At 45.4% G+C, this 127,899-nt stretch overlaps 3 protein-coding genes across 7 annotated transcripts; 1 reads left to right on the forward strand and 2 right to left on the reverse strand.

Annotated features, from left to right (window-relative positions):
• Positions 1–23,556: 23,556 nt before the first annotated feature.
• TMPRSS5 (transmembrane serine protease 5) lies at positions 23,557–63,623 on the reverse strand. 5 transcript variants are annotated; one of them, XR_004289379.1, is made up of 14 exons: positions 60,848–63,623; positions 55,746–55,869; positions 55,309–55,407; positions 54,678–54,800; positions 53,489–53,624; positions 53,042–53,155; positions 52,289–52,332; positions 51,415–51,577; positions 50,243–50,421; positions 48,439–48,537; positions 47,812–47,954; positions 47,409–47,561; positions 41,627–41,846; positions 40,380–40,747 (listed from the first exon to the last, which is right to left on the reverse strand). XR_004289379.1 is itself a non-coding variant. In XM_032359284.1 (13 exons), the coding sequence occupies exons 1-13, from the start codon at positions 60,848–60,850 to the stop codon at positions 23,817–23,819; spliced, it is 1,404 nt and encodes a 467-aa protein (XP_032215175.1). In that variant the 5' UTR covers positions 60,851–63,623; the 3' UTR covers positions 23,557–23,816. The 5 variants fall into 5 exon arrangements, 4 of the variants coding, with proteins under 4 accessions (XP_032215175.1, XP_032215173.1, XP_032215174.1 ...); XM_032359284.1 differs by lacking the exons at positions 40,380–40,747; positions 41,627–41,846 and adding an exon at positions 23,557–23,840; XM_032359282.1 differs by lacking the exon at positions 40,380–40,747 and having other exon boundaries at positions 40,844–41,846.
• A 15,813-nt stretch (positions 63,624–79,436) lies between these two features.
• ZW10 (zw10 kinetochore protein) lies at positions 79,437–112,092 on the reverse strand. Its single transcript, XM_032358503.1, has 16 exons — positions 111,870–112,092; positions 109,599–109,733; positions 105,307–105,408; positions 105,030–105,107; positions 104,722–104,881; positions 103,293–103,445; positions 102,690–102,881; positions 92,971–93,134; positions 92,200–92,382; positions 88,154–88,392; positions 86,043–86,114; positions 85,321–85,490; positions 84,342–84,472; positions 83,522–83,653; positions 82,526–82,728; positions 79,437–80,039 (listed from the first exon to the last, which is right to left on the reverse strand). The coding sequence occupies exons 1-16, from the start codon at positions 111,972–111,974 to the stop codon at positions 79,919–79,921; spliced, it is 2,340 nt and encodes a 779-aa protein (XP_032214394.1). The 5' UTR covers positions 111,975–112,092; the 3' UTR covers positions 79,437–79,918.
• A 5,057-nt stretch (positions 112,093–117,149) lies between these two features.
• CLDN25 (claudin 25) lies at positions 117,150–118,164 on the forward strand. Its single transcript, XM_032358671.1, has one exon. The coding sequence runs from the start codon at positions 117,288–117,290 to the stop codon at positions 117,972–117,974; it is 687 nt and encodes a 228-aa protein (XP_032214562.1). The 5' UTR covers positions 117,150–117,287; the 3' UTR covers positions 117,975–118,164.
• The last annotated feature ends 9,735 nt before the right edge of the window (positions 118,165–127,899 follow it).

Here is a 127,899-nt window from a genome sequence, read left to right on the forward strand (position 1 = left end):
CAAAAAAAAGTTATAAAGAGGGGTATTTTTTAAAGAAAACAAAATCAGAAAGCTATAACAATTTTGAACATACATGTCCTTAAAGACACAGCTTCAGGATATAAAACTCAACTGTGTAACTATAGAGAGAAACACATAAAAATTATAATCAGAAACTTTTGCACAACCATCTAAGAAACAGAGAATGAGCAGACAAATAATAAGCAATGACAGAGGATATTCAAATGACATGATTCACACACTTGAAATAATAATTATATGGGAAGAGAGAAGAACTTTATAAAACTGATGAATAAGTGGGAAAAACACATTTTTTTTAAAGCACACGTTGAATACAAATGGCTAAGAGACACATGAAAAAATGTTCATCATCACTAGCCATCAGGAAGATTCAAATCAAAATCACATTGAGATACCACCTTACAGCAGTTAGAATGGCCAAAATTAACAAGACAGTAAACAACGTGTGTTGGAGAGGATGTGGAGAAAGGGGAACCTTCTTACACTGTTGGTGGGAATGCAAGCTGGTGCAGCCATTTTGGAAAACAGTGTGGAGATTCCTTTAAAAATTAAAAATAGAGCTACCCTATGACCCTGCAATTGCACTACTGAGTATTTACCCCAAAGATCCAGATGTAGTGAAAAGAAGGGCCATCTGTACCCCAATGTTCATAGCAGCAATGGCCACAGTCGCCAAACTGTGGAAAGAACCAAGATGCCCTTCAACAGATGAATGGATAGAGAAGATAAGGTCCATATGTACAATGGAGTATTATGCCTCCATCAGAAAGGATGAATACCCAACTTTTGTATTAACATGGACGGGACTTGAGGAGATTATGCTGAGTGAACTAAGTCAAGCAGAGAGAGTCAATTATCATTTGGTTTCACTTACTTGTGGAGCATAAGGAATAATATGGAGGACATTGGATGAAGAAGAGGAGAAGCAAGTTGGGGGAAATTAGAGGAGGAAATGAACCATGAGAGACTGTGGACTCTGAGGAACAAACTGAGGGTTTTGGAGGGGAGTTGGCAGGGAGGTTGGGTGAGCCTGGTGGTGGGTACTAAGGAGGGCATGGATTGCATGGAGCACTAGGTGTGGTACATAAACAATGAACCTTGGAACACTGAAAAAATAAAATAAAATTTTAAAAAATAAATGAATAAAGCAAACATTGAGCATTTAAACAATTTACCATTTACTGAATCAGAAAGAGAGCCTCAACACAATGACCAAAAATCAACATTATATACAATATTATCATAAAACAATGGATTAAAGTGATAAATTATCAAGGAAATACATTTAAAGCCTTGTACACCTGGAAAGTAAATGACATCATACTCAATAACCCTTGGGTAAATAAGAAAATATAGAGGAAATTGTAAAATACTTAGAAATGAATGATAATGAGAAAAGTACATGACAGAATTTGAGGCAGCTAAAACAGCCTTAAGAATAAAATTCATAGCTCTGAACACATTTATCAGAAACAAATAACAATTAAAAATAAATGAACTAAAGTTTTGACTCAAGAGTTTAGAGAATGAACAACAGAACAAATACAAAAAAAAAAAAAGAAAGAAAGAAAGAAAAAAAAAGTTCAGGGCAGAATTAAATAAACAAGTAGACCAAAGCAGTAGCAACTACAAAATAAATAAAACCAAGCCAGAAGCTGGACCTTTGAAAAGATTGCTAAGATATACTAACCTCCACCAAAAGCTAATAAAGGTGAAAAAAGACACAGATCAAAAAATTCAGAATAAAAAAAGGAAAATACTAATAGATACTGAAGAATTTAAAATAATCATCAAAGAATACTATGGATAGCTATTCACTAGTAAAATAAAAATAAAGATAAAATCTATTAAAAACATAAAATATTTAAAATTTTAGAAAAATATAAAATATAAAACTGGCCCAAGAAAAATTAGGAACAATGAGCAAATCAGCACCAAATAAAGAATCAAAATGATTAAGAACAACAACAACAAAAAAAAACCTACCCCTATCACTAGGAGGTAAAAAGGCCTTAGACCACTTGGTTTTACAGATGATAATTTTAAAAACAGGATACTCCTATCTGGAACAATTGCTTCAGAAGGTAGAGAAGCTACCCAACTTATTCTATTAGATTAGTATTAGATTAATTCCAAACTCTAATAAAAATAGAAGAAATAACAGAACCTCTTTTGCAGTTATAGATCCCAAAATCTTAAGTAAAACATAAACCAACCAAACTCAACAAAATATAAAAAAGCAATAGATCAAAATTAAATAAGGTTTATCCCAATAATATAAAGGTCATTGGACATGAGAAATCATTGGATATAATCCACACACTACAAAGACAGAGAAAAATCAAATGATTTCACAATAGATCGAATAAATTTGATTAGAATTCCATGTATTTTTATGATAGAAATGTTCAGAACAAAAGTAAGCGGAAACTCTCATAACTTAATAAAGGATCAATACACCAAATATATAGTAAATATCATTCTTAATGGAGAAGATTAGATTAGGCCTGTTGTTCCTTATCACCATTTCTGGGTATCCTGGCTAATGCTGCATAAGACTTGTAATAATAAAAACAACAGCTCAGCAATGAGAAGTTGTAAGAATTAAATGGGAAGTGATAAAACTGCTATTATTTGCAAATTATATGCTCATCCATGAAGATCTAGTAAGAGTTCAACAAGGAGGCTAGATACAAAATCAATCTATGAAAATTAGTAACATTCCTGCAAACCTATAACAACTATCTAGAAATGGGGGGAGACAAGATTCACAGCAGTAATGAAATCTATTACATAGCTAGGAAATAAGCTAATTAAAAATGCACATTCTTCTAAGGCCTAAATTTAAAATGCCATTAAATTTTTTAAAGCTGTTCAAAAGATACAAAGATGACTCAATGGAGAGCTCTATTTTTTCCCAAATTAATCTATAAAATCAATGCAAATCCATTAAAATGCAAGCTAGAATTTTGGAGGAACCAGACAAATATTTCTAGACTTTGTTTGGAAAAATAAGGATGTCAGCTAGCAACAATCAACTTAAAAATACAGTACTCCAAATCACCAGTCACTAGGGAAGAACAAACAAAACCACAAGGAGATGCCATGTGGGTGGTTATCATAAAAACATCGGGATGTGGAAATACTGGAGCCCTGAGCATTGCTGATGGAAATGCAAAATGGTGCAGCTGCCATGGAAGACATTTTGGCAGTTCTTCAAAAATCGAGATAGAGAATTACTATATGATTCAGCCATTCCACTCCTAGGTATTCACCCAAGAGAACTGAGAGAACAGATAGTCATACACCCGCCTTTAATGCCACATTATTTGCAATGGACAAAAGGTGGAAACAACCCAGGTGTGTATCACAGACAACAGCTAAATAAAATGCGATACGTGCGTACAGCGGAATATGGCTCAGCCATAAAACGAAGGACATTCTGACACAGGCTACAACATGCATGAACCTTGAAGATATGCTAAGTGAAATAAGTGTCAGAAAATGACAAATACTATATGACTCCACTTAGAAGAGGTTCCTACAACAGGCAATTTCCTGGAGACAGAAAGTAGACTGGAAGTTCCTAGGGCCTGGGCGGGGGTTGAGGGGGGCGGGACAGGCAACGGGGAGTTGTTGTTTAATGGGTACAGAGTTTCTTTTTTTTTTTTTTTAAGATTTTATTTATTTATTTGACAGAGAGAGATCACAAGTAGGCAGAGAGGCAGGCAGAGAGAGAGAGAGAGAAGGAAGCAGGCTCCCTGCTGAGCAGAGAGCCAGATGTGGGGCTTGATCCCAGGACCCTGGAATCATGACCCGAGCCAAAGGCAGAGGTTTTAACCCACTGAGCCACCCGGGCACCCCAGGTGCAGAGTTTCTGTTCAAGATGATGAAAAAGTTCTGGAACTAGACAGTGGTGATAATTACACAACACGAAAGGACTTCGTGCCACTAAATCATAGCCTTAAAATTTGTTAAAATGGTAAATTTTATGCATATTTTATGACAGTAAAAAATACAGTAGAATAAATGACCAGTACACAGCAGTAAAACAAAATATAAAATCCCTAGGATCAAACAAATGAAAACTTAGCTGATGTACACAATAATAAGTGCAAAATCTGGCTGGAAGTTATTAAGGACCTGACTATTTTGAGAGATACACAGCAACATATCATTTTCCTGAACGCGAGAGTTCAATATTGCCGAGATGTCCATTTTTGCCAAGTAAATCTATAAATTCGTTGCAATTCAGATTAAATTGTGCTGTTTCTGGACACACGCTCACACAGGAATGTATTTATACATTATGTGCTCCTTTGTAAGTTAGGTGTGTACAGAAACTCTAGAGAACAAAAGGAAAAAGATACTCTTGCTCAGTCCATCATCTTAATCCAATCTGTCAAAATCCTTTTCTAGTTTGGGGGACGGGAATCCAAACAGAAACAAAATTCTGCCCAAGACTGACTAGCTGAGCAGAATCCATTTTAGCAGGCATTTCTTCTCTGGGAAAAGAAGCGTCCTTCTGTTGCCCAAAAGAAATGAACTCAAGAAACCAAAGTGGGCAGATCCGTCTTTTGTCCCAAGGACACCCCATGAGTCGGTAGATGGACTGACCTCTGTTCCTTTATCTTAGGGTGCTCTAAGAACAGAGGGAATTGGGGCGCATGGGTGGCTCAGTCAGTTAAGCATCTGCCTTCAGCTCAGGTCATGATCTCAGGGTCCTGGGATTGAATCAGGTGTTGGGTTCCCTTCTTAGCAGGGAGCTTGCTTCTCCCTCTCCTGCCTGCCACTCCCCACCCCATGCTTGTTCTTGCGTGCACGCTCTCTCTCTCTCTCTGTCAAATAAATAAATAAAATCTTAAAAAAAAAAAAAAAAAGGAACAGAGGACAGTGGTAAGAAATGGAACAGAGACCCTGCTAAACTTATTGGAAAGGCAGGAGGGACCTCTTTCCAAATGTCTATGTAGTAGAGGGTCCATTCTCACACCTGGAGGGAGGGACCTGGACTCCCCTGCAGGCATGGGAAACAGAATTTCAGGACAAGAGAAGCCTTGTACTGAGAGAAATTGCTCTGTGCTGAGTGACTCTTCCAGCCCGAGCAAAATCAGGAAGAGAAGGAAACTCAACTGCACTCTTATCTCCCAGCACACTTTCTCCTTGCTTCCCATTCTTCCATGCTGTGTCCCTTCCTTCACTCATCTGCCCACTCAGCAAAGACTTATGGAGCTCTTCCTGGACGCCAAGCACTATGTGAGGCATCAGGGCTCTGAGGAAAGCAAGGACTTAAACACCGACCCAAAGCACTGGATGTGTAAACTGTGTCTGCTGCCAACTTCTCTCACAAGGATTTGTGTTTTAAGAGCCCTTGGGGAAAAGGCAATGTTTGACGCAAAGTGATCACATCTCTAATAGAGGATTTTAAGATATTGCTATCTACTGGGAAAGAGAAAATACTTTAGGCAACAAAAACTTTTCCATTATTCCTCAAATCAACAATAGTTAGCATTGCAGTTCAAAAACACTGTCTCCCAAGGACATTTCCTCACTCTACTCTGCAGGAAAATTCCTTAGGTAGCAGTGTTTTCCACCATAGGGTGTGCCAGAAGATCATGAAATAGAAGAAAAGAATATGAGAACTTCTAACTCTTTAGGACTATCACAGGCAATCAATTTCCTATCCTTTGTATAAGCTCTATAACATATATATTAGTACAAATGCATGTGTATAGAATTTATGACCGGATACATAAACAAAAACTGGAATATGTGCTCAAAAATGTGTTACTAATTGGAAAGCATGATCAAAAATTGTGGATTCCTGATGTTACAGGCAGTCTGGCCTGTTATATCTAAAAACAGTCCTGGTAGGCACAGTTTTGGCAGGTGCCTGGGAAATTAAGTGGTATGTTCTCAGAATAAGGTGCAACTCAGTTGACTCTGGGTCATTTCATCCCAGTCCCACAGAGGGACATTCTGGTAGAACAATAAGGGAAATGAGGGAGTCAGAAACATAGACTGGAGGGAGGATTGGCTTTGCCAGGTCACTGGCTCGTTCATGGACAACATCCCAGGATCTAAAATTAGAAGAACCATCTGCAGTTTCCCTCCTGGAGCTGGGGCTTGGATGAGCCACAGAATAGGCCCTCAGAGACTGGTGGCTTTGATGACAGCACTGGCCTCGTAGGTGACCTCAACAGATAATGACCAGGAGCCAAAGCAAAGATGCTTCCAAAGCCAGGACCCTCACGGTAAAACTGAAGAACCAGGAAGAAGCGGGGACATTAGCTCTGTAACCAGAAAGCTGTCTCTTGCTTCTTAGTCCAGATTCTGGTAGCAGAGTAGGGAAGGGAAAAGAGAAGTCTGGAAGAGAAGTTCAGAGATAGATGGAGTCTCCATTCTCAAGGCTACATAGTGTATGAGTCCAACTGCAAGACATTCTGGAAAAAAAAAAACTATGGAGATGGTAAAAATGCATAAATAAATAAATCAGTGGTTTCCAGTAGTTAGGGTGGGGAGAGATGAACAGGTTGAGCACAGAGGACTTTTTAGGGCAGTGAAAATGTTCTGTAGGATATTATAATGATGGATTATGTCCTTATTATACATTTGTCCAAACCCACAGAATATTCAGTACCAGTTGTGATGTATCAGTGGAGGTTTATCAGTTGTAACAAAGGTTCTCCCTGGTGAGGGATGTTGATAATGAAAGATGATCTGTGTGAGTAGGGGTAGGGGGTAGATGGAAAATCTCCATACCTTCCCCTCAATTCTGTCGTGAACCTAAAACTGCTTCAAAAAATAAAGTCTTAAAGAAATAAAAGCCCTTGTACTCCTAAATTTGAATTGGAAGTACCAGTATTAACTAATGACTATCATATGATCTCCCTGATATGAGGAAGTGGTGATGCAACATGGGGGCTTAAGTGGGTAGAAGAAGAATCAATGAAACAAGATGGAATTGGGAGGGAGACAAACCATAAGTGACTCTTAATCTCACAAAACAAACTGAGGGTTGCTGGGGGGAGGGAGGTTGGGAGAAGGGGGTGGGATTATGGACATTGGGGAGGGTATGTGCTTTGGTGAGTGCTGTGAAGTGTGTAAACCTGGTGATTCACAGACCTGTACCCCTGGGGATAAAAATATATGTTTATAAAAAATAAAAAATTTTTAAAAAAAAGGATTTTTTAAAATATATTTTCTAGCTTTGCCTACTGAAAATGTCTAAAAATAATGGCTAAGCCTATAGCAATGAGCACCTTTAGAACTAGATTATAATCTTTAAAGTCACTTCCCACTAAAAAGAACCAGGGCTCCAAGGAGAAATGGTTGATTCTAGGTCTTAGACAGAAAATTTACAAGATGAGCTTAGAATATCTTATCATACCAGAAATCTATCAGAGATAACTGGGGCCTTGTCTAAAACACTCAGGAGCCGACCTGAAGAGGTTCTTATGGGCCAAAGATAGAACAATTTGAGTATCAATAAGAGTGACTATAATTATTTAAATATATCTGTGTTTAAAGCCATGAGTTCAGATTGCTACATTTTTAAAAACCTCACTGGTTTGTTATCTTTGGAGAATGCTAAGAAACCAACTCATTATTTGAAAACTGGCAAATAAAAAAATCAAGATATCAAGATCTATCTTGCCTTTTTAAATGAACTATTCTCAAGAAAATCAAATAATTGATGAGGATAAGTTACTTTTTCAGGTATATGAAGAAAGCATGCCAGAATGAGAATATCATGAATCTGCACCCTCCGGGGAGAGAATGGATCCAGCCCATGGTAGCGCCATCCAGTATGGTAGCCAGCAGCCACACATGGCTATTGAGCACTTGAAATGTGGCAAGTTGGGATTGATATGTGCTTTAGCCATAGACTCACACTGAATGTCAAAGACCTTATATTTGAAAAGAATATAAAATAATTCGTTAGTAATGTTTATATTGATTTCATGTTGAAATTATAATTTTTGAAATATATTGGACTAAATAAGATACATTATTAAAATTAATTATACCTGTTTCATTTTATTTTTTAGTATGTATCTATGAGAGGGGTGCCTTGGTGACTCAGTGGGTTAAGCTTCTGCCTTCAGCTCAGGTCATGATCTCAGAGTCCTGGGATCCAGCCCCACATAGGGCGCTCTGCTCAGCAGGGAGCCTGCTTCTCCCTTTCTCTCTGCCTGTCTCTCTGCCTACTTCTGATCTCTTTCTCTCTGTCAAATAAATAAATATAATCTTTAAAAAAATAAATAGATAAAAATAAAATAAAATAGAGCTACTAGAAAATTAAAAATTACTTATGTGGCTTGAGTTATATTTTACATATAACTATATTATATATATATATATATATATATATATATATATATATATATATATATATATATATATATGACAGATTGAAGCAATACCCACCAATACAATAACACTAAGAATACAAAACAACAGCTAACCAGATGTTATATACCTTCTGATAAAATTATAGAACATCACCTAAGATGTATCCTTACATAAAAATATTGACCCTGGGCATCCCTGACTGGCTTGGTCAGTAGGGCATGAGACTCTTGATCTCAGGGTCATCAGTTCAAGCTCCACATTGGGTGTGGAGCCTACTTTAAAAAAAGAAAAAGTTGACTCTGAATCTGACCAAGACTTTATATTTAGCTACTAAATTCCATAGCTATAGGTGGCAGAGAAACAAGGTAGATGACACCATGACCATGCAATCAACAAAACCTTAAAAATAGGAAACTAATTCTACAAAGAAATTGCCCTGTTTGGACAACAGATAAATTAAAAAGGAGGGAAAAAGAGGAAGAAGAAACCTAGCAATGAAAAGAGATTTAAAAACATATCAACTAATTGCAAGCTATGGACCTTATTTAGACTTGATTTGAAAGAACCATAAAAGCAAATAAATGAGTACACAATAGGATCGATTCGAACACTAAGTGGATAACCAGTTATAGGAAGGAATTATTCAAATTTAGGAAATGGTGTTATAGTTATTTTTATAGACTGCTCATCATTTAAATATACAAAAAGAATATTTATGAATAAAATAGTAGGATCTCCAGGATTTGCTTGGAAATAATCGTGGGACAGAGCCATAGGACTGGGGATATTATGAAATGAGACTGACTACTGTAAGGTAATTATTGGTAAAGCAGGAGGATGAGTCTGTGGCTACTCACGATACTCTTCTACTTTTGTACACGCTTGAAATTTCCCATAATAAAAAGATTTTTTACATGCCAAGTGTGATAGTACTCATTATTAAAAGTAGAAAAATTGGAGGAAAATATCAGTCATTTTACCATTACCATAATTTAATATGAGCAGGGTTAATGATTTATTGTACCTTCTTCTGGTGTTTTTCCTACATAGTTGACATGTATGCCTTTTTCCACTTTGCTTAATATTGTTCTCACTCAGCAAATGGCTGTATCTGACAGCAAATATACATTGAGTCAATGAATGAATGATCTTTCTATACTGCCACGTGGTCTGTGTATCCATCTCTACTAGTGCTGTGATGGTTAGTTACTAGTGCAGTTAGGTGGATGATCTCATCTACTCACATTGATGACCTCATCTACTCACATTGATGAACTCATTCCTCACGTTAATGACCTCAACTACTCACATTGACGACCTCATCTACTCACGTTGACCACAGCAGTTAAGAGCTCAGGCTGTGAAGACCAATCTGGCTTCCGATCTCAACATGTAACTTCATACCTGTGCAACCTGGTGCAAGATGCTTCAACTCATTAAACATTACTTTTCCACTTGCCAACATCATCCTGATAGCATTTAACTCGAGGGCTTGCTGTAAGGACAAAATGAACTAACAGATGTAAAGTGCTTCACCTAGCACCTAATAGATAGTGAGCACTCGATCAATGTTGTTATTAATTAAAAATGTTCCCTTTTTCTCTCTTATTAATAACACCAAGGTAGATATCTATATGAATATAAATTCTCTTAAGTTCTGGATTATTTCCTTAGGCTAGAATTCTGGAAAAGAAATGACTTGATCAAACAAAATAAATGAGAACGTGTATGGCACTTGCCACACTTGCCAAATCACCTTCCCAAAGGAGTGCACCAATTTTTAGTGCCATGCATCTCCCCATCCTTGCCAACCCTAGGTATCATTACTCTAACATTAATTTAATAGAAACCACCTACATCTTAGGACTTGGGACATCATCTTGCTTTTTGAACACTGTCTAATCTGTTAGAACAGTTAATTTGTATATAGTCAACTGTATTGGGGGGGTGATTGCTTCGATTTCCTTTTGGCAAGGGTGATTGGGTGATCCAGTTATGAGAGGAAAACCAGAAGGAAGAATAAGTTTAGGAAGAATCTTGTAATTTTAGATTCAGACAAGTTGGGTTTGAGGCACCTGAGGGATTTCTAGATGGAAATGAGAGACTTGGAATTACAGTTCTAGAGCTCAAGAGAGCAATCTGGGCTCCAGATACAAATTCTGAAGATATCAGCAGTAGCAGTGGAAACTGCATGTGTAAATGAGATTGCTTAGAAAGTGACTTTAGATTGAAGAGAAGCAAATGATAGAACAAACCCTTACATTTGTAATATACACTTTTAAGCATTTGCAGGATTTCAGACTGTAAACGGTTATCTTGAAAATTGGAGAGAGAGGGAGAGAGAGAGAGAGAGAGGTGTCAAACTCATAACCATGTTCCTTTAGGGGGACAGGGAACTGGGATGGGAAGAAATAAGCCTTTTCAGTAATGCTCTTGTGTGTGTGTGTAAGGAAAATATATCTTCATATTGCTTTCAAAATAAAAAATGAATTTTTTTTAAATTGGAGAAGTGGATTATAAAACCCACAGGGCTTTATACATGCGGGTCTTACAAACAAAGCAATAAGCTTATTCCATGTGGTTCCAGAAAAGGGGCTCCATTGACTGTGCCCAGAGAGACAGCAGTCAGTTAATATAGTGCATGAAACATTAATGTGACTCCCAGGCTGAAAGAGACAAGCCCAAATGTTGCTTCAGTCAAAATCTGTCCCACAACTCAAGACAGAATGCTGGGTTCTGGTGTTGGATGAAGTTGACTCAGTTGTCTTAGTCTGGAAGGACCAGGCAACACCCTGCTTAGGCACATGATGGGTTTTAAGTTTTTAACATAGGGCCAGGACCAGAAATTCTTCTGCATGCTGGCCATATGATAGCTTCGCTGCTGGCCAGTGTGAGCGGAGAGTAACAACCTCCTCTTGTTCGCTGCCAGTTCTGTGTCAGAGACTCAACCAAGACTTGCATTTAAATCTCGCACCACTGGATGCAGGTATGGTTCATGGCTCTTCACGGAAGAGGAATCAGAGTCTTGGAGCTTTCAGTGACTCACTCAAGTTCACAAAGCCAACAAGTGACCGTGCCGGGATTCATATCCTAGTATTACTAACTCCACATGCTTGTTTGTATGCATTAGTTTATGCTGTATCTCTCTCTTAGCAAGCACACAAATACCGACAAATAGTGACATTGAATGTGACTAAAAAGTGAGTCAAAAGGGTGCCTGCGTGGCTCAGTTGGTTAAGTGTCTGACTGCTGATTTCAGCTCCCACATCAGGTTCCATGCTGGGTGTGGAACCTGCTTAAGATTCTCTCTCGCTCTGCTCCCTACCACCTGCGTGTACCCATGCGTGTGTGGTCTCTCTCTCTCTCTGGTGAGTCAAGAAAATTCACAATTCTTTTTCTATGTCAGCGATCTCTTAGAATGCCCTGTTTTATGTTCTACTTGGTTGCTTTGCTGCTCAATGTTCTCCTCGGACTAGCACCATGGGCATGACCTAGAAGCCCAAGAGCCCTGACTAAATCAGGATCTCCACCTGGACAAGGCACCCAACTGATTCTTAGGCACATTGAAGTTAGGGGGCAGCTTCGGTGCATTGAAACCTGAAGGGTCCAAAATGACACCATTGATTACTCAATGCTAAATATCCGAATGTTAACTTCTTCATTGATCCAAGCCTCTTAGCATAAATGCTCTGCCGTACCATTCTTCCTGTTCACGAGTTTTGTGTTAGCTGATCAAATGTTTTAAAAGTTTGGCAGAAACCTAAAAGGAGACCTCATCGGGGCCCATGGACTGCAGATCAGAGAGGCCATTCAAGTTTCTGACCTCCTGTTAGAAGATAGAACAGAGAGTTCTATCTTCTAATGAAGACACAGAAAATGGAAGCTTCCCAGCCTAGTTCCCAAGGCTTCCAGATTCTCTGTGGGCGAGTCTGTCAGCCCATTTTAGAAGCTGGTAGCCCTCCTTCAAATCTGTGTGTACCTCACCGTTTCCCAGACCCCTTGTCACAGACTGGCCGAGTGACAGAGTTCTGGTAATAGGGGATAGGAGAAAGTGATGCGTGCCACCTCTAGACCTGGCTCCCGGCAAATCCCACACCAAATTCCATCTGAAAGAACCACATCTGGAAGAACCACAAAATAGAAGGAACCTGGCTGGGCCCGAGTCACTGCTTGAAGGGGAGATGCCCAATTAGCATAACCCAAACCCATCGACATAAAGTTGTGGAGGGCCACTGAGATTGAAGGATTATTATAGTGGCTACCATACTTATGATGGCTAGATAGCTCTATTATCATATGGTGCCGGCTGGAATCCAGCCCAACAAACCAAAAAGGTAGGGTCTTCTGAACATTTGAGACAAGAGAAAGAGAAAGTAATTGCTTGTATATTAGAGCTATTCTAATGCACAGAATGGACTTTTGCCAGAAAAGAATGCTTAAAGCCATGTTGGTTTTTATACTACGTATTTAAATGAGTTTCTCAACTGGTAAATTAAAGTTCTGCTTTTCAGTAGAGATGGAAATCATATCTAAAGTTAGAGAATTGCCAATGTAATACAACAAGTAATTATTTTCAAGGGCTGGGGGGAAGGATAGTAATATATCCAGTATTCAGACACTTCAAGAAACAGCCAAAGATTCTTCTTTTCACAAATGCTGACTATATGTTTGTTGTTGGAATTAATGGCCCCATTTTATATACTTAACTGGAGACAACTGTGGTAACTTAGAAATCTTATCTCAAGTGGAATATAAAGTAAAAAGCAACTGTTTCTCGAAATTGCAAAGAGTGCATATAAAAGATACTTCTGAGAGTTGGATATTGAAAATTACAAAAATCATAATTACATAGAAAGCACTTTATTTCCAAGAAAGGAAACTAAATATATATTAGAAGTTGTTTGTGTTCTATGAAATTAGATCAAGTGTCTCTGTCCAAATTCACTCTGATTTTTATCAACACTGACATTATGTTGAAGGCAATCTGCTAATGTTTCAGTAAAAGTCAAAACAGGAAGTGGTTGTCAAAATTGTTTAGCTGTTTGCTTATACAATAATTTTTTTTTAAAGATTTTATTTATTTATTTATTTGACAGGGAGAGATCACAAGGAGGCAGAGAGGCAGGCAGAGAGAGAGAGAGAGAGAGAGAGAGAGGGAAGCAGGCTCCCTGCTGAGCAGAGAACCTGACGCGGGACTCGATACCAGGACCCTGAGATCATGACCTGAGCCGAAGGCAGCGGCTTAACCCATTGAGCCACCCAGGCGCCTCGCTTATACAATAATTTTTAACTGAAACAGGTTATCATTTGATATTTAGCCATGACCCTACAGACTCAGTGGAGCCCCCTTCAGGAGGGCCCGTGTCAAGCAGGTTGGGCTTGACTGGGTTTCTAGAGCCAGGAATGACAAAAAGCAAAAGTATTTTTGGAGGATAAATCTTTCACTGAGTGCAGGGTAGATATACTGGAAAAAATTCAGTCCTTTCTTCCTGTGTGTTTCCTTCTCACCCACACAACTACCACACTCAAAATTTTTCTGACCCCCAATATGTGAGGTGGGGGTGGTAGAAAGTGGTGGTGGGAGGTGGCAAGGGGAGGTGGCCGAAGGGCTCCAACCAAGCAATTCCCCGTACACCAGCTGAGTGTCCTACGATTTCACTCAATTCTGACACTATCCACCTGGAGGCAGCCTCAGATCCCACAGGTTAAGGACTCCGTCCTACAAGACTGCCCCTCGCCCCACTTCAGATGCCAACCACAAGCCTAGGCTGCTATCTGTGTTTGCAATTGACAGCTGTCACTCAGAGGTTCCCAGGATCCCCCTCTTCAGATTCGACTAATTTACTAGAGCAGCTCACAGAACTCAGAAAAACACTGCCTTACATTTTACCCCCTTCTTAAAGGATATGACAAAGGATGCAGATGAACAGCCGGGTGAAGAGATACATAGGAGACTGGGAGGTCTTAGGAGCAGGAGCCTTTGTCCCCGTGTAGTTGGGGTACTTCACCCTCCCAGCGCCTGGATGTGTTCACCAACCTGGAAGCTCCTGGTACCCGATACTATTGGGATTTTTACAGAGAGTTCCTCATGCAGGCACCATCAACTACTACTTTCATTTCCAACCCCTCCCCCTTCCCTAGACAACGGGGGACAGGGCTGAAAGTTCTAAGCTTCTAATCATGGCTTGGCCTTTCTGGTGACCAGCCCCCATCCAGGAGCCCACTCAGAGTCACCTCATTACAAATTACAAAGGTCTGATGTCCAAGGCAGGAGGGGGTCCTAGAGGAAGTCATGTCTAACCTGAGAACTGATGGTAGAGAAGGATGTTACAAGGAGGAGGGAAGCAGGAGGCACAAGGTGGGAGGCGAGGCTGGGTGGTGGATTACAGATGCTTTAAGGAGTGTAGACGTTCTCCCAAGGATATCTGGATAGTCTTAAGTGGGGGGGGGGGGGGCGCAAAATGGAGATGGGGAGCAAATGGTATTAGATCTGCAATTTAAAGCATTTTTTTAAAAGATTTTATTTATTTATTTGACAGAGATCACAAGTAGGCAGAGAGGCAGGCAGAGAGAGAGGAGGAAGCAGGCTTCCCACTGAGCAGAGAGCCCAATGTGGGACTCGATCCCAGGACCCTGAGACCATGACCTGAGCCGAAGGCAGAGGCTTTAACCCACTGAGCCACCCAGGTGCCCCTAGATCTGCAATTTAGAATCATTTCTCTTAGAAGCAGCACCTTGACCTTGGGCTCTTCATAACCTTCAACATGCTCAGCAGTGGTGTGACAGCAACTGGTAAAAAAAAATAATAAAAAATTTTTAAAAAGATAGTTTTTAAAAAATGGCAGAAGATAGGAGGCAGAAGACTAGGGGAGTCATTATGGGAGCCAGCGAGAGGCCTGCAAGATCCAAGGCTCTCTAGAACCCACATTTGAAGGGAATGTCCTCACTCCCTCCAAAGCCAGGAAGGAAAGCAACCCCCGCCCCCCAGCCTTCCTGCATACAAATAGGCTCATTCCTATAGCCTGCACACAGGCTGGGGCTTGGTTCGTTCCATTGTTTTCCAGCCAACTGCACCCCATCACAGCAGGTTGAATCTGTGTTTATAAAAGATGTTCAGAGACCCTCTCTACACTGCTACACCACCACTGGCACAATCCCGAGAGCCAGCCCCTCTCTCCTGCCCACAGTTAGTACATTTTCAGGGCAGGGCTGCTGGGGGTGCTCCAGGACACGCCTGGGGAGCATGTGGCCTGAACATGAGCTTCCATCAGTGCTGTCAACGCCTTTCCCAGGGGTCCTGCCTGCTGCCAGCTCTGCAGGGGGTATGCGAGTGGATACCATGAGGAGGCCGTGCCAGGCCAAGCCCCACTTGGGGCCTTCTGGGCAACCTTCCTGAAACCTTCAGTTCCAGTGGGGTTGCCCATTCCCATGGCAGGAACCTGGAATTGAGGGCTTGGGATCTTTAGCCTGCTCCTTCCACCCCATTTCAATTGCCAAAGAGAGAAAAAGGAAGAAGAGAGAGGAGGGACCACTGGAGAAAAATAACACATAATCTGTGAGCCAAGTAGAAAAAGAAGCAATGAAGAAGACGCAGAAGGGAAATCCAAGAACTAAAGAGAAAAACTGGGCAAGTGAATTCAAAGAAAGGAATCCTAAAAGGGAAATAAGAACCCTTAATCTGTCTTCTTGCCTTGTCAGATGCTTCAGAGGACTGAATGAGGGAAGTGTTTCCAAAGTGGTAAAATGCTATAGGCATGAAGACATGACTTCTGATACCGTATGAGTTTCTGCCACTGTCAATGGCTCAGCCTCTGGGCAACATGCCCAGCCCCTAGAACTGCCTGTCCCACCCTGCTTCCTCAGTTTCTGCGCTCCCAGCAGATCTCCAGCCAGGAATTGTGGACAACTGCTCCCTACATCCTGAAAAAATGCCCCGATGATTCCACAACCTCAGATAGAGCTTCCACCTCAACCCCCAAGAAGCAGTAAGGACTTGCCTCCCCAGGTTACAATGTCACTGGGCCCCTTGGACTGGACTGCATGGTCTTGTACTGGAAAAGGAGAAAGAGAGAGAGAACAAGTATGAGACGTCTCTTGTACAGACGGCGGGATGGGAGGGTAGGAGGAGTGTTTCGAAAGCTCTTCTAAATTTAATTATATGTCATTTTCTAATTGTACTTCATAATTGTGTAATTATCCCCAAGTATTTTTCTTTAAGTAATAGAACTCATAATTACATGCTAATTGAAATGTGTAATCTCGTCATTAGGATATGTAAATACATAATAGTGTGAAGATAGGTAATTAAAATTCCAGGGATCACTCTACCATAAAAACCTGTAATGTGTTCCCGCTTCTGTCCCAGGATTCTCTGCTCCAACAGGTTTTGAAATTCCACCGGGACGGGAGAGATAAGCTCCAGGACCCAGGAAACATGGAATGAGACAGAGCATTTATCAACAAACACAGGCCATCAGGCAGTGAGATTGTCTGCCTCTCTCTGCACAATCCCAAACACCCCAAATTCCTCTCTGGGATTTCCTGCTTTCACACTCTTCCCCAGCAGGAAGGAAGCCTAGACTTCCAGAACAGCTCAATATGGGCTCTCTGATAACTCTACCCCACCTAAATGCAGAGCTCAGGGAAGGCTAGATTGGCCACAACACCAGACCCAGGTGATGCACAAAAGGAAGAATATGTATTCCCCCATATTAGTCAGGGTTCTCCAGAGAAACAAAACCAGTAGGATCTACATAGACATATTTAAGAGGAGATTATTATAGGAAATGGCTAATGTGGTTATGGAGACCAAGAAGTACTATGGTCTGCTGTGTGTCACCTGGAGAAGTGGGAAAGCCAGTGGTGTAATTCAGTACAAATCTAAAGGCCTGTGCAATGGGTGCTGAAGGCAAAAGTCCTGGTCTGAGTCTGAACGCCTGAGAACCAGGAACACTGATGTCCAAGGGCAGGAGAAGATGCATGTCTGAGTTCAAGTAAAGAGAATGAATCCACCCTTCCTCCACCCTTTTGTTCTATTTGAGCCCTTAAGAGATGCAATGACGCCCACCTGTGTCATTTTCCTTACTCAGTCTACCCATTCAAATGCTAATGTCTTCTGCAGGAACCCTCCCAGACACACCTGGAAAAAATGTTTTACAAGCTGTTCAGGCATCTCTTAGCCCAGTCAAGTTGACACATAAAATTAATCATTAGACAACCCCCCCCCACCTCCTAACCCCTAAATACCCAAACCAATCATGGATCAATATCTGAGACTTCCTTCATAGGTAGAAGCAGCCCCTTTAGGGCTCTCACCCTGTGAGAGGCTTCAGCCACCTGGATAGCCCCAAGAGGAAGGCACAGCACCAGGGACATAAATTATGAACAACCCGGTCAATGTGAGAGGACACTCATGGCTTCCCCTGTAGGGTGGCCGGTGTCCTCATGGAGTAGATTCAAGGCAAAGGAGGGACAGACAAGGAGGGCCATTTCCTCAGGGCAATGGGAAGGATGTAAGGACAGGCTTCCTGGAGGAAATGATATCTCCGTTCAAGCCTGAAGGGTGAGTGGAAGATGAACCTGGTGAAGGAGTCAAAGCGAAGAGGGTGTGAGTGGGGTGACGACATGCACTACAGCTGGGAGGCGAGCATGTGTCTGGTTCAACTGGGTGTAGAGCATGAAGCGGAGGTCAGGAGACAAAGGCCGGAGAGGAGACAGGGCTGGGGTGAAGAGTGTTGTAACCTTCATCGAAGTTTGCACTCTCCAAATATAATGTTACTGGCTCTTTTGGGAAAAGTATATGGCTAGGAGGATGGAGTGATGGAGGATGAGAAGTTCTCGGGTATCACAGCAACCCTGCAGCGGAGCTACAAGCTGGCCCCCGCGAAGGCTCTGGTATTTAGTTCTCCTTCTGATCACCTAGCCTCACAAGGCCAGTGGCAAAGAGGACCTTGAACTCCTAGACCCAGTGCTCTCTCCAGTCTGTGAGCTCACCCTGAGGACACAGAGATGTTCCCTTCATCCATCCAGCATTTCTTACCTGCTCTAGTCACTTCATACACACACACACACACACACACACACACACACACACACACACACACTCCAAGTGCCCCACAGCGCACAACAGCACTAAAGACCCGACTCTTGACCTCCAAGTCCCAGAGGAAAGACCTCTCCAGGCTAACATACTTAAAAGGAGAATTTCTTAAAACCAGATATACAGATTGATACTTTTTTTCCCCATCATCATATTTAAAAAATGAGGATTTCAGGTGCCTGGGTGACTCAGTCTGCCAGTTAAGTGTCTGCCTTCAGCTCAGAACATGATCCCAGGGTCCTGGGATTGAGTCCCACGTCAGGCTCCCCGCGTGGCAGGGAGTCTTTGTCTCCTTCAGTCTCCCGCTCCTCCTGCTTGTGTTCTCTCTCTCACAGAAATAAGATCTTTTTTTTTTTTTAAATGAGGATTTCAAGCAAGCCGCTATGAGATTCAGGGTGTGACCCTCAGAAATCCCAGAGTAGGGTGCCTGGGTGGCTCAGTGGGTTAAGCCGCTGCCTTTGGCTCAGGTCATGATCTCAGGGTCCTGGGATCGAGTCCCGCATCGGGCTCTCTGCTCAGCAGGGAGCCTGCTTCCTCCTCTCTCTCTCTGCCTGCCTCTCTGCCTACTTGTGATCTCTCTCTGCCAAATTAATAAAATCTTAAAAAAAAAAAAAAGAAATCCCAGAGTACAGGGGTCTACAGCCCAGATGTGACAGGGCAGATGCTCTCCTGGAAAACAGGTCACACACTTGCTTCCTGAGTGCAGGGCCTGTTGAAGTGTGGCTTGAGTGACAGGGAGGAGGAGGGAGGGTGGCTCTCCGCAGGGAACCCAGTGGAACCCCTTGGTGACAGCTTTGGTGTAGGAGGGAAGAGGAGGGGAGATTAATGTCAGAAATTGGAAAGAAGGTAAGTGGAGCCCCTACCTGTGTGTATTTTAAGCACTTTCTCTGTCTACCAGTTAGTTGAGGGTTGAATTATGACTTGACTCAGTGTCCCCAGATGCCAGCAACCTGTTGCAAGACCCCTTCTAGTGACTTACACTGAAGAATGCTTATTACCAGTCCTTTTTCCTTTTTTCTGAGATGTTGTTTGATTAACGTGAAGAATGCAGCCCATGTGCTCACAGAAATCCGCATGCCGATGTTGACAGCTTTGTTCCACCCGGATGTGCTGGAAGGCTGGGGATGAGGCATGAGAGCACAGGGACCCTCGGGATCCATCCCTGTGCTACTTGTACAAAGATAATGGGGACCTCTTTCCTGACAGTTTCTTGGAAGCCTAGAATCTCTACAGTCACTGACACCTCAAATGCCGGTCCTGGCCGGATGGCTTACACCCCATCCCATTTGTTCAGAAAAGTAACAGTTGCCTTGGCTTAGACATATTCTTTATGGAGGTTTCTATAATTGGCTGTCTCCGAGACACACACAATGGGCTTACATTAGTAACAGTACAACAGCATATTAAGTTAAATTACATTTCAAAAGCCATTATCCACCTCAGAAGTCTTTCCCAGTAGGTCTGGAAGAGGTGTCTGGATGGTTCCCAGCTGAGTCATTACCCAGGGCCTCTCCGGTGAAATCAGCAGGTGGGAAGGCAGGAGCAGATGGGACAGAGGGAGTCACCCGTGATCTAAAAATGGAGCTGAGATCTTCAGGCATATCTTGTAGCCTGATCCTGTTGTTTAGCTGCAGTCCTCTGTCTTGGGTCGTTCATCTCAGCATCCTCATACCAGAGGCCGTGGCTGTGACAGATGGGGCATGGACTCCCGAGTCACACAGATGTGAGTTCAAGTCCTGGCTTTGCCGCCTCGAGTTGAGGGATGTAGAGAATTTTACTTTACCTTTCTGAACTTCTGTTTATTTCAGTAAAATAAAAATAGACACACAGGTCATCAGACTGTTGTGAAGATTTAGTTGGACAGTGTCGTTAAGTACCTGGCACATGATACGTATGCAACAATGGTCTTTTCTGGCCTCCACTGGACATAAAATATACCCTATCCTCAGGGCTCTTTCCTTGCCCCAGAAATTATCTCTGTCCCGTTGGCTTACACACCCTTATAAGAAAATGGCTAGTATTTACTGAGCAGTTATTATCAAGTTATTAATAAGTTATTCAGCATCCATAAGTGGTAAGTGATAAATCCGGAGGGATGGGGGGAGTCAGCACATGATGTCCTACAGTCTCATAAATGAAGCCATTCAACATCCAGTAGATGATGAGATACAGGGGTTGAATGAGGAGGTGAGGGAGACGGTGGAGTGGAAAAGATCGGAAGATTCCAGAAACCATGCACCAACCACTAGTCCATACTGCCTGTCTTTAAGTGTTGGAGAGAGAAGACATGCAAATACAAGCCACGTGCAGCCACAGGACGATGAGATGACGAGTAGCTGGGGGACCAGAACACTGGGTGCAGCCAGTGCCAGTTCAGGTGGCCAACATCTGGCAATGCAAAGACCAGAGGAAACAAGTTTGGGAAAATAGCATGACTCAATTATTGTGAAGATCTTTTACCTGGGTTTTGGTTCTCCCAAGAAGCTGAATATAGAATCAGAATATAGAATATAGAATCTTCTGTCTGAATATAGAATCTTCTGTTGTTGTTGTTGTTTATTGAGAGAGAGAGAGAGAGTGCATGAGTGGGGGGAGGAGCAGGGGGAGAGAAAGATTCTCAAGCCCCTGGAGGGTAGAAACTATATCTTGTATGTCTACCTTCCCTAGTTCTCAGCACTGTCCTGCTCAAGTTGTCTCATCTTTCTTCTCTGAGCTCACGGATTCCTATGCCTTCTTTAAGATCCACTCAAATGCTAACCCCTCCATCTATAGGGCTGGGCAATGTGAAGCTGGCTTCCTACCCCACCTAGGGGGGCAGTGCTGTGGTTAGGAGCACACACTTTCAAATCTGAGTTCAAACCCAAAACTCTATCAACTCAAAAATTGTGTAACACTGAGAAATTTGTTCAACCTCTCTAAGCCTGATCCTTCAGGGCACCTTTTATTGCAATAAGTTAATATATGTAAAGCATGTAGCACAGTGTTGGGCATATATATTCAATGCTGAATCAGTGTTACCTTATTAATAATACCTCGTTTTAAGCTCCCTGAAAACAAGACCTGCATCTTGATCTTGGTTTCCCTGGTGCCTACACAATGCCTGGAATATAGTAGATGTTCAGTATACATCTGTGGGCTGCATGAATGAATACGTATTTAATATTCAATAAATAGTGTGTTCGTTTATTGACTGTTGTTTGGTTGTTGGTTGGTTGGTTGGTTGGTTGGTTGGATGAATAGAGGTATGGATGGTCCAACAGGTACTTTGTTGCTGACTGGTTGCATGAATAAGTAAATCAGTAGTTATTCAATATATGTTGGCTGGTGAGATCATTGCTTAAAACAAATGAATGAATAATAGGTATTTAATATGAAGGTTGGTTGTTTACATGGTTGAATTAACAAACAGATTTTCCACAAATAGCAGATGTTCATAAATGTTGGCTGGTTGAGTGAATGAACAAACATCCCTAAAAATATAACAACAGCCTGGAGCCAAAGCCGGAGAGGCTATAGCTAGAGGATTGGAAGGAGAGGAGGAGGATAGAGACTGCCCCCCATCAACGGCCTCAGAGGTGGTTCCCTTCTGCCTGCCATTTCTGAAGCTCTCCCCTCCACCCCTCAGCTGCTTCTGCATATGGCCTGGGGCTCCAGTGTCTAGGCTATGGGAATGTGGGGGTGGGGAGAGGACTGGAGGTGGGCCTCCCTGACCCTCTTCTCTCCACTCAGCCAAGGACCAGCCTGCACAGACCCCCGAGGCCCCCAGGCTGGCCTCCCTGCCTCACCCCTGGGTGGGGGTGCGGGGCTGCACCTCTGAGCACAGTGGGAGTGAATTCAATATTACCTCAGCCCCCCAGGGGCAGGGATGTCCGCTAATTGGCTCACACATTCTTGGCCCCATGCCTCGGCCCCACTTTTCTCCTGAGGCAGCCCTAGCGGCTCACATCTCTAGTTAATGAATTATTTTGCAACCTGTCTGGAGATGCATGAACTAGAAATCCTAAGCATGTTGGAGGATTTTGCCATTTCCATTAAATATGCCATTCATTTGGTGGGTAATTAAATGTGCGATAATGGGCTCTAATTTCCATCTTAAATGACTTCCTAGGAGCCGCAGAAAGGGAGATGCAGGGTGTTTCTAGAAGAGCCTTCCCCCAGCCCTAAAGCTTTTTTAGCATGCAGATGAAGGGAGAATTTGGTAAAATACGGTTGGTTTTCATCCTGTTCCACCTGTTGGGGAAAGAGACAAGAGCCTACAACACAGTAACAAATCTGACCCCAAAGCCCCAGGGGAGCCTGGGGACAGCCTGAAGTGAGGAGGGAGCCTCTCTGCAGACCCCAGAACCTCCCCTTCCTCTGCCTACTTCCCGCTCCGCACAGGTGTGTTGGATGTAAGCACACACGTGCACATGCACACACGCAACACAGGACTGGCCTTCTTACCCTCGAAACCCAGGGCCTGAGCGAGCGGCAGGGAGGCAGCCAAGAAGCAGTAGGGAAGCAATGGTGTCCACCCAAGGGATGAAAAGAGCCAGGAGTGAAATGCCCCCTCCTTGGGAAGCAGCATGGGCTCCGAAGTCAGAAACATCCGGGCTCCAGTTCAGCGCCGACACAGCGGGAGTCACTTTGCCTCTCTGAGCCCCAGGTTCCTCATTTGGAAGATGGGAGTAGTCAAACCCCACCGATCAGCGATCAAAGGATAAACCAAGGATAGAGGCCCGTGGTAGCAATTTCTCAATAAATCACATTCCTTCCTGCCCTTCTCCCCCTCAGCTGGCATCGAGGCCAGGCCTGCCTAGGTCAGCCTGCAATTCCAGGCCCCCAGCAGGCTCTCACCCTCTGGAGGTGCCCTGATTCCTCCCTACTCTGCGGCATCATCCCTCAGACCAGCCTGCCCTGGGCCCCGTCCTGCCCCCTCCTCGGCCCATCTCCAGAACAGCCCCAGCATTTCCAGGGGAATGAGCCTTTCAGCCTTTAAACCGAGGCAGGCCTGAAATTGCAGACAGGCTGAAGAGGCCTGGAGGAACTGGGCTCTTGAAGCAAACACGAAGGTTGCACAAGGCACGAGGCAGGGCTGAAAAGGCCAAGATCAGGCCAGGGATTTTCTAGCATGGTCTGTTGTGAGTTCACAGACTTTCCGGCCAGCCCCCAGAGGCAGTCCTCCCTCGGTGACTCTGCAGAGGCTGATGTCTAGAGGCCTGGAGCCAGGCTGTCCTGAGTTGGGAGGGCCCAGCAGAGGGGCTGTCCCTGGCTGGGTCTCTCCTCAGCTTGGCAGAGCCTGTGAGCCGGTGCGAGGGTGCCGGGACGGGGCTGAGGGCACTAACTCAGGCCGTCTCCCTGCTCCTCAGCTGATCCGCGCTTGGGGCATCTGGAAAGGAGATAAGTACATAACTCCAAGGACACCAGCCTCAGATGCTGTCTCAGGCCAGGAGATGGACTGCATAATGGCCCGGCCGGAAATAGACTTACGGGAGAGGTAGAGTGAAGACAAAATGGAAAAAAAAAAAAAAATCTGGTTGACTCAAAGCAGAGGCTCCACTCAAATAAAAAAGGAGACACGGATGAAGCTGTGCTAGGAGGGGGCGTGGAGTCGTTCCTGAGGTGAGAGCAGAGACGAGAGCTGAAAGGGGCCCCGAAGACAGTTACCCCACTCTAGGGCCTGGGCCCCATTCACTGAGGTGAAGGGAGCAGCCCATATCTTCCCTCAAGCCCTGCGGGGTCTGCCCCAAAGTTCTTCCATTTACTTATCCTTCCTATCACTCTTTGCTCCCTCAATTACTCAACTAATCTCTCGGGACTGTCAACTTCACACAAAGCAGACTCTTCCCATGACAAATGTCTCGGGTAATAGAGGCAGCCAGACCTGGGTGGAGTGTCTGTTCTGTCCTTACTGGTTTTATGACTTTGGTTCAGTTCCTTGAGGTCCCTGGGCCTCCGCTGGTACGTCTCTGGAATAGGTTTGTTGTGCAGATGAAAAGAGGAAATACCTACAAAGCGTTGATCATGACGTCAGGCACACAGTTGTGTATGAACTAAGAGAGTAGTCATTGCCGTTGCTATGAACACAACACACTCAGACGTTGAGATGCTCAAAACGCAATTATTCCTTTGGAAAATCAGCACATAGGAGACACCATATAAAATTGTGTCTCCAAGGAAAAGAGCGTTCTGTTCTTTTTATTGTCTCTAGCACACCTGGTAAGGTTTTACACATAACAAGAATTCAGTAGCTATTTGATAAATGGAGTTAAATTCCTTAATGATCAGGGATGAACCATTTCGGTGACAGCTGATGGAGAATATGACCTTATTCAGGGGCACTGGGCTGGAGAGGCGGTCATTTCAGTTGGGGCATTGACACAGACCCAAATATGGACCAGCCATGAAGTCTACAACTGCACTGTCTCCAGAGGTTGTCATTATGGTGTTTTATTTGAATTTGTCTTAGAGATGTAGGACATAAAACATTACATGTAGGCTGCCAGGTATTAGCACTACAACAATCATCTCTTATCTTTTGTGCAATATTTAATCCTTCCTGGAGCAATGCTGATGTGCAAAGCAATTCCTCCTTGTGAAGAGGAAAGGAGAGGTGTTGAGGCAGAGCTGGGCAGATTTCATAAAGTCCTAGGGCATGACCCAAATCTGGAGACTCCACCCATAATACATGACCATGATGGCAGGAGGGACTTAAGAGACCACTGCCATCCTTCCTGCTCATGTGACAGATGAGAATACAAGGTCCAAGGAGGCTCCATGATTTGGCCGACACCACTGGCCAGAGTATAGTCTCCAGCCTCCACTTTGATGATCTTTCCACTACACCTGGCTGCCGTGTTCCCTGAACGTGAATTCATCAGCGATAAGCCGATGACGTCTTCCCTTCCCAAGCAGGCCAGAGGGATGCAAAGAGCATCCCTTAGCAAGGCAGAGCCGAATACAGCTCCTCATGAGAAGGCAGGCAATGCGGGGGCTGCACAGCGGTGCTCAAACAGATCTCTGCTCTTCCTAACCCCCAGCCACCGCTCTCTCCCCTGGTTTCGAAGGGATGGGCGTGGTTACAGGCAACTTTACATCTGCAACTAAGCCAGCTGCTCAGGGGACTTAATCGTAGACACAGAACTGACACCCGCTTTTAATAACGAAAACAATCTGAGGAATATTTAAGTGAGTCACAGTGCAGTTGCCACATTAAAAAAAAAAAAAAAAAAAAAAAAAGGAGGCAGAGCCGGAGAGATGGCCCTCAGGGAGGGCTAACGGCCACCAGGGCCAGGCTCTTCAAAGGGCTTCTTCCACATGAAACCAAACTCAGGAAAACCCACAGAGCCCCCATCTGCCCTCTCTTCCCAGTCCAGCCCACCAGGAAGACGCAGGAGAGTGTCAAGCAGCCCCAGAAGCAGACACGCTGGAGTCCTTGGGGGCACGGAGGACACTGAAGGACCTGGGAGCTACGTACAGACCCCGCCCCTGCCCGCCTACCCACACAGGGTCCCATTCCCTACATGGTCCCCTCCTTCCTCACTCTGCCTTGTGCTTCCCATTGCAAAGTCTCAAGTGAGGAGGAAGAGACGTCTTTCACCATTTGATGTCCAGAGGCTGAGACAGGTCTAGTGTGCAGTGAGCATTTAATACATGAGTGTCAAAAAACCAACAACTTTCAAGCACGGGCATTCATTTCCCTAGCAACTTTACAGCTTAATTCTATCACAGCCATTTTTACTTAAATATTTATGGCCTTTCAGATGTGGGTGGCTCTGGGCACCATTTCACAGGTGGAAAACTGAAGTCTGACTCAGTGCGGAGGACTTGCCCAGGTAGCCAGAGAAGCCAGAAATCCAGTAGATCTTTTCCCCTGTACTCTTTGCGTCACATCAGGAGCTTCTCTGCCCTGAGCTGTTACACAAGAACAGCATTTTAAAGGGGGCGTGGCTCAGTGGGTTAAGTGTCAGACTCTTATTAATTTCTGCTCAGGTCATGATCTCAGGGTCCTGGGATCCAGCCCCGAGGCTTCCTGTTCAGTGTGGAGCCTGCTGCTGCTTCTCCATCTGTCCCTCCCCCCTGCCCCTCCTGCTCTCGCTCTCTCTCAAATAAATAAATAAAATCTTTTTAAAAAAGAAAACAGAATAATAAGGCCATTTCATATGGTAATAAGAGCTGCAAAGATTGTCACAAATGAGGGATATTAGGGGAAAAATACAGGACAAAGTGCATCAGCAGAATCGGGCGCTGGGCTGTATGAGTCAGACGCTGACGTGCTCAGATACTTGGGGAAAGGAGAAACACGGGCAGAGGATGTCTGGGACACTTCGCGGCAGTGGAGCCCCGCATTAGGCCTTGAACAAAGGTGAGAATCCAGCAGAGTGAAGGGCTCAGGAGCCGGGTCCTCTCCCCGCATGAAGTCCACAACAAGGGAAATGGAAGTTGGGTGGGTTTATCGAGCATCTAACTGTCACATCTGTCACAGCTCATTCCACAGACATAATGTGAGGGCGCGGGCACAGGGGAGAGATAGGACTACCGCAGAGAGGGGTGCAGTGAGGGGCAGGGTCAGAGGAGCAACAGTTAAGGTAGACCCTGCCTGCTGGGACAGGAAACCACCCATGACTTCCCAGGTTGCTGCCAGAGCACTGTTCTGTGATCGTTCCGTAACGCGAGCTAAGCCAGGAGTGACCTGAGAGCAGAGACCGTTCCCACATCACCACAGTGGTCCCCAGACTTCAGCATGCCCCAGGGGACTTACTCAAACCCTGACGGTAAGGCCCTGCTCCCAGAGTGGCTCACTCAGTAGGTCTTGGGTTAGGCCTGAGAATTCGCATTTCTCACAAGCTCCCAGCCTCACAAGTGGCCCTCGGGATGCTTGCTTCACAAGCGGGTTTCCTCCCACACTGAGCAGAGCTGGCTCGTGTGACCCACAGGATACTGTGGAAATGATGGCGTGGGACTTCCGGACGTGGTCACAAAAGACACTGCAGCTGGCCACTTTTCTCTCAGATACTCCCAGCCACCACACTGGGAGGGCACTCCACAACCTTGGGGAGAGGTGCACAGGGGTTGGGACCAGAGCGTCCCACCAGCAACCAACACTCACACCAGCCGCATGAATGGGCCACCCCAGAGGCAGGCCCTCCAGGCCCTTTCAAGCCTCCTGCCTGCAGCCCCAGCAGAGCCATGACAGGCCCAAAGCCAGAAGCTGCAGAAACTGTGAGGGCTCAGAGACGGAGGCCACTCGGTCCGGGGGCCGTGGGTTAGGCAGCCACAGGCAACTAACATACCAGATGGGGCAGACGCAGCGGGCCCAGGGGCCACACTCGGAAAACGACCGCGTTATTTTAACCACGTACCTAGCATGTGCCTGGCATACAGGATGCACTCGATGAAGTTTTTTTCATTAATTCGTGAGTCAGTGGGCAGGTGACTGAAAGACGGTGAGTGACTTAAAGCTACGAGCACCACGGAGCCGTGGAGTTGGGGAACACGAGGGCGACGGAGACGTGTGGGGCTACTTGCTGAGAAGGGTCTGTAGAGCTGTGGTTTGCTGAGGGGCCCAGACTAGGGTGCAGTGGGCACTCCAGTTTCCACCTTCTCTGTCCAGGGACTTGGCAGGCAGGGACGCCCAGGCCTGGGGACTGGTCTCTCCAGACCTCCTCTGAGCCTGCGGAAGACCTGCCGGGACACCTGCCCAGCCCTGCCTTCTTCCTGCCATCAGGGTCTACCAGCCCTCTCCCCGCTCTCCTCTGTTGGCTCCTTTGTCTCCTTTGTCAGCTGCTGGCCCCAGGACAACTCTGCCTCCTCCCAGCCCAGGATGCTTTCTCCCTTCCACAGTACTCCCATGAAGCAGCACACAGCACAGCGCCACAAATATTTACCAAGCACCAGCCACCTGTGCCAGCCAGCACTAGACTAAGCATCTAGTGACAGATAAGACCCATTTCCATGTCTGTCTTCGCTCCAATCCCTCTGCGCCCAACTCCACCCCCCACCCCCCACCATCCCCATTCAACGATGCCATCTCTTTGGGGCCGGTGTGGGGATGGAGGCTGTGACCGGCGGCATTAGCTAGGCGCCACCACCTCACTCAATGGCAGAAACATGCAGGAGTTAAACGAAGGCACTCTGTCAGAGGGGCACTCTCGTTTCAACCCTAGCCCAGGACAAGTTCTCTGCTCCTCTAAATACTTGATTGCATTTGCCGCTGGCCTGGAGTCTTGGAAGAAGCTGACTTCACTTTGATGTTTTGCCAGCTCTCTCTCTCTTGCCGTACTGGTCTCAGTCACTCTGCCGGGCTCTGGACTTGTTTGTTTTCCCTTGTATTTCGGCTCAGGGTGTTTGTGCAGCAGTACTCAGGATTCAGTTGAGATTTCTGAAAAACCCCGTATCTGATATATCTGATATTATGCAGAAGCTTGGGGATGTCTGGCTCACTTCTGAGCCGAGCCTGGGGTGCAGAGCCATTTATTTTTGGCATTGTTACAGCTGACATAAGCCAGTCCACCCAAGCCCCCTTCTCTCCTGTGGGGCCCAGAGGTCACTTTCCAGGATGCCCAGAGCCTCCAAGATAAGTGGAGGAAGCTTCAGCCTCTTCCAAGCCTTCCGCACAGGAGCTCTAGAGTTATCTGATGATCCCAGTCAAATTCTGGAGAAACTCTCAGTCCACGAGGAAGCCACCCACATGGTCCCACAAAGGACACAGACCACCCGGGTCAACTCAGGCAGTGCCAACCCCAGAAACATTTCAGCCCTGCCTCACAGTCTGACTTCTCAGTCTGACTTCTGGCCCCTTCCCTGAGGCTGCTTTCTGTCACAAAAGCCCCTCAGACCGCATCAGTCCAAATAAGAACATTTGATCTCTCCCTCTATCTGCTCACATTCATTAATATCGCCACCAACCAGAAAGTCTTTAAGCATTGGGAAGCTCCTGGTGGGCAAACGCTTTCCAAAACCCTGATGTTCACTTGAAACTTCAAATGCTATCATTGTCAACCCATGTTGCTTCCCTCAACTTGCAGGCTCACTTTGTGCATTTTTGTTAATGTCTGCAAAATATCAAATCTGAATAACTATGGTTTTTCTGTCAATATATCTCAGAAGTAGAATGGTGTTCTGTTTCTGAAAAAAGTGGCTAGTTCAGCTCACAAATCAGAATTCGAGGGCTTTTCCTAAACACGCCCACCTTTTTTCAAAGGTGAGTATGTGACAGTGAAAAATAGGGTGGAAAACCACTAGAACGTTTTGGTGGCATTGCTTGATCTGGGCCAAGGTGCCAGCGGTTTTATCTGTCATTGTTTTTGAAGTGGCAACACCACAAAAAGGGCAAATGAGATCTTAGTATTATCATGAAAAGAGTTTCAACCCTAGAGATCCTCTGAAGGCATCTCAGAGCCCAGGGGTCCTCAGACCATACTCTAGTACTGCTGGGCCAGAGCAAAAATGATTAGCTAGGACAACCAGATTCCCTCTCTGGTTTAAACCAAGAATGCTTAACCAACAAGGTAGCTAGCAGAGAGAATTGAACTGGAGAATGGTAGCATCCTCAGATCAGAGCAGCAGCGCCCCCGTCCTGGGTGGGCCTCACACCTCAGGGGGGCCAGTATTTCATCTCTCATGCCTGAGACCTGTGGTGAGGGAGGCTAGCAGTATCATCTAGAGGGAGCACCCCAAGCCTGGACTAGGACTTGCAAAGGTCCTGTTCTTTGCTTCTTCCCTTTGGGAATCTCACAGATCTTCTACCTCATATGTGGGATTAACCAGATTCCCTGAGAGCTCTAGGCTCATAACAATGTGGTTGTCTTAGGCCCTCAGTCTGGTGAGAGGACTGCTTCTGTTAGCCAATGCAGTACTTCTTTCATGGGATTACAGAAGGTTAGGTGATCAGGATGGTATCATTGTATTTCTTTTAGTGACACTCACTCCTGTCAGGTACAAGATGAGTTTGGGACTTCAGGCTACCAAAGGTCCATCACCCATCCTTGGGCTCATGTATCAGCTCTCATCCATCTGTGTTCATCCATAGTACTCTCTTCGGTCTGCAGTACCCAAAGACAGCAGGGGCACTGATGCTCCCCCACCATTAGCATCTCTACGTTCTGCAAGCTCCATACATATGTCGGACCATCCCGTGGGGATGACTGGGCCATCCCCTCCAACGGCTTTGGAGATAATGATTCCACCATGCCAACAGGCCATTCTTATCAATGTCTTCTTTTGATTCTGGTGGATGTGATGACATCAGATTCTTTCAGGTTAGTCTTCCACCATTCAAAACAAAGGACTTTCCATTTCTTCCACCTGTGTGTCCTTCATCTATCTTCCCTGCAGGGGACAGCGTATAGAATACTGGAGTGGAGTCAACAATGAAAGAGATCATATTCCAAAGCACCTGAAGAAGTCAAAAGAAGACATGATTGGGGATGTCTTAAATTCACCTTCATTCTTTAAAGCCACTTCATTTTTTAAGGACACGTGTGCTGGATATAAACTACTTGGCTGACATTCTCTCTTTTAGGACGCTGAATCCCACGCCTTTGGGCCTCCATGAGATCTCATGAGAAGACAGCTGTTAACCCCATGGAGGAGCCCTTGTAAATGATGAGTCACTTCCCTCTTGCTGCTTTCAAGGTTCTCTGTCTTTGACTTTTGATTATTTGACTATAATGCATTCAGGTGTGAATCTCTTGGAGACTGTCCTTCTTGGAGATTGTCAGGTTTTTGTAGGGATTGATTAATGTTTTCAGTCAAATTTGGTTTTGGCCATTACTCCTTTAGATTTTCTCTCTGTCCTGTTTCTGTCATTCCTCTCCTTCTGGGACTCCTAGTATGTATATGTTGGTGACCTGATAGTGTCCCACAGGTCTGAGCTCTGAGCTGAGTCAAATAAAGATAAGCTTTGAGAATGGCTCTCTTCTAGGGAGCTTCCTTATGACCCAAACAATAACACTTCTTTGGGTACAGTGCTTTTGGTGAGTCAAAACTCATTCTGCCCTCTTCTGTGGCTACTAAGCTGCTGATTTTACAGGAAACATAGTTGTGAGGCTGCTTTTAAGGTTACTAAGTTGTGTGGCTGTTTCTAAGGTTACTGTGGAGCTGGGCAAAGGGGAATGGGAAGAGAGGATGACAAAATAACACAAAAATATGGTGTTCTTGCTGACATTTGGCCATTTCTTGTGTAAACGATCCTCAAATTGTTGTAGATCTTGGTTAAATTCCAGAATTCTAGAAAAGTTGATTTTGACTATTTTTGCCAGTGTTCTCCTTGTGTTTATGGAGAAGATTTTTGAAAGTCCCTCCTCCACCATTCTAGAAGTGCTTTAAACGGAACACCCTGTTCCTGGTAATAGCCTTATCTGAAAGAATGTCAGTGAGGTAGAACATGAGCCATGGCTCAAACCAAAGTTAAAGAATCAGAAGCTGAGTGAGATGAGGAAGAACAAGCAGAAGCTACAAAGCGGATGAAAAACATAGAGTATTGGGGAAACATGTCAGCTGGTGGAAAGCAGAATAAAGAGCAGATCCACGGAGTTGCTGAGTCACTTAGTGACCAAACATTAGAGGAAATGCACACACATTGCTGCTGCTGATGTCCGCTCAGACACCTTGAAATCAGAAACACCCACCTATTTCTGCTCTTCCTAAGATCTGTTCAGCCTCTCTTGGGATCTTTAAAATAAAGTCCCTATAAAATGAAGTAATTAGAGTGAGTCACTCTTCCTTCTAACCAAAAGAGGCTAATAAAATAGCCAGATGGGGAAAAGGGAAGGTAATCCCGGGCAGAGAATTTAGCACAGACAATGGCACAGCCAAATCATAAAACAGTCTGGAATGTTTGAAAAGATAGACCATGAGAGTCAGAAAGGAAAAAAAGGCTGAGAAGCTGGAGAAAAGAAATAGGCAGAAGGGGACGCCTGGGTGGCTCAGTTGGTTAAGCAGCTGCCTTCGGCTCAGGTCATGATCCCAGCGTCCTGGGATCGAGTCCCACATCAGGCTCCTTGCTCAGCAGGGAGCCTGCTTCTCCCTCTGCCTCTGCCTGCCATTCTGTCTGCCTGTCCTTGCTCTCTCTCCCTCTCTCCCTCTGATAAATAAATAAAATCTTTAAAAAAAAAAAAAAGAAATAGGCAGAAGAACAAGGATTGTATCATTGTTGTGGTTAAAGGAGATGCTCGAAAAACCTGGGAAACGTGGGCTCTGGGGGTTTCTGTGAGGGGAAGGCAGGGCACACAGCTTTGCAACCTGGGTTTTCAGGCATACACCAAGGTTTGATACTCCTGAAACTGAGTTAATACCTAGAGAATCGAGACCGAAAGGACCCGTTCTTCCTATCAGAAATGCTCAAAATGTGCTGCCAGGACCAGCAGCACCCACACCACCTGGGAATTTGTTACAGATGAAAATTCTCAAGCCCCCATCTAATCCTACAGAACCAGAAACTGCATTTTGAAATCTCTCCACGTGAATCTAATACATGCTAAAGAACCACAGGTCTGAGAGAGGTCTCTGCTTGGACCTAGTTGGGGAAAGTCTGGGTAGAACTAGAGAGACAAACGTGCCCACAACTTGGCAAGGGGAGACACTCACCCTCTATGAGCCCACCTGCATGTGGCTGAGACGGAGGAGACCTCACTCCTGGTCACAGGACTCTGCGTCTCCATCACTGGCTTAGGGTGGAAGTGTGGAAGAAGGAGACAGAGAGGGGGGCATTGCATATAGTAAGGACAATGAACTTGAGCCCCTCATACGTGGAAGGATCCAGAATATCCTCGATCCAAATTTATCTTAGCATTATTGCAGGATCCCAGCTTAGTCTTCTAGCTGATCGGAGCTGCACCTGCTGATTTCTACACCAACTCAAGACTGTGAAAGCAGGAGGCAGAGCCGTCCTCCCCTAGACTGTGTCCCTTATCCCCTTAACCTGGGACTAGAATGTTCCGGATTCACTTGGTCAATCCCGAGACGGCTCCACCTCTCCTCCTCCCTCAACGGCAGGCTTGCGTGCGGAACCAGCTTGCTCCTCAGCCTTCGGCAGCTTGGATCACATCGTTTATTGATCCTAAACATTAGAATCAATAGGGGAGCTTTCAAAAAAATGTTTTAAGTCTTGAGTCCCGGCCCACAGCAATTAAATCAGAATTTCTGATGTGGGCCTATCGCTGGTATTTTTAGGGTGATTGCCATGGTGACTCTAACACACAGCCAGGGTTGGGAACCACCGGTGACTGTGGTTCCCCTGGGAATCCCATCCTCCTGCCATGAAGGAGGAGCCTGCTGGGCAGGGGCAGGGCAGCTGGGACAGAACACACTAGGAGCTGCAGGTGCCTGAGTAGCCCAAAGGGTTTAAGAGCTGGAGCGACGGAACTGGGACTAGATGGTGGAAGGACCCAGATTGTGCCGGAGGGTCCATACCCAGGCCGGGAGTTCCAACGTTATCCTGGGACACTGGAGAGCTGTAGACAGACCTGACTCAGGAAAAATCACAAGGTGGTAGCAGCGTAGCATGAGGACCACGGGAAGGGAGCCGGTACTGAGCCATGTAGTTAGTATGTTTGGCTCAGTGCCGGCTACAGTGGAGGTATCCCAAGAGCACCGGCTCCCTCCCTGCTCTTTACAACTAGGAGCAGTGGTCTGGCCACATGGAAAGAGACCATGACCTCGTTCTCAGAGCCGCTGCTAGGTTGGAACCAGCTCCTTGTTGACGGAGAGGCCTTGTTGACGGCACACTCTGCTGGAGTTGACACCTAGAGTGTGTGGGCTGTGAGTCGGGGTATGAGATCTTGGAACATGATGCTCAGACAACCCCGGAGATGGGGGCGGCACTTGGGAACCTGAGCCCTCGAGGGTCACATGGCAGTCGTGACTTGTGTTCACGTGGGTGTGCAGGGAAACCAGGAGTCCGGGGAGGCTGCTGAACTTCCCCGTGGCGATCCCACAAGGTCAAGCAGCTCCCCTGAACCTCTCTATTCCCTTCACTGGCTCTTTTGCTCTCCACGCTCCAAGAACTCATTAAATCCTTCCTTGATGTGATCTTCACTCTCTGGTGTGAACACCAGAGATAACAAGCTCTCCTAGCAAGAGATTCCTTTTGTTCATGCTAAAATAAACTCCAAATTCAGCTTTGAAACCCAGCCAACAGGTCAGCCGGCACCCTGGCCATAACCTGCTTCTAATGTGTACTGTTCCTGCCAATGCATCAGCCCTGACTAACGTGTCTTCATTTGTTCAGTCCGCTCAGCTCGGCATTTGTTCTCCAGAAAATCCAGCCCAGCCCCTCGGGACCTTGTCTTAATAGACTGGTTTTGCAATGGCTGCCCCCACCCTGCTGTTTCCTATCAATTTAGCCTCTTTGCCAACTCACTTTCATTACAATCTCCTCTTAAGCTTCTCAACCTCCTACTTTCGGTGGAGGCTTAATGGGCTGCTTCTCTTCACTTGGAAGGACCAATGCCAGCAAAGGGTGTACCTGAGGAGGACCGGGGAGCCAGGACCACCCCTCACCCACAGTTTCAGCATTCCCCACTCTCTCTGTCCTGGGTCTTCCCCACCCTCTCCGTATATCGGATCCTGCAATTAACAGAGAGACCGAGGCTGCCTGACTCACAGACCCCTTGGACAATTTCGGACTCCATAATACCTGATGCTTCCTGATAGGGCCCAAGCCCATCTCCAAAGAATACATTTCAACAAAGTTCACACGTATGTTAAGTCCCTTTCCCCCCTATACTGCCTATTGCACAATTTCTGCTAAAAGTCCACCTTGGACATCAGAAGAACCTATGTTTGGGGCACCTGGGTGGCTCAGTCGGTTAAGGATCTGACTCTCATCTCAGGGTGATGAGACTGAGCCCTGTGTCAATCCCTGCATTTGATTCCAAGTTCAGTGGAGAGTCTGCTTGAGATTCTCTCTCTCTCTCCTCTGCCCTCTGTCCCTCTGCCCCTCCCCCCAGTTGCACACATGTACTCTCTTTTTCTCTCTCAAATAAATAAATAAATCTTTTTTTTTTTCCCTTAAAGGTAGAAAAAGAAGAGCCTATGTTCTGTGACTAGCATGGAAGATATTCTTGGGAAAAATTAAGGGGCAAATGCAATGTTCATTCCAATTAAGAGGTATTTGAGCTCAGGCGTCTAATGTAAACTCACTTTGAAGAGGACAAGACAGCGCAGTGACTGGGTATGCAGGCTCTGGGGACAGACTATGGATTCAAAGCCCAGCTCTGCCACTTACTAGCTGTCTGACCTTGGGCAAGGCACTTCACCTCTTTGTGCCTCGATGGGGATAATGATTAGCAATCATCTCATAATTGTTGCAAAGGTGAAGAGTGCTGATACACGTAGGGTGCATGAAGCACACACGGGACACAGCAGGGGCTCAGTAAAAGGAGCAGTTAACCAGTTTCCTTTGGGGCAGTGGCGGGGGGGGCGCTTTTGTGCTTTGCAGAAGTTCCATTAAATGTACACAGATAGAAGTTTCCCAATGGCCATGAGGTCTCTTGATAAACTGACATTTTGCTTGGGTCTCCCAATGTCCACAAATCACATATCAGACAAGTCTCTAGATTATACAGATGCCACATGCTGTTCAAAGGAAAGACGAACCCAGTGTACCCAGTCCCCCTTCCCACTCCCGTCAGTGCTGAGAAAAGTACCTGTAGAAACGTCCAACTGAAGAAGTGTGTATTAATGTAACCCTAACCGATCAACGTTGGCCATGGGGGGACCAGCTCCTGTCACCCGGTGAATGACCAACACAAATAAGCCACTTAACACCCTTCACTCAGGGGAGGAATCATCTCGCATGTCTTCAGTTTCCCTACATGGTTTGGGATTTCTCAAGTATTTCATTTAAATCTCACTTAAAATGTATTTTAGCCATCTAAACCATAATGAAAATGTGTTATATGCCTAGTTTTGGTCCTTGGGGACTACCAGCCCATTAACCTCGCTTACAAAATCAATTCATTTTTATACAGGCCTCTGAATGCAGTTTTCTTCCTTTAATTAAAGCTGTCCTGAGACTGAAAGTCAAGAGATGCAAAACCCATTCCCATTACTAATAACTTCACCAGATAATTCAGGATTCCTTGGTGCTATGCAGCCAAAACCCAAGTCCGTAAAAAACCGTGATCCGAAGTAAATTGAAGCATTGCCCCGGACTTCAGCTTCTCACACTCATCCAAACAGCATCTCTGTTCACACCGATTCTATACTAAGTCAGTATGGCCAGTTGGGAATTATAAAATAAATGCATGCCCATGAAATGCCGCTTTGTGTGATCTATTTAAGGGCTCCAAATAATGATGTTTATCTTTAAAAGCAGTCTGAAACCTTACACTAATGGTTAGTACCTCTCAAAGCCCACCTGCACGTCTCTTCCAGAATCACCTCTCCGTTTTACACAATACCCTCATTATAAGTGACCGTGGCGCTCTCCTGCTTCAGCAGTCTCCAAGACTCCCTCCCCCTTCCCAGGAGACAACCCGAGGACTCCTTGGCTTGGCTGCTGCACATTCACTGGTATCAGATCCTGTTCCGGGTCCACAATCATAGAACGACTAGCACCGAACCACCAGCTCTTTCCCAGGAAATATTGAGTATTTCTGTATTGCTGTTCTCTTGGTCCCAAAGGCTCTTGTTCTCTCTTCCTCTCCTTGCTGTATCCCCGCCCCTGGCCCAGCTCAGTTCTGACATTCATCTGTCAAGACCCTACTCAGGCAGAGTCTCCTCACCCAGGCTCATGCCTTGTTCACGCTCTTGTAGCCCCTTATACCTGGCCCCGTCCTGAAATGGTTCGTGTACGTCTCTGAGCTCCCTGCCTGACTTGGAGTTTCTGCTGAAACAGGGAAATACTTATCTCTACATTCCTGCACACAACAGGCATGTAACAAAAACAAAGGAAGGTCAGGTGGGGGTATGGGAGAAGGGAGGATGGAGGGAGGGAAGGGGGGTGGGCAGAGGTCAGCAGAATAGATCGGCGAGGACTGGCTCCTCCGTGGCGGCCGTCCTGACAAGGCAGACACAAAACTAAATGTGGTCTCTCGTGCCAGGTGACCGAGCCCCTGGAAGTGTGCAAGACCTTCCAGACGAAGCTTCTGGACCACCTGTGTGACTACCCTGCTGCATGCTCTGTCAAGATAATGAAGACAGACACTTTGGCAGGGCACTTAGTCTTTTCTACTAAAAACATGATTCAGCCAAGGCTTGCCTTCTTGTGAATCAGAGGCAGCATTTTGTTTTGGGCTTTCGAATCGGCACAGATATGTTGGTATGGAAACCACACTTCTGAGATTACGATCGAAACATCATTTGCCTCCACCAGCTTTCCTGAAACCTTACATGCTGATAGCAGGTGGGAAATGTCTGCATTTACCACATCACTTCTTGCTGGCAACAAGAATCTTTCCGTAAATGGTTATAAAGTCATGGTAGCACACTCTTTCAAAATAGCTCATATTTGTGTCTTTCAGCAAATAATAAATATAACCAGTTTTCAGCGCTGGTCTGTTACCAGAGCATGAACCCCTTGAGGACAGAGCTATTTCATTCAGTTCTGGGTGGTCCAGGCTTACGATGGGGCAGGACACCAAGAAAACATCCAGTAAGTGAGGCTTGACCGGCCAACCACGACAACTGGCAGATGTGCCATATGTATCGGAAGCCACACCCTTCTCCATTTGCCTAGCTCTATGCAATTGCCAAAGCCTTCTCATCATTTAATGTGACTTGGTCTCCTGTCTACTCTGAGTTGCACTGGGCATGTTATTAGCCCCATTCCATACGGGAGAAAATAGGAACTCAGCCAAGTCCAGACACAGCTGGGCTCAATAAGAAGTGACGAGAACTGAATCAGAGCCCAGGCTCCGGGGCTCCCGGGAGCAGCACTGCCCTCCCTGCTAGTGGGCCTCCCTAAATGCCTCCCAGACCTGGTGCAGCAGATACCCAAGCCACAGGCCGCACGTCGGGCTATGACACACTGAGTTTCCTCTTGTCTTTATGCTCTTGTTTGATGAGCATCTTCTATGGTGATTTAGTTTGATATTCATGGGTGAGGACTACTGTAACAGAAGACCGTAGGCTGCTTGGTTTAAAGGACAGAAATCTATTTTTCACCATTCTGAAGCCCGAAGTCCAAGACCAAGGCGCCATCAAGGTCAGTTTCTGGTGAGAACTCTCTTCCTGGTTTGCAGGCGATCACCTTCTCAACGCGTCCTCCTATGGCCTCTTCTCTGTGCTTGGGAGGAAAGAGAGAAGGCTGTGCCCCTTCCTTTTCTTATAAGGATGCCAGGGAAGACCTCACTTGACCTTAATTACTACCTCCCAAGGGCCCTGTATCCAAATATAGTCACACTGGGGGTTGGGGCTGCGACATATGCATTCAGGGAAGACAATCTGTCCTCACCTCTCTTGCCTCACCCTAGGTCTGCCCCTGCCGTCCCGGCCCTCTTTGACCGCTCCCTCCCTCAAGGGAGAAACTCAAAGGGCTGAGGTCATGTGCCCACTCTGAGCCCACGTGCCCCCTTCTAGACCCTAGAATTCAAGTGGCCCTGAGGCCGCACAGGCCTCTTTCCCGTTGGACACAGCCCTAGGCAGGAGGAAAGCTCACGAGGCTGTCCACCAGGCTCTGTGTAGGAGGGGCTGGATCAGGAGGTGGGAAGGAAAGGCAGCCCCCTGCTGGCCCTCCCCAGCCCATCGAGCTCCAGGAATGAACCCAAGGATTTGGATCTGGTCTTCCACAACTTGAAGAAGGTTTATTTGTCATGGCAAAACATTTTAAATTTATCTATTTGCTAGTTTGATGTCTGACTTTTAACCCTTTAGACAGGGGGTCTGTGGCCTTCCATCCACATTCTTGCCTTAAGACCCATAAATGTTAGTGTGGACCAGGCAGAAGCAGGCTTCAGAGGCTAACTTAAGAAGCCCCTGTAGGGAAATGACCACACACACACACACACACACACACACACACACATACAAACACGCAACTACAGGTCTTTGGTTCTTGTGTATGACAACTGGGATGGTCACTGTGCTCATGATAAGGGCCATGAAAGATTACTTCCTAGTAATTTATGATCATGCCTGCTTGGGTAAAGTGTTGAGGTGGTGTGTGTGTGGTGTATGTGTAGAGGGGAGGGGGGAGCAAAAGGTGGGGGGCCTGTACCTAGACACTGGCCAGAATTAGATCCACCTCTTCGGGGTTAGGGGACACATTCTGTGGCACCTCACACACAGGTAAACACACAAACACACACACAGGAGGGAGGAGCAAGATGGCGGAGGAGCAGGAGACTAAATATCATCGGGTCCCAGGAGTTGAGCAGGATAGTTATCAAACCGTTCTGAACACCGACAGACTCAACAGGAGATGGAAGAGAAGAAGAGCAGCATTTCTAGGGACAGAAAAGCGACCACTTTCTGGAAGGTAGGACGTGCGGAGAAGTGAATCCGAGGGGACATACGGGAAGAGAGACTGTGCGGGAGTGGCCGGCTCCCGGCAAGCGGTGGAGCAGCAGAGCACAAAATCGGGACTTATACAAGTCACCTCCACTGAGGGACATCGCTGCAGAGGCTAAGCAGGGGGTGGAGCCCTCGTGGGGACAGTGTGGTCTCAGCTCCCACAGGGTCACAGAAACACCAGGGGTCTCTGAGTGTGGCAGAGCTCTCAGGTACCAGAGCGGGGAAGCCGCTGCAGACAGAGCTAAGGAGGGGTTCTCAGCTCGGGGTTGCCTTAAACCATGATCCAAGGCACAGTCGGACCACTGCTCTTCGAGCAGGGACCCCACAAGTGGCAGATCCAGGAAAACCCCCGCCTTTCTCCTCCAGGAGAAACAGTGTGGGAGCAGCATGGGAGGAATCTGCTGGGTTTGGAGACTCCAAACAGGGCCGTGCACTAGAGACAGAAACGCTCAGTCACAGGCCGGATGAGCACAAGTGCGGCCAGAGACCAGGGAGACGGGAGGGACTGACGGCTTTTCTCTGAGGCGCACTGAGGAGTGGAGTCCCCAACTCTCAGCTCTTCCAGGGAGATACAGGGCGGCCTCCATCTTCATTCCCGTCCTCCAAAGCAGTACGGAAAGCCATCAGGGAGCAAAAGCTCCTGAGAGTGAACCCTTAGCCTGGCCCCTGGCAAGGGCGGTGCAATTCCGCCTCGGGCAAAGACATCTGAGAGTCACAGCAACAGGCCACTGACCCAGAAGATCAGCAAGAACATCCAGCCAAAGACCAAGTTCACCGATCAATGATCAACAAAAGTTGCGGAAATGTGTAAGCCTGATGATTCACAGACCTGTACCCCTGGGGCAAATAATACATTATATGTTAATAAAAATTTTTTTAAATAATAAAACATTTAAAAACTTGCTTCAAACTTAAGCTACTTCACATAGTAAATAAATTATGTGAACCTTAAAAAAAAAAGGCACACACACACAGAGTTATGCACACAAAAACACACACAGACCACACATACACACACAATACAGAGCAGATCACTTCCCAGGGACCACCCCAGCCCCTCAGACTTTCCTTTCTTCCGCTGCCTCCCACCACCAGTTTTGACCCATTAGGACGACTACATAAAAAGTTGTCCATCATTTGTTGGCCCCAGAAGCAGTACAGTGTTGCCAAGATATGGGTTATATCACCTTGGACATGCACGTGGGGGTCACAGGGGACCCCGTGAAGGTTGATGCCAGCGGAAAGCCCCAGCCCCAGCCCCAGCCCCACCCAGCTCCAGACTGGGCTAGGCTGTGATAAAGGTCATATCTCAATTGTCATTACCATGGCCATGAATGACAATGAACCCAGCCTGGAACCCTTTCTTCTGAGGTCCTCATTGGCAGCACACCCCTCAGGCCCACCACGTGCCTCTGGGTTTAGAGATTCTTGAACCCAAGCTGCTTGCTATGGGTTCATGCAGGCAAGAAGGTGGGAGAGGGGAGGGACCCTCTGGCCCCTGGTGATGGGAGAGTTGGCCTAGACAGCCCCTCGCAGCCTGGCCTGCAGCTCCCCGGGGTCCTTGCGGAAAGATGACCAAGAGTCTTTCTCCCTGAGTCCCAGCCTCGCTCCCACCTGCTCCAGCCCCTCCTCGCCAGGATCCGCTATGCAAATACAAGGCCACCGCCGACTGTGGGAACAGTAAATCTTCCCTCACTCTTTTATTCATGCCCTCACCTCTGCAGACAGTGCTGAGTAAAAACAAACCCCACAAAATCCCTGCGGGCTCCAGCAGTCTGGCAGTCTCTTCTTTGCTCTTCTCTGATCCCCTCCGGCTGGCAGAGGCTGGAGAAGAGGCCTACCGGCCTCCCAGGGGGACGACGGCACCCCTCTTCACCTCCCCCAATGGTGCTCGCTGAGCCTCGTATCTGCTCTGGGGAGCAGAAATCAGGGAGACCTGGGGAACTGGGAAATTATTATTCATGGCTTCCAGGAGCAGCACTCTATCTACCTCACCTGCCCAGCCTCCCCAGTCTGCAGGAGAGCTTCCGGGCCTGGGAGCACCAGGCTGGCGAGGTGAAGTCCCGCTGCCCGGGCCACCATCTGAGGAATGGCCGCGGGGAAGGAGGGGCAGCCCTGGCAGCCGGGTCGAGGCAGCGTCTGCACAGCAGTCCAGCCCTCCAGAATTCCCAGGAAACTTCTCTTCCTCCAAATCTGGGGTCACCAGGGCAGGTTTCTTTTAAGTCCAGTCAGACTGAAGGAGAACTGGAGGCACAGACCGAAGGGGGCCAAGGGGCACTAGGTTTCACAGAATGCCTTTCATAAATACAGTGGACTTGGCAGGACCCACTGTCGTTTGCCCAGACAGCGGTTTCTGGGGACATGGGGCTTTCGGAGATAAAACCAGGAGCATTTTAGGCAAACTGGGAAGATAGGGTCACCCTGAGGGGCCATGGGAAAGGATTCTTCCTCCATGGGACTGGTGACATGGCCAGGGGCAGAGGACAGCTGGGACAAAAGCTGCCTGTTAACGGTTCTGCTAACCAAAACCTTTCCTCACCCCTCCTCCTCATGCACAGGGAGAGTCTGGGGAGCAGAGAGGGTCCTGAGGCCAGTTTAGGAGCTGTCAAGAGAGAGGGGACAGAAGGAAAGTGTCCGTGGTCTTTATGAGAGGGAGAAAATTCCTTCACCGTCTTTCGGAGCTGGGGCCCCTGAGGCTCTACACGGAGCCTCGGGTGTCAGGAAGTAGCTGGTGGGGACTTGATACACTGCCAGGTCACGGGCCTCCACCTATCCTGGAACCTTGACCCCCATACACACAAACACTGGACAGACAGGCATGGGGGGAAGAATTGTTTCCCTGGTGTGGTCCCCACCCCCATCAGGACCCCGAGGGCAAGCCTCAAGGGAGAGCACCGGAAGTGCTGTCCTGGTGTGGGCCTGAGGAGCCGGAACGTGCTTGGTCCTTCACATCTGCCCAGCACCACCCCTCGGTGCTCTCCACGGTGGGGCAGGTGTCTCCAGAGGTAACGGAGGTTTGAGTTAAAGCTAAGGGGGCAGATCTGTGGAGACCACCTGGCCCAGGCTCCCTGTTGGACAGGTGGGAGACCAAGTTCAAGGGAGGCGGAGTCCCTTACTCAGGGCAGCACACTTTTAAGGGGTTGGAGGACCAGACTGGGGCTCTACTCCATCAGATGCCACAGCCAAAGATCCATTAGAAGGGAGGAGGTAAGCCCAGGCCCATGAAAGCCCCCGCTTTCCTGGAGCCCACACTTTGCTCTGAGAGAGGCACACGAGTGGGAGATCGGCATCGTCTGGAGCCAGGACTGCTCTCTCCATTCTGAGTCCCCAGCTTGGTCTGTTCCAGCACCAACTCCAGGCAGAAACCTTCCAGCAGATTGCCCGGGACTGCTTTGCCTGAGGGCCTCTGGAGCCCTGGGCTGTAAGTCTACAGTTGTACTGCCTGCTCCACGTCTCACTTTCCAGGTCTCGGAATATGTAAGAAAGACCAGCCTTGCCCTCAGAAGTAGGAGTTCCTCCCCATCTGCTACTAGGAACCTTCTAGAGGTGGTGGTATTTAAGACCACTTAAACAGCCATTAACAACCCTGAACGCCAGTCGGTTAGCAGGAAGCAGAGTCCCAAGGGTGAGGCTCACCCAAGGAGTGCGTCCTGATGTGTCTGAGTCGAGAGGTGGGGGGTATCTGGAGCCCGAGGCTGGGAGAGGCTGAAGGGTGGCAGCAGGTGGAACTGGGCTCTCTCTTGAGTAGCCAGGAGGGTCCTAAGTACATGGCCAGGAGAGCGCAGAGCACCCAAAACTGGGAGGGCTGGGGGAAATCTGCTCCTGGCAGCTCCAGTACCAGCTTTTAGCACTTACAGCACTTCCAGCTTTGTCATTTTACAAGTGAGCCCAGCACTTCCAAAAGTAAAATGTAAGAAAGAGCCTGGGAAAGGTTCCCGAGGAATGGCAGGGCTGCCCCTTCGTTCACAGCAACCTTTCTAGGAAAAGCAGAACTCCACAGAAGGTCTGACAAGGAGAGAAAGAGCCTGCACCCGCACGGTACCCTCCAGCCCCCGAAAGCATGGAGAAGGAGTAGACAAGCGAAGGAGGAGACCCTGGGCAGGGCAGCCAGGAGCGACCTGCTGGGGAAGTCCCGGGGGGCTTGCCAGCTCTGCTCAGGCAGGTGGGACGCAGACCCCTTTGACAGGAGAAGCAGGTTTCCTGCACAGAAATGCCCTGACTTATTCCACGAGAAGCCCTTGGAGCTCCCTTAGCAATTACTGCTTCGCCATGTAGCTTTGTGCCTGACTGGCCACTATAATTTATTGCAAATCAGTCTCATCACTCCAATAAGGCAGTCGGCTTTTCTACCTCTGAATGCAGCTGGGCACCCAGCTGGTCCCCCATTAAAATCCTTCTGGACCTGAATCTTCCCGCCTTTCCTTGCCCCCCATCTTTATCCCGGCACTCGGGCAGCTGGCCCAGGAGAGCAGGACTAGCCCCCACGGACATGCCTCCTCACCGTCCGAAGAGCTACATTAGCAGGTGCAAACAACTAAGTGCAGGCAGAGCGTCGGAGTCTACAGACCCGACTGGTCGCCTGGCAAAAGATACCAGCAGCTTCTGTCGGGAAACAGGGAACTGCTATTAGCAAATTCTCTAATCAGGGTTCTCTTTATCGTCCTCCTGTGGAAGATACTCATTTGTAAGGTTTAAGGCAGACTGTGAAAATCACGGAGAACTGGAAATCTGTAAGAATATTGCCTGAGAAGGGTCTCTGGCAGGAGCCCCTTCATTTCCCAGGTTCTGCTTTACCACACCTATAAACAGCAGGGGCCACAATGCCTCCGGGCAGGCAAGCAACTCAGCTGTGTTCCAAGTCCACACTTCTGGGCAGCACTGGACCTTTCGCTCATCCACGTGCAGAACAGGGGTGCGGAGGCAGAGTGAAAAGCCCCGGGCTTCCCTGGCACCTACTTGTGGTGGGTCTTGGGGGAAATACTCAATCTTTCTGAATGGATTTTCTTGCCTGTAAAGTGGCCGCAGTGATAATGATATCTTCGCCGCCAAGATATTATGAGATCTAAGTGAGATACACATGAATAGTGTCGATAAACTGGAATATCCCACTGTTGCTGGTTATTAACCAACTCTAATGACTGTGATAAATAAAAACCTCCCTTCGAATAAGCCAAGGCTTCCAGGTGACACGAGAAACACCAAGAGGATCACCGCTGATGGATTTGTTGGTAACTCTTCCCTGCCCAGAGTGATCAGCTGCCCCGAGGCTGCCTCTGGGGACCGAGGCTTAGAAGAGTCAGGGAGTAAACGCTCAAGCTTAGAGAAGTGGCTGGAGGACCACGAACACAGGGTGAGGCCATTTTCCCCCCAGTAGAGCCTCCCCGTGCTGCTCCTGGGGTTTGAGAGCAGACCCAGCAACCCCCTCCCAGGTAACAGAGCCACAGTAAACTGAGGCCCCTCAGTTTTAGTGCACTTCGTGGAAAGGGAACAGACCCTCCAGGGGAAAAAAAAAATGCTGATAAACTCACAAAAAAGTTGTGTTACTGCTAAACGCTCATTGCATTTCCTTGGGTAAGCACCATAAAAAATTTATTGCAGTTTTTAGAAACAAGATGCCAAGTGTATTTTAATTGCTAGGGTAGGGAGAGAATCAGGGAGAAGCTGAACCAGGAAAATGCTAACTGGGCATAAACTCAGAAGGAAATCTCCCCAAGACGGGAGGCCCAGTGCTGAGACCGCAGCTCAGGAGACACAGGTCTTGGGAAGCCAGGCCTTCCTAAGATAGCAATGACTTAATGGCTCTCAGGCCTGCGGCTGTAGCCCACCCAGAGAGCTGGGGCTTTCTGCTGTAGATCATGTGGTGTGGACTTAAGAAATGTAAAGAATTAAATAAGTGAATGCCAAAATTCTAGAAAGATGAGCAAGAGCCCTGTTCTAGAGCTTTAACATGTATAGGAGGAAAATTAAAATTCTATATCTTAGCGTGTGTGTGAGAGAGAGAGAGACAGAAAGAGAGAATGAGAATGAGAGGCAGACCTAGACGAAACATCATTTCACTTTAATATCAACACGCCTTGGACCAGTTCGCAGAACTGTCATTTATAAACCAACACCCTATCCCAGTGCCAACCAGAGCACTCTTACAGGACTCCTGCACCCCCACCCCACAGTGCCTGTCAGAGCCAGGAGGGAACAGGCAGTAGGTGAGAAAGACTGCAGAGTGGGGAGGGTGAGGGTCCTTGACTCCATGCGCTTGGCCCTGCCTTGAGCCAGGGGCTCCTCTAGGGTGGCACCTGCCCCGCAGGAGAGCACACGGAGAGAGTGGTTGCAGGGTGTCCCTGAGCATCCTCCCAAAAGATGTGCACAAGGTGGGGGGGGCGGCAGAAGGGCAGGCACAGAACTGCTGCCAGTAGACTCTTGCTCTCCCATTCCTTCCGGACACACTCCCAACCCACCCCCCCAGCCCAGCCCCACCCACTCTCCTGTTACATGAGCAAGGCTGGCCCACAGGTGGTGACTGTCTTGTGTGGTAGGAGGTCCCGTGCCTTCGGCATCTGAGGCTGCCGCTTCTCCTCCATCTAGTGGACCTGCCAGAGACCCAGGAAGCGTGAGGCTGCGTGCAGCACTCGGGGAGGGAGTCCTAGGCTGACAGAGGAAGGAGCCAGACCCGCAGCATGGCCCCACCACCTACTAGCCCAGTAACGTTTACTGTAGTAAATCACTTGACCATTTGGAGCCTTGATTTCTACTTCTATCAAATGCAGCTAAATATACCTGCTTCTCACAGTTTTCTGAAAGGCCTGAATGAGGAGGTGGGTGCCTGTGTCCCCTGTTGACTCTAAAATTTATTCCCCACCTGTGCCTGTGCCCAGCCCTGCAGAAAGAGGCGTTTCTTCATCACGCCCTGCACTTGTAAAGCTCTTCATACACGTAACTCATTTCGTACACATTCTTCTGCTTGGCCCTCCCACCAAACGGATGGTCAAGAGCCTTGCCGAGTGTCACACAAGAATTAATCCCTTGCTGAACCCAAGATGCTAAATGCCACGCTCTCTCCAGAGCGCAGGGAATGCAGACGTTCCTAACCACCGTAGAAACCAGGAGTAAACCCGCATGTGCACAACACGCAGACTGATGGTGGGAGGCCTAGAGCCAGCTCCGTGTAGCCACTGCTCAGTCTGGCCTCATTCACTCAACACAGGAGCGGTCAAGGTAGCCATGGTGCTATTACCAGGAAACTGAAGCTTGCCAAGGTTAGCGATTTGCCAAAGCTCACAGTAAATGGCGGATCTGAGCTACAAAGCCAGGTCTACTCGAACCTCGTGAACACTTAAATCCTTAAAAATCCAATGGATTCAGTGTTACAAGCATCCCTTCCTCCTCCCACTCTCAGGACCATTCCCCAGCCCCAAGCAGGGCCCAGGCCTAAGAGGTAAGGGTCCCAGTGTCCGAGGGTTGGGTCCTTTACAAACCCACCCATCCTTGCCCCCACACTCACCCTCACAATGTCATGGATCCAGTCCAGGAACTCAGCAACCTTGGCGTAGACGCCCGGGTGATTGGGCTCCGCACAGCCACGGCCCCAGCTGACCACCCCCACCAAGTGCCAGGTGCCCCTGTCCAGGCACACCAGGGGCCCCCCGCTATCACCCTGAGGGCATGGAGACACAAAGAAAGAGGCAGTTAGTCCTTCCTGCTGGAGGGGACAGTGCCTCTGTTCCTGGTCCCTGCTGCTTCCAGCATGGGATCTCCGCTTGCCTCACCCCTCCATAAATCCTTAGCACACGACTCGACATGCCCAGGCACTCCTCCTTCTAGAGAGGCTGCTCGGAGCAGAGGTCAAGACACTGCAGGTCCCCCCATTCCCCCCAACACCACCACGGTCCCCCTCTGTGCTGTACCTGACACGCATCAGCCCTCCCATCCACGTAGCCAGCACACAGCATGCGGGGGGTGAGCGCCCCACTATACATGCAGGAGCTGTTGCAGAGCTCGGTGCTGAGCAGGGGCACCAGCGTGTCCTGGAGCGTATCTGAGTTGTGGGCTGCAGGAGGTACACATGGAGAAGGAGGGACACAGAGCCAGGCCGCGGGGCACAAAGCAAGGCCAGGAAGACACAACAAGAGGGAAGGTGATTAGGGGCCCTGGAGGCATTAGACCCATAGAGGGGAGCCCAAGGTGGGATCTGCGGACCCCGGGAAGGAAACGTGGGTCCATCAGACGTAAGAGTAAAGAGGAGTAGAACTCACACCCACACCCCCCCAAACACTGAAGTCACAGCACTCCTGGGATGGAGGGCAGGGGTGTCAAACACCTGGCTTCAGGGGATACTCAGGGAGTGTTCTCCCAGAAAGACCCAGGCCAGAGAGACCAGGGCTCCTAGGTCTCACCAAGAGTGATGCCAGAGAAAAAGGGGGTGGGCACCACCATTTGGCTGGGGGAGGTGGAGGTGGGAGATAGAGGGGCCTCACCTTGGCCAGAAGGTCCCCCCACCCCTATTTTACCCAGGGCCCTGGGAGCTGACTCACTGTGGCTGGGGTTGGTGTGGCCCCAGCCAGACACCCAGCACTGTGATCCCCTTGGAAAATCTTGCTTCTTGGCTGGCAGGCACACAGCACCCACGGTGTCTGTGGAGAAGCAGGTGGTCCTGGGTCCCACTTGGGCTTAGTTTCCTTTCCCCACCTCCTCACCCTCAGGTTGGGGGAAGAACCAGGGCTGGCAGGTCCTGTCCCTCCTTCTCAAACAGTCCTGGCTCCCTGCCTCCACCAGCCAGGTCTCCTGAAAGGTTGTGCAGGTCGTACACTGCACCACATTGGCCCGGAGGTCACCACTGACACAGAGGATGATGTATAAACCGCCGTGTGCCTGGTGCCTTCTAGGTTGGGCAATGGACACCCCGCACAGACCTAACCTGGGGAATGAGGGAAAATGGGAATTCCTTCTGGGCGTTTGTGCCCAACTTCTCCTAATGAGGACTCATTTTGCATTTTCCTTAGGGTATTGGATCCCTCTTGGGGCACTATTTCCAAAAGTGTGTAGCAAGTCCTACAGGGACTTGGGCCCAAACTTGTTCTAAAGTAGCACACAGACATGCTGATGATAAAATAAACACTGAGTGCCATGGGGAGAAAGGATTCCCTTCTCAGGGCTCTTTCCACCTCCGCAAGAGCAGCCAAGAGAAAGATTCCCTTCAGTGCCATTCCGGGGCTCCCCAGTCCTGCCAGCCTCCACCTAAACACAGAGAGTGCAGGCCCAGGCGTGGTGGGTCTGCAGAGGGCAGCAAGCTGGAGCCTCAGCGCTATCTTGTTTTCTCTTCGTGTTTATACGGTTGTTACCTATTCGCCACAAATAATACGGGTTCTCTGGTTCAGTCGTAACTTAAAGCTCCCCTTTCAAATATACTGGAGTCATTCTAGAAATATTAACTGCTGAGCCAAAGTTCAGGGAGTACACATGCGTGGTAATATTTGTGAGGGGCATGCAGCAACAGCTGCGATTTGGGAAACCCAAGGCCACAGGTGGTGATGGGAGGGAGGAGCAAAGAGTGTGCGTCCACGTGTGCACCTGTGCATGAGTGTGTACGCATGGGAGCATGTGTGCACATGTGTGCTTGTGCATGAATGTGTATGCATGGGAGTGTGTGCGTGTGTTTACTTGCATGAAGATGGCATGAGCGAGTGTGTGCGTGTGTGAGTGCGTGTGTGCGTGTGTTTGTTGGTGAGGAGGCAGGCACCCGTGCGTGCTACGTGCAGGGGTGGGGGTTTGAGAGCTGCTGCCAGAGAGAAGCCGGACCCCGGAGTCAGGACATCAGGCTCGGGAACAGTTTGCTGAGAGATCTTGTAGAGTCACTTTCCTCACTAAACCCTGTGGTCCTTCCCTGTTTATACCTGCCTCATCTACCTGTCAGGGTTAGACGGAAGGAAAGACATTTGGGAAAATAAAGCTTAATAACTGCAACATGTCCCACGGTGGCTGGGACCTGGGGCCAGCCTGGGGTTGAGGTGGAGCAGCACGTGGGGAGATGGAACACCGAGGAAGCTCTGCCACGTACTTTGAGGCAAGTCCCTCTTGCAGCCCAGCTATGCGGGGGGCCAGAACCTTCGCCCCAAGAAAGCCACACACGTTGCTGCATGCTTCGGTCCAGGTAATGCCCAAGATCACTGTGGTCATCCAATGAACTGAACGTGTTAATGTCTACAGCACTAGGGGGGAACCTCAGAAATGAGCTCACTCCTCAGGCCCTAGCCACCACACACACACCCCCTACCTCCACCCCAGGGCCTGCCTCCCTCCCCACAGCCTGCACTTGCTCAGGCCAGGTCAGTGCCTCACCTGAGAAGTTGAGTGGCGTCCAGAGCCGCAGGAGGGCGATGTCATAGTCGTGAGTCTGGCTGCTGTAGAGAGGGTGGGGGACAATCCTCTCCACCACAGCCCCCTGGTGAGGCCTGACGGCACTGTGGCTGACCAGCCCCACGTGGACCCGCCAGCTGGACAGGCGGGGTACCCTAGAACTGCACACGGGAGCCATGCTGAGCCCAGGGAAGGATGGAGTGCACAAGACTGACCTAAATGAGGTGGCAGTTGGGGGAAGCTGGCCAGAGAAGCCATTTGTGGCTGCCCCCATCACCAGGCTAGGAGCTGCCAGAACCCAGGCTCCACGCCTCCTAGTATCCTTGCAGCAGCTGGCAAGATACTGGGCATGCAGTAGGTGCTCCATAAATGCTCTAGACTGGCCAGAGAAGTAAGACAGTATGGGAGATCTACAACTCCCACCCTCTCTGTTCTATATAAAACACCCTCCGTGTTTTACAACAGACATCAAAGGGGCTTGTGTGATATGCTAACTGCGAGTCAGAAAAACCATGAGTCCTGTCTCTCCACCTACTGCGATCGTGGGGAAGTTGCCTCACCGCTCCCAGCCTCGGTCCCCAGCTTGTAAAATGAGGAGTACACTATCTGCCCCACCCGCTGCCGGAAGGAGAGGTCCAAAGAGCTCATTCACTCGTCATTCATTCCTACATCCTACACTGCTCCAAGCTGTAGTTATGAAGCACCTATTATCTGCCAGGACAGTCCTTGGCCAGAGGGACATGGCCACGGGAAAATCAACACAGAGACTCAGTGGTAAACAAGACTGAGAGTGTCAGTCCCCACGGAGCTTCCCATCTAAAGGGGAAGCAAGACATTAAGCCAATAATTACATGGAAGGTGATTTAATTACAGTTGTGATAAACATTAAGAAGCACAGAGCACTGTGAATGGGAAAACATTTGCAAAACTTCAAAACTGAGCAAATATAAAGAAGCAATCTTTGTGTTATCACCACTATTCGTGCAGAGCTGTTCCCGGCAGGGACCGGGGAGAACTGTGCCATGCACGCCCCTCAGAATGGACGCGGGGAGGCAGACCGTCCGACGGACGTGAACATGTTATACGGGACATACTGCGGGCCAAACAGAAAAGGCTGCTGAGGCGCCCTCCTGGCCCGCGGCCCCGAGACTTGCCTGTGCACGCAGTGAGCGGCCGTCACCACCCAGTGGGGCGCCACCACGGAGGCCCCGCACGTGTGCCGGGAGCCCAGGGCCACACTGGCTTGCCAGGGCCAGCGCCCAGGAGCCACGGCCTGCCCACCAACTATCCGGGAGGCCAGGGGCCTCGCCCCACACGCTGCAAACAGAGAAGCACAGGGGGGATGGTTAGCCAGAAGACCGGTGGGTGTCCGCATGGCCCTAATCCTCGGCAAGTGTGGCCCAGCGGAGACAGCTCTCATTTATTACTCCTGGCCCTGAGTTTGGGGGAGAGGATGGTCCAAGTGTCAATTACACATCTGTCTGCCCCATCAGGCTACAAGCTCACTGAGAGCTGTGACCATGCCTACATTGTCCTTGGAGCCCTGACACCTCATAAAAAGCCTGTTCCATGGGAGAGGTCGGAATGTTGGTGTATGGATGGATGCACAGATATATGGAGAAATACAGATGATTGGGGGCACGGGGTCAGACGAAAGGAGCTCCACAGACTGTCTCCCATGTGGCTCCTAGTTTGCCCCCTTCCTTAGTCTCCTGAAGGTGCTAACTGGTTAGCAGCCAACAGTAATCCTTTTGGGGCTCTCCAGATGAAGGGGGGCAGGAGCTTCAGAAGTCAAGGCAAGTAGTCCCAGGAGGCGAAGCAGATCATCCGCCCAGATCAGTGACTGGTGGGGGACAGGACAGGGGCTTGGTCAGGGCTCTGTTGGGGCAGAACAGTGTCTGCAAGAAGGGGACCAGCAGGCAGAGGGGCAGGTGGGGCAAGGAACCCCACCCCAGACCCACACTAAGGACGGGGGTAGACTCCCTCCTCCCACTGCCACCTTCCTGGACATGCCTGGATATGACTCACCAGAGCATCTGAGGGAAACGATTTGGCCGGAAGCGCAGCTGTTCCTACAAAGCAGAGGTGGCAGCAGGAGGCTGGGCAGGGGCCCGCCCAATGGCTTGGAGGGAGGCCAGGGGCAGTCATCAGGTGCACACAGAGGAGGCCTCTGGTGCAGCCCCCATCTGCGTCCTGCCTGCCTCCCAGCCCTGGGCCCCTCCTCATTAGCAGCTCTCCAGGACAGCGTGCTACGCCGCCCCATCACCCCAGGAGGTCATGGCCCTTGAGGGTGGTCCTGGGCAGGCCCAAAGTTACAAATCCGGTATCTGTAGATGGGAAGTCCAGCTGTGCCTACTAAGGACCCCAGAACAAACATGTGTCTGGTGCATGGATAAGGGAGCGAAGGAAGAAGGCGCACGTCACCCCACGCCCCTCCTGGGCTTCCTCTATTCTCTCTCCAACCCATTCTTGCTCTCCCCTCTCCCTCCTTCCAAGCAAAACTTCAGTTTCTGCTGGACCAAAACCCTCTTCTCTCATACTCATCTCAGGCCCCGGCAGCCCAATGCCACGATCCCTCTCATATCCCAAACCCTCAGGGCCCTGGCTCCCTGACAGAGTCAGTTCCACTCACGTGAACTGAGTTTGTGATTTCTGATTGGGAAACGCTCCTGTGTCCCATCTCACACAGCCAATGTCTTCACCCCCAGGCTCCCACAACAGGAAGATTTTTGCTGAACAGTTCACCAGAAGGGACCTACTCAGCCTCCTGAGAAGTCCTACCTGGACTGCCACACTTCCTCCAGGAAGCCCTCCAGTCTGGGAGGGAGCTGAGCAAACCGCTGGGAGCTGTTGAGCTTGATGTCAGACAGGTTCACTCCCTTGAGGTGAGTGAGTCTTGGCAGAAAAGGGGAACAGAACGGGAGGAAACTGATTGACTCTGCAGCATGGAGATGGCAATAATCACGACCAAGATGTGCCTGAGCTGCCGTTCCCCCAGCGGTACACGGAGCAAGACTGACAATGACCTCTTCTCAGATTCATATTTGTTAAAGAGCAGGGATGCTCAAAGGAGAGAAACAAGCTGAGGTCCCATCATGCCCAGAGGGCAGGAGATGGCCAAAATGACCTCTTGTCAGTTCCTGAGCACATTGACAGGACAGGCAGATAAAGGTCTCCTCCTTTTCCCCTTCACCCTCACTGGGCCCCAAGCCTGCCCCCACCCCTTACCTGAGATGCCCCAGGCTCTGGCAGATCCGTACCCCCAGGGCAGGGTTCCAGCCCTCGTGGCAGACCAGGAGCCAGTCTGGCCGCGCTCTCACCTGTGCTTCCAGCAGGAAGTCCTCGCTGTTTATTCTGAAAGATACTGAAGGTACCGCATGAAGTCACATCCTACCTCCTGTGGGGGAGAGGGACAGGCTGGGCAGGGGGAACTGGACCTGGCCATGGGGGTCCTGAAGAGACCTCAAGATAGCATCTGGGTCACCCAGTGTCGGGCTCCCTGTCCCCCGGGGCATCAGGCCAGTTCTGAGAACAAAAGAACCCCTATTTATAGTGCTGTGTTCCAGTTTGGTGTTTAATCAAGTGCTTTTAAATGTGCTGTCACCTGTTGTCATGGCAACCCCCCAGGGGGTGGGTATGACCACCCTTCCATGCTGCAGAGGGACCACTAAGGCAGGGAGGGTAAGGGACCTGCCCCAGATCACAGAATCTGTACATGATGGATCCAGGACTATGTCCCGTCTTCCGGTTTCAAATCTTGTGATCATCCTAGTGATGGTTACCGCTGAGCCTCTGCCTTCTTCAGGCTCTGTGCTAGGCTCTTTTACCCATTAGCTCGTATTATTCTTACAACTTCATGTGGCAAATAGTGGTATCTCCATTTTGTAGAGAAGGAAATAGGAATTCCAAGAAGCAGTGTGGCCAAGGTCGCATAACTAGCAAAAGGCAGGCCCCATGCTAATAACTGTAACTTGGGTAACTGATTCCAGCCCCTGCCTGGGCAGCTAATCTTCTGATCCTCGACTCAGGTTTGGCAAGGAGAAGACAACATGAAGCAAGGTTCCCTGGCGCTACACACTGGCTCCCCACACGCACCTGTTCCCCCTTCCCCATCCTCCTGGCTCACTCTGCCCCAGAGGGCAAGTTGCCATCCCTCCTCCCAGCCTGGGCTCCTGGCTGTGCCCACGTAGGGATCAAGACCGTCCCCCAGGGAGTGCTGAAAGCTCCAAATCCAAGATGGATTTTCAAAGCTGGACCACATCATTCCCTTCCCACCAGAGGAGGAGCCCCCACTGCTGGCAGTGATGTCAGGGCACTTCATTCTGGTCCCCTTCCCCCGGCCAGAAGTGGGGATCCCAGAGCCATGAAGGGGCTCAGGGCAGGTGGGGTGGTCTGTAGTCTTGGGGGTGTGGCCCACCTGTTCTGGACAGCGTGGGGAACAGGGCTTCCGCACCGCTGGTCTCAGAGCAGCTCGAAGGGATCTCCTCATCCTGCAGGGTCCCAGGAGTGGGCTGAGAGGTCGCCGGCCGCAGATATAGCACTTCGGAGGACAAGGACAGGAGAGGGTCACAGAGAAGAGGCTAGGAAAGGGGAGGGATTCCCACATGAGAGGGTCAAGGGGCAGAACAAGACCCCTGCACCAGAGGGAGACCAAAGCAGCTGCCTGGGGACTCGCCCTCAACCACCCAGCCTCAGGCAGGTCCCCACCTAACACACTAAGAGGCACAGCTCTGTCTCCCTGTCTTTCTGTCTGTCTCTCTCTCTCTGACAGGGAAAGATTTCTAGAGACGGTTCGACTTCGGCCTCCCTGGCTCATCCATTCAAGTACCTTCCACTTCCCACTGCAAGACTAGAGCCTTCTGGACGCAGAGCCTAACTCCCTCCTGCTGCGGTCCCACCCCTGACCCCTTCTCCCCTGTGGGCAGTCCAGGGGAAAGGAGAAAGACGGGTCCTGGCTGCCTTTTACAGCTGCTTGTCTCTTCTCGCAAGGACCCCCCAGACCCTAGTCTTCAGCCTTCCCTGGAGCACAGAAGGGTCCCCGCACTGACCGAGAAGCCAGGAGCCGACGCTCACACCAGCCAGCAGAACCAAGGCTCCCAGCCCCACACAGCAGCGCTGTCCTGCGCCCCGGCACCCTGCCAGAGAGGCTGCAGGAGAGGGGAGGGCAGCGTCTGTGTGCCTGGCCCCTGCCTGCCAGCCTCCCTCTGCCCGACGCTCCACCATGGGGCTAGACAGCCATGGGGCTAGGGCAGGAGCTGCACCCCCCACTGAGCCTGCCCGCCTCCCCCTGCCCCATGCCCACAAGGCCCACAGAGCCACTCAACCCCCAAACAAGACACAGAGCAAAAGCAGGTCTGGGCTAAACTGTGGGATAAACTCGCCGTCGGCCACTGGGGGTTCTCTCAAGAAGGGTCTGGGGAATGTAGGAAGATTACCCATTTGCTGTCCCCACCCTGTCATTCCCCTATAGCCCAGTCTGGCCTACTGGGGTGCTGCTGGGCTTCGGGCCTCCACAGTGGGTCTCTTGGCTTTGCTTGGAAGTTCCTGGGTCCTGGGCTCTCCTCTGCATACTGAGCCTCCATGTGGGTTTGGCCATCCGGCATCAGGCTCTGGGGAAATAACCATTGGTCACTTGGGATCCCCACACCAAGGGGAGAAGCTCCAGCCCCTACAAGACGCCACTCTCTAACCTTGGCTGTGCACTCACTGCCTTTTTTTCATCTTAGAGACTCTGTGTGTTCCCACTGATGCCCCCCAACCAGGCCCTCTCTGCTCTCCGACCCCCTTATTCTCACACAGCCCGTAAGTACCAGAGCCTGTATTCAAACCCAGAACCAGCGCTCCTCACCATTCCCTCCCTGGCCTCCTGCAACCATCAAGGATGCCCTCTGAGTCTCTCAGCATCCCTCCTCAGTCTAGATGCCAGCTTTCTTCATTACCTCCTGTCTCAGAGGAAGAAGGCCCCCTGCCCAATTCACCGTCCATTCATTTACCCAGTAAATAAGACTTAGCCCAAGCGCTTCTGGGTGGCTCAGTGGGTTCAACCTCTGCCTTCGGCTCAGGTCATGATCTCAGGGTGCTGGGATCGAGCCCCACATCGGGCTTCCTGCTCAGTGGGGAGCCTGCTTTCCCCCCTCTCTCTCTCTGCCTGCCTCTCTGCCTGCTTGTGATCTCTGTCTTCAAATAAATAAATAAACCTTTTAAAATAAATAAATAAGACTTAGCCCAAGTGCTAGGCCACAATGGAGGACAAGGTAGGGAGCTCAAAAGAAATCAACATGGAAAAATTCCAGGAATAAAATTACTATCTGCATGTTCAGTTTTTTAAATTATTGTTATGTCAGTCACCATACAGTACATCATTAGTTTTTGTCGTAGTGTTCCATGATTCACTGTGTAACACCCAGTGCTCCATGCAACCTGTGCCCTCCTTAATACTCATCACCAGGCTCACCCATCCCCCCACCACTCTCCCCTCTGAAACCCTCAGTTTGTTTCCCAGAGTCCACAGTCTCTCATGGTGTGTCTCCCCCTCTGATTTCCCTCCCTTCATTTTTCCCTTCCTTCTCCTAATGTCCTCCATGCTATTCCTTATGTTCCACAAATAAGAGAAATCATATGAAAATTGTCTTTCTCTGTTTGAGTTATTTCACTTAGCATAATCTCCTCCAGTCCTGTCCATGTTCATGCAAATGGTGGGTATTCATCCTTTCTGATGGCTGAGTAATATTCCATTGTACATATGGACCACATCTTCTTTATCCATTCATCTTTTGAAGGGCATCTGGGCTCCTTCCAGTTTGGCTATTGTGGACATTGCTGCTATGAACATCAGGGTGCATATGTCTAAAATGAAAACTTATGATCACACAAAAAACTATATGTATATAATGTTCATAGTAGCTTTATCTGCAACAGCTAAAAAGTAGGAACAAGTCAGGTGTCCTTCAATGGATGAATGACATCACCCATCGTAATACATCCATACCAAGGAATAAAGAAAAAGGAATGAACTATTGACACGTGGGACAATGTGGGTAAATTTCCAGAGAATTATGTCAAGTGAAAAAGAAACCAGTCTCAGAAGTTCACATACTGTATGATTCCATTTATATAACATTCTTATAGCAATAGCATTAAAGAAATGAAGACAGATTCCTGGTTGCCAGGAGTTAAGGAGGAATGGGACTGGAAGGAAAGTAGGTGTGGCTACCCAAAAGGCAACAGGAGGGATCCTTGGGGGATAGGAATGTTCTGTATCTTGACTTTATCAATGTCAATATTGTGATATTGTACTGGAGTTTAGCACTCGGAGGAAAAGGGTACAGGTGAGATTATTTCTTATAAGTGCATGTGCATCTATAATTACCCCCAAATAAGTTTAATTTAATTTTTAAAAAACCTTTAAGAACCAAACAAATAAAAAAATAAAATTAATTAAAAAATAATAAGGGGCACCTGGGTAGCTCAGTGGGTTAAGCCTCTGCCTTTGGCTCAGGTCATGATCTCAGGGTCCTGGAATCGAGCCCCATATCGAGCGCTCTGCTCAGCAGGGAGCCTGCTTCCCCCACCTCTGCCTGCCTCTCTGCCTACTTGTGAGCTCTCTCTCTCTCTCTCTCTCTGTCAAATAAATAAATAAAACCTTTAAAAAATAATAATACTATAAAGTAAATTTATTACTAAAATAATAAAGTAAAATAAATCAACATGAAACACTCCCCAACTGCCCCCAGAGAATTTGCAGTCAAGTCCTGACATGTTAAAAAAAGGCAGAACATGTTAAGTGACAGAAGAAAGCAGGAGAGCTTCTCACTGGGAGATCAAAACAGGCTTCCTAGAAAAGGCAGCCTGAGACGGTCCCTCCTAGATGAGCTGGGCTTGCACAGACATCCATGGGCACTGGGGGAAGAGGCAAAGGCACGGGGTTCAGAAAGCACAGAGCAGAGTAAGCCGCAAGGCTGCGAGACGCTCACGTGCCATGAAGAAGAGTAACGGGAAAGAAGATCTTGGAAGAAACCCCAGACGGACAATGCAAATCTCGGTCTGCAGCCTCTTATGTGAGCTGAACTCAGCTCCTCTCCAAACTTCAGTCTCTAGCATCTGATTTCCACTCACTGTCCACGCCGCAGCAATCCTCCAATTCCAAATGAGCAAGCTGACCCCCTCTTTAAGGACCCAACGAATCTTTCTACTCTTTAAGAAGAATCCAAAGTCCGAAGGCATCGCCTACAAAATCCTCGGAGCTCTCGCCCTTCCTCACCTCTCCATCCCCACCTGCCGGCAGGACGCCCTCCGCAGTGGAACTCGGTCCTAGGAACACACACGCCAGTCTTCCGGGCCCTCACGTGCTCTCACACCAGAGACTTTGCCTCTGCTGTCCTTTTCCCCGCGTCGCTAACTCGTAAGACCCAGCTTAGACGTCACTTCTCCAAGAAGCTTTCTTCTCTATGAGGCTCCTGTTGTGTCCCTATATTGCGCTCATTTACTTCTCTTTCTCTCTGCCCTTCCTCACTGGTCTAGGCTCCCAGAGCCCAGCTCAGGGCCTGCCACAAAATGGGAATTCAATTAATGTACATTGAGGAGGAAGGGACACAGGTAGGGAGGCCACCAAAGATTATTTGACCAAAAGGGTTTTATAAGTTATAAAGCACAGTGCAAATGCTAAGTATCATAATAATATTAATAAGAAATAGGGGGTGCCTGGGTGGCTCTGTGGGTTAAGCCTCTGCCTTCAGCTCAGGTCATGATCCCAGAATCCTGGGATCGAGTCCTATATCAGGCTCCCTGCATGGCAGGAAGTCTGCTTCTCCCTCTCTCACTCCCCCTGCCTGTGCTCTTACACTCTCTCTCTGTCAAATAAATAAATAAAATCTTAAAAAAAAAAAAAAAAAAAAAGATTCTTTCTCTCTCCCTCCCCTTCAGCCCCTCCCTGCACCTCCTCACCCGCACGGGCACATGCACTCTCTCTCTCTCTCAAAAAAAAAAAAAAAAAAAAAAATTTAATAAGACTTGTCTCCTCTGAAGACCACAGCTTACCCTGTCAAGACCCAGAGTGGTACCCAATGATCATAAAAACCTGAAACACTGGGCGCTTGGGTGGTTCAGTGGGTTAAAGCCTCTGCCTTCGGCTCAGGTCATGATCCCAGGGTCCTGAAATCCAGCCCCACATCGGGCTCACTGCTCCGCAGAGAGCCTGCCTCTCCTCTCTCTGCCTGCCTCCCTGCCTACTTGTGATCTCTTTCTCTACCAAATAAATAAATAAAATCTTAAAAAAAAAAAAAAACAGGGCACCTGGGTGGCTCAGTGGGTTAAGCCGCTGCCTTCGGCTCAGGTCATGATCTCGGGGTCCTGGGATCGAGTCCCGCATCGGGCTCTCTGCTCAGCGGGGAGCCTGCTTCCCTCTCTCTCTCTCTCTGCCTGCCTCTCCATCTACTTGTGATTTCTCTCTGTCAAATAAATAAATAAAATCTTTGGGAAAAAAAACAACAAAAAAAAAACACAAAAAAACAAAACAAAAAAAAAACTGAAACACTGACTCCAAGACAATGTTGGTTTAGGTGGGATTTCCATCCGTCAGATGGAATGTTCTTGTCACATTCCTCAGTCCTGCCTTTGTGTTCCATAGAACGTCCTCATGCTCCTGACCCTCTGGCTAGGAGGAAAAAAGGCCTTTGAAGACTCACCCAGATCAGTCACTTCTAAATCACCCTGGAAATTGTTCTACCAGACGCGTGAACACCCTTGCCAGCTCAGCTCGCAAGTAGGGCAGCAGCCCAAAATTCTGTATGAAGCAAGACACCACCCCTACCTACCTCCTATCCCCTCCTCTCCCCTCCCCTCTACCAGTTATGGCCCAGGACAGGTAGGGCTGGTCCTCCCACCAATAGGGCTTGCTGCTCCACAAGAAACATGGGGTCTTGGCTTGCCCCTCACCACAGACACTCCTTCTTGGGTCCAGAGATGAGGCTCAAGGACAAGAGCAATGAGATTGGAGAACCACAGGCTTGTTAGAGTCAGTCGGGTACCCATAAGAAAGCACAGAAGTGACAACGGCATTTATGGTTTGGGTTTCTCTTCTGGGAACATGGTTTCTCTTGAACGGATGTCCTTCTGAGCAAAGAGGCAATGCTTGGTCTGGAGAGAATTCCAGGGCATGGCCAGGCTTCCTCCTGTCTCAGTATCAAGGGAGCTTGGCTTTCAGTTCAGCTCCTGGACTAACTGGCCTCACCCAGGAGTTGCTCTACCTCCAGACCCATGAGCTCATCAGTAGCCTGGAACGACTGGCCATCATGGAGCAGGACCTCCTGGTCCTCTCTTTGAGTATAAGTTCAGTGTAATAATGACTTGCTAAGCTCTGTCTATATGCAAAACACCTGGATAGGCCTATGGGGGACAGGAGAGACTAACAGTCAGTCCCTGGGGACAAACATTAGCCACACAGGGTCCCCTCTAGGATCTAGCCCTTGTGCAGAGCTGCCAGACAGGGCTCTTTCCACCTGCCTAGAAGCCCAAGTGTGGGAGCAGGGAGAGAGGAAGAGAGAAAGAGAGAGGCCAGGTCAGGGATGGCAGACGTACGTACGGCCTTACCATTCAGGTCAGTGGCACTGATGTAAACCCTCGGGGTCTCTAGGCAGGGTTCTGCTCCTGTTCTTGGATCAGCATCGATCAAACAGCCCAGCCCGCTTGGTCGGAGGATGAGGTCTCCCTAGTTCTCATACGCCCCTCCCTTTATCCTCCCCCTACACACACACACATACAGACATGCTCCAGAGAAACAATAAATCTGCTCAGAACCATGAATAGACCCCTTGTTGCAGGAAAGGGGGCCAAGGGCTGGGCTGGGCTGGGCAGCCTCAGCCCCTCCCATCTGCTAACTAGAAGCTTAGAAACAGAGAAAAAGGTTACAGGGAGGAGGGGAGGCCAGCGACTGTTGCTTAGCAACCAGGTCCCTTGTGCCCAACAGTGTGCCCCATGCATGCTAGCACAATCCCCCTTCCTGCTGACAGGGCTGTATCAGAAGGACGGTTATCCGCATCTGTGGAAATGCTTCCGAGCCCTCTAGATTATACCTCCTCTCTGTGTGGGCTGGCCTTCCCAGCAGGCTGGGGCTGTCACCGTGCTGGAATGGGGGAAATAACGAGGAATCTTTGCCGTTTCTCTCCTCAGGGATGCACTTGTCACCCCAATGCTGGGGAAATACGGGCTTCTTCCCCCGGCTTTCCTGGGGGCCAGTCACTGCAGGAGCCCTCAGCGCACCCTTGCTTCAAAGCACAAGGCGGCCCAGCTGAGCCCAGGGTGGGCTGAACCCATGGGAGCCGCATCTCTTCAGGGAGGCAGAACAGGTGCCAGGGAAGAAAAAGGCTTGTGTGGTCTCCCCTCCTCCAAACGCTCCTCAAGGATCCCTCAGATGGAACGGTTAAGAATATGGGCCTTGGAAGCCGGGCCTTCACCTAACCCCAGTTCTGCCCCTTCCCTTACACAGCCTCACGGGTAAAATGAGGATAACAGGACCCACCTCCTAGGACTGATGCTGGAACCAAATGAGATAGTGAGTATAAACCTCCTAACCCGGCATACAGCAGCATGGAAAAGACCCAGTAACTGTTGGCTGCCGGCATTATTATCACTGTTGAAGCTCGTGACAAGGGCTCTGCCTCTGCCCTCTGCTTCCCTCAGACACTCAGTCAGCTCTGAGCTTGCGGTAGGCACGCAGAGCTCCCCACACTTCCAACACGATGGAGACACGAAGGTCAGTTATGCATCACTGAAACAGGAGGAGAGAACTGGTGGCTCTGGCTGAGACTCCCCGGGCTAGGCTCAGAGATCTCCTAAAACAAATACCCCCATCCTACAAGCAGGCATACTTGCTGTGTGTTCCAGAACCGGTCTGGGCACAGACGATGAATAAGTCACCAACTAGGGAACGGCAGGCTGCGAGAAGACATGGGAACAGACACAAGTAAGTGAAAAGTGAATTAACAAGGCATAAACACAGGGGTATAGAAGACAAAGGAAGAGCTGACTCCTTTGCCCGGAGGACACAGAGAAAGCACCAGAGGAGGAGACATCTAAGCTGTGTTTAAGAAATGAGAACGCAATCATATAGAAGGGCATTCCAAATATACTATAGGTGATGTCAGTGAAAATGCCAGAGTAAAGACCTCCAAAAATGCTCTTCTCCATTAGGGCAAGGAGAAAGCAGACAAAAATTTGTCAGAATCAAATTTTTTAAAGTCTGGAAATTAACCAAAGGCTCACAGCAATATAGAAAGTGTTTATTCAAGGAAAATGACACAATCTCGGTAAGAACAGTGATCTTTGTGGCATTTTAATTTATTGTAATTCCATCGAGCTCTCTCTTAGAAACCAACATCCCTCAATCGCTAGGAAAACCAGCAGCCTAACAGCAACAGGTAGAACGGGTCTGGAGTTCCTTCAGAGCCTCCTCTCCAGAGAGCTGCCATTATTTGAAACGTCTAGAAAATCCCTTTTGTGAGACTGTCTTACTTTGACTGGACTCTGAGCCCAACAGCATATTATCAGGAGGGAACTCACAACTCTCAAATTTTCCCTGACGAGGGCAGTGTTTGGACCCCACATCTTGCGCTTCCAACTTTTCAGACTTCTGCCTGAAGGACGGGCTCCCCTAGTGCCTAGTTCTGGGAGGGAATGGAGCTTGCATGCTTGATAACTGCTGTAAGGTCTGAGCACCGTATTCATCTTAGAACTCTTTAAAGTTATAAACTTCGGGACTATAGTTTATAACACTGCAGTATATAATTAAAATTTGCTAAGGGTATATAACTTAAATGTTCTCACCAAAAAGGACGTAAATAAACATGTGGGGGGGAATAGATGTGTTAATGAACTAGAGAAGAAAGAACCCTTTCGCAACACACATAGACATCGAATCATTAAGATGTACACTTGAATTTTACAATCACAATTTTGTCGATCATAAACCTCCAAAAAGCTGGGAAGAAAAAAAGAAAAAAGAGTGTGTCTTAGAGTGAACCGGGACTGGCCTCTCTATGGCCATCCTTCTCTGCTTTGCTACCTGAGAAGACTCCCCTGTCTCTCTTTACTCCTTCCCTTCTAGGTGAGCTATTCTGAGTCCGCTGGCTGTTTCCCTGGTCCGGAGAGAATACCCATCTCCAGCATAAGGCAAAGGGGCCTATAGTGCAAACTTTAAGGAGGGACTCACTGGTAAGCAGAGTAAGCAGTCCCTGAATACCCTAAGAGTGATGCCTCCTTAAATTTTGTCCCTTGCGGGCACTATCTGGAACCAACGGGAACATGAGCCCTCTGCATGAAGGCCCTGGGAGCTCTATTTTTACCATGGTGATTCGTATGTAGGCTCATTTTTAAAATTAAAAAAAAATTTTTTTTTTTGGTAGGCTCATTTTAGTCCTGACCCTACTCTCTTACTTTTTGCCCCCTGAAAACTCCCTGACTCCCAGGACCATGTCTACGGATAGGCCTCGCCTCCTGAACGTTGAAATTTTGCTTTCTCTCCTCCTTCAGTCACTCTTCCCCAAAACAAGAAGGGCCTTTCTCAGCGGTCCTTCGGGGAGATCTCTCTGTTGTTGTATTTCTCCTCTAGCCAAATGGAAATGTCTGAGTTCAAGTTATATAGAATTCTCAGACTTAACAAAGTTTGATGAAAGAATCCATCGTTCATGCCACAGGAAGTTGGAGGCCACCCAAACTCAGGTCCCCTGACATCTGGTGTGGGGTTTTCTCCCATTCCTACCACACATACACACCCCGCAAGTCACCTATTCACAGAACATGCAGGCTCTGAGAAGAAATCCCGTCTATGGACCGCTGCTCTGGCCAGTGCCTTCAGAGTTCCAGCCTCCTCGCGATGTTCCTTTCCCGTCTGCTGGTAGACGACAGCTCCGGCCCTCCTTTGTGGATTTAAGCCTGCCCATGATCCTCCCTTTCCGACTGCCGGCCCTACAGATTTCAGACGTGCTTGCATGGCCCCCATAGTCATTCACTCTTTCTCTCCCAGAGAAAGGGAGTTTGGTGCTCTCGGTGGAGGTCATGAGAGCAGGCGTGGAACGAGCTGCAGGATGGAGATTCTTTTTTTTTTTAAAGATTTTATTTATTTATTTGACAGAGAGAGATTACAAGTAGGCAGAGAGGCAGGCAGAGAGAGAGAGAGGAGGAAGCAGGCTCCCTGCTGAGCAGAGAGCCCGATGTGGGACTCGATCCCAGGACCCTGGGATCATGACCTGAGCCGAAGGCAGCGGCTTAACCCACTGAGCCACCCAGGCGCCCCCAGGATGGAGATTCTTAACCGCTCCGTACATGCCCTCAGTGCTGTCCATTCCCCTCTTCACCTTCCTCTCGACCAAGAATGCGTCTCTTGCTCTCAGACCCTATCTGTTGCATAGTGCATCTGTATATACAATATCCCCGGGTCCCCTCAAACAAGTCCCAGCCCCTCCTAGTTGGGTTTGGACCACCACACTGGGGTTAATTCAAGCCACCAGACCCTCTAATGCCATCTCACAGCCTAATGAGGCCCAACTCCATACCTCCTTCCATCTCCAGCCCTCTGGAGAATGGTTTTCTCAGTGAAGAAATGAATGATTCCTAAGTCTAATAAAAGATAAACTTTAAAAAGTAAAAACTGGGAAAATGCGAGATCCAGTTAACTTATTCCAGACCATTACTGCGTCTTAAGAGGCAGTGAAGAAATCCTGACTGTCTGTTATTGTTTTGCTTGCTTGGAATACAAAGAAATGGATAAAAGAGTATTTAGGAGGAAAAGAAGAGCTCTGTGGTCTCCTATGGTAATGAGTTGCTTATTCATCAGCATACTGCTTTCTGAGTACTCCCTTCTGTCTTATTCTGACTGAAATCGAAAATAGGGGATGCCTAAGCAAGTGTGGAGGGCAGCTTCCTCAGAAGGGTCCCGGAGATGACCCCCATTCCGTCTTCTCCTTTCCCTCCCCCTCCCTCGCCCCAGCAAGACCCCACTGGCAAGAAGTTTGACTCTTGCTCAGCAAATAGCAATCTTGAATATCTTGGGGTTATCTTCGCCTGCTTCCAACTCCTGACCTTCTGCCCAGCCATTCAAATCGGACACCTCTCAAATCTCCCCCTTCCTCCAGCATCCTAAACACCCACCGGCATCTTCCCCCATAACAGCCGCCCAGATGATCTCCTGCCTCTCGTCTCTTCCATCCTGATCGATATGTGCACCTTCCCTCCTTTCGAGCAAATCCAGATGCTCCACTAGCAATACGGAAGGGTAAAATAAATGAAAATGGTCCCTCCTTGGTACTCTGCTGCCAAAGTAACATTTCCTAGAGCAAAACTAAAAATATTTTAAAAAACCTTCCATAGCTCACCGTGGCTCCCACAATAAAAGTATTGATTCATTTGCTCATTTATTCCTTCAACAAGTGTTTTATAGGTTCCTACCAAATGTAGGCATCTTCCTAGATTCTGGAATTACATCAGTGAGTAAGTCGGGCACCACCTCTGCCCTGGAGGAGCTCATGGGCTTGTTCTAGCAACCCAGCAGTTAGAACGCAGTCTCCGACGGGGGAAGAACAGGGTATAACAGGGTATACCTAACCTGCACCCAAGTTAGTATGGCACAGGTTTTTTTCACAGGTTTACCCAACATACTTTTCTAGCCTCATTGGTTTTCCTCCCCTTTAACCTCCCTCCCGTAAGCCAGTCACTGGTTGTTTCTAGAATATCCCCAGAACAAAACATTGCACCTTCGTTCATGCTGCTCTCCATTCCTGAAATGCCCTTCCTCATTTAACTAATTAATTATTTTAGCCCATCAATCAGCCAGTATGCATTCATGGAGAACGTACTATGGGCCAGGCACTGTGCCAATACTGAAGGTAAGAATGCTGAGCAAAACCAGACACAATTCCTGCCCTAAAGAGCTTACCAGTTAGTGGGAGGAGACACACACGAATTAGAGGACCACATGATGCGCACACTTACAGCTCTGAGAAAAGCGCTATGAGAGAGAGGTGCAAGCTGCTAATGAAAGCATGTAACAGGGACATGACTGAGTCTGAAGACTCAGGAAAGACGTCTCCAAGGAAGGGATGATTCAGATGGGATCTGGGAGACATGACAGTGCTCCAGGCAAAGACAACAGGCAAATTCCCTGTCCCAGGAGAGAGTCTGCGGACACCAAGGGACCAAAAGAAGTGGAAGCCAGACCGCAGAAAGGAGACGATGTGAGCGGAAGCTGGAGCAGGGGTGGACCAGATGAGGTGAGCCTTCAGAGCTGAGGTAAAGGTTGGTCCTTATCCCCAGAACCATAACAACCATTTTTAAAGATTTTATTTATTTATTTGAGAGAAAGAGAGAGCATGAGTGGGGGGCAGGGGGTACAGGGGTAGAGGGAGAAGCAGACTCCCCACTGAGCAGGAAGCCCAATGCAGGGTTGATGCCAAGACCCGGAGATCATGACATGAGCCAAAGGCAGACGCTTAACCTACTGGACCACCCAGGGATCCCCAAAACCACCATTTTTTAAAAGCAGCCCATGGACATAATCAGCTTGCCACCATCCTTTAAGACCCAAGTTAAATGTCCCTCTAATTCCCCCAACAGCCTCCACACTAGTAGCTCATGCCTCACATGCATGTGGGACATGATTGAGGGCTAACTGGGGTAAATCCTTGGACCAGAGACACTGTCTCTTCACCTTTGTCCTTTCAGCTGCACAGGGCCTGTCTGGCATGTGGTAAGAGCTCAGTAAAGGTTTGTTGAAGCAATTGATCAACATGTGCCAGTCTGTTTTATTACCTCCCCTCCACCATGCTGCCCACTCAGGGAAGTTCTCCCCACCACTCCCCACGCCCCAACCCTACCGTAGTTCAGACTCCTATCATCTCCTGCTTTCTAAACAATCTCCCTGCCTTCCTTCTCAACCCCACACAACCCACACTCCATGTGGCTACGGAGTTCCTCCCCAAACAAAGGTCAAACCAGGCCACTCTGCTCCTCATATAAACCTTCACTGACTCCCCATTCCCCTCGGGGTCAAGTTCAAATCCTTTAGTCTAATTATTCAATGTAGATCATGATCTAATCTCAAACTAATCTTTTCAGTCCCGTGTTGCATTGCATCCTTTCTCCTCCTGTACCCTGTATTCCAACTACAGTCAAAGTCCTAGAATATTCCTCAAGTAGACCTCCCACTTCCCGCCCCCACCCCCGACTTTTTGCTTAAACTTTGTTCTCAGCCTAGAACGTCCTTCACTCATTTTTTTTTTAAGATTTTTTTATTTGTTTATTTGAGAGAGAGCAGAGTGAGTGAGAACATGAGTAGAGGGGAGACACAGAAGGAGAAGGAGAAGCAGACTGCCCCCTGAGCGGAGAGCCCAACATGGGGCTCGATCCCAGGACCCTGGGATCATGACCTGAGCCAAAGGCAGAAGCTGAACCGACTGAGCCAGCCAGACACGCCGTCATGCAGTTTTCGTAAGGAGAAAATTGCAGGTGCTTCAAGATAGAGCTCAAATGCCAACCCATTATCAAACTTTTCACTAATCCCCCAAACCCAGAATTACTGGCTTCTTTCCGTACAGGCAGACCTTAGAGATATTGCTGGTTCAGGTATAGGCTACAGCAATAAAGCGAATATCATAATAAAGTGAGTCAAATGAATTTTTTGGTTTCCTAGTGCAAATAAAAGTTATGTTCACACTATACTGTAGTCCATTAAGTGTGCAATGATAGCATTATGTCTAAAAAGCAATGCACATACCTTAATTAAAAAATATTCCAAAAAACTGCTATCAACTGAGCTTTCAGAAAGCTGTAATCATGGATCACAGATCAAGTATAATAATAAAGAAAAACTTTGAAATATTGCAAGAATTACCAAAATATGACACCGAAACGCTAAGTGAGCAAATGCTGTTGGAAAAATGGTGTCATAGACTTGCTTGAACCTTTAATTTGTAAAAATGAAACAAGACAAAACAAATCAACAAAACACTATCTCCAAATCACAATAAAGCTAAGTGCAATAAAGGAAGTATGCCTGCATAGATAGAGTTATTCCTAGCATTTTACCCAGTAAACAGCACGTCATAGTCCTCAAATTAAAAAAAATAAGAAATAAAAAATCTCCCTCTGTCCTCCCCTGCACTCCCCCCACATTAGCCACTATGGCAGCCATAAAAAGTGAGAAAGACAGAAAAAGCGATTTTCTACTCCCCACGCAGGAGCACGCATTCCCGAGAGGCTAGGGAAATAAGGCCTCCCTTGTTCAAATATTCAGACAAAAAATTACCCAAGTTGTATTCTAGGAAATGATTTCTAAGCCTACAAAGATGCATCCATTGTTTCTGGTTGATTTCTCAAGCTCAGACATAAAATATGAAGTTTGTGATTTACATACTATAAATAAAATATCCCCCCTCAAATTGCTCATTTGTTTTTTTAAAAAACTTTGTTTAAAGGCCATTTACTTTGGGAGCCATTCACGTTTCCATCTGAAGACTTACGCTTGCGGATTACTCAGCCAGATCTGGACTGTGAGAAGAATTCCCCACATGGTGAGTCGGTGGTGTCACTACTGGACACAAAGGGCATTTTTCATCTGCTTTTAATTGAGACAAAAAGGAGAAGCCAAAAATATCAGCCATGGGGTTGATTAAAAGTACCTTCGCGAACATTTACTCTAGCTTAGCAATAGCCGTCTGACACTTTAGATCAATGTTTAACGACTGGTCAGACTGTAAAACCTTCATGACTCAGAGAAAATAAGTCCCTCTCTCCGTGTGCAACCTGCTTGGACACCCACTTTGTCACCCACTTGTCTTTCCTTTCTTCTCCGAGACTGGCCTTCATCCATCAACCGAAGCCCATTCCCGCCTGACCGCACGCCGAGCAGGGTGGGGCGCCCCGCGGAGTTCTCGCTTCCTCGGCGGTCGGCCTAGCACCAACACAACACATGCCTGCATCATGACCTGGCCAGTCCGACAGCAAAGTGAGAGTCTTCGTTTCCTCATTGGCTTGTGCACGGGCAGTTCCTTTGAAGTGGATTCCCTCTTCACAACCATCCTGGAAGGTGGTCCAGACAGGGACTCCTGTGTCCGTTTGGTAGGGGACCGCACTTAGCAGAGGAGATAAATGGTTTGCCCAAGTTCACACTGCTGGGCCAAGAAGAAAATCGTGTCTTCTGATTTTGCATCCAGACCTCTCTTCCCATCTCCAGGGCCGCCCTAGCCCCCCACAGACTGGGGGAGGCCAGTGAGAGACTGACAAGTTCAAGGGCTCCTCAGAGCAAAAGGCAAGCAGGGTGGGGGGCGGGGGTTAGGAGAGGTTTGGGGAACCATGTCAGCTTGGATTGGGGGAGAAGGATGGAAGCAGCTGAGAATGCCAGCAGCAGCCCAGGAAGGTTCTGCGGTAAAGGAGATTTTTGGAAAGCCTTTAAATTATGGGAGAACTGACTTGCTAAGTGGCAAGATGAGGAAAGAGGGGAATGAAACTGCAGGGTCTTGACTTTTGTTCTGGTTCACATTTAATTTTAGAAAATACATCCAGGGTAAAGAACCCCAAATGCCCCTTCAGCTTCTCTCTCTTTTCCTGCCAGAATAGGGGCAAAGTTGCTAGGGCCCCGGGGCTGCACCGGGGATGCCTGGAATCAACAGTGAGCATTGCCCGTCTCGTCTCTGTCCTCTGCCGGTCTGTGAACCAGGGTTACAAAGCAGCTGTCACAGGAACTTGACTAATTAAATTAGAGCCCACTGAATGCCTTATTGACCTCAAACTCAGTCCAGTGAGCAGGCCCACTTAAAAGGTGACTATGTTCATGGCTGTTCGTTAACAGATTAAATAAAACAGGCACAGACAGTGGTGGGCAAGAGGAAAAATCCTGCTACCGTAAACAAAGTGTGAGGAGCACAGCTGCCAGAGTGTGTGACCTGTAGATGTGTGCCATGCGAGCAGGTGAACTGTGGCTCCCCCTTACACAAATACATATGTTGAAGTCTTCACCAAGAATCTGACCTTATTTGGATAGGGTTTTTACAGAGGTAATCAAGTTAAAAGAAGGTCATTAAGATGGACCCTAATCCAATATGACTGGTATCCTTAAAAATGGGGGAAATTTGGACAGAGACATATAGATGATACAAAGAGACACAGACAGAAGATGGCCATCTGCAAGCCAGGGAGGGAGGACTGGGACAGATTCTGCCCTCACAGCCCTAGGAAGGAACCAGTCCAGCCAACATCTTGATTTTTGGATTTCCAGCCTCCACAACAGAGACGATACATTTCTGCTGTTTAAGCCACCCTCTTTTTAGTTCTCTATTATAGCAGCTCTGGCCGACTAACACATCTGGAGACCTGAGAGGCAGGAAGACCCCTGGGTGAGAAGGACTTTTCATGAAGACAGTAAAAAGAGCACCAGCACGGGACTCAAACAAACCAGGGCTGGGTGCCTGACTTTGTGTTACCCACTGTGCGTCCTTAGGCAAGCTTCTCAACCTCTCTGTGCCTTGATTCATCATCCATAAAATAGGGATAATCATACCTTCCTCAAAGGAGCGGTTTTAGGATTAAATGTGAAAACACAGTCTTTGGTTTATACAGACCTAGGCTACACATGACCCATTAGCAATTAGGCACAATGGCCACCAGCAAATACTGATCGGAATGATCGTCACTTTTGTAAAATAACAACAAAGCGCACATGACCCTGATAACCACGCTCCCACACGATTCTGCGAACGTGACTATTGACAAACATTCGCCATCTCTGTTCCTTCTGTCCCAGCTGAATTTATTGCACACTTGCTCCTTCTCTCTGTCCCTCTGACTAAAGACTTCAGCTCTGCTCCTGTGTCCCTCTCTTGCATTTCTTTCTCCTGCCAGACATGGAACAGAAAAGGAGTTTACTCGGCAGCCTCCAAAGCCTCTGTCCCTCATCACATCCCTCTCATACTCATTTCTGGAGACAGAAATACAGACTTTGAAAAAAAAAAGTTGTTGTTGTTGTTGTTGCCTGCTTTAAAAAGCAAAACAAACAATAAAAAAAAGTTGTTACTTAACTCCTCCCACCTCCACCCAAAGATAATCATCATTGTAATAAAACTAAATGGAAAACCACTTCCAGTAGCAGTAGTAATAATAATAATAAGCTCACATAATAAAGCCCTATTTGTCCAGAATAGCTGGCAAATTGACCGCTTGGGTTAACTGCCTATTCTATTTAAAAGTTGCCCCAAGTTGAAGACCAACTTTCCAAGAATGAGAACGTAAATCATGTATGTTAACTCCAAGTGCACTAGGATGGTTTGATCTTCGCCAGTCCGGAAGCCTTGCAGAACTTGGCAATGGTTCAGGGACACTGTCAGGGCTTCAGTTAGTGCTGAGGACTCCTGATAACAAGAACTGAAGGTAATATATGTCTCTAGGTGGTATAAATTCTACAAACAGTCTTTTAAACCTATATGTAAATACAAATATCTACACACAGCCTACGGGAAAAGCCCCCTGGGGACCCCAAATCAACCCTTTCCCATGTTAGAGGCCGCACAGGTTACTTACAAGGGCACCCCAACTCACAGGGCAAAGGTGCCCCTTTCTCTCTTTATGTGGGCCACCATGTCACACGTCCTGTGGGGCTGACATCAAACCACTCCGTGATTATTCATTAAGCTTACTCTGCCCAGCTCTAGATCAAGAAAGTATTGGACACCATTCCTGTCCTCGGACAAGTTCCAGTCAGGTCAGGGAACTGCCTACAACACTAAACTCTAAATTGGGTGCATTGAGCTAGAGGCGGCCAAACTGGTGTCAACGGATCTATGATCACTGTGCTGTGTCAGGCTTGTGCTGTGTTTGACCATGGATTATCTCAGTCAATCTTCTTAGCGAGCCCATGAGCTCAGTCACATTATTATCCCCACTTTACAAATGAAGATTCTGAGTCAGACAGAATCAACAGCTTATGTGAGGTCACAGAGCTAAAGAAACGTGGACTTGGGTCAAGCCAGGCCAGTGGGAGCCCACCGCCACCCTCCAACCGCCCTTCCTTCCTCCTGAGTCTAGCCGGACCTGCTGCCCCCAAGAAGATCCACCAAAGGACCAGAACCAAGTCCCTTCAGTTTTTCTTCCTTTCCCTTTTATCCCCACGGACTCACCCACAGTTCCCACTAATCTTCCCTAAGATAAGATGAAACAAAAAAACAAAAACAAAACAGAAAAACTAAGTCTAGAGGCTTTCTCGGGAGCTCATTTCTTCTACTCTGAAGCAAACTCCAAGGCAAAATTTATTTCAGTGCAAATGTAAAAAGGTGTTTACTATCTTCACTTCATGGAAGAATAATACTGTTTTCTTAATGAGACTGTGAGTTTGCCTTTATGAAAAGAAAACTGTCAAATAGGTCTGCTTCTCCTCGAGCTGAACCACCCTTTCCTACTTACTGCTTTGCTGCCAGAAATTACTGAGACAAACAAAGGCCAGAAAGTTAAGATTCTGTGGTGTTCTCAGGACCCCAAGTGAAATGATTATAGGTTGACAAAGTGTATGTGAAGCAAGCAGGCATGGGAGATAAAGGGAAACAGAAAGGGGTGCCTGGGTGGCTCAGTGGGTTAAGCCTCTGCCTTCGGCTCAGGTCATGATCTCAGGGTCCTGGGATCGAGCCCCGAGTCGGGCTCTCTGCTCGGCGGGGAGCCTGTTTTCCCCTCTCTCTCTGCCTGTCTCTCTGCCTGCTTGTGATCCCTCTCTGTCAAATAAATAAAATTTAAAAAAACAAAAAAACAAAAACGGTGGGGGGTGGACAGAAAAAGAATCAGAAGTATGAAGCACCCGGGTAGTTCAGTCAATTAAGTGTCTGCCTTCGGCTCAGGCATGATCCCAGGGCCCTGGGATCAAGCCCCATGTCAGGCTCTCTGCTCAGTGGGGAGTCTGCTTCTCCCTCTGTCTGCCACTCTGCCTGCTTCTGCTCTGTTAGTCTTTAAAAAAAAAAAAGGTAATATTGCCACACGTGTGTACTACAGCACCACCCAGCTAAGTGGACAAGGAAGCTGGTATTTTTCTAAAATGAACAAGAAGTTGATACACTGCTGTAGGGGCTGTCAGCTCTCCAGACGCCCACTCAAAAGTGCCACTCTGCTAAAAACCAGAATGTCCAATGTGTTAACTAGTAGTCTTGCTAATAATTGCTTTCAGAAGGTCAAAGAAGCAAACAGGGGAACTTTTGTCCAAAACATCCATTAGAGAACAATTGTGAATTTCACAACAGGCACGGAAGAAATGATGTGGCCTAGACATAGGGCCCGGCTTTAGAAAAGCATAGTTCAAAGACCTCAGAAGCATATTTCATGGCCGTAGACTTTAAAAGAAAGACATCATTCTATGAATGAAAGTGGGGGGAGGCAAAGTTGAAAACTGGAAATCTGACAATATAATAAAATACGATTATATGAAAAAATGTGCTGCTATCATATAAAAACAGCAGTGTGGCTGCAAATGGAAACCAGCAATGAGTTCCACAAGACAACAACAAAACCAGCAAAAAACAAACGGAACCTTCATATTGCAAAAAATAGCAGAACGGCCTGGACAGAGAAAGATCACGTCAGGAAGATTAAATCCCAGTTTATGAAAAACATTATTTCAGGGAATTTGGGGGGGGGGCAGGGAGAGAGTGTTGTCCGTGAAAGGAAAGGAGCAGAAAGAAAGGCTCTGCTGGGAGCCAACAGGGTGACGTTAAAAGCCAACAGAAAGCAAGCTGAACACCTCCAACACCACTGTGCTTCCACACCCATAGCAAGCAGAATTCTCTTTGGCCTGGAAAGGATAGAATAAAAACATAGTCAGGAGGAAAAGGAAGCCCGAGATGCGTGACAAGACAGGAAGAGAAAAACTGGGCTTAAAATGAGCTCACAATTCTCCCGCAGATGAATTCTATCCCATGGGACTTAATAAAAGAAACTGCACATGTAATCACAGACCCGTGCTACTAGTGGATGTGAGCAGGTGCCCCGACTTTGAGAAAGGGGAGAAAAGATCTACTGGTCCTTCAGACCCATGCAACTGAAGTTAATTTTACAAAAGATGCTAGGACACATTACTAAACAGATAGTTGGTGAACAAAAAGTCCATTTTTGGGGTTTTTTTTTAGTTTTAAGTAATAATAATGTAGATACAGATGTGGCAGACTACCAAGATTTTGCACTTAAGGAATAGAGCTTGGTATTGAAATGCAATGAAATTGATAACAGGGTTAATCTGACATACTTAATGTTATGCAAAAATTTTACCATACTGCACGCTAATCAAGCATAAATGGAGCCCTTCGTGCAGATTAAAACAACTACTATTCTTTTAAAGCAGCATTACTAAAGTCAGAGAAATGGAGAAAGGGGAATGGGAGACAGAAGAAGCCAGGTAGCGGCTGTTACACCCCTTGTCCCACCCCCTACCCCCAGGCAGACCTAGGGAAAGCGGGCTGCCTGGCCTTAAACCAAGCCAGTGCCGGACTCCAGCCAATAGTCAGTCCCACCAGCTGGAGCTGAGTCACTATGTCCTCTGGATTCTCTGTGAAAGAAACCAGGAAAACCTCATTTTAAGAGGGCAGAGGACATCGTCTGATGAAGACAATCAGCAAGAGAGATGTCTTTACTGGGCACCTTTAGAACACCCACCAACTGGGGCGCCTGGGTGGCTCGGTGGGTTGAGCCGCTGCCTTCGGCTCAGGTCATGATCTCAGGGTCCTGGGATCGAGTCCCGCATCAGGCTCTCTGCTCAGCAAGGAGCCTGCTTCCTCCTCTCTCTCTGCCTGCCTCTCTGCCTACTTGTGATCTCTCTCTGTCAAATAAATAAATAAAATCTTTAAAAAAAAAAAAAAAAAAAGAACACCCACCAACTATGGGATGTCTGGGGCAAGCGGCTGGGGCAGAGAGGACTCGAAGGGAAGTGATGGCATAAGTCAGCTGTCAAGTGTGGTGGGTTTGGTGTTTGTTGGCTCACACCCAGTGTTCAGGGAACGGGGGTCGAGTGGGACAGGATGAGCCTGCGTGGAGAAGTAAGGTTGGGGAAACAGGGAGGGAGGCAGGCAGCTAGAGGACACACACTCCTGCCGGCACAGAGAGGGGGAATGCTGATGCAAACAGACAAAGCTTCAAAGGAAACAAAATTCAGACTTCACACAGGAATGAGCCCTGGGTTTGAAATGATACGCTGTCTGGCATCTGCGTCGGCATCCCGTGTTCGCGGGAGCAAGGAGGACAGAGGATCACAGGTGTTACACTGCCTGGATGATCGTAACTGTTGAAGACGGGTGATGGGTACCTAGGGCTTCACCATAGTATTTTCTATGCTTTTATATATGCTTCCCCCCACCCTTTCTTTCGAAGCTACTGAAGCTTTCCTACTTACTCAGAGGTAAAAAGAAACAAAACAAAAACCTTACGATGGAGTACGCAGTCGTACCTTCTCCTGTTACTTCTCTAACGTCCCTTCCTCCTACTCCTCTCCCTGACTCTCTGCTAGTTCTTGAGTCCACCAGGCACACGCCCACCACCCTAGGCCTTTGCAAGGGCTGGTCTGTCTACTCAGAATTATCTGCACCCAGGTAGCCACATAGCTCGCTGCCTTCTCAAGGAGATGTACTCTATCCTCTTTAGAATGACAACTCCCTCCCCTTTTCTCCTTTCTCTGGAATTCTTGTGGGGTTCACATTTATCCCTCTACATTTATTTTTCCCATAGCGAAGCTTAAAATCTTCAAACATACTATCTAATCTACTTAGTTTATTACCTTTGTCACTAGAATTTAAATCACCAGAGGGACAGGAATTTTTGTTCCAGGGTCGGGGGCGGGGGGGAGGTTGTTCAGTGACTAGGACAAGCCCGGGCACCCAATAAACTTAAGTGAGGGATGAATACAGGAAAATTCAGAACTGCCCGGAAGGCTGAGGCAAGGCAGAGGTAGGTGTCTGTGGTCTTGGTGCCAGTTTTCTTCCACCACAGTCTTTCACACTAAACAGGAAATCTAGAGCAGCTGATTTCTGAGGAGAAGCGCAGAACTTAAACGGAGCTCATCAGAATTATTGCCCTCCTCCCAACCTCTGGGCAGAGATTTCATAACTTCATTTTGAGACATCTAAGTCTGTCCCCAGTTATGTCAGGTGACATACCAAAATTCTTAAACCTCCCCCCCCCCAAAAAAATCTTAAGCCAAAACCCTCATGACAAAGGGAGGAATTCTGTCTAAACCATATGATAATTGAAAACCTCAAAGTGGGGCTTTGTTACTTTTAGGAAATGTTAGGCTTTAGGACAATGTATATTTTTAGGAGGAAGTCACCACAAAACAAATGTTCAAAATCAAGTCCATGATTAGGAAGAATGTGGCCATCAAAACCCAATTTTAAAAGATGGGGGCACCTGGGTGGCTCAGTGGGTTAAGCTGCTGCCTTCGGCTCAGGTCATGATCTCAGGGTCCTGGGATCGAGTCCCGCATCGGGCTCTCTGCTCAGCAGGAGCCTGCTTCCCTCTCTCTCTCTCTCTCTGCCTGCCTCTCCCTCTACTTGTGATCTCTCTCTGTCAAATAAATAAATAAATAAATAAATCTTTAAAAAAATAAATAAATAAATAAAACAAAAGATAACTTTGTGCCAAGACTTTTTGTATGTGAGACACTTTCCAATAGCTTCACCCTCTCCTGCATTTACAGTTACATCCTTTCCTGAAGAAGTTACTTCTATACAGAGATTCATGTATCCATGCTACAAACTAATTGTGGAACTTGGGCAAACTCTTTTGGGCCAGTTTTCTTATAAGAAAACTACCCTCTGTGTGTGTGTGTGTTTGTGTGTGTGTATACACACACATACCACGCAGAACTTACAGATGATAGACAAAATCTTGAGACATCAAATTAACAATAAAAAGAAACCCCACAAAAGGCCAGGAATCATTGCCGTAAGCAATAGTGTAAGGGAAGCAGACTATCCACTTCTTTCACAATGTTACTGATGAAAGAAAACCCATTTGATCTACTCACAAGTGATGGGTCGGTCACATCTCACAGGTTACAGTGAGTAAGGCTGCTGTCTGGAGTCTGAAGGATCTTCCAGGGCTGACCCAGGCCAACAATATACACCCAGGGCAAATTTCCACAGACCAGACCTACAGGCCTTGTGATGCTCCCAGGCCTGAAGTAAGAGTGCCATCTGGAGGATCTCCATTTTAGAGAGAAATCCTCGTGCAAAACTGACCGTAGAAAATCAGGAGGGAAGGCAACAATCCATGATCCGCATAGGGACAGAAGTCACTACCAAATAGATTCAGGCTGTTTGCCATCTCACCTTTTTAACAAAAATTTTTCTTCTAAAAGCTTGGGGAACCTTCTTGAATTTCACTCTTAGCGTCATTCGTAGAGTCCTGGTTGTTTTTTGCAAAGGGGTTTTTTCTAGCTGGCCCACAGAGCCACTCAGCGAGTCCTCTGGAAGTTCCCTTCCTCCCATAATCTGCATGGTCTCTCTAAAAGCAGGTTCTACTCCCATTCCCACTCAGGTTCCCAATCAGAACAGGTACTTTCAAGGTCCCTGTAAGAGCTTCCGGACAAACCCAACTGCCAAGTTCCCCACTGGATGGCTTGTCACTGCCCAAAATGAACGTCCACTTGATCACCAGCTCCCCACTGCCCTGGCCAGGGAAGAAGAACCATGTGCCTCCTCTGTGTGTGTCCAAACTGTTTGCTAGGGGAAACAGTCCTGAGAGACCCAGTCGACACGGCCTCGCAAGAACTGCAATGCAATTTTCTGTGCTACTGAGGGGAGGGAAAGAATGCGAAGTGTGCCTTTCAGTTACAAGAGATCCCACCCCCAAATTGCTGTACCTGTCAAGCAACAGGAATAGCTTCTATGAACAAAAGAAGCCCGCTCTTCGGTGTAATAGCCCTGGCATGCCTTTATTTCAGCTCTGTCCTTAGCTCCCCATTCTCTCACTTGCTGAGAGAAGAATGCTACCTGAAATTGTGCGAATTTTCAACAACAGATATTTTCTTCCCCCGTGAAAACGGCTCCTTCCTCTCTCAAGAGAGACAACTCCTTTGTTCTCAAAAAAACTAAAGTTGGTTCAGGCAGTACTTTTTTCTGTGAGTTCTCAATGTAGGACGTGCTCGGTATAGACAAATAGCTCATCGTTAACCACAGCTGAGCTCTCTTATTAAAAACAAAAACGGCCTTCTTTTTTTCATTATTCTCTGATCCCTATAGTAGGTAAAAGAAAAACTAAGCAACCGGAAGGAGTAGGGGCTGAACCAGAACTGAGGGAGAAGGCAGGACACTTGAAGACAGGAGGAAAAATCATTGTTCTTGTGTACCAGGAATCAAGGGGTTAAGCCTAAGGAAGCATGCCCACTGTCCTGAAAACTTCTTCCAGGCTGTGTCTACCTGGACAGCATCTAAAAAATCACACCCTTTATTCTTTTCATGAGAGGAAACTGTCTTTCAGTATGAAGAGTCCTACAGAGGGCCAGGATAACCTGGACATCATGCAAACCTCCGATGGCTGAAAAAGAGTTAAAAACAGATTAAGCAGAGCTGAAGAATTGCCCATTTCAGCAAATCAAGGATTAGGCTACGGAGCCCAGAGTTAGTATCTCAGGGTATATATTATGTGACAAAGGAATGTGACCAATTTAAAACCTTGGCCATTTGATAAGGTACTGAAACAGTGGAGTTTAAGAAAAGGTGAAAAAAGGGGGTGCCTGGGTGGCTCAGTGGTTGGGGCCTCTGCCTTCGGCTCGGGTCATGGTCTCAGGGTCCTGGGATCGGGCCTCACGTCGGGCTCTCTGCTCAGCAGGCAGCCTGCCTCCTCCTCCTCTCTCTCTCTGCCTGCCTCTCTGCCTACTTCTGATCTGTCTGTCAAATGGATAGAAATCTTTAAAAAAAAAAAAAAGAAAAGGTGAAAAAAGATTTCCAACCAAAAAAAAACCAGAATTTAGTTGAAATAGAAAAAATGTCAAAAATGTAAACTGAAAGGAAGTCCTAAGACTCCTACAAATTACCAGACAATTGAAGAAAGAAGATGCAATTAAGTCCTCTGTGAGAATCATGAATGTCAACAGAGAGAATGGTACAGAAGACCAGAAAACTCATTGGTCTCTTTTGTCAAAGCTCCTATGTTATTAAAGACAGTCACTCTTAACTCTGAAAAGCATTATTTATTGGAAAGAAATATTAAAGGAAGTCTTCTTAATTCTGGTAAGGACAGATATGGCTCCCCTAGCCCCCAAAATATACCTCCCATCTGCACACAAATTCTTCACCCTGACTCTTGGAATCCCTAGGATTCCTCGATCGGAGGCCAGGGTCTACATCTACAATGGATACGGTTCCCAGAAGGCCCGGAAGCGACATGAAATAATGCTACCTGACAGTTTCTTATCAAGGGAGGATGGCTAAAAAGTCAACCAATTGAGGTGCGTCACTTGACAGTTTATATTAACGTCCAGTTCTTTAACAAAGCCTCATACAAGCCAGAAGGTAAGGCGTTCTTGGGTGAAATCAGACTTCCATGATATCCTGGTTCACCGAAACTAATGGACGATTCCAAGAAGTCTTTAAAGTAGTAATTACACCAAGAGAGGAATCCACACAGTCAAGACATGGCTTTCTTAGGAAGACGCAGCTATTTAATCTTAGCAAGGGCAGCTGCTCTTCTTTCTGTGTTCTGGAACAAGGCACGAATTAAAGCTCTTACTTCACTGGAAGAGAATGCAGCTGCCAAGGGCCCTTTTCCATCTGCCCACCTGCAAAATAAAAGATAAAATTCTATTTCCTCTTATGTCTCTGTATAAGCAAGATTTTAAAACTGCTTATTTATTCCCAAATGCTCATTTGTCTTAAATGGAAGTAAAACAGATCCTGGCATCCTTCCCCCTCTTGATGGCTCTACCACCCAATCTCTTTAACTTTTGCTTCTCTGAGTTATTTTGGTATCAGCACAGTTAGATGAAGAGATGAGGTTAGGAAAATAACACTGTTCCCCCTTATTCTATATTCACTAAGTCTTGCTTGAACTTGAGAAATATGGCCACATCCTCATATGGTTAAATGGAATCTTGAGATGGGTAACTATTTTTAAAAATGAGCCACAGGCAACAAACTTGAACCAACAAAGGACTGGTATAAAAAATACATAGCAAACTTCCCTGAATCAACAAGGAAATCACAAACAATCCTGTAGAATAAAGGGCAAAAATCATGAACAGGCATTTTACAATAGAAGAAAAACAAATGATCAATAAAAAGATGCCCAATATCATTAGAATTTAGGGAAATTTAAATTACAATGACAATGAACTACCATTTCACACTAACAAAAATTTTAGAGCCTGATAATACCAAATACCAGGGAAACTATGAAGCAATAGGATAAATAAACAACGAAATATCTGTACAACAGAATCTGATACAGCAGTGAACACAAACTACAGCTCTGCATACTCTCGTGAATTTCAAAAACAGAATATTGAACACAAGCAGCAAGTTATGGAAGACTCCGTTTATAGAAAGTTCAAACACAAGCAAGACTAAACTCTATTGTTCAGGGATATGTGCAAATGTGGCAAAACTCTAAAGAAAGGAAAAGAAGTAAGTAAAATTCAAGATGGTGGCTGCCTGTGGGAAGAAATGTCTGGAGAGGGGCACATAGGAGTCTTCACGGTACTGGTAATATTTTTCTTAAATTAGGTAATAAGAACACAAACATTTTACTTGTTTCCTTTAGATTGTAAATATGTTTATATATATTTATATATATATGTATATTTCGTAATATTAAAATACTTAAATGTATACATACGTATATTTTATATATATATTATATAATATTAAAAGATTTAAACTATATAACTGCAGGTAGTTTCCTCAGAAAAAAATTACCCAATTAGTTACCATTCTTAGGTTTAAGTGAAATCTCTAGGAGAAAAATTCTTCCTAGGGAGAAAATACGAAGCTAAGATACACCAGTACTTCTTCTCACAACAAAGTATTAATGATTATTAGGCTGCAGGAGGGTTAACAGCAGAAAGAAAATTTCTTATCTGCTGCCCTCTGGAGTCTTACCTAAAGACATTACCTACTAAGGACTTGTAAATAACAAATAAATAAATCAAATTTTATACTAAGGTAGTATAGATAGTATAGTTAGTATAGAAATCTCATTTTCCCAGTTTTAGGACAGACAGTATACACTGAGAATAGCTCAGGCACATCGGGATGACTGGTCTGATACAGTGGTGCATCTGTAATGAACTAGTAAACCAGGATAAAACAGGCAGACAGGTAGCTCTGAGGATGGAGATGGACCTGAAGGCCGACTCAGGGAGCTCCCTATGCAAAGTACACATACTCATCAATAATTTACCCAGACAATAATAAAAGCACCCACAAATGTGTAACTAACCCATATCTATCGTCCTCTGTGCAGCATCAGTGACCTCCGCACACCAAGTGTGATACAATAAAGCATGTATTTACTGCTCACAGCAATGTTAACAGATGGTCTCTGATGTCGGGGAAAAACACCATCCACTTTATTTCAGAAAAGATGAATCTTCTCTATGTGTATGATGCTTAATCTCTAAAGCCACTGTACTCCCTGCAGAAGAACTGCTGATCGATCAAACTGTGGTTTGATGCTGAATATTCCATTCAAACAAAAGTCACTTTACTTTTAACAAATCAAAGTCAATCTTAAAATGTATCTACTTGGGGCACCTGGGTGGCTCCATCGTTAAGCCTCTGCCTTCAGCTCAGGTCATGATCCCAGGGTCCTGCTTCACCCTCTCCCACTCCCCCTACTTGCGTTCCCTCTCTTACTATGTCTCTTTCAGTCAAATAAATAAAACCGTAAAAAAAAATTTTTTTAAATAAAACATATCCACTGTTGGTTAAAATGGGCAACAATTTCCACCCAGGTGTCAGAAGGTTGTCCTTCTTAAAAATGCAAGATTATTGGCACAGCCTGCCAGAATATGTTCAAGACCAAAGTAATATGAAACAAGAAGTCTTTATGTTATCAAACAGGAGAAAGTGGTAATGAGATCTACACTATTACAGATCATGCAAAGGCCCCAACTGCTGTGACTCAATATGAAACTTTCCTGAGCAAAATCAAGAAACGGAGAAGAGCACTGCTATCAATGGCACCACTACTTTGTAACTATCTTTGGAGAGACAAAGAGACACAGAGAGAGAGAGAGATAACCCTCTATAAAAGGGTTATACCCACCGATCCCCAATTTCTTGCAGGCTGGCTTGTAACATCATCATCAATTCCTTAAATGGCATCCACTTTGGCACAAAGACTGGAACCTCTTCTTGGTATTTCTTGTTCTTGCTTTCTTCAGACAGAGGTGCAAATACTTGGGGTCCTTCATCCATCACTGTTTTGCATAAGGAATACAATCTATCAGCATCTTCAGTAGAGATGTCCTGGTTTTGCCGAGAGGGAACACAAAAGAAGAGAATTGGGCCAGCTTAGCCGTCAGGAAAATCTTTGGTGCATGCTGTCCAAGGGTCAGATACAGCAACTCGTTTTCCAAGCACCTAAGCACACCTTAGCAGACATGAGATATCATCGGCTCTCTGACAGTACTCCTCACGCAAGAATGACACAAAGTGTGTTTCAACAGAATGTCAATAACTTAGTATGCCTACACGAAGAAGCCCATTTCTCTGGCAGAAATGTTGCACGGCTTGCTGAAAAGCGGGGATATTTTTATAAACGAGGATTTGGCCAATCTATGCTGTAGAGACATCAGCCGGCAGAGTCCAGGCAACCTGCATCTAGGTTCACATATGTAATCCCAACGGCAAGAGTGTGCTGAAAAGTGGTATCGGCACCAGGCCGCATCTCACTTTACCAAATCATTTAGTTCACTTGCAAATTAAATAAATATATGACTTCACACTTTACAACACATCTAAGGACTACACGGTTTCCAGCCTTCTCATTCATAATTCACACTATGCTAAAGGGAGAAGCAGTAAATCCTACTTCCTTATATAAGTATAAAAGATAGAACTTAGCAAGTCTCTAGCGAAACAGAATTAAGATGGAACTGAAAAAAATAACAGTATAATGAGTTAGACGTTAAAACATGAGCAATCTCTTCTACCATCTGTGTTGACTAGAAATGAGATTTCAACATCATTTTCTTAGTAAAGTGACACTCTGAGACAAGGACCGCCCTCTCAAGTCTGGCGAGCATCTAACGGCCCTTACCTCTAGAACAGTGATTCTGCCGATGATCTCAGAAATTGCTGTATTGAGTAAAGTCCCCATGGCCTTGCAGTATATATTCACCGGCAGAACATCCTGCCACACGATTCCAAGTCTCTTCAGCTGGTGTAGTACCTGTCAGAAGAGTACAGCTGCTGACCCGAAAAAGAGACGGGTGCCAACTCCCTGCACATTCACACTCAGCACATGGATATGGGGAAAGAGGCATCATAGGAAGGGGAGGTAAAGTCATCAAAAGAACGAGCTTCTTGAAGATGTCACCCCAGTGATACCCCTGCCAGGTGAAAAAGAGACTTATCCCAAGGATGGGAAAACCACTGCAAGATAAACCAGACGCACTGAGAAATGGATAGGATAGTGGACTTACTACATTGTATGCCTGAAGCCAATATAATAGTGTGTATTAGCTTTCACTTCAATAAACAATAAATAAACAAAAACCATGTGCTCAAAAAAAAAAAAAAAGCAACGACAAATCATGTAGGAGAGAGAGGGGCACTGAGGTAAAAGCTATTATTTCAGATTTCCCAAACTCAAGTTTGTGGATCAAAACCTTGCTAGGACACTTATTAATAACTAGTCATGTTATTGGATGGACAAAAAGAAAGATAGCTTCCTATTGGCTTGGTGGGATAAGGAAAGGGAAAGATTGTAAGCATGACTATAAAAGTACCCCTATCTTCCCATGGGCGTTATAGAGAATCAACTGAGCTACATACTGTGCATTCTTTGCTGTGTAAAACACGAGGGGGAATTATCTAGTGGAAAAGTACAAATCCCACAGCTAACAGCAGCTGCCCACCTGCCGGACTGCTTTACTTGCTGCAGAGTAATTCTCTTCATCGTCCATGTTGGAAAAGTTTCTAGCACTTGACAGTCTTTCCAGAAGTTCTCCTTTCTGTGCCCTCATTTGGCCCAAAAAACACTCTGTCCCTATGGTGTGGAAATAGAAGAAAGAATTCTAAAAGTTGTTCCGTTGCATACTAGAACTCCAGGGTGGAGGAAGAGAGACAAGCATGAATCATCCATAATTCTGCTTATTCGAAAACAACTGCTTGCCTGATGACATCATAAAGCTGCTATAAGGTTGCTAGAAATAATCACTTCTAATACATTAGCCAGTCCCTCCGAACCCACTCTCCGGATAGTAAGTCTTTCCCAGTAGTCTGTCCAGGGTCAGAAAAGAAATATTAGTTATTCCAAAGAAGCAGCTACTCATTTTTCTGATAGATCTATACCACCTAAGTTAGAAATCAGGAAGTAAAAAGCTAAGTGAATCATATACAGTCCCTGCTTTTCTTAGAATATCATTATAGTAAACATATTGATTTATTCCACATTTCATTTCTTTTGATTTTTAATAATGCCAAGTAAACCTAGGTAGAAGGGCAGAGAGCTATCTTGAGGTTTTGCAAAAGAACAAGCAGTGACATTAGTAAGCACTTACCGACAATGCTAACAGAATTATCACAATCCAAATCTCATTATGTGTCATTCTACTGACATGACTTTGATTTGGTGAATTCACTGCACACCAGCCATGCAGCCTGGATCTCTAATGTACCATGAAATCATGTCATAAAAAGTAATATTTCCACAAAGACTGCATTCACTTTATAAAATTAAATAACCGGGAACAGTTGCAAACTAAATGCTCTTCCATTTCCAATATAGCTCAGGACCACCACCTAATTTCTAGCTGCCTCATTCATAAGTTACAAAGACACTAGGCTGAGAAGCTGCATGATCACTCTGTTTTCCTAAAATGAAGGTATCATTACCAAGTCTCCTGAAGCCAGGTACGAGATCCACAAAGGTCGTGGTGCCATCACAAAGAATGGGGGCAAAACGCGATCTGAACTGATGCCCAAGCGTCAGCAGGTGGTGAGCAATGTACATACAGTTGTTGTGGTGAATAGCGGCCAACTGGGGCAGTTTTTGAAGGTTCTCCCTAGGCCAGGAGGAGGGGGAGAAAGAGAAAGAAATCACAGGTTACCGAGGCTGAGACAAGGTCCAGTCTCATCACTCCCACCCCAGTCAGTCAGAAGGAAACTATTCTGCCCGAGTGCAGCCTGATCCTATAATCCTACCCCTGTAATTAACAGGAAAGAAGGAGCAAGGGAACCCAGATGTTGACCTGTGCTGACTCTGTATGTAAACCGAGCAGAGCTGTACCCAGTCATTCCCCTCAAACCCAATGCTGACCAGTCAGAGCAAGTAGAGACTTGCTGCCCTTCTGCCAAATTCCTTTTTCACTTAGACAATGAATTTTCAAATTGGCTACAGACCAGAGCCACTTGGGAAGGTTTTAAATATACAGATGTTTAGACTTGAATAAATAACCAATATTCTCCCAACATGATTTTTTAAATGGTTTATTGCGTTTCATTCTGAATTTTAGTAACCAAAATATTTTTGGTGGGAACATACAATTACTGGTTTTAACCCCACTTACGCCTCAGATATACAGAATCATAGAGAAATCAGACACAGTGGCACTTACTTATGGTATGTTGGCACGACATCATGGAACAAATGGAAGATATTCCTCACTGAGTAGAAAAGTTGAACAGCACTGGAGGAAAAAAAAAGTTTCAACAGGAATACATAAGGATACTGGCAATGAGAAAAAAAGGTCAAACTAAGTGCACATTAGTCATCAACCAAAACTACAGTTCGAGAGAACACCTGCCCTGGTCACTGCTGAAAACACCCTTAATCTAGATGGAAATATATTCTCAACCAGTATTTACTAACTAGATCGCAGTTCTAAAAACCTAGATCTATTAATAATTTTCAGAATAGCAGCATTAACCCAAAGCCTCTTTCCCATTATCAATTTGCGTTCTGCCAGTACCCAGAGTATCCCTTCAGTAACAAATGGAGCTAAGCCTCAAGCAAATGTCACGCTCTCACTGACACACTCTGCAAAGGGCAAGGTATCAATAAAGGCATTCACTTGGTTCTTTTAGAATCAGTCTGACTTTCAGCTTTCACCTTTTCTTTTCCTCACCCCAATGCAAGGAGATGAATCAACATTTCTAGGATAGACTCTAACCTCAAAATTTCTTGCCCTTTAAATCTGGCCTTGGAACACCTCAAGATTATTATTAAAATGCACTTAGAACATATATTTGGTTTACACAGCTTATTCCACATAAGACAATCTTAAACTGTGTACCTTGAATAAGTAACAGGAATTCCACAAATAGTTAGAAAAACAAGCCATGGTTACTGTATCTTGAAACACTGTTATTACTTGATTACTATTTCATTTTACTTTGGAGCACTTGTTGCTATTCAAGGTTTGGTAATGGGGAAGTGAGTCATAATGTAGTTGTGTTTCTGCTTGTCCTATTTAAAACTATTTCTTTTGGAGGAAAGAATGCATATAGATATGCAGTACAAAAACTACTGTTCAGTGTTCTGTTATCAAAAAACTGAGGAAATACTGCCTTGCCTCTCTAACTTCTGGTCTAGTATGTTTCAGGTGAAATAAGAGTTACCCCTAAATTTATTTTGCCAAAGGAATATATATATTATATATATTTTTTTTTCTTTAAGGAATATATACTTTTCTACATGTTTGTTCTTCCTCCTTATATTTAAAACTAGATGGGCTTATGAACACAACAATTCCCTGAAGTCATGGAAGTATCTTAGTAAACATGTTCTTTCTAGAGCAGAATAAAATAAAAGGGTTTGTTTACACGGGGAGATAAAAACAAAAACTCTGGAAGCCAACCTGAGAGGCAATGTAGTTGAGTCAGGCCCTAACTGGGACAGTTCTTTCCTGTGAGGACAAGAAGTAAAGAACCGCTACCCACAGACTCAAACTAAAGGGGCTTTTGTAAGTCGACTCTACAGCCTGGGCTCCAGCCTGGCATCTTCTCCTCAGTTTTGTCTAGGAGTAGGAGAGGAGCTCATGAAGCAGAGAGGTTGAGAACAAAATGTGGACTAGAGCCGGAGGTACCCTGAATACAGGATAGATTAAGAGAAATCATTATCTTGAAATGATAAAATCCGATCTTCAGAACATTCTATGCTTTTCCTTCTACCTTTGGCCTTCCAACCAACCATTATTGCGTCAAAAACAAAAATGTAAAATAATTATAATTAGGGACTGGATTTCAAAACGTAAAATGAATGCTAAGCTAAAAGGCCAGGGCAGACTGCAGCAGATGGTGTAACAACCACTATTACCACGGCCACCAGGAATAAAATGAATACTGGAGTACTGATCATTGTCCCGGAAGTATTCTAAGTTCTTTACAAGTGCTTCTTCATATAACATCATTATCCCTATAAAAAGTAGAAATTAAACAAAAATTAAAAGAGCTTTTTGTAAAAAAGTGATTGTCTTTAATGTCAAAGAAACTCCATTTGTTCATCCATACACATGCTTCCATTTCTAATATATGCTCTGAGAAGTACATGTTATTGCAGATAAAAGTGAATTATCGATATAGATCTATCTGCTACATTGTTTCTCTAGGGAAAAAAAATACTAACTAATGGGATAAGAAAACCCAAAGAATTCCGCTACTTTTCTCAATAAATGTCCTAGTTTAGATGTGCATATCACCACGTCACTGCCATTTTCAGAACTCTTACCACTGATCACTGCTGGTTATTGCCTCTAGTAAAGTCTGATAGGCAAGTTCCATTAACTGCTTCACAGATTCACTGATGCGGCACGTGGGCAAAGAGAAGGAATGTTGGTCCAATGTATTTTCAGGCTCTAAATTCACCACCTCGTTGTACTGAGTTGTGGACATTTTCTGTACTTCTGGCTTCTCGTCCTCCTCAGGACGGGGCAAGTCCGGCACACTTACCTTAGAATCAGGAGTAATCTAAGATTCAAACATAAAACAGAGAAGATGTATTGTCCTCAGAATAATTCAAATGCAAGCTGACAGGAGTTAAGATACTGGTGGACGTGCATGATGATCAAGTTTTGGCTCTACAGTGTAATCAAAAGATTTGAATAAATATGAAAATTATTTTGACAACTGCTTGATCTTGGGTGAGAGCATATCCTAAGAAACCAAGAATCCCCTTTACTGTACCATTCTTCCATTTCTTTTTTGTACTCTTCATATTGTTGGAAAGAGCAAAGCTATGAAACTGGCCCAAGATTTCAGGCAAATGAAAGGACCTTCAAAAATCATCTTTCTCAGACTAGACACCTAATTACTGAAGACCAGTCTAGTTTTGTGTTCTGTTGTCATTAAATTATTCACCATCAGTAAGATGTATTGGCTTAGTCTAAGAAATAACCCATTCAGGTTACCTCTACTAAACAAAACAGAACTTCAAACTAAAACCAAAAAAGCTTCCCTAACATTTATACAGAATGAAAACTCCAGGGCACCTGGGTGGCTCAGTCAGTTAAGTGTCTGCCTTCGGCTCAGGTCATGATCTCAGGGTCCTGGGATCAGGCCCCACATCGGGCTCCCTGCTCAGCAGGAAGCCTGCTTCTCCCTCTCTTTCTGCCTGACACTTGCCCTGCTTGTGCGTGTGTCACACTCTCTCTCTCCCTTTGGCAAATAAATAAATAAATACATACATAAAATCTTTCAAAAAAGAAAGAAAAGAAAAGAAAATTCCTACACTTATCAAAACCTACTGAAAGAACACTAGGCTGCTAGCCTGGAAACATCAGTGATATTTACCTTGACTTTTAACAAAGTCATTTAACCTCTCTGGACCTCAATTTTCTCATCGTAAAATGAAGAAACTGTGCTACAGTAATGGTCTTCAAACCTTGTTTTCCCAAGATGCCAGAGGGGCCGAAAACCAAAGCAAGGCAGAGCAGCAGGTCTGCTCTGTACATGCTGACCTTCTCCACAAGCCGCTAAGAGAAAAAGCTCCAGGTCTAATAAAAATGTTTATATCATCAAATTTGCCTTCCTGATCTACAAAATAATATAATAATACCCATTTCAAAGGGCTATTAAGGAGTTTAAATGAGAATATAAATGTCTGGGAGCTGGCAGTCAAATTTATGGCAAAGATAGAGAGAAGAAAAAATGTAATTATAGAGATGATTAAAAAAACACTAATGTCTGTCTGAAAAATAGTGGGCCCAAAATACACACGACCCAGTGAAATGACTTCTTGGGGAAGTTGAAGGAACCACGATGGAAGAATATAAGATCTGGACAGTTAAAATGTCAAAACAACAAAAAGTAGTTTTAGATCTTTTGGGAAAAGAGTGGGTATATATAGGGAATTGTTTAGAGAGAAATTAGATGAAAACCATTAAAGGCAATTAAATTGAAAATGGCTTTCAGAAAAAGGAAACGGAGCTTTTCAAAGTTGAGCAGTTTAGAAGATCTAACCAACCTGGGGCTTAAACGCCAAGAGAAAGAACCAGGATTGAATCTAGAGCAGTGGTTCTCAATTAGGGACAATTTTGCCCTCTGGGGGACATGTGACAATGTCTGGAAACATATTTGGTTGTCACAACTGGGAGAGGTGCTACTGGCATCTAGTAGGTAAAGATCAGGGATACAACTAAGCATCTTGCAAAAGGGCCGCCAACAACAAAGAACTACCTGGTCCCAAATGTCCACAGTGCCACTACTGAGAAACCCAGACCTAGCGCAAGCTACTGTTGGGATTTGAGCTCTTGAGGAAAATACAGTCTTAAAAAATGTCAGAGCTAGCTGAGTAGGGAGCTCAGAGATTACCTAGTTCCATTCTGTCACATTACAGAAAGGAAAATGAGGTCCAGCAAAGTTAAAGATTTAGCCCAGGGTCACAGAGCAATTCAGTAATGATCCTATTTACATCAAGAAGTTATGGGACAGGAAAGTGAGAAATACATTAATTCATTTACCAAATGTTTACTCAGTACTAAGTTTACAGTATTATGTACAGGCATTTTCTTGGTGCTGGAGATAGAACAGTAGTCAAAAGGGTAGCGGGGCGGAGCGGGGGGAAGCCCCACATGGAGTTTATTCTCTAAAGAGAAAGAAACAATAAGTAATTCATTGGGTATGTTTGTTGATAGTAAGAAATTTGAAGAAAAATAAAGCAAGGAGAAAACGGTGCAGGATTGGGGGAGGTCACAATTTTAAAAAGAGTTGCCAGAAAAGGGAACAAGTCATCCAGGTATCTGTAGTAAAAATGTACCAAGCAGAGGGGACAAGAGACTCAAAGGTTCTGCAACCAGGTGGGCCGAGCAAATTCGGAGAACAGCAATGAGGCCAGCACGTCTGCAGCCTGTAGCTGAAGAATGTAATAGCAGAGCGGGTCAGAGAGGGAATGGCAGGACAAATCCTACAAGGCTTTACAGGCTACAGTCAGGCTACTGGGTCTTTTTCTCAACGGATTTTGTGCAGGAGAATTACATAATCAAGTAGTATTTATGTAAAAATAAATAAAACCCCACAGCACAGTTGCTGGCACTGAGTGGCCTATAGCTCCTTAATAATCCAAAATACCTCAAAATGTTTTAAAATCTGTGCATCTCAAAGGGCTAATGAACTGTTTCGCTGGGTGGACACTGTAACAGGGGACCCCCAAGAAAAAGGGAGGATCGCAAAAGAAGGGAGAGAAGGAAGAAAAGCCTAGTCCCTATCGCTGTGACAGGAGAAAAAATGGCTGAGGAATTTTCTATTCAGGGACTACCTTCGTCTGTTTTACTTTAATCTAAGTAACACCTTACATTTACCAGATATTTTATATACACAAAACAAAACAAAACAAACAACCCAGAAAAGAAAATACACAGACTTACCTAAGGTCAAAGGAGTAAATTACCTTTCATGCAAATTAAAGAGCCCACTGACTTTGCAGATAATTGCTGAAAGCCTACAATGATTATCTTTTTTGTTTTATTACTTTGACTACAAAACTAGTGCCTCTGTTAGCCAAAGACATGAATTCAACACTTTCACAACACGGTATAATCTCTGGACATAACAAAACCCAATCAGGGCACCTGGACAGTTCAGGTCATGATCCTGGGGTCCTGGGATCTAGTCCCACATAAGGCTCCCTGCTTATTCAGGAGCCTGCTTCTCCCTCTGCCTCTCTCATGAATAAATAAATAAAGTCTTTTAAAAAAAAAAAATTGCAGGGGTGCCTGGGTGGCTCAGTTCGTTGGGCGGCTGCCTTTGTCTCGGGTGATGGTCCTGGCGTCCTAGGATCAGGTCCCACATAGGGCTCTCTACTCGGCGGGGAGTCTGCTCCTCCAGCTGACCTCTTTCCTCTCATGCCCTCTCTCATGCTCCCCTCTTTCTCAAAAAAAATAAATAAAATCTTTTTTCAAATAATTAATTCATTAATTCATTAATTTAAAAAAATTACACCTGTCCCAAAATTGTGTACCAAAAACGCAAGTAATGAAATCGAGAAAAATCTACATAGGTTGATATATGGTCTAATTTCAACAACAGGGATCTCTTATATTTACATGGGCTTTTCAATGTCCACAACGCTTTCATGTACACTATCTCATCTGGGCCCCACAGGTATCCTAGAAAAGACGCAGATATCAGGGCCACCTGAAAGATGAGAGAACTAACTACTGGAAGATGAATAACCTCCCAGTGCCTCAGCAACCGTCATGCTCTTTCACTCTACTAAATGTGTCTCAAAACTGCATGCCCCTTCCTAAATACAACAGAACACAAGATAACTCCCAGCACCTTCACAGTGTTGTGAATTTCAGAGGTCATTAGGTTTCTGGCTGCCACAATCACATCCTGACATTTCTTGTTAGCAAAATGAGAATTGATGTTACGGGCGTATTTCAGCAAATCGGTAGTATCTCCTTTTAAAAACCTCATCTCCTTGAGGGCATTTTCAAATTCTTCAGTAGACTGTATGATCTGAGAAAGAAAGAGAAATGGGAAAAAGGAAAAAAAAAAAAAAAGAATTACATACACACAGTCTATTCCAGTATTAAAATTTCAAATCCAATGTAGAAAATATAACAAGGACCAGCTGGTCATTTAAGTTTTACAGCAAACCAGCAGCTTGAAGGTATACATATATTAGACATTCTTTCAGCCCTAAGTTGATTAGGAATAGTACCTTCAATATAAACTTCTGATCTACTGAGTAAAAGTGGGACGAGCTCTAAAATAAATACACTTATTTTAGTGTTCAAGGAAATGCTAAAGAAAAAAAAAAAAAGTAAAATGTCATATAGTAACTACTATGGTTGATGAGTATAAAAGAACAATGGTTTTTCAAAAGGTAGCTCACTCACAAAAATATACTTAGAAAGTAAACACTCTTCCCAATCAAAAGGTAGAAAGCTAGGAGAGAAATGAAGTAACAGCGAATTTGCTTCCACTCCCTATTAATAATTTCCTTAAAGATGTCACTACACAGCAAAAGGTCTCCCAGGAAAAACAAGACACTGAGAGGCACCTACAGTCTCGTATAACCTTCTGTGGCACGTCTGCACTCACCTCTTCATACTGCTGTAACTTGCTGCTGTTAGTTGGGATAGAATAAACCAAACAGTTTTTAATGAGGCACTCGGACAAGTCCTCCCAGACCACGTCACCAAGCATCTCAGCCAATACGATCTTAGGTGTTTTTTCATTTTCTAGGTCAGTATCAAGAGGTAAATCTGAATCAAAAGAAAAACTTTTAAAAACAAGAAGCCATTCACAGTTCAGATTATGCGCAAGTTCCCTAGTTTTCTAGAATTCTTTCATTTTAGGATGGGGAAGAACACAGCACAGACAATTCTACAGTTATCTCAAGTACTTGCGTGGGACAAAGCATGACATACAATGATTACTTTATTTTCAGTGCTCAGCTGAAGAGTCTGCACTGTATTACTGCCTGCACTCTACAACAATGAAGTATTAAGCCATCTACATTACGCAGTAATCATCTACTGCTAATCTACTGATCTGATTATATGACAAGCACTCAGAAGTTCTGTATGCCAAGTTGAAACTCATTTAGAATTAAATCCCAGTTCTTTAATAATGAATAAACATCCTCTGTCATCTCTGCCTAGGATCTGCATGTTTATCCTAAGTAAAATATCAATAAACATCTTATATTACAGTGTAATACCTAACCTGGCAAACGAAATACTTCAATGCTTCTTTGCAATATATAGTAAGGTGGGGTTTTTTTTTCCCCCAGCACATTTTAAGGGAGTTTTTAAAAATATAAGATTAATTAAATAATCATTAAGAATCAGTGACCAATGTAGAGGGAAAAGGAATTATAAAAAAGACAAGCTATTTTTTTTAAAGATTTTATTTGAGAAAGACAGAGATGGCCACAGAGATAGTGAGAGAAGAGACAAGGGGGGAGGAGAGGGACAAGCAGACTCCCCGCTGAGCAGAGACTCCCCCCAACCCCCACTAACCTGGGACTCAATCCCAGGAACCTGGGATCATGACCCAAACTGAAGGCAGACACATCACCAACTGGGCCATTTAGGGGCCCCAAGAGACAAGCTATTTTTAACCTAGTTCGCATTCGCCAAGGAAGACCTTAGGGTATGAGAACCTTGAAAGAAAGTGAAGCATATTATCTCAGAGCCTTGAGAACTTTACAATGTCTAAAGTCTACACCTCCACAGCCACTGGCCACATTTTGCTGCTGAGCACTGAGGAACTGAATTTTTTAAATTTTTAATCGATTTCAATTTCAGTTTAAAAATGGAGCCTGGGTGGCTCAGTCGGTTAAGCATCTGACTCTAGATTTCTGCTCAGGTCACAATCTCGGGTTGTGAGATGGAGCCCTGCATCTCTCTCCCTCTCCCTCTGCCCCTTACCCAGCTTGCATGCTCTCTCTCTAAACAAACAAATTAAAAATAAATAAACAAAATCTTTTTTTAAAAAAATGGAAGCAGGGGCGCCTGGGTGGCTCAGTGGGTTAAGCCTCTGCCTTCAGCTCAGGTCATGATCCCAGGGTCCTGGGATCGAGCCCCACATTGGGCTCTCTGCTCAGCAAGGAGCCTGCCTCCCCCTCCCTCTCTGACTGCCTCTCTGCCTACCTCTCTGCCTACTTGTGATCTCTGTCTGTCAAATAAATAAATAAAAAATCTTAAATTTAAAAAAAAATCATTAAAAAAATGGAAGCAAAAGTGTGTGATTATAGAGGTAGCATAAAGCAGCTGTGGTGCTAGAACAGTCCGTATCCTGATTAAGGTGGTAACTACAGGAATCTATGTGTGGTGAAACTACACAGAACTACATACACACACACACACACACACACAGGAGTGCAGGTGAAATCGGAGTAAACTCTGTGAATTGGACCATCGTCAGTTTGGTGGGTTTGATATTGTGCTATAGGTACACGAGATGTTAACACTGAGGAAAATGGCAGAAGAGTACATAGGACCACTGTACATTCTTTGAATAAAACTCTTAAAGTAAAAAAAAAAAAAAAAGGAAGTAGTACAGTTTTCTGTTAAGGACAGCTTCGTTTTTTCAATAAGACTGCAACGTCACTTGAACAACTGTACCATGTAGGCAGTTACATTGTCTGTACTGCTCGTGGCTGGCACACACATCATTTCCAGAACAGCACACGAACACATCACCAATCCCGTCCATGTAAACAGATTCATTCCATTCGAATTATTTTTTTCCTATGCACCAATGTAACACTATAATGCATTTATATAAATATTTATGCATACAGCACAAGCGACAATGGTACCTATATAAACTGTAAATGGCAATTAAATAGAAATATTTATCTTATTAATCATGGTAGAATTATTTTTCGAAGTTTAAGAAAAATAACTACGGACAAGGTGTACTACCGATGCAGAATTAAGTGAAGATGCAAAAGCAAGTAGAATCATGGGAACAGGAAAGGAAAAAAAGAGAGACTGGAAGAAAATATGTCACAAATTTCACAATAAATGGCAGCTTCAATTTACTAACACAGAGCGAAACAAAAAACCTGTCCTTTTTTTTTTAAGATAATAAGGTAAACAATATTAAGAGACATTTTCGGCTAATATCAATCATTTCACCATACTACAAAAAAGTACTCTATTCTTATTTTAGTTTTTTATTAAGAAAGGGTACTGAGTTTTGTCATATTTTCCATATCTAATGATGTAACCCCTCTTAATATGCTGACATAATAAACTGGTTGATAGCTTTCTTATGCTAAACACCTCTGTACTCCTGGAATAAACAATGTCTCCTTTTTAAAGGTACTGTTGAATTTAATTTACATATTTTGTAAATGTTTCCATTTATAAGCCAAAGGTAAAATCAGTCAACAATTGTCTTTCCTGTGTGTAAACTATCATTATTACATTTTGGCATTAAGTTTATTCTGTTTGGGTTTTTTTGAGATTTGATTTATTTATTTGAGAGAGAGAAAGCTGAATGGGAGGGTCGGGGGGAGAGGGCAGAGGGAGAGGGAGAAGCAGGGTCCCTCAATGAGCAGCGAGCCCAATGCAGGACTCAATCTCAGGACTCTGGGATCACGACCTGAGTGGAAGACAGACGCGAAAGTGACTGAGCCACCCAGGCACCCCTATGCTGGTTTTTAAAAACTTAAGCAGAACATACTCATCTTTGTTTCTAATGACCAAAAGAGTTTAACACAGAATTATCTACAAACTGAAACAGACACCGAATTTAGCTATAAACTTTCTGTGCCTAATGGTGGGCTTCTTAGTGCCAAATCTTTAACAACCTTTCAAATTTCTTCTATGATTATTTGTTTGCTCAGAGTTTCTGCTCCTTGGTAAAAATCTGTAATTGAGGGACGCCTGGGTGGCTCAGTTGGTGGGACGACTGCCTTCGGCTCAGGTCATGATCCTGGAGTCCTGGGATCGAGTCCCGCATCGGGCTCCCGGCTCCACGGGGAATCTGCTTCTCTCTCTGACCTTCTCCTCGCTCATGCTCTCTCTCACTGTCTCTCTCTCAAATAAATAAATAAAAATAAAAAATCTTAAAAAAAAAAAATCTGTAATTGATACTTTCTAGAAAATCATTCATGGGAAAAGCTATGTTGAAGCCTTAAACCCCCAATGTGACTACGTTTGGAGACAGGGCCTGGCCTTTAAAAAAGCAATTAAGGTTAAATGAGGTCATTAGGGAGGGGCTCTCTAATCCAGTGTGACTAAGTGTCCTTATAAGAAGAGAAAGAGACACCAAGGATGCACTCTAATAGTGGAGAGACCAGTGAGAAGGCTGTCTGCAAAGCAAGGAGAGAGGGCTCAGGAGAAACCAAATCGGCTAATACCCTCATCTTGCACTCCCGGCCTCCAAAACTGTGAGAAAGTGGTTTCTGTTAAGTCACACAGCCTATGGCATTTTGTTATGGCGGCCCCAGCAAACCAATACAATATTCATATAAGGGACTGCTTTCTTTTTTATAAAAATGGGTTCATGCCATATATTTTATACTTTTTTTTTAATCACTTAACAACAGACATAGCCATCTCTTAAGTCAACATAGCTAGCTCTACTTCATTTCTTTCCCATAGCTGTAAAATGTATCACAGTATGGCTCAAACATAAGTTAAATAACCATTTCTCAAATGAGGCCCAGTCCAGTGTGCAAGGATACATTACTCACACACACAAACATAAAGCCTATTGATATCACTTCTGTAAAGAATTAAAAAGTGGAATACCTAGCTCAAAGGACTGCATATTTTAGATTTTACTATACATACACAGTAGTAGAGCTTCATATTATTCTCTACAAAGCACGGACAGAAAGCAATGAAGGAGACTATCGTTCCACTTTCTTGCCAGAAGTGTCTCCCACTCTCTGAATGTCGCCCTAAAGATCACAGTTCCCCTTGAGGGTGTGATTTCCATTCCTCTACTGGGGAGGGTAAGCAACACATTTTTAGGTTTATTAACAAATTGCACCTTTTCTTCCATGAGTTGCCCATTCCAATTTTTTGCCTATTTGTCTATTCATGTTCTTTTTCTTTGGAAAAATGTCCTTATACTAACGCCTTATCTGTCAAACATTTTATAAGAATTTTCTCCCAGTTCACTATTGTCTTTTGACTTCCTTTACAGGATTGTTTGGCACATGGAATTTAACATTTATACACAGTCAAATTTCTCAGTCCTTCCCTTTACGCATTCTGAGCTTCCTCAGCCTACTCACAGCTCCTAAATTTTCTTCTAACATTTTTATTGTTGTTGCTGTTGTTCCACATAGAGGGCTTTAATTCACCTTGAATTTACTTCGGCATAAGTATGAAGCAGGAATCTAACTTTGCTTTATCACACAGCCGGCCAATTTTGCCAGCACCATTACTAAATGAACTGTCTGTCCCGCTAAACTGAAATGTGACTTTGATCAAACATCAAGTTCTCATTTATCCTGGCTCTACTTCTGGACTCTTGCATTCCCTTGATTTCCTTGAACCAAGAATATGGTTTTAATCTTAAATTATCCCACGAGTGTTTCTTAAATCTTTATTGGCAATTCTCCAAATCTATTTTTGATAAGCTTTAGAGTAATTTATCGAGTTTGAAAATTTATTTGGTTAGAAATGTATTAGATTTATAGACTGTTTTGGAAGGAACTGACAATTTTATGAGACTTCTAATCCACAAAAGCCATCTTTTATTCAGGTCTTACTTTATGTCCTTCAAAGATTTATGGTTTTCTTCACATATGTCCTCCTCTTTTCTCTTATTATAACTTATCTTTAAGAATTGTGTAGATTTTGTTAGCATTATAAATATCTTTATATTTTAATATAACTGATTATTAGTGCATGAAAATGTTACTGATTTTTATATCTTCATACTGTATCTAAATAATTATTAAATTTTATACCAAAGATTTAAATTAAATATAAAGAAGAAGTATAATTTAGATTAAATTATGGGGCGCCTGGGTGGCTCAGTCGTTGAGCATCCGCTTTCTGCTCAGGGCATGATCTCTGGGTTCTGGGATCAAGCCCCACATTGGGCTCCCTGCTGGCGGGAGGCCTGCTTCTCCCTCTCTCACTCTCCCTGTTTTTGTTCCCTCTCTGTGTATCTCTCTGTCAAATAAAGAAATAAGATCTTAAAAAAAGAAACCTTTAAAAAATTAATTAAATTATGAATTTAATATGATTTATAATCATGTATGATTTATAATTGTATTAATTATAAAAGTTTAACCAGAGTCTTTTGGCTCTTATGTATGCAATTATATCATTTATACATAAATATAATTTCTTCTTTAAATAGTCATACTTATTTTAATTTTTTCTTCTTTGCATTTAGCACAACCCCTAAAAAAATAATACCAAATAATGATAGTATGCATTCCCGATTTATAACTGGTTTTAATGGAAATAAATCCTTCTTTTTTTTTTAAGGTTTTATTTATTCGACAGAGAGAGACAGTGAGAGAGGGAACACAAGGAGGGGGAGTGGGAAAGGGAGGAGCCAGGCTTCCCGCAGGGAGCCCAATGTAGGGCTCAAGCCCAGGACCCTGGGATCATGACCTAAGCTGAAGGCAGAAGTTTAACGACTGAGATATGCAGGTGCCCCAAGTATTTAATCCTTTAATAGAATGTCTGTTGTTTGCTTTTTAGAATCAGTTAGTTTTAAAACCAATCATTACTTCAAGAAAATTCAATAAAATAAGTATAACATAATTAAGTGATCTATTACATAGCTATATAATTTACTTAATCATTTACCCATTCTTCAAAATTTTATTACTTTCCAGTATTTTAGCATAAGTAACATTATGATGAACAACCTTATATATAGTTTTATATATTTAAAATTATTTCTGTAGGGCAGACTCCCATAAGTTGAAATCTCGGTTCAAAGGATTTAAACATATTAAGGCTTTTTATGTATTTTGCCAAATAAACATATTAAGGCTTTTTATGTATTTTGCCAAATTCTTTCCAAATGAATTTTCTTTTTCCTTTTTTAAAAACTCCTTTGTGAGAGGTACTTAGGTGGCTCAGAAGGTTAAAGCATCTGCCTTCAGTTCTGGTCATGATTCCAGGATCCCAGATCAAGCCCCGCATCTCAGCTCCTCACTGAGCCAGAAGCCTGCTTCTCCCTCTCTTTCTGCCCCTCCCCTGCTCATGCTCTCTCTCTCTCGCAAATAAATAAATAAAATCTTAAAAAAAAAAAAAAATAAGGGGCACCTGGGTGGCTCAGTTGTTAAGCTTCTGCCTTCAGCTCAGGTCATGATCCCAGGGTCCTAGGACCGAGCCCGGCATCAGGCTCCCTGCTCGGAGGGAGGCCTGCTTCTCCCTCTCCCACTCCCCCTGCTCGTTGTGTTCCCTCTCTCGCTGTGTCTCTCTCCATGTCAAATAAATAAATAAAATCTTAAAAAATAAAAAAAATTAAATAAAAAAATAAAAGCTTCTTTGTGTACACCTGAAATTAATATAACATTGTAGGTTAAACATAAAGATGAAACTAAATAAATAAAATTTAAAGTAATAAAAGCTTCTTTGTCATTGGTATAACAATGCTTTCTAATAAAGAAAACTTTGAAGGAAAAATACAGATTTAAAAAGGTGAAAAGAAGAGTATATAACCAAAGGCCAACATAAGAGGAAGGGCAAAAGCCCTTAGAAAGGGCTTAGGAAGCCATTAGAAAGTTTCAGAATAACTAAAATCCAAAAAAAATAGAGGAGTCCAAAAAGAACTAAGGACTCAAAATGGAATTTTCAGGTTATATTTAGATCAAGAAGATGAAGGACGGGAATGAATGCCGACTGACAGGTATCACAGAGAACAAAAAATTCCTGAACTCACTCTGATACCCTCTTCCTTGTCAAAGACAGTGATCTCTAAACCAGAGGGGAAAGAATAAATAGTAAAAGAGAAACTAGAGTCTAAAATGCATACAAAGAGATTAGAAAAGCACCTGGCAACACTAAGTAAGCTGTCTTCTGCTCTGAATATCCTAGATATAAGAAAACTTACAAAAGAACAACAGGTCTAGTACTGATTAATTTAATGGAGCAAAGTAAAATTGTAAAGAGGTCCATGCCAGAACTCCCCAGAGCACCCTCTGACTGTGACCCAGACAACAATGTCATTGCTGACTCAGATTAAACTACATGAAAGCTTGGGTGTCCATCATGCCCATGACATGAAAGGGAAAGGACAGGAAACACACTGCAAAATTTTATCAGGTAAAATTTAACAAACTAAAAAGTCAGGTCTAAGATGGGAGAGCAGCAGTTTGCATTGCATTAAGTATGACAGAGGATGTTCATTTGGATTGAGCTCAGTGAGTTAACTGTGTAATAAATAAAAAGCCTTTGGCTATACTCACAGAAGCATGGAACTGAGAATGAGGCCATGAATGCTCCCAACTATGCTGAATTAGTTCACACTATATCTATAAAAGTTTGTTCTGTTCTGAATATCATACTTTAATAAGACTACAGAAGAAATGGAATATATTCATAGAGAAGCAATGAAAGTAAGAACTTAAAACGTTATTCAAAAAAAAAAACCCAAGGATGTTTATACTGGTGGTAAGATATAAAGGAAGTAACAGCTACTGAAAAGAGTTTAAAAGTCCATCATATGTAATGGGAATTTAACATGTTCTATATATTAAACAAAGTAGAAATAGCATCAATAAAGCAGGCATTACAGAGCACTGTATTTTGAACAAATTTTTTAGACAACTACCTTGAAGATTCAGTTTGCAACATGGAGGTTTTGCTAATAGTATTTACTACAGATACAGGAGTCATGATTTTTAAAAAACGAACAGAACTCCATACAAATCAGAGCTGCCCAGAGGCAGGGCAGAATGCATCAAGAGGAAGGGACCTCCCCCTCACTAACAGTGCTCAGGCTGGCTATGTGACCCGGAGAGACTCAAGCATCTGAGATCTCTAGTTCCTTCCAATCCTTGGATACTTTGTTTATTTATATGTATGTTTATTTATACCTATGTATTATTTCCCTAAGTGAAGGAACAAGAAAACTACCTTGGATTTCTGCAGTTTACACAAGTCTAAAGACTCTTTTTTTCCTTCTCTGCTACTGTTAAAACTAGAACCAATTCCTTCCTTTACACAGAAATTATTTTACGTAAATAAACTAAATGACTGCCAGGAAAGCATATAAACAACACCAGCATTTTTTAACTTTTTTCTACATCAAGAATGCTTGACTATTCAGTAAGACAACTGAGAAAAGCATAAAGAAGGTAGTCAAAATAAACAAATAAATATTCTTTAAAAAGAAGGTAAATCTCGGGAGCGCCTGGGTGGCTCAGTGGGTTAAGCCGCTGCCTTCGGCTCAGGTCATGATCTCAGGGTCCTGGGATCGAGTCCCACATCAGGCTCTCTGTTTGGCAAGGGAGCCTGCTTCCTCCTCCCTCTCTGCCTGCCTCTCTGCCTACTTGTGATCTCTCTCTGTCAAATAAATAAATAAAATCTTTATTAAAAAAAAAAAAAAAGAAGTTAAATCAAGTAACTAAAAAACAGTATTAAAACACCAGAAAAACTTTAGTAGTATGACAGCTGAAAAAATTATTCAAAGAAATATAGAAATTGGTTATTTCAATCATGAATATATAAAGATCTAAACCACAGCCTAAAATGGAATGTAATTTATTTATGTTAAATCTGGTTTGTTTATATCAGATTAATGGAGATTTTCCTACTGAAATACATAGAACTTGATTCAGGCCGCCTAGGGGGCTCAGATGGTTAAGCGTCTGACTCTTGATTTTGGCTTAGTCATGATCTCAGGGTTTTAAAATTGAGCCTGTACTGGGTTTGGAGCCTGCTTAAGATTCCCTCTTTCTTTCTGTCCCTACCCCCACATCTCTCTTTGTCTCGCTCTCTAAAAAACAAACCAAAAAACAATACTTAGTTCATCTCTGCTTCTCCCATAATTAAAGCAAGAGTCCCAAAGTGTGATGTTACTAGAAGTCCACTGAGAGAAGTATATCCTAAAATTCAACTAAATATTACAAATACAGAATCTGGGGTAGCACTGGTGACCCTATTTTCAATATAGGGAGGAGAATGAATGTAAAGCAGAGCAGGAAATAAGCAGGTGATAACTTTACTTCTTTGGCATCATTTACTCACCTCCAATTCCTCCAAACATCCTTATTAGGGGTATTTTTATCTACTTTAAAATAATGTTTACTTTTAAAAACAATATCCACTTTTCCCAGACATAAAAATAGAAAGCACAACCTGGGAGATACAGACCTAGAAGTTGTTTCTGGAGCATTTCCAGTACCAGTCTGATCTTCACAAAAACCTCAGACGGTGACGGATGTTCCAAGTCAGTCATCACAGATTCAAAACGAATAATAATGATGTTGGGCTGGCTTTCTATAATGGCATGAAGGGATGGGCAAGATGCCAGAGGCCTAAGGATATACTTCAGCAGCATCTGACCTGAAAAATGTATGAACATTCATCACAAATCACTGGAACAAACTTAAAAAAAGCAAGCATGCCCCCTCACCACCAAAAAAGATCTTTGAACCCAACCATAAAAATACATATCCCGTGACATCACACACCACTAATGAGTGTACAGATTTTTATTTAAATCATTTAAAAAGTCAAATTAAATAAATAGCAGTAGCTAGTTTATAAAAAGGAAAAAAGGAAAGTCAAGAAAGGATCCAAGCCCTTAATAAAAAGGGTAGTATTTATGAGAATTCCATCTGATGAATCTTAAGGTCAAACCCTAGGATCCACCATCAATATTATCTAGAGAATATTTTATAAATCTCCCTGTCATTCCTTTAACACTAAACATTCTGAGATGTCACGAAAATGAAACAAAGTAGTATGCCTTACCAAATGATTTAAGCTTCATTTGTAGCTCCCCAAGAATAGAAAATGCCAAGAGGACAGAACTGATCGGTGGTACAGGTGTCTTCTCTTCCTTCTGAGACTGTTCAATGCATAAATGAAGTTCTGTTTGCAGGCAAGATTCCAAGTTGCTGGTATCTAAGAAAAAGGAGGAAAACATCAGCTGTCTCAGCAATGCAAGTTATTTCCACTTCTACTCCTCAGAGCTCATTCTCTACTATGATTCCTAAATATGTGGTTTTATTACAATACACTTCTAATGTAACCAAATTTTAATTATGACATACATGTCCTTGGCATCACTTTAAAACAGGAAATGACTGTATATTATATAGTCATATTCACAGAATGTGAATATTCATATTGGTATATTCACAGAATCAAACTAGGTGCAAAAGCAAGACGTGCCTAATAAATGGCTTATTAAATAGGTATTGAACAGAGGTAAGGAATGACAAGTAAGGTCCTCGTTTCAATGAAGACTTCTTTTTAATGTTTCCTTGAGTACAGATAAGTGTCTGCCTAGTAAGTTTAACAAGAAGGGTGTATTATAACAAAGAATTAACATGCCTGCTATCTTCTCTTAATTTTATTCTGCCTGCAAATAGAGTCCAAAATTGTCTAGATGACTTCCTTCGAAATACCTGAAATACATATGTGCGTGTGTGTCTATATACATACATACATATTTAATGAATCTGAAGGCCTAAGTGGGAATGGGAAAGGGGCTGGGGGAGACTGAAAGAAACTAAATTTCAATACTAGAAAATATAACAGGGGTAATGACATGTTCTCTACATATATTCTTAGGGCTTTGCTATGTGTAAACAAGACATCAAAGGCTCACACCTAGCAGTGAGCAGAGAGCCCCAGAGCCAAGCAGCGTAAAGCAAAGCCAGGCCAAAGTAATTCTATATTTTTCATCTTGCAAAGCACCCCATATCTCATGATTTTGCAACCGTTTTTTCCCCCAAGGACTGAGAAAAACTGAGAAAAACCCCTGTCTCACTGAGTCCCCTGCCTTCTTTCCTCACCAAGAGAGAAAACGGATGAACAGCTTTTCAAAGCTTCCTGGCCAAGGTAAATGGCAGGGATTGGGGCTGTTGGGAATGGGTGTACCTACAATGCAGTGAAAACTCTGTGTGGTCTTTAACTGCTACTGCCTCCTCCACCACACACTCATCACGTGACTCTTAGCCACCCAATCATCTCCCCCTGCTATGCTCCTTCCTCCAGAAGGGAACAGAGAGAGACGGAAGGGAAGGAGCTAGTCCTAACATGCATTCTGCTTAGCAGGAGAACTCAGTGCAGCGGAGACTGAGAAATCCACCAATATAAAATATTTAGAATACATTCAGAGGCCACACTGGTTCAGGCAGATTAAGCAAAGCAGTCCACCTGAGGTCAGCAGCACCTTTTGATGGTGGGAACTTCCACACAATCAGCTTCTGCCACTCTTCTCCAAGGTGATAAAGGATGTTCTGTTTCTGTATTGTGAGCTCCATGCTGAGAGATTTCAACATTTTTAAATCAAGGCATTTTCTGGATTTCAGTAACTTCAAGCATTTCTGTGCCTGGCAGTGAAATGGAGTCATCATTAGACATTCCATCTGGACTCAGGGTAAGGAGAAGGTATTGGTATAAAAGGAATACGTGGAACACAAAATTTACTAAAACCAAGAACAGTACTGATTGCTGGTACTGTGGAGAAACGTTCAGTACCTCTTCCAGACACTGAGCCGCAGTGACATACTTCTTCTCCGTTAATGCGCAATTGTATTCTTCAATAGCAGCAGAAAACTAAAACGATAAACACAGCTATCAGGTATTTCATTTTATACATCCTATTATTTCAATTCTGTCTGCTTGTTTGTTTTTAAAATACAAAAAAAAATCTTAGAATCGGAGGTATACACATTTAATTATTAATTGGAGGCCAACTGGAAAAAAATTACTTTCTCACCAGCAAAACACTCAAGTTTGAGTTGAGTTTACTGACCTGCTGCAGCTGCTTAAGCAAACTTAAGACAACGGAGTCTCTTTCCAACTGTTGCTTCAAGTCGGTAAATTCAGCTGTTGATACATGAAGATCCCGGCGAACCTAATTCACACATCAAAGGTAAGTACTCTTAAGTTATACTATATCCAAGAAATAAAACATTCAGAGCTAAGCAATAAGCTTTATTAGGTGAACATAATTCATACTGAAACTTAAAGGCTGGTCAGGACTGGAAATAACAATAAAAAAAAAATCACAGAATGCATTAGGAAGAGATCTTAAGCGGTTTGCTTAGTCCAAACCATTGCCCTACGCAGCAGTTCCCACTGCCATCAACATAACAGGCTCATGGCACCATCTAGCCTTAATCTGAACCGTATTTTTCACCAGAGAGCTCACCCACCTGGATGACTAGAGGGGTATTCCCCACCGGCAAGTGACAACTCATTCTACAGCTGATAGCTCTCACCATTAGAAAAATTTTATGCTGAACCAGAATCCACCTCCCATTCTGTCCTTTACAGGTGCAAAGTCCCTTCTTTTCTGTATCTCTACCTCTTCCTAATTCATTTTTCATTCATGAAAGACACACTCGATACCCACTAGAGCAAGGCTCCTTCCTTCAGGTTTGAACATGCTGAAATTTCCTCCATCTTTGAGGAAAAACTCCCTCCACCTCAGCAACCCCATTTCTCAGTGGTTACCTTGTTTTTCTCCTCTCTCTCATGAACAAGCCTCTTGCAAGAGTGACTCAGGTTCACTGTCTTTACCTTGTCAATTCTCATTCATCCTACAACTCACCGAGATCTGGTCTCTATCCCCACCATTTCAACAAAACTATTCCAAAATAGTGCCCCAAACACCAATCAATTCCTTGTTGCTAAATCCAAAGCAAACATCGTCAGTGTTTAACTATTTATGAGTACAGTTCTTTTCCTTCCCTTAGTTCCCTGAAATTATTCTCCACTGATTTTCCTCCTAGTTCTCTGGCCATTCATTTTCTTCAGGGAACTTCATTTTCCCTCTGACCACTTCATACAGACTGACAATCCTCTCTCCCTGGCCCTCCTCCTACTCTGAACCACTGGTTCTCAAAAAATAATTGTATTTTTTCCCCCACTCCCATCTAGGGACATCTGGTAGTGTCTGGAGACGTTTAGGTTGTCACAACTGAGGGAGTTCTACTGGCATTTAGGGAGTACATACCAGAGATACTGTCAAATATTCCACAAGGCACAGGATAGCCCACCACAACAAAGAACTATCCAGCCCCAAATATCAGCAGTGCTGACGCTGGGAAACCCTGCGCTATACACCCTCTCTGGACAATCAGTGGCTCACGGCTTCCATTTCTAAAGACTCCTATCTCAAGTCCGCATCACCTTCCTAGGCTCCAAACATGTATATGGATGGGTCATGTATAAATTGTCCACTAACAGCTGTTTTCCCGTTCCCAACAGTAATAGCACATGGCTATCCGACGAGACTCTCTCAGTGGAGCGTGACCATGTGTCTAAGATCTCACCAATGAAATACAAGCAGAAGTGATGTGCACCATTTCCAAGTCTGGGTCAAGCAAACAGATGTGCCTCCTCTGTGCCCTCTCTTTGTTCTTAACCTCTATACAAAACACCCAGTCTGCCCACTGCTCTGAGTAATAAACTGTCTTTCATCTTTCACCCAAGGAGTCTCACGTCTTCTAATGGCGTCCATGAAACTGTGGCAGGCTAACTAGCTAACCTGCAAGTAGATTAAAATCTCAGATCCCCTCACAGTTCTGGACTGTGTAGAATTGGCCTGGAAGCCCAGACTACTGCATTAAAAACCATTTGAGCCACTGCATTTCAAGGACTGCCTCTCCCTCACTCTCTCTCGTCTCGTTTCATTTCTTTTTGAAGTCTAGCCTTCATCTTTATACACTCCAACTGGGCAGCTCCATTTGGATATCTCACAGGCACCCCACAAAAACCTACTCCTTCTCAAGATTCTCTATTTCAGTGAATCAGTGACCTTGTTCCCCATGATCCTTCACGCCCCACATCAAGTCCCAAAGATCCCACCTCTTAAATGTCACTAGGATTCATCCTCATCCTCTTCTCCATCCTCATGGCCACTGACCTTACAGCAGGCCCTGTTCTTTCTTCCCTGATCAGTTTAACTGCCTCCTAATGCTTTAACTGCCAGCTCATTTCCCTGTCTCATTCTCAAGTCCTTTCTTCAAGTTGCCAGCAGAATGGGATTCCTAAAATTCAAATCTGATGCCATCAAGATAATGTCCACAAGGTCCTTGCTTACCTTTCTAATCTTATCTCCTGTCCCTTCCCACCAGGCTCTCTAAACATGAGTCATATGGAACCCTCGCCCTCTCTGAAAGCGTCATCTCTCCATTCCATCTATGTCTCTGTAACGCTGTCCCCAGTGTCCACCTAAAACGCTCTTCCTTCCTCTTTGCCTAACTACCTATCACTTGAGGTTTTGGTCTGATGCTATTTCCTACAGGAAGCCAAGCTCAGCTATATTTTCTATTTGAATTATTCCTATTTAATGGATATCATACTATTTTAGTCATCTACATTAGGCATGAGATTCACACTTCGAAATTAAAAAAACCATCATTACTGTTCAGTAACCAGCACAGTATTTGGTGCCTTGCAGATGTTCAGTAAGCATACCAAATGACTGAGTGACTCTCTTTATAATATCTACCTATTAAATCTCATTTTCAGTCTCCAGCCCTAAGTTTCAATCTTACTAGGGCTAAACGCCCTCAGTTTCTTTCACCATTCTTCCGATGACAAAATGTTTAAGTATGGACCTTCTCATTTAGACCAGGCACTTTTCAAAATGCAACCACCAGAACTGAATAAATTTCACCAACCATAATCTGGTCAGCTAAAGGTATAGACATGACTCTCTTGTTCCAGACACTGCATTTCTTATAGTACAGTCTAAGACTGACTATTGACTCACAGATCAAACAATCAACTAATTACAAATATACTTTGAAAATATTATTTGAACTGTGCCAGAATTGTAGAGGAACAAATTTGTTTTTATTAAAACCTTGAATCAGAATGACTGATGAACTGGCTGTTAAACAGATTTTCTAGGTACCTAGAAATCCCCATTTGTGCCTGAAGTTTTATACAGAACTTCTGAAAAACGTATCTACTAACTTTCCTTCTTTAGTAAATCACATAGAGAGAAAAGACTTGGGTGTCTTTCCTTAAGGACTTTGAAAACATTTCACCATCTTGATCTGAGATAACAATGAGCCCTGCCCAATAATTTAACAAGATAGAGAAGGCCTCTAAGATTATGCCTGTTTAAACCTCTAATATCACTGCTTTCCTTGCTTCAAATGACTATGTCTCCTAAAAGTAAAAAACAGGAAAAAAAATTCCTGGTGAAATAATACATGTGAAAAATGTTTTTAAGATTACAATGTGATGGGGGCGCCTGGGTGGCTCAGTGGGTTAAAGCCTCTGCCTTCCGCTCAGGTCATGATCCCAGAGTCCTGGGATCTAGCCCCACATCGGGCTCTCTGCTCAGCAGGGAACCTGCTTCCCTTCCTCTCTCTCTGCCTGCCTCTCTACCTACCTGTGATCTCTGTCTGTCAAATAAATAAATAAAATCTTTAAAAAAAAATTACAAAGTCACAATTTTTGTTTCCAGACTGGCTTGTTTTTGTGATGGCAGCATTTCAGCAAACATGGTAAGCATTTCTAAACCCCACCAGACTTTGCCTAAGAAGCAGAGCAAGCACTGACCCAACACAGTGACATGATACAAGACAGGCAAGGATTCTTTGTGTGTCCAGATAAAGAGGCTCAATGACAAGCAGTAGAGTGGTTGTAATTGGCAAATCAAGCCAATTTTCCAGGAGTAGGCCAAATGACCAAGATTATGCTGAGTCTGGAAAGTGTGGAGGCCAGCCATAGATATAAGAGAATGCTAGCCATTAAGAGATGCAAACATTTTAAACTAAGAGACAAGAAAAGGCCAGATGATTCAGCTTTATTTTGAAGACAGTAAAATTCTAAGATTATTTTTTTAATTTACAAAGTGCTATTCAAATGCAAAGTTTTGCTATGAAAATTGTTTATAGTTCTAGAAAACATTTCTATTTTAAAATTGAAAGTTACTCTAAAGTTATCTAATGCAACTTCCAATGTCCAATAAGGAAGGAAAGTGAGGTCTTAAAAACTTACACACAGAGTTGAAATGTCTTAGGACTCAAGAAGCTGAACTACCACCCTACAAACCTAACCAATATAATGAACCACTTTTACCTCCCTCTCTATCCTGGATTTCAGCAGGTCAATGTCCTCAGATAGCTTATCCACTTGGGTAACCAGGTCCTGGGCACTCTGCATGCTGGGCAGGAATTCACTATACTTCTTGCTGATCATAGTGCACACCTCACCCTATAAAATAAGACAGAAGAATTACAGTCGGATGAGTAGAGACCTCTATTAAAAATATACAGCTCATCTTTCATAAGGAATCCTCCATGTTGGAGCCTTCTTGCCAGTTACCCACACCCCTTTACTTTTCCTCCATGCCAGTGGGTTTCTTTGAAAAACACATTCCTCCCACCCTTAAGGATCTTGCTTGTAACATTATTACGATGCAAGAAGACAATGATCACCAAATTCCACCAGTCCCCAAAAGTCATACAAATGCTGGAAAAGAAAAGGGGAAGCCAGAAGTTCTCATAATAAACTAGATTAGCTCTGACTACAGCCACCAACTTTAATCATATAGCTACTAGAAAAAGCAAATGGATAAATTAAATCCACAATCTGTATACTTCAGTTCATGAATTTCTATTTTCTTGCTTATAAAATTTTAAGGCCTAATCCTAAAACTCTAACTTAATTTGAGCTTCATCAATAAACAAATTATTGAATACTTTGCACTGAACGCTTTGGAAAATACCAGAAAAAAAATTATGCCTGCCCACATATAAGTTATTTTAAGCAGGAAAAATACTATACACTTAAGTAACCAGAATATAAAAATGTAATATAGGAAAAGAGTTAATGTCCTTCAGAAACACAAATGAGAAAGAGATCACCTCTGCTTGAGGGGAAAATGGACATACTTTTCACGCACAAAACTACGTTTGAGATAGGACTTAAGAAATGGGTAGATGGGGCACCTGGGTGGCTCAGATGGTTAAGCATCTGCCTTTGGCTCAGGTCATGATCTCTAGGCCCTGTATTGAGCCCCTCTTCGGGCTCCCAGCTCAACAGGGAGTCTGCTTCTCCCTCTCCTTCTGCCTCACCCTCTGCTTGCTCTCTCTCTCTCTCAAATGAGTAAATAAAATCTTAAAAAAAAAAAAATGGGTAGAAACACTATAGGTAAAGATGAAAAACACTACAGGTAACACTATAGGTAAAGACGAAAAAATGGCCACATAAGCAAAATCTGGGAAACAGGAAAAATACTGGGTCTGCTTGGAGCATAGAAAGTAATTGTCCGTTGGCTGAAGATCCTTGGTGAAGGAAACCCAGTGGAAGGAAAGCTAGGTCCAGAACAGTAAGAGCCTTGAGTGCCATGCTAAGGTCGCTCAACGGTCTTTCCACCATATAAAAAGTGTTGGAAAACCCTAAACCCATGTTAAAGGAGAGATGGCGGTAACATGACTACTTACAAGTCAGGAAACCATTTTTGTAAAATCAGGGGTTGTCAGGAAGACCTACTTCTTGTGCCTTTATGACAGGGTTGCCAAACTTGCTCCCTGAAATCCAGACTTAACGCCAGACTTCAGTCCTAAACGAACCTTTCACAACTTCCAGACTTAAATCCAAACTTAAACACTCAACTTTAAATGAAAGCCACAAAGATGTGAACAAATACTGGCAAGGGAAGGATACCAATACAGAGTGAAACTGTGAAAGGAAATGTGCTTTTGGGGTTTGTATCAATCGCAAGGCAGCGGGGTCCACCGAAGCGTTTTTTGTATGTTTTACAACACTCAGACCAGCCTCAAAGGACTTGGGGACAAAGACCAGAGTTTCATACACATGTTGACAGGCTGGAACAACAAAAATTTCAGAGGGAAGGACGGTACAATTCTCCCAAAGCTATTTTATTCACCGGCAAAAAGCATAAAAAGGAGTGGGCGGGGGAGATAGACACAAATCAGGGAGGTGGTCCTGTCCGCATTTCTCTTCTCACCTGCAACCTCCCCGGACACCCCCGGGCTTCCGGTCCCACCACCCCTGCTGGTTTCCTCAGTCTTGCCGCAAAGCCCCGGACCCGACCGATCCCCACCCTAACCCCAGAGCCCAGCACTCCCGGGCCACCGCCTCCTCCTCCCCTAGGCTCCAGGCCTCCGCGCCTCCTTACTCCCCAACTCCTGCCGGGGCTCCCCTCCGTGCCCCTTCCCAATCCACACACCTGCCGGCCCCCCTACTTCACATTTTCCCCCTCAGCCCCTACACCTGACTCTGCTCATCACCCCTCTCCCTGCCCTTAGCCCCCACTCCTTGCCCCGTCCCCCCAAACGGACTCGGCGTCCCTTTTCAGTCAGCCTCCCGCTGCCCGGCCTTCACCTTGATCTCCTCCACCCGCCGGGTCAGGCGGCTGATCCGAGTGCCCAAATCCTCCTTCTCCAGCCTCCCGGAGTGTGCCAGAACCTCCGTCACGAAAGAAGCCATCGCCACGACAGGAACCAACACCGACGGGGTCACTATCCTGCGGCCAGCGCGGCAGCCCCAGTCCCGCCGGCGGGATTGGCGCGCGGCCTGCTGGGAAACTGAGCCTCGCGGGGCCCAGACTGTGGCTCTGAAGGCGAGGCTGCACTACAACTCCCAGCAGGCACCGGGACCGTCCTAGGTTGGAATTCCACGGTGTCCCTTAGCTGGCAAACTGGGTAGACGCGTTTCTTTCCCTGGCTGTTTTCAAATAGTTTCTTCCCGCCTGTTTTTCGCTAGAAGAAATGAAATGTTTTTACTTAAAAACCAGTCCTAAATGAACCTTTCTCAACTTCAAAACGCTTAACTCTGAAATTTATCGAGCCGGAATACCGGAGGAACCCACCTTGATCTTTTTTCGTTAATTATTCACCCTTAAGGGCCGCAGCTGCCAGCAGAGTCTATACGAATAGAGCCCTCTGGAGTTGTGCAAACGACGTCGCATTACCTCATAAAAAAAGTCTGCCTAAATTGCCCTCCTTTTATGTTGCATAGTTTACAATGCAATCTATGGACATATATTACATTGCGTACAACTATGTGCATCTATTACATACATACTACATCTGTGTAACAAATGCACGTGTTTCTTCTATGTAATACATTACATATTTATAAATATATTTTTTAAAGATTTCATTTACTTATTGGAGAAAGAGTGCACTGGTGAGCACAGAGGAAGAGGAGAAGCAGACTCCCTGCTGAGTAGAGAGCCTGACCGGGGCTTGATCCCAGGACCCTAAGATCATGACCTGAGCTGAAGGCAAATGCTGAACCAACAGAGCCACCCAGGCGCCCCCATTACATATTTATATTGTTTATATGACTTAAGTATAAATAACATTAGAACTGTGTAGACTAGAGCAAAAGACTTTTTATTTATTTGACAGACAGCGATCACAAGTAAGCAGAGAGGCAGGCAGAGAGAGGAAGGGAAGGAGGCTCCCTGCTGAGCAGAGAGCCCCATGTGGGGCTCAATCCCAGGATCCTGGGATCATGACCTGAGCTGAAGGCAGAGGCTTAACCCACTGAGCCACCCAGGCACCCCAAGATATTTAACACTTTCTATCAGAGGTTACAAATCAACATTATCTGAAGTTTTTAAAAAATTGATCCATATTGAAAGGTGTTCATTATATACCATGTAGAGGATGATTTTTTAAAAAATAAATAGATATAGATACATATATAGAGATAAAGGGTATACACCAAATTATCTGAGTGGCAAACTTATGATATTTTTTTCTCTTTTTTGCCCTGTTTTCCTATTTTTCTGTCATAAACATGTACTGCTTTGATTAAAATGTCATCTCTGATTTTTAAAAAAGTATCTGGTGAGAGTTGACCCCAGATAGATGCTGACCCTAAAGTCCTTGTCAATTTTAGGGGTCTGTAGGACTATCTGCTTATCCCATTGAGCCAAGGGCAGCTTTCTGTGACACAAGCAAAGGAAATGAAACAGGGGTTGAGACAGGAAGCACAAAGGACAGCCATAACATGCTGGAAAGGCATCCCTCCCTAGAAAACCAAATTAGTTTCTGATCAGTAGACCTGTCAGCCACACTTTGAATTCTAAATGCTACGACTACTAAATGCCCAGTGAGAAAGAAGGACCTGCAGGGGACATTCCTGAAAACTTACATTCTATTTAACTACATATGACAGACATTGGGCTAGGCTGGAAATCCAAAATATGTGAATAAATAATCCCAGGAAATATGATCATTGCCATCTTGAAGGTAAATGAGAGATCAGTCCAGATTTTGGGGGGGCCTAAATCTTATCCAGTTGCTGGGATGGGGAAGACTCTTTAAGGAAAAGTATATAAAATAAATTCAAAGTTAGGTGCAGGCCTAAGAAGGGACCTGTGCGAGTAACAGGCCCAGAAGCTAAGTCACCTCTGAGGAAGATACAAAGGGCAGAGGAAATAATGGAGTAGGCTGTCCGGCAGTCTGATTGACCCAGAAAAGTTTCATAGTAAGAAGGAATCTGAACTGAGAATGGAAGGAGGTACCACTTTGAGGTTGAGGTTCTGGGATCTTCTCCAGGAAACCAATCCATGGGTCAGACCCACAGATGCAACTGCAGAGCTTTGCCTCTCCCTGGGCAGAGAGGCCATTGGATAAGCTGCAGACGGTCCGTCGCGTTTGCAGGCAAAGGCCAGGAAGAGCCAGAGTTAGACTGAGGAAGGAGAAGAAAGAACATAGAGAATGGAGTGGAGTTGCTACATACACAGAGTGCATGCAAGCATGAATGAATATCTGAATAAATGAAAAAAAATTAATAAGATGAATGCATTCTCTTTTCCCTCACTAACCTGACCTCCCCCATGGTTCACACTTATCATGATTTATATGTCTCCCAACTCACAGATTTTCACAAATTGTCAAGAAACAGTCCTGAATGGGGGGGGGGGTACTGGGTGGCTCAGTCAGTTAAGCTTTCAACTCTTGATTTCAGCTCCAGTCATGATTTTAGGGTAATGGGATCGAGTCCTGAGTCAGGCTCTGCGCTCACCGAGGAGTCTGCTTAAGGTTCTCTCTCTCTCTCTCTCTCTCTCCCCCTTGCTCCTTCCTCCACCATGTCTACACTCTCTCTCAAATAAATAAATAAATTTTTTAAAAGATTTTATTTATCTCTGAGAGAGAGAGAGAGCACAAGCCAGGGGAGGAGCAGCGGGAGAGGCAGAAGCAGGATGTCCACTGATGCAGGGCTCAATTCCAGGACCCTAGGATCATGAGTGGAGCTGAAGGCAGACAGTTAACTGAGCCACCCAAGTGCCCAGATAAATAAATCTTGAAAGAAGGAAGGAAGGGAAAAGAAAGGGCTCTGAAGAAAAAGCAAGGTAATAAGGATAATTCTTCCTGACCTCAGAGCTCATACACCTGTAGCATGCCTGTGTTCAAGAAGGAAAATGTCAAATACAAACCTGAATGAATAAAATGCAAGCAGACAGCATTTCCAGGGAAGCATACTATTTTGCCATTGTGTTGATTAGAACATGTGGTTCTTATAAAAGCAGCCGAAGGAGCCTACAATCTGGGAGAGCCCCCCATTTGCTTCAAAACAGTGGGAAGGGAGGAATGTGGATGGTGGATGTGGCCTTGGATGAGATCAGATCGGTATGTGTGGATGGTTTCTGAAGCTAGGTGGTAGGACATGAAATTTCTTTTTCCATTTGCTCTACTTGTGTATTATTGAAGTGTTCTATAATAAAGCATGAAAGAAAAAAGGGGCCTTTGAGATGATTCTGGTCACCTCCCTCCACCCCCACACCACTGGTAATCTGATCAGACTGTACTGAGACATCATTCAGATAAAGTCAAGGTAGTGTCTTCTTAGATCCTTTCCCCATGCTTCCCTTTCCCCCACGCCCCTGCTTCCCCTTCCTCACCGTAGGACTATCAGTAGCTTAAAATATGAAGAGGGGAATACAATGGCCAACATGGATGTCTTTATTACAAGAAATCCCAATTTTCTTGGGTGTTTGTTCATAAAGATGAACCATGCCCACGTGCTCTGTCACTGGTGTGCAGGCGCGGTGAAGGGGGAGTCACCGTGGTGGCCTAAAGACAAGGCCATGAAGTGACACAGTCTGAAACCGCCTGGCCCAGGAGCTAGATCTGTTGCTTACCAGCTGGGGGACCCTGGCATGTTACCTAACATGCATCTCACAGCAGTGGGGTGAAAATTCAATAAGGATAAAGTATCTGGTCAAAAGTCTGGCATTTAGCCATACTCAGTAAATGCAAATTATTTCTTTTGCTGTCAGAACCTGCCTTTTGGCTGCAGCAACACATAGGAACGGAAGTTGGCATGAGTAAGTACCACCTCTTACAGCTACTGTCCTACAGCAGCAGGAGCTTGGTGGCAGCTGGGGGGGGGGGTGCGTGTGCGGGGGGCACATCCCTCCTGGCAGATTCTGGTCTGGATTGCTTCCTTGGATGGGGCATTTTCCATGTTTCCTGCTTACAAAAATATTAACTGATACAATTACAAAATGTATAAAATATATAGATAATCACAAATAAGGAAATAAAAACTATCCATAATCCTTCCACTAAAACAACCACGATTAACATTTTGTGGCATGTGATACGTAGATAAAGACATACACTCTTTTTTAAAAGTGAAATTATGCTCTACATACTCTATACACTGATTGGTCACTTGCCTGTCTCACTTAACGATGAATCAAAAATATTTTTCACGTCACTGAAATTCTTTCTACATCACTTTAAAATGCCCAGTACTAAAATATTCCAAATGGGCATTTTCATAATCTTTGTATATATTCACCATAAATTAGGGTCAGTTCCTGCAGGTAAGGTGCTGGGTCAAAGTAAATGCATATTTAGAAGTATGAAATATGAGGGATGCCTGGGTGGCTCAGTGGGTTAAGCATCCGACTCTTGGTTTCAGTTCAGGTCATGCTCTCAGGGTCCTGGGACAGAGCCCCATATGTGCCTCCATGCTCAGCGGGGGGTCTACGTAAGGATATCTTTCCCTCCCCGTCTGCCCCTCCTCCCTCTCTCTCATTCTCTCTCTCCCAAATAAATAAATCTTAAAAAAAATAAAAGTATGAGGGCGCCTGGGTGGCTCAGTGGGTTAAGCCGCTGCCTTCAGCTCAGGTCATGATCTCAGGGTCCTGGGATCGAGTCCCGCATCAGGCTCTTTGCTCAGCAGGGAGCCTGCTTCCCTCTCTCTTTCTCTCTCTCTCTGCCTACTTGTGATCTCGTCTGTCAAATAAATAAATAAAATCTTTAAAAAAAAAAAAAGAAAAAGAAAAATATTTAAAAAAAAATAAAAAAATAAAAGTATGAAATATGAAGTCGTGTTACCCTCCAGAAAGATTACACCAATGTATATTCCCAGAACACCATTCTCATCAACTGGGAAGTGATTTTACTTTCAAGTTTATGAATTTACTCATCAAATAGATATTGATAGTCTACTGTCTGGTTGGGGTTTTTTTGGTTTTATTTTGTTTTGGTTTGGTTTGGGGTTTTTTTGGTTTTGTTTTGTTGTTGTTGTTGTTTCTCTTTTTTTGCCTCTCAGGAGGCCCTCCCCCAGAACCCACGCCCACATCTGATCTTGGGCACACCCCCCTAAACCCAACCTTGCCAAGTTCCTAGCACCTGCCTCAGCTGCTGCCTAAAAACTGAAACAAGAGCCCTCGATGAAAGATCTTCCACTGGGCCACCCCCAAAGTACACCCCGCTAACCCGTCACCAAGCCATCTGTCATTTGCTTTCTGCCTCTATAGCGGGAGCAGCCATGGCCTGGAGTCTCCACGGGAAAGCCCAGCTTGGAGGACTGCTCCTCTCTCTCCTCGGCTGGGTCTGCTCTTGTGTCGCCACCATCCTACCGCAGTGGAAGACTCTCAGTCTGGACCTGAACGAAATGGAGACCTGGGTCATGGGACTTTGGGAGGTCTGCGTGAATCAGGAGGAAGTTGCCGTGTGCAAGGCCTTTGAGTCCTTCTTGTCTCTGCCCCAGGAACTCCAGGTATCCCGCATCCTGATGGCAGCCTCCCACGGGCTGGGGCTACTGGGGCTTCTGCTCTCTGGCTTCGGGTCCGAATGCGTCCAGTTGCACAGGATCAGATGGGTATTTAAAAGACGGCTTTGTCTCCTGGGAGGGACTCTGGAAGCATCAGCTGCAGCCACTACCCTCCTCCCAGTCTCTTGGGTGGCCTACACCACCGTCCAAGACTTCTGGGATAATAGCATCCCTGAGATTGTGCCTCGCTGGGAGTTTGGAGATGCCCTCTACCTGGGCTGGGCTGCTGGAATTTTCCTGGCCCTCGGTGGGTTAGTCCTCATCTTCTCAGTGTGTCTGGGAAAAGAAGATGTGCCCTCCCTCCAGATGGCTGACCCTACAGCCCCACCATTCTATGCCCCAGCGGACGAGTCCAGTGCCTCCTTCTATCTAACACCAAGACCCAGGAACCTATTCATCTAGGAACTGCTCCTGCCAAGGAACATGTGGAATAAAGGAATGTTGGTAGAATCTTTTCTCTTCCTTATCCTCTGCCACTCTACATTTAGTTGCCTCACATGGGGGTGGTAGTCACTGTCCCATTGGTTAAGGATTTGACTATCTTGGTGATATGGTGATCCATAATTTTGGAATAAAAAATCAAGGCACAGGGCACCTGGATTGCTCAGTCGGTTAAGCGTCTGCCTTCGGCTCAGGTCATGATGCCAGGGTCCTGGGATCGAGCCCCACATTAGGGTCCTGCTCAGCGGAGAGCCTGCTTTTCCCTCTGCCTCTGCCTGCCTCTCTGCCTGCTTGTGCTCTCTATCTCTCTGTCAAATAAATAAAATCTTTTTAAAAAATCAAGGCAGAATTTCTAATGAACATGTTTTTCTGACTTAGATTTTACTTGTTTTAAATGCTTTTAAACTCATAACATTAATTATATACTCCATTCATTACTAAATATATTGCAAAATTACAACTATCATAGGAAATCTAAGTGTGAACAGCCACTTTTGATATGAATGGAAATGCTGTGGGGTTCCTGGGTGGCTCAGTCAGTTAAGCATCTGCCTTTGGCTAAGGTCATGATCTTGGGGTCCTGGGATAGAGCCTGTGTCAGGCTCCCAGCTCAATGGGGAGTCTGCTTCTCCCTCTCCCTCTGGCCCTCCCTCCACTCACAATTGTGTCCAGGCTCTCTCTCTCTCTTTCAAATAAATAAAAATCAGAGCACCTGGGTGGCTCAGTGGGTTAAAGCCTCTGCCTTCAGCTCAGGTCATAATCTCAGAGTCCTGGGATCAAGCCCCACATTGGGCTCTCTGCTTTGCGGGGAGCCTGCTTCCCCCTCTCTCTCTGCCTGCCTCTCTGCCTCCTTGTGATCTCTCTCTCTGTCAAGTGAATAAATAAAATCTTTTTAAAAAAATAAAAATCTTTTTAAAAAGGAAAAAAAATGAAAGAAAGAAATGTTGGAGAATATGCCTTGGCAAATGAAATGAATTATTGCCCCAGGATAGCACCTTAACATAGGAAGCTTCCTTGTGTTCGTTCTCTTTCTCAGGTACTCAATCTGTAAGGGGAGCGTCACAATATCTGTGTGGTTCTGTGGATTCTTAACATCCCAGAGGGAAGACAAGTTCTTGTTTCTGCTGTGTTATGAGAGTGGTCAGCTCTGTCTTCCCAGAAAAATAGGGTGAATGAGCCGTAGGGTGAATAGCTGTCCTGGTTTGCCCAGAACTCGGCACTTGCAGTGCTAAAGCCAGGAGAGTCCCAGGCACACTGGCACAAACTGATTACCACAGACTGGCTGTGCCCAGGAATGGCCAAGTGTGGGCACGGATGTGGAGAGAAGTAGCAGCTTCTCAGAAATGTCTTCTAACTAGGCAAATTCACATTACACTTCCTTTCAAGTGGAACCCTCAGGTCAGCAGATCTACCCAGGCTGTGGCTACAAATTAAGTCCCCTTCACAACAGTGACTCCAGCTCCTTTGCACCTGCCCTGGCCAGTAGTGGGCCTGACTACCCCGCCCCTAGGTCTTCAGGCTTTTGTGCAAGTCCTCAAGTGGGAGCCTCACGCTTACTTAGGAACCTGCGTGTCGGCTGACATGACCATGCGTTACCCACCCTGGTCCAATCACTGCCATCTGTCCCCCACTCCCTTAATCAGTGGAGAATGAGTCCGTGATTCCTGCAGGAGACTAGAGGTGCTGGCTCCCAATGTTCCCCCGCGTGGGTCACTTCCCCAGGCCCAGAGGCAGGCCCAATTGCTAGCAGAGCTGAGGAGAGACGACGTCCCCCAGGCCAAGCTCTGGGTATGACCAGCTTGTGGGCCTTTGCCTCTCGCTCCTCCATCAAGCAGCCCCGGTGTTTTTAGGGAGCCGCTGCACGAGCAAGAGGTACACCAACATGAGTGTAAACGAGTTTGCCAACATAGCCCAGGCTGCTTTCCTCCTTAGAGAAATAACGTGGGTTTTTGGTTGGTTTTCCTGAGGAAACAAGTCTGTCCAGGTGCAACTTCATTTCTGGCAACATCTACCTTTTTACCCAGAGTGGGGGGTCTCTCTAGAAGTCATGCTTTCTCCAGAAATCTCCTTTCCCTTTAATGCATGTCCTTTTGTGTATATGTCCACTCTATGTCCACAAATCCAAATGACTTTCAGTAGATAAATTTCTGGGCATAAAAAGGACAGTTTGCACCAAAGTCATAGTCTGGCTCTCTGTGGCCCAATGCCCATTTCGTCAACTGCTCCTTCTCAGGACTGAGCCTCAAATATCCAACACTTACGCTTGGGTCTCACCAGATCTCCAGGGTGGACCCATCTATCATTCATCCACCTGGTCCCTTGTTCATTCATTGAACAAATATGCACTGAGCACCTACCATACTCCCGGCACCGTGCTAGGAGCCGGGAAAAAAATGGTAAAAGACACAATTTATCCCTGCCCCTCGTAGAGGCAGAGGGGGAGACAAATATGAATGTGAAATCACTTAGATAAAGGGAAATCGTGATCATGACACGCTCGACAAATTCGGAACAGTACGTGCTTCTAGATCACGCAACAGGAGCAACTGTACGGTAGTCAGGGGGTCACGGACGGATATCCTAAAGGGGCGATAACTGGCTGAAAGGTGAAGGATGGAGAGCAGTTCTGGGTGAAGAGAGGAAAGTGCATAAGGCTAAGGCTAGAGAGGTAGGAAGAAGCCAGATTTGCAAAGCCTGTCCCTCGCGTTATGGAGCTGTCTCTCCTGTTGGGACCACAGGAAGCCGAGCCTGAGGCCAGGAAGTGGAACTCAGCCCCCAGGTGATCGCTGCTCCCCCTCCTGTCACACCTCATCCCCACACGGTTTCCGGATGACACAGTTGTGCAAGGCGTCAGAGTTTATGAAACACTCCATATATCGTGGGAGTTTCACTGAACACATCTTGAGGGCTGGGGTTTTTTGTTGTTGTTTTCTTTTGTTTTTGTTACTTGAGGTCGGGAGAGCTAATATGCTTTGTTTTGCTAAGGAGGAATGTGAGATGCAGAAACCGTGGGCCAGTGCGCTCGGTGAGTCATGAGCTGCCTGGGACAGGAACCCACTAGGGCCGTGAAATGAGTCTGTCCTGAGGAAATGAGTCTGCCAGGGCCGTCCGTCTCTCTTCGCACCATTCCTGTCGCTTCGTGAAGTTGGGTTACTGGGACAGTCTGTTGCTGAGATGGTCTGCCAGACCGAAGGAAGAGCTAGCACTGAAGCAGAAGAAAAACAAATCCAAGATCTACAAGGAAAAATCATATGCTTTGTGCTTTTGTTGAGGCCTAAACAGGGTTCAGCTGGCTCACCTGTTCCGGCTGCTGGCTCCCGGCGCTCCTCCTAATCCCATGTTTGCATGTTTGCAGGTGCTAATGGGATACTTATGACCAGCATGTGATTACGGCTTCCACTGCCAAAAAAAAAAAAAGAACACAAACTACAAGCCAAAGATTTGTTAAGAAAATATTTTGTCTTCCTAATTCTTATAAAGGACACAAAGGCACTTTTTAAAAAAATGGGGATGGATGGGGATTGTTGATTGATTCCCAAGTAATCAACAGCATGTCATCTCCCAGAAGGGAGTGTGAATCCACATTTAGAGAAGGAGTCTGAGGAAGAAGATGCGTTTCACTTAAAACCGCCACTATTTGTTTTCATCTACCTGCTTTGTAGGGAAAATAATGAGAAATAAAAATAGAACTAATTAAATCTTAGTTTCAACTCAGCCTTTTTTTCCTGAGGACTCGCAGCACATTATCCTAACATTAGGAACATTTCCTTATTGTGGTTACCCATGGAGAGCTGTGTGTTGTCATGTGTATTAGAAATAGCAAAGGATACCAGTCAATCAGAATTCTAAGTCAAAAGCTTTTGTTATATGCAAAGCACTGTAAGAAAATAACTCAGGGACTCACCAAATCTGTTGTCATTGGAATTGGTTGTGCCTCAGTCCCGTCTTCTCCAACAGCCTGTCTTTGGGTCTGAAAACTTCACCATGAATAGCTAAGGCATTCCAGAAGGCCCCTGTTAAGATATTCATGTGTTGGGCACCTGGGTGGCTCAGTTGGTTAAGCATCTGCCTTCAGCTCAGGTCATGATCCCAGGGTCCTGGGATCGAGTCCCGCATCAGGCTCCCTGCTCCATGGGGAGTCTGCTTCCCCTTTCTCCCCTTTCATGCTCTCTCTCACTGACTTTCTCTCAAATAAGTAAATAAAATCTTAAAAATAAATAAATAAAATACTAATCTGTTACCCTGGGACGGGAAACCACTAGGGCGAGCTTCTGAGACTAGACCTAGAGAAAAGGTCCTAAGGGAAGTCGATGTGGGTTAAACACATTTTGGGATGGGAGAGAAGTCAGAAATAGTTTCATGAGCTTCTGGACAGGAGATGTGTCTTAGCAGCCAGGACTAAGACAATAAACCAGAATTAGGAAAATGTTTGTAGTCACCGGCCTCGAGCACAGAATGAAAGACCCCAGAGGTTACTTTCCACTCTGAATGTATTTTAAAAATAATTTTTAAAAATAATAACTTATTTTTTAAGCCATTCTTCTTGCTATGCCATCCATGTTTATGTAGAATGGACTTCTCTGTTGCCCAGAATTTTTAATAAAGCCTCAAAGCCAAGGCCCATGGATGCCATGTGGCCCCTAGTCTAAAGACAGAGGCTCAACCACTACTTCCAAGAAGGGGCCAAGCTGGCCAGCCCCATACTAACAGCCTACAAAAGAGAAGCACACAGATTCATTAGGGAGGATTCTGGGAAGGGAATCTGTAGCATTGCTGGGTATGGTGGTGTTCCCTACCCTTCCATGTGAGGAATGGGTGGAAATGGACCTCAAGAGAATGACGCAGAGACAGGGGCTCTTTCTAAGAAGGAAGATGGTGTCTGAAACACACCCATCCCACACCGGTTGAGCTCCAGAAACTCTATAGTCCCACGCCTGCTCAGGCTCGGGACGGTGCCCAAGAAAGTTCTTGAGGAAACTGGATCTGAACTCTGGAGGCACAAAGAAGGGAGCCTGATGCCCACCAAGTGGTCTGCGGCAGGAGGCTGGCTGGAGTGCGGCATGGCGGCAGCAGCTGCACTTGGCCTTTGTGGGGCAGGGGTGCTGAGCTTCGCACAGCCCAAGTGGGTGTCGGGGAAGCAGTCTGGATGATGCTGTGCCAGAGCACTGCTGGGAGGCGTGAATGACTTAACTAGGCACTTAGGAGGTCTGCAAGGGGTCAGCTAGGAAGTCCAAAAGCCACATCAAAGGACAGTGCGGAGGTTTTCTATGGGCTTCTCTCGAGAACCCGTAAAATATCCCACGCAAGAGCTAATAATCACATTTCTGACATAACAAAGGACGTTTGAGAACCAAGAAGGCATTTCTGTTTTTATTTAAAAAGTAGACATCCTTCGCCTTCTCTTACAAAGCCTCCTCCCGCAGGCTCTAGGGGAGCCAGGATTTGAGGGTGAGGAGGGGCATGGAGCGGGGTGAGGGGGAGGACACCCTATGGCTCCTTCCTTACTGCTAGTCCCTGACCTTCAGGCCTTGGCCTGAAGTCAGGTGAGAGGAGAAGCACTTGAAAACGGATGAGTAAACTTTTGCTCTAGATTGGTCTGGGCTCTGCCATACAGGAAAATCATTGTTTTAATACTCCCACATGCCAGGAAAGGTACGCCATCTTCCTGAGACGCTGTCAGGGGCAGGGAAGGAGATCCATAGGATCGTACTGGAAGGTGTCAGTGGAAATAAAAAGGAAACTACTGTCTTGCTGGACTTTATGGAGTTCAAGCCTTTCAATGACATGATTAAAGAGAAAAATGTATCTGAAACAGAAGAATCGGATAGAAGATGCCATGATTCTTCTCTCCAGCATAAGTTCCCTTCAGTGTTTCTTTTTCCCAGACTGGCCAATGCAAACACTTCTAAGTACCAGAGCCCCATAACCCTTCAGATATCTAGCTACGCCCTGGTTATTTAGAACCCATCTGTGGGACCTACACAGGCCAAGCCTACTCTTAAAATTCTCACCCTGTGACAGATTCCCCCACGAGAACTGCATCTAGGGCTCTACTCATACTGAGTCATTGCTACTTCTCTCTTCTTGACTCTTAAAATATTACTATGAGGTAAGTATTTTCCTGTTTCATAGCCTGGGAAAACAGGTTCAGCCAGCATTTGAACTCAGACATGTCAGACTATAATATTTCCATGGAACATCTTTTTGTTTTTTATGTCTGAAATGTCTGTTCAATATTTCCATGGAACATCTTTTTGTTTTTTACTTAAATTCAATTATCCAACATATAATACATTAGTTTCAGAAGTCGTCTTCAATAAGTCATCGGTTGTGTGTACCACCCAGTGTTCATCACACCACTTGTCCTTCTTAATGCCCACGACCCAACTACCCCATCCCTTCACCCACTTCCCCTCCAACAACCCTCAGTTTGTTTCCTATAGTTAAGAGTCTCTCCTGGGTTTTCTCCCTCTCTGATGACTTCGCATTCAGTTCCCCCCCTTCCCCTATGATCGTGTGCACTGCTTTTTATATTCCACGTGAGTGAAACCATATACTTCCTTCTCTGACTGACTTATTTCACTCAGAGTAATACCCTCCAGTTCCATCCATGTTGATGTAAATGGTAAGTATTCATCCTTTCTGATGCCTGAGTAATAGTCCATTGTATATATACACATCACATCTTTATCCATTCATCTGTCAATGGCCATCTTAGCTTTTTCCATACTTTGACTATTGTGGACATTGCTGCTATGAACATTGAGTGGCACATGCCCCTTTGGATCACTACATTTGTATCTTTGGGGTAAATACCCAGTAGTGCCTTTGCTGGGTTGTAGGGTAGCTCTATTTTCAACTTTTTGAGGAACCTCCATGCTGTTTTCCAGAGTGGCTGCACCAGCTTGCATTCCCACCAACAGTGTAGGAGGGTTTCCCTTTCTCCGCATCCTTGCTTCCCTGTTTCCTGACTTGGTAATTTTAGCCATTCTGACTGGAGTGAGGTGATATCTCCTTGTGGTTTTGATTTGTATTTCCTTGATGCCAAGTGATGTGGAGCATTTTTTTTTTTTTAATGTCTCTTGGCCATTTATATGTCTTCTTTGGAGAAATGTCTGTTCAGGCCTTCTGTCCATTTCTTGACTGGATTATTTGCTGGGTATAGAGTTTGCTAAGGTCTTTATAGATCTTGTATACTAGCCCTTTATCTGATATGTCATTTGCAAATATCTTCTCCCATTCCTTAGGTTGTCTTTTAGTTTTGTTGACTGTTTCCTTTGCTTTGCGAAGCTTTTCAGCTTGATGAAGTCCCAATAATTCATTTTTGTTTTTGTTTCCCTTCCCTTGTAGACGTGCCTAGCAAAAAGTTGTTGTAGCTGAGATGGAAGAGGTTGTTGCCTATGTTTTCCTCTAGGATTTTGATGGATTTCTGTTTCAGATTTGGGTCTTTCATCCATTCTGGGTCTATTTTTGTGTCTGGTATAAGGAAATGGTCCAGTTTCATTCTTCTTTTTTTTTTTTAATATTTTTAAATTTATTTGACAGAGAGAGAGAGGCGAGAGAGGGAACACAAGACGAGAGAGGGGGAATGGGAGAGGGAGAAGCAGGCCTCCCGCTGAGCAGGGAGCCCAATGTGGGGCTCAATCCCAGGACTCTGGGATCATGACCTGAGTCAAAGGCAAATAGGTGCCCCCAGTTTCATTCTTCTGTATGTAGCTGTCCAATATTCCCAACACCATTTATTGAAGCTGTCCTTTTTCCATTGGATAGTCTTTCCTGCTTTGTCAAAGATTAGTTGACCATAAAGTTGAGGGTCCATTTCTTCTTACAAGAGATATTGGTTCAGCAGTGATTTATAAGTCAGTCAAGATGGGGACCTGTTCATCTTGTGGCTATTCCTTAAGCAGGGACAGTCAAGATGACTTAGTGAATGAGCGAGCGGGCCACTTTCAGGTCATCACTGGGTTATCTGCCCTTACTGTTGACATCTGAATGCTAAATTGGGAAGATCAACTCTGGCATGCAACACTACCTCTAGTCTACCATCAGGACTCTAGACAGAACACTGGCCATCCTTCCATGAATGTTAACACTAGGACTAGCACATACTTAATTTTCAAAGCTCAGTACTGGCAACTCCTGGGCACCACTTCTGTCCTAGCATGTCAACCCCAAGTCCCCTACATTCTACAGAAGGAATCTCCCCTCCTTCTACTCAAACTAATATTCCTGTTCATTGCTTATTATCACAATTTCTCATCCTCCTGGTGTCATGGGAACGTGGTATCAAAGCTGATCTTATTTTGAGAAGGGAAGAGACTAGGTCTGTGTCTTATAGGACCCATTCACCTGTCTGTAAGAGGTCAATAGGAGGTTGAGGGGGCTTCATAATTAGTCAACAACCTCACAGGTGAACCAACAAGCAAGACAGTTACAAGGAGGAAGACATGGAAATGTCCTGAAAAATCTCCCTTAAGTCAGTTCTACTCCGACTTGCAGTAGATTAATAGGTCAGTTTATTGCTCAATAGCTTAGAAAGAAAGTGGATAATTTTTGTCAAGTTTCAGAGGAAAGTAATGTAATAACAAGCAGCCGAGGGGTGCCTTGGTGGCTCAGTGGGTTAAGCCTCTGCCTTCAGCTTGGATCATGATCTCAGGGTCCTGGGATTGAGCCCCATATTGGGCTCTCTGCTCAGCAGGGACTCTGCTTTCCTCTCTGCCTGCCTCTCTGCCTACTTGTGATCTCTCTCTGTCAAATAAATAAATAAAATCTTTTAAAAAAAATGACAAACAGCCGAGAAGTTCAGCTTGTACAAACTTTAAGGAACTGATGTTTTTATATGAATTAAAGGCAAATTATACAGAAATACATTTTTCTATAGCTCTATCAGCCAAGTGCAGCACGAGGAATGCAAATATATAGTAGTTCAAGAAGAATGGCGGCCTCTAAAGTCTCCCTGAAGGAGGTTCTACAGACTTTTTGTGAACCCAAAGAATTCGGGTTTGTTGTGTAAAAGCCACTTTCTTAGCAGACACAGAAGTTCTTTGGAGGACTAGCTTGACTACCTCTCAGCTGTGACTTACCTCAAAATCACCTGCAATGCCTTCTAAGTGTGAACAACAGGGGCCCAGCCCAGATCTAACAAGTCAGTATCTGCAGGGTTGAAGCCAGTGGCCGTCTTTTTTATTTTTCTTTAAGTGACACAACTGACTCTGGATTGGCAGCCAAGGTTAAGAACCACTGCTGAATGGGCGCCTGGGTGGCTCAGTGGGTTAAGCCGCTGCCTTCGGCTCAGGTCATGATCTCAGAGTCCTGGGATCGAGTCCTGCATCGGGCTCTCTGCTTGGCAGGGAGCCTGCTTCCCTCTCTCTCTCTCTCTGCCTGCCTCTCCATCTACTTGTGATTTCTCTCTGTCAAATAAATAAATAAAGTCTTTAAAAAAAAAAAAAAAAAAGAACCACTGCTGAAGAGCTTTGGGTTAAAAAAAAGCAGGAAAAGAGGGGTGCCTGGGTGGCTCAGTCATTAAGCGTCTGCCTTCCACTCAGGTCATGATCCCAGGGTCCTGGAACGGAGCCCCTTGTCGGGCTTCCTGCTCAGCGGGAAGCCTGCTTCTCCCTCTCCCACTCCCCCTGCTTGTGTTCCCTCTCTCACGGTCTCTCTTCCTGTCAAATAAATAAATTAAATCTTTTTTAAAAAGGGGGCAGGAAAAGAAACCTACAAAGTCTTACAAAAGAGATACAAAAGCAAAATACAATTCTTTGAAAAGACTAGTAAACCCCTGATAATACTAACCAGAAAAAAGATACATGTCACCCAGCATCAGTAAGAAAAAGAGGTATCATGAGAAATCACAGATCCTATGGTCATTTAAAAAAAAAAGAAGAAA

This window comes from Mustela erminea, chromosome 9 (genome assembly GCF_009829155.1).
Source record: "Mustela erminea isolate mMusErm1 chromosome 9, mMusErm1.Pri, whole genome shotgun sequence".
In the NCBI taxonomy this organism is placed as follows: Eukaryota; Metazoa; Chordata; class Mammalia; order Carnivora; family Mustelidae; genus Mustela; species Mustela erminea.

Excerpts from the sequence above, each read along its gene's own strand:
- TMPRSS5 (XM_032359282.1), bottom strand. Across the intron at positions 54,801-55,308 it reads CGTCGGCTCCTGGCTTCTCG|TGCTATATCTGCGGCCGGCG; the intron begins GTCAGTGCGGGG and ends TGTCCTCCGAAG. Across the intron at positions 50,422-51,414 it reads GCCGCTCACTGCGTGCACAG|TTCTAGGGTACCCCGCCTGT; the intron begins GCAAGTCTCGGG and ends TCCCGTGTGCAG.
- ZW10 (XM_032358503.1), bottom strand. The coding sequence starts at position 111,974 with ATGGCTTCTTTCGTGACGGAGGTTCTGGCACACTCCGGGAGGCTGGAG. Across the intron at positions 105,108-105,306 it reads TGCTTAAGCAGCTGCAGCAG|TTTTCTGCTGCTATTGAAGA; the intron begins GTCAGTAAACTC and ends TTATCGTTTTAG. Across the intron at positions 102,882-103,292 it reads AATGAAGCTTAAATCATTTG|GTCAGATGCTGCTGAAGTAT; the intron begins GTAAGGCATACT and ends TACATTTTTCAG.
- CLDN25 (XM_032358671.1), top strand. The coding sequence starts at position 117,288 with ATGGCCTGGAGTCTCCACGGGAAAGCCCAGCTTGGAGGACTGCTCCTC.